At 39.0% G+C, this 144,179-nt stretch overlaps 1 protein-coding gene and 1 long non-coding RNA gene across 2 annotated transcripts; one reads left to right on the top strand and one right to left on the bottom strand.

Annotated features, from left to right (window-relative positions):
- Positions 1-43,419: 43,419 nt before the first annotated feature.
- On the bottom strand, positions 43,420-56,054 carry LOC145801255 (uncharacterized). The gene is made up of 3 exons (XR_014342452.1): positions 55,740-56,054; positions 44,424-44,568; positions 43,420-43,495 (listed from the first exon to the last, which is right to left on the bottom strand). It is a non-coding gene; the product is annotated as an uncharacterized LOC145801255 (long non-coding RNA).
- Positions 56,055-60,262: 4,208 nt separating this feature from the next.
- Positions 60,263-110,510, top strand: LOC114269538 (uncharacterized protein At4g15970). Its single transcript, XM_082890320.1, has 6 exons — positions 60,263-60,487; positions 62,898-63,266; positions 85,098-85,579; positions 85,880-85,924; positions 109,973-110,306; positions 110,355-110,510. The coding sequence occupies exons 1-6, from the start codon at positions 60,263-60,265 to the stop codon at positions 110,508-110,510; spliced, it is 1,611 nt and encodes a 536-aa protein (XP_082746446.1).
- Positions 110,511-144,179: the final 33,669 nt, after the last annotated feature.

The raw sequence follows: 144,179 nt of genomic DNA on the forward strand, positions 1-144,179 counted from the left end.
TGGGTTGTGTGCCTGATGTTTATACCACTCCTCGATTTGAAGTGTTTGGAACGTGGTTCAACACTTATACCTCTCTGTTTTGGTTAGAAACATTGGAACGTGCTCTGATGTTGATACCACCCTCCAGTGTTGACACCGCCCTCTTTTCCCTCTTGCGCGCGGTGCGTTAGGATGCTTTGGTTAAATGCATCTGGACGGGTTCCGATGCTTATACCGCTCTTTGCTTTGATTGCATAATATTTGGATGTGTTTCACTTGTTATCGCTGTTCTCTATGGTTCGAAACCTTAGGATGTGTCCCTGGGTTCACACCATTTCTTTCCTCGCGTGTGCCACGCATTGGGTTCTTGTTTCATGCCTCGGGTGCGCCCGATGGTTGTGTTGTTCTTTACCTTTTCTGCGTGAGGCGCAGTTGAGATTGTATAATTTTCTTACATCCTTTCTGCATGAAATGTGGTTTGGTTCGTGTTTACTTGCCTATGTACGAGTTTGTTGTAGCATTTCTTTGCATAACATTTGCATCTTACTCTAGAACTATGCTGGTTTGATTCTTTGCAAAGGGATACGTAGGCAGCCTATGGGCGCAACCGTTCTTTGTTTTGATTGCTTGCTTGTCTAAGTCTTCGGCCTTGTCAAAAATGGGTCGTCTCTGGGATTTGACATTCACTCTTGTCATTTCATGACTTTCGAGTTCTGTCAAAGAGGGGAAACTGTAGACACCCCATTTTTGACTGTCCTCAAGACTTGGACGTCATCGTTTGAACAACCGATGATTTCGCATGCTCGTGTTCATTTTGAGTCCTTGAAGGTCTCGGCTGAGAGCCTTGCCTTGGAGCCTCTAATCTTGTCTGTTTTGTGCTTGGTTATGGACCAAGAGCTTGTTGCTTTGAATCTGGAGGAGAGGGTGGCTTGTTGGTGTCACGACCTGAACCCGCCCCCATGGGTTAGGGACATAACCGGCCAGTAATCCTGAGATTACCTACGGCCTCGAACCAAATCAGATATAACTCATCAGAGTAAAGGGGCCAAACGGAAGCCAAATTTAAAACTTTGTCTATAGAGCTGTGCTTACATGGCACATCATAACAAACCATACATATACATATTAATAACTCACATCAGAAACATAGTAACATAAAGTTCTGTACAGACAGGATCATTCAAGTCTAAGTCAACCCACGAAAACTATATACAGACGTATTCAAAGTCCTCGCCAACATGACAAAATAAAACAGGATAACAAAAGGGCGAAGACGAGTCTCGTGCGTGAGACGCAAGGACTGACTCTTCAAAACCTGGTTGTTCCTTCCAAACTTCACTGAGGCTGGGTTTGGACCTCTCTTGACTCACCTATAAACACATGAATGAACGTGAGTGAAAGCCCAGTGAATAATATCAAATAAAGAAGTTACACAAATGGTATTTAGAACAACATGTTTCAAACGGCCTTGGGCCCAATTCGCATTTCTATCTAACATATGTACAAATATAGGTCAAGTGATTGCAGTCCCAAACACATCGTACGGCCTCGGGCCCAATTCATTCATGTCATACGGCCTCTGGCCCATTTATCTTTCATTCGTGTCAAATTGGCCTTTGGCCCATTCATTCATTCATGTCAAACTGGCCTCTGGCCCATTTATATTCATTCATACTTTCGTTTATGTCAAACTGGCCTTTGGCCCATTTACACTTTTATGTTAAACTGGCCTTTGGCCCATTCATACTATCATTCAGATCATACTGGCCTCTGGCCCATTCATTCATTCATGTCAAACTGGCCTTTGGCCCACTTATACTTTCATGCCGAACTGGCCTCTGGCCCATTCATACTATTATTCAGATCATACTAGCCTCTGGCCCATTCATTCATTCATGTCAAACTGGCCTTTGGCCCATTCATACTTTCATTTATGTCCAACTGCCCTCTGGCCCAATTGTTCATATCCGACGGCCTTCAGCCCAATCATTCATGTCTAACGACCTTTGGCCCAATCGTTCATGTCCAACGGCCTTCGGCCCAATCATTCATATGTCTGACTATCATTCATATCAGACTATCATTTGTATCGGACTATCATTCGTGTCAGACTATTATTCGTATCAGACGGCCTTGGCCCAATCACATGGCATAACAAATACTTGTCCCCAATTCAATGTAACAAACTTACAAGGCTTGTGTGAAAGTAAGTAATTGGACAAATAACATACTTTAGATATCTTTGTCAAGATATTACTCACAGTGATCGGCTGGATGATTTGCCCTGGAACTCGACCCTACACATTCCATGAACACAATGGGTCACAAACAGTTTAATCTGTTCTTAATTCACATATTCCTCTTTAGGCTTTTTTCTTATCCTTTTAACTCATTTACAATGCTCAATGCATGCCTAAGAGTTCTTAGAAGTGAAAGAGAACGGAAAATGAAACACAGAACGTATTTACAAAATTTCAGAAACAGGGGTCCTCGCTCGAGCGTGGACTTCCCCGCTCGAGCGGACCCATGAGGCCTGCAAAAGTACTGGTTATGTCATATTTATGCTCGAGCGTGAAGTTGGGCGCTCGAGCTGAAGGCCTCACTACATGGCTCCCCGCTCGAGCATGAACTTCCTTGCTCGAGTGGACATCATGTCTGCAGAAAATACTGGGAGCCCGAATTTTACGCTCGAGCGGCGGTTCTCCCGCTCGAGCGGACATCAAATTTTCTGGATTTTCCAGAACTTGTTCTTGAGCTTCAACTTGATATTCAAAGGCTCTAAACACATGATTTTGGCTCAAACTTCACATATACATGTACTAACATGGTATAAACACCAAATTACAATATTATGAAGCTCAATTCCTTAAATTAATTACATGCATGACTCAAATTATCCCAAACTCATCACTAACATGCTAAATTCAAACATTCAAGACTCACACCTCCATGAGTTGTACTTGCATGTGGGATATACTCATTATTCTCAACTTAGTTGGTGAAGAGATGATTAAATACATGGACTTCAACCAAAATTCAACATGGATTACACACTTTATGCTCAAACATGGAAATTCATAGCAATTTCCTACATGCATGCATCTATTGACTTTCAATCTAACAAAACCAACTCAACTTCATCATAATCAATTTAATTCATGCTCTTGATCATTATTCAACCTTGAATTCACAAAATTACAAGTTAACATCCATGAATTTACTTACCTAGAGGTTCAATTCTTCACAAATTCTAGTTGAATCTCCAAGTTATTCAAGTTCCTTGCTCAAATCTCCAATTGCTTCCCTCTCTCTCTCTCTAGCTGACCCTCTCTCTTTTCTTAGAGTTGAAATCAACCAAATATTGAACAAAAGAGAAGGATTGAACATATAATGGCCTTTATAAAGCTCTCTCTCAAATACATTATTTTAATGTTAAATAATTGAGCACTTACCCATTAATTTAATTTGATTAATTTGATCCGAATCAATTTTCAATTAAATTTCACCGCAGGCTCTAAAAATTAAGCCAATCACAATGGCGTAATCAATTTCGGATTTCATGGCCGATAAGGCCTTCAATTTAAATTCCAAAGCAGATAATCAAACAGATATTCCTACGGTGAACAGATAGAAATTTAAAACCACATATACTCATATAAATGGCACACAAAATCATATCAAACACATAATCACATTCATAATAAGGACCAATTAACATAATACGGAACAAGATTATCACAGTCGGCCATCCCCAATGTCCATCGGCCATGGCTTGTGCCTGCCGGCCATCAGTGGTATCCGATCGGTCGCACTGATGGCCGGTCGGCTATATTTATGGCCGGTAGGCCACTAATGATGGCTGACGGCCATTTTTCTCCTTTTTCAGATATTTATTTGCCAGCTGTGCCAGCTGTTGATCACTGATGCTTATCTCCATATACATGTATGGAGGGATGAATGCAAGCTTTTTGCTTGTTTTTCTATATAATGGGGGGGTCTCTCCTCCATTTTTGAGGTTACAAAATTTTGTGAGCAAAATTTCTCTGTCTCTCTCTAGAATTCTCTCTCTCTCTCTCTATATATATATATATACATATTTTGTGCTTGAAAGTGGGAATTCTCTACATATTTGCACTAGCACCCTTAGCCAAACACCTTCACCTTGGAGCTGAGGTTCTTGGAGGTCTTGTTTGAGCTCTCAAAGCTGGTTATCTTTGTTGTTTGTTGCTGTGCTTCAAAGGTATAAGGCTTACCCCTTTTAAGCTTTATTTTAGTTGCTTGTTTGGTCACCTTTGCATGCTGTTTTGGGCCTAGTTTTCAAAAACAAAAACCTCTGTTTTTAAGGTTTAAAAATGGTGGTTTAAGGCCTTTTTGGAGTTAGGGGTGGTTCACCCTCTTTTGTAGCTTATTTGTTATGTGTTGTGCCATTTGTCAAAGCTTTTAAAGCAACTTTTTTTGGCCTTTTAGCCACTGAATTCCAAGGGAATTTCAGTGGCAAAAACTTGGTTTTGAGGTCCAAAATAGGAGGGGGTGGCCTCCCTTCCTTGTGTCTTGTTTGTAAGTGTAGATGGCCTAGCATGTGAGCATGTTTTTCTACCTTTTTGTGACTTAATCTCAGTATGTTTTTGCTACTTTTTTTGACATGCTTTAGCTCTATTTTGAGCCCTCTTGGTCATATGAGCCTTGCCTTGCATGGCTATAGTGCAAAAGGCCTTTACTAGCTTAGTGTTTTGAGGCCTCTAACATGTTATGCATGTGTTGATTGCATGTTGTAGCATCATTTCACATGTGATTTCAGTAAATGTAACTCTGTCACACTCTTACTTATTTCACTCTTTCATTACTTTCGAGAGTCGTGCTTTGAGCCTTGCTTGCGAGCTAACAAATAAGCATGTTTTTCTTGCCTTCTATGCTTTGATCTCAGCATATTTTAGCCACTGTTTTGGCATGTTTTAGCTCAGTTTTGAGTTGTATTGGTCAGTTGAGCTTGATATTGCATGCCTCTAGTGTAGTGCTCTTCACTAGCTTTAATGCTTTTGGCTCCTAACGTGTTGTGCATGTGTTGCTTGCATGTTTTAGCATTATTTTTCATGCCATTTTAGCACTGAAAAGTCTGCAACCTCCCTCATTTCTTCATTTTTCCATTTGTTTTGAGGGTTGGTTAACCTTATGATTGTGTTTAAGCTTGAGATAGAGCTTGTGCTCAATGGCTTTAACCCTCTTATGAGGGTTCCTCCTAGCCAAAGGCATGATCTCTCATGTCTTAAACCATCCTTTGGTTGACCCCTCTCTCATTAGAGGACAATCACCTTGGACTTAACCGGTTAAAGAATGGCTTGGTAATGCTAGAATGTGTAAATAAAATGAGCAAAGTAAAACATGAACAAGATAAGCATTTGTATTGCATTGCATGTGTTTGGATCAGACGTTAATCCAAGCACAAGAAATGTGGGACGTTTCATACTCAAAAGTGATGAAACATGTCACGTTTCTTGGTCTATGTCACCCTTGATCATGCATGATAGGATGGTGGCACTTAGAGTCTTATTTGTGAATTCATTGACTTTGTACAACCTTGACTCTTTGGCCATCATGCATTGAAAATGCTTGGTTGGTGGCTTGAGAGCCAAGAATTACACTCCTTTGAGCTTGAGAAATGATAAGGAGGGTAATAATACATATATTGTTTGAGAATACACTGCTTTGCCTCTGTTTGCTCTGCATTGCAGCAAAAAGGAGAATTCCAGGGAAATGGTGGCCGACAGCCACAAACAGTGGCCGATCGGCCAGTTGTAGTGGCCGACAGCCACCTATGGTTGCCGATCGGCCATTGTAGACACCCCATTTTTGACCGTCCTCAAGACTTGGACGTCACCATTGGAACACTTGGTGATTACCCCTGTTTGTGTTCGTTTGGAGCTCCCGGAGGTCTCGGCTACGCGTCTTGCCTCAGGATCTCCGAACTTGACTGTTTAGTGTCTGGTTTTGCACCAAACACTTGTGTTTTGCCTTGGAGGGGTAGGGAATGCCTTGTGAGGCATCCCCACACACCACCGGTAGTGGCTAGAGGTCACCGGCTGGTTTTTGCTGCCATTGGCACTTTTTGTTGCCGGTCGGCACTCTTTGTTGCCGGTCGGCACTAACTTTTGCCAAAATGGCATCTTTGGCCGGCCGACTACTGTGCATCTGCTTTTGCAGATATTTTATCACAGCTGTCTTGCTTTTGGCTCCCCTCCATACACGTGTATGGAGGGATCTCTCTCTTGGAAGCTTGTCTTGTAAGCTTTACAAGACAAGAAGCTCTATAAGAGAGAGCTTTCTCTCTTGGCTTTAGGGTTAGACACTTGAGAGACTTAGGATATTTTTAGATAGCCATTTTTAGGGTTTTGAGTTCTAGGGTTAGAGACCATACACTTTCTATCTCTATATCTCCCTCTTGTGTGTGTTTAAGTGCATTTGTGTCTTACTATTGCACATAAACACATAGTGTTTCACCTTCACTTAGCTACTGAGATTCTAAGAGGTTGTTTTTGAAGTTTTGGAGTTGTTTTCAAGCCAAGGAGGGCCGTTGGAGCATCATTTGTGAAGGGGTCTTCAAGGGTAAGAAACTAGCCCCTTTATTCCCCAATCTTGCATTGTATTTCTACCTGTCTTAAAATCGTTTTTGAGCTTAGTGTATAATACAAAAAAGTTCTGTTTTTTAGCTCTCTTGATTTTTTATTAAGAGTGTTTTTTGGTTTGGAGGTGTTTGACCCCTCTTAGGCCTTGAAAGGCCCCATTTTGGGCTGTTTTGTGTAAGCTCCGAGACTTTGGTGTTTGGGCCTCCTCACCACTGAAATCTTGAGGGATTTCAGTGGTAAGGATGGTGCCTTGAAGTCCCAAGAAGGAGAGGGCCACCCCATCTCCTTGTTGTCCTTGAAATGGACTCTTTTTGGCCTCTTGAGAGAGCATCATGCTAGAGTGTGTATTGGTCATGTCTTGGCTGTTTTCCATGCTTATTATGTCATGATATAACCTTGTTGTGTGTTGGTTTTGGTACACCATGCATGCTTAGCATACCTACCATGTAATGCCATGTTATTGCCTTAATATGCCTTAGGTTGTTAGCCTTTGCTCGAGCATGTTTTAGGTCTCGTTTTGTGAAGCTTTTGTGCTCACTTTGCCATGTTTAAGGTCTGTCCTAGGTTGTTTGGGTCGGCCATGGCATGCATTATATACCCCATTTGCATTTTGGCTTGTTGGCCTCAAGTGTGTGAGTATATAGCATTGCATTACTTGTTTCATTCTAATGATTTGGCATCATTTATAGCATAATTTCAGACCTTATAGCATGCTTGCATGCTTACTTTGGATACCTCTTTGAAGCTTTGAAAGCTTGTGTAGCATGTTTCATGTTTTGGCCATTGTACATGCCTTTGATTTTGAGCCGCTTAGATGCCATCTAGGGGTCCCCTTTGCATGGTCTAGGTCTGCCTTGAGCCTATTTTAAGTCCTCTTAGCCTTGTGAGGCTTGGTTGGCTTGGTCATGGTTCAAGCCCTTTTGACTTGCTTCAAGCACTTGGGTTATTTGTTGCATGATTAGCTTGACTTGTTGCTTGGTTTGGCACCATGTTTTAACATGATTTTCAGAGTTCATGTTGCATGTCATATGTTCATGATCATTCCTTTCTAAGTGTGCTTAGAAGTAGTCTTTTGATGCTTAAGCATTTAGGCCTTAACATGTGCATGTGTGTATGTGTTTAGTCCCTTATTTTGGTCACTTTGGCCATTGTTTTAGGCCTATTTAGAGTTGCCTAAATCATGTGTAAGTCCACCTTTCCATTAATTTGCATTACCTCATGTTTGCTTGTATGCTTGCATAAGTGTCTTGCCATGCCATGTTGCACCCTTAGCTTGCATGCCTAGGTTGCATTGCATCTTGCATGCATGCCTTGTTCCTTAACTTGGTGATAGGAATTGGGCCTTGGTTTGTTTGTTTGGTTTGCATTTCATTTGACATGAAAGTTGCACACTTGATCCTTTGGGCCATCATGCATGGAAATGCGTGATTGGTGGTCCGAGAATCGAGACACATGCCCCTTTGAGTTACAAACATGATAGGGAGCATGATTAGTGCATACGTTGCTTAAATTGTATTGCCATGCAAGTTCTGTCCTCTGCTGCTGTGAGTTGCAGGTTCTGCAGGCATTCTTTGCCGACCGACAGTGTACATTGCCGACCGGCAATTATTCTTCTGCTGATAGCTTCATTTTGTGCCGGTGACCACATACCACTGCCGGTGGTAATTTGATTCAGCCGGTGGTGAACCCCAGTATACAGAGAGGCATCTTTGAGACTTTGGTAGTCTTCAGAGGGGTAGAGCAGGGAAAACAGAGGCAGACTATGCATGGCGGTGCACTTCCGAGCGAGACCCGAGCATGCGCTGCATCTGGCCCTATTCCCGAGGCGGTTTACTGCTTTTCCTAGCTTAATTAGTTTGTTAGCTGATTAGGAAATTTGTAATATTTAATTAGCTTGCGTAGTTAATTAATTTGTATTATTTATTTGGTCCCTCCGGGCGAGGGCAAATCTGTAATAAGTGTGGGTGAGTGTGTGTATGTCTTCCAATCCCCACTTCTTTCTTCCCTTTTATTTACCTGCTTATGATGGTAGACTAGGGCATATTTAAAATTAGCATACCTTATGCTATGCATGCATGCGTGCATCCATACATTTGTTTTGCATGCACCGGGCTCGGTACATCATTCTAACTGCATTTGCATTTCAATCCCAAATTGAATACGTGCATTAATTGGTTGCATTTCACATGCCATGTTTAGGTTAGCCGAGCCTACTCTAATTGCATCTTGCATGTGTTGCATTAGTCAACTTGACATGAACTAGGATCACGCATGTTTGCTAACTAGTTTATTGTTTTGGCACGGAGTACGATGTAAGTATTTATGCTTTAGCATCTCGCATACGTGTGAATGTTAACCTGATAACATGTTTACCATGTGACTAGATGCTTATGTGTTATAAACTGTTTGAATGCCTGTGGGTGAAGGTTGGATTGTTAGAGTTGGAAAAACTCGTTGAAATCCGTGTTTTAGTCTACTTGCGAGTAGCAAATTCCAAAGCGTTTTCAAAACAAACGGATATGCAATGCTTATTTCCAAATCAGGCAATCTAGTCTATACTTGTTTGCTGTGCGCATAACATAGTAACGCTAGGCTAATAATTGGTTTAAGAACATATAAAGTTTTTAAAAAACGGATATCACGGTTAGTAGAGGCCGATCTTCGGATTGGGCGAGAGGGGGTGCTCATAGCTGACCTTCCCCAATCGTACCCTAGCTCCCGAGCCGAGACAACTCCGGTGATAACGAACATGTGGCCTTCGGTACCGAGTCAGGGTTTCCTAAATTCCCCCATAAAAAATATTTAGGTGGCGACTCTGTATCTGGCAAAGCAGTCCATGTTTGGCACTTCTTTCCTAAAATCTGTTTTCTCAAAACGATTTGCCAGATTTGGACTCTTTGGTTCAAGATTAAGAACCGTGACACGAATTGAGTCCGAACTGTAGTAGCGGGGTCCCTCACGGGCGCGTGCTACAGCCATCAATGGAAAAGTTGTTCAAAATGTTCCTGTGTTGGGGCAGAAGTAGTCTGGAAATTGGTACAATGCTCAGAGATCAAAGCAAAGTGCAAACAGAGGCATCCAAAGGCAAGGCGGTGGATTTTCGAAAGAGGCCAATCGAGCATGCATGTGTCCCTCGCCCTCAAGGCCATTTAATTGTTTTAATTAGTTAGCGTAGCTAATCATTCGATTCAATCGTTGTAATATTTTAATTAGCTTAGCATAGCTAGTTATTCATCTGTGTTGTAATAATTAATTAGCTAGAATAGTTAATGAGTTGGTTTGTAATAATTAGCTTAGCTTAGTTTATTTATTCGGACCCTCATTCGTGAGGGCACAATGTTGTAATAACGGTGCGTGTGTGTGTGCATGTCTTCCAACCCCACTTCTTTCTCCCTTTTACTTAACCTCTTTCGATGGTTAGTTTAGGGATCATGTTTTGATTAGCATACCTTATGCTTGCATGTTTGCATCATTCATTTGTCTTGCATGCACCGAGGCTCGGCGCATCATTCAAATTGCATTGTATTTCAACACTTATTTGAATACATGTTTCAAAGCATGATATCAAATTGTTGCATTCATATGCCATGATTAGGTAGCCAAGCCTATTTAGTTGCATTATTGCATGCGTTGCATTAGGCATCTTAATATAGTTAGGATCATGCATATTTCTAACTAGCTTTTGTTTTGGCTTGGAGTACACTGTAAGTTTTATGCTTTAGCATACTTGCATGAGTGTGAGTGTTGCCATGATAGCATGCTTGCCATATGGCTATTTGCTTAAATGCTTAACTGCATGAATACCTATGGATGAAGGCTTTGTTGCTTGAATTGGAACAATTCATTGATTGTGAGTCTTAAGCCCACTTTGCGAAGTGGAAAAATCGTGTTTTAAGCCCACTTAAGGGTGGCAAATCCGCGCTTTAGCCCACTTGTGAGTGGCAATTTCAAACCATTTTCAAAAACTAACATGAGTCGAAATGTTTCAATTCTTGCGATTTTAGTCTATTCTTGCTTGTGTGTGCGTCACATAGTAAAGTTAGATTAATAACTGGATAAGAACACATGAGGTTTACAAACAACATATCATGCTTAGTAGAGGCCGATCTTTTGATCGGGGGTGCTCATTTCATGACCTTCCCCTTTTGTACCCAAGTTCTCGAGCCGAGGCAACTTTGGTGATGATGGACACGTGGCCTTTGGCACGAGTCAGGGTTTCCTAAATTTTCCCAAAATAAAATATTTAGGTGGCGACTCTGTAATCAGGCAAAGTAGTCCAGTTTTGGCATTATTTGATTCAAAATCAATTTTCCAAAATGATTTGTCGGATTGGACTCTTTGGTGTTTATCAATCTCACATTGCACTTTGTGAGATTAGATTCAGAACCATGACAGGAGTCTGAACTGTAGGAGACCAATTTATGCCTCTCCGATAGGGGGGCGCGCGGGGAAAGTCAAGTCTACACCTATACTTCATGGTGGCGACTAGTAATCTGTGAGGTCCTCCACCGGTGGTAAACATGTGAGGTCTCTCACCGGTGAGAGGTCTATAATCTGTGAGGTTTGTAAACAACAAACCAACTGTATCTCACCATGGCTGGCCTGTATAGAGGCGGGCTCGCTCTAAGCAGGTAGATCCAGGCTGCCTCCCACTAGCCCATGTCCATGTTGAAAGGGGTCGGATCACCCCCTACTCCTAAGCTTGTGATCATCGAAAAGTCATAAGGGGTCATCGTCATCTCTTTAGTGGAAGAGAAGTAGAAGGAGTTTGTGGTATCCCTCCACCTCTCCATTAATGCTCTGAGTAGGGCCCAACTATCCATGTGGTGTGTGAGGCCGGTGCAGAGTAAGCCAAAGCCTACCTCATCGACAAGGTCGCGGACCTGGGGGGAGCTCGTGAGACCAATCCCTGGCCGTCACTACCCCGTAACCCCTACAAGAGCGAGAGTCCTCCTGTGGCAAAGAAATAGTGGATCAGATGAAAGACAGTGCTAAAAGAAGAGTTAGATGAAAGGTAGTGCAAGACTGTTAGATGAAAGGCAGTAAAACACAAAAATAAAGGTTATGCCTCAGTAGCGCCATACGAAAGGTGGGAGTCTGGCTCCCTCATCCAAATATCCTCTAGAACATCATCAACGAAGTCACCAAAGCACTTGATGCCTCCAGGTGCCATCATGTGCGTACGGGGGTGGTAAGTGGCCAGATCAAAGGGCCGCACTTCAATGGTAGTAACTCAGGCTGGAGCCCTGGGGCGAAGATCTCTGTATCTGCCTCGAGGTCAGTGGCAATGTCCTTCGTTGCCTTACTAGCCTCATCAGCTATAGGCTTCTCTACCTGGACAAGATGTGGAAGCATAGGTACCTCAGGAGGAGCAACATATGAGGGACATCGTCAGCCATGTGGAAAAGTGAGTGAAAATGAAGAAAAATGAAGAAAAGAGGGAAAACTTGGAAAAAGTCAACCCTAGGAGAAAGAAAATGGGAGAAAAAGTCAAAACCTGGGTATGGCTCGGCTCTTTCGCGCCCCCTTTTCGAGGGGTTGAAATAAGCCCTACAGTTCGGATTCCCGCGGTTCTGAATCTAATCTCACAAGTGCAATGTGAAATTGATAAATACCAAAGAGTCCAAATCCGGTAAATCTTTTGAAAAATTGATTTTGAATTAAAAATACCAAAATTGGACTGCTTTGTTAGATACAGTGTCGCTACCTAAATATTTTATTTTGGAGAAATTTAGGAAACCCATGACTTGTGCCAAAGGCCATGTGTCCGTCATCACTAAAATTGTCTCGGCTCGAGAACTTAGGTACGAGAGGGGAAGGTCATGAATTGAGCATCCTCGCTCGCTCGATCAAAGACCGGCCTCTACTAATCATGATATGATTTTTATCAACATTATATGCTCTTGCTCTGGTTTATTAGGCTAGCATTTACTATGTGATGCGCACACATAAGGTATAGACTAGTTTGTCCGAATTGGAACAATTCAATTTCATGTTTGTTTTTTGAAAAGGGTTTGATTTTGTCACTAACAAAGTGGGCTTAAAGTTTATGAATTTGCCACTTGACAAAGTGGGCTTCAACGTACATTCATTGAATCATTCCAATTCAAGCAACAAGCCTTCATCCATAAGCACTCAAATAGTTTAACAAGTAAGCACTTAACCTCATGGCAAGCATGCTAGTCAGGGCAGTCACTCACACTCATGCAAGTATGCTAAAGCACTAAAAACTCACCTAGTACTCCAACACAAGATAAAATGAAAGAGTTAGAAAAATATGCATGATACCTAACTATACAAGATGGTTAATGCAACACATGCAACAATGCAACTAATAGGCTCGGCTACTAATATCGCATATGAATCAATTAAATAGCATGCATTCTAAGCACGTATTCAAAGAAATAATAAACGATAATACAAGTTTGAATGATGAACCGAGCCTCGGTGTATGTAAGACAAATGAATGAATGCAAACATGTGATATGCTAATTTAAATATGATGCCCCTAACCTAACCATCAAAAGAGGTTAAATAAAAAAGAGAAAGACGTGGGGTTGGAAGACACACATTAGTACAACATTGATGCCCTCACGCAGGAGGGTCCGCATGAATAAAAGCTAAACTACACTAATTAACTTATTATTATAAACCGAATGAAATAAATTAACTACCTATTCTAAGCTAATTAATTATTACAACAAATTAATTAACTAATTAATTAACTATTCTAGCTAATTACAAAAACAACTAATTAACTATTCTAGTTAGTTAATTAAACAATTACAACAACAAACTAACTAATTAATTACGTGCAAGAAATTAACTAATTACAACGATGAAATACTATGCTAAACTAGCTATTCCACCTCGAGAAATGAGGAATGCACAAGGATATAAGGTTTTCCACCCGAAAATAGCCACTGTCTTGCTGTTGTATGCCTCTGTTGCACACCACTTACACTGTTTTCCTTTTCCAGATCAACTCTACTCTGCTTCAGAAGCACACTGCTGAATTTTTCACTGGTGGTTGGTAGGCCAGAAGTGAGGGGTTGCCGGCCATTAGAGGTGGCCTGTCGGCCACTGCTGAGGGGTTGTCGGCCACTGAAGCCTAGTCATTCCTTGCTGTAATAGAGGACAAACAGAGCAAGAATAGGGTATTCTCAAGGGTTGTCTAGACACTTTGTCTCTCCTTATCAGCAAACAGGTCAAAGGAGGGACAAAATTTAGTTCACAAACCATCAATCAAGAAATTTCATTGCATGATGGCTTATGGACCAAAGTGCAAGTTCAATAAATGCAACAATACAAGACTCCTAAAACTACCTCCCCATCATGAATGATCAAGGGAAGTAGTTAACAATGAATCTTGAGCCGTTTTCATCACTAGTGAGTATGAAACAACTCAAGACTCAAGGGTTCAATTAACGTCCGATTGAACCCTACCAAATTGATTATCTTACACCATTTTAGTACATTTAACTCTATTTTAATTACCAACCATCATTTAATTCATTAAGTCCAAGAATGAGTTAAAGTTCGCCAAGGGAAAGAGGGCTCAAATCAAGTGTTGCTTTAGGCGTGAAAGAGACATCATACTGTTGGTAATGAACCTCTAAGGCCATGTTTGTTTGGGCGGACTGGATTAGCATTCCCATGACTAATAGTCCTAGGACAACCAATCCGTTGGATTATGTATCCTATCTTAACTAATAGTCAAGTTTAAAATAATTAATCCGTACTTCAATTGTTTAACCAAACATCGGATTAATAATTTTATTGGACTATTAGTCCAATCCCAAGCTCATGTCCACCCAAACAAACATGCCTTAAAGGGATTAAACCATTAAGCATGACATCTCAATCCCTTGCTTAAACAAACAAGTAATTTGAAACCACTTTCAAAGCAAGACAAATGCCAAAAAAGGAGGGAGGTTGCAGAGATGATTAAGAGTGATCATAAGCATGAAAAGCCATAAATAAATGTAATTAACTCAAATAAGATGGTGTCTAAGGCCTAAAACACCAAACTTATGAGGACAATTACACTATAATCATGCAAAATAAAGCTCAAATACAACTATCAACCAAAAACAATGCTAAAATAATCCTAAATAAGTCTTAAAACATGTTGGGATTAAGACAAAAAATGGTAGATTAATATGCTAAAACACAACACAAGCTAGGCTAGTAAGCAAAACGCGAGGAGGGGAGGCTAACCCTTCCAAATTTGGACTTCAAAACATGATTTTGGCCATTGAAATAACTCTAAAAAATAGTGTTTAAAAGCTTAAAAAAAAACAGAAGAGATAGTGTACAGATAGGAAACACAAGGGTAAAGGTTAGAATAACAAGGTGGAAAGAAGGGTGAACCACCCCTCCACCCTTTAAGGCCTTAAACCACAAGCTTTAGCCCAAAAATACAGAGTTTATACAACCCAAAAATAGTGGAAAAAGATGGGAAACAAGTGGTGTAGAGATGGTGCAAAAGCAAGAGAAAGTATACCTCTTGAAGATGAATGCTTCTTTGAGTTACAAACCACTAATTTCACACTCTCAAGTGTCTTAGGAGCTCAAAATCAAGCTCAAATCACCTCAGCAAGAAGCTCTCTAGGTTTGGTTTAGAGTGTTTAGGCAAAGGCCATAAAAGTAGAAAGAGAGAGAGAGAATTATAGAGAGAGAGAGGAATTTTCCAAAATTATTTCCTCACTCCTAAATTTTTCTAACCTTGAAAGCAAGAAGAGAGGTCCTCTATATATAGAAAAATAGTCCCTTAGTCGAAAATATCTATATAGGGACAGTTGGAGCATTTGGAGTACAATTGGCAAAAATATCTGGGCTTTACACTAGTGGCCGGCAGGCTAGAAGTGGTGGCTGGCCGGCCAGAAAGAGTGGCCTACCATCCACAAATGGTGGCTATCGGCCACAAGAAAATCTGCTTTCAGACCCGACTTCAAATGGGCATATCTCCTTCATCCGGACTCGGTTTTAGGTCATTCTTGAATCTAAATTGAAGCCCCGGAAATCTACTTTCCAATGGTGATAGCCTCACATCTAAATTATAAGTGTGCAAAGAGATATTCCTATTTTTGTGAAGGTTGATCATTTTTAGCTTAACCGGATTGATTCCTAACTTCAAGCAGCCATGTCTCCCTCATCCGGACTCGGCTTTAGGAGATTCTTGAGTCTAAATTGAAGCCCCGGAAGTCCATTTTCCAATGGTGGTGGCCTCACAATTAAAGTGTAAGTGTATAAGGAGATAGACCTGATTTAGTGAAGGCTGCTCTGTTCTCCCTCAATGGTTTCAAGCCCAACCATTTCCCCAACTAGGTTTCTTCCCTCCCCTCTTATTTTCTTCAACTCGAAACCTATAAATAAGATTTTTTAAAGATTTTTAAAGGAGTTCACCTCTCTTCCATTTATTTCCACTTTGTCCTTGCTTGGTTTACTAAAAAGTGTAACTTTTAATGAAATGCGAGCCTCGGAACATTGTAGAAACATTTTCAAAAATATTTTGAAAGAGAGGGTTTTAAGGTCTAAAATAGTTTTGGTCCAAAATGGGGTGTAAGGTTGGGATTTAGAAGCTCTTCTTGCTGAAGAAATCGAACATTTGCACAACATAACTTTCATCATCGAGTGATCAATCAGTGGCGCCCAAGTCTTAAGAACGGTAAAAAATGGGGTGTCTACAGCGGGAAAGTTCACAAAACCCAAGAAAAACTCAAGGGGAACGTCAAGTCTAAGGCAGCCTCAAAGTCTACCCTTGTGAACCTTTTTAAAGTACCTCCGTGATGGGGCGTGCTTAGACTCAAGTGGAACCAGGCTTTGTTACCCCATTTTTGCTTTGTTTTGTTCTTGTTATGGATGGATGCTATGTAAGAAAGTCTATCTCTGATATGATGTAAATATGTATTTATGAAGTTTACAGTTTTAAATACTTATGAATTCGACATGTATGCACTGCTCAATGGACTTAGTTATATTTTATTATTGCTTCCGCTAAGCACCGTTTATTATATTATGATTGATTTGTCTTTGAGGCTAAAGGTAATCTAGGATTACTGGCCAGTCATGACCTAAAACTTTAGGGATAGGTTCGGGTCATGACAGAGTGGTATCAGAGCACGAATTATATCTCACTCACTTGTCCATTTGAGCAATAAGGTGTCTAGAAAAGACTTAAGAATTGCATTCATATAAATTTTAGTAAAAGAATGAAGTGACTTTAAAATTGTGTTTGTGAATATGCATGCATACATTTGTATTTGTTATAATACCAAGTTCATATAGATAATTGTGAGAACAAGAGAAGATGAATTAGAGGAGTCTACCTCCTTAAGACATGACATAATGGAAAGAATGATGTATGATAGCTGAGTCTATAATACAACAACAACAATGGCAACAACAACAATCGCCACCCCCACCTCCAATGCTTGTGCCACCACCAGTGCAAGGTCACCAAGAAGATGACAGAACTATTGCACTCACCAAATAATTTAAAAAGATAAAGCCACCATTGTTTCATGGGGGAGTTAACACACTAAAGGTAGAAGCTTAGGTCCTTGGGATAGAAAAATTATTTGAGGTGTTTCTGTACACTGAAGCATAAAAAGTCTTATTGGCTACATTTACTCTAGAGGATGAGGCAAGACGATGGTTGATGTTAGTCCAAGATGACAATGGGTGGTTGGGCTCGGTTTCTATAAATCTTCAATAAAAAGTACTTCTCACAGTGTATCTGGGATAGAAAGGTATCCGAGTTTGAGCAACTAAATTAGGGAAACAAGGCAGTGGCTGAATACGAGGTTCAATTTACTGAGTTGGCATGTTTTACGCCACATATGGTTGACATGGATTACAAAAAGGCCAAGAAATTTGAGGGAGGTATTCGCGATTCAATATTAGAGAAGATTAATGTACTGAAACTACCAAAGTATATTGATGTACTGGATAGAGCACAAATGTCAGAAACAAACATGGCCTCTCACAATCGAAATTTTGAATGGAGGGGAAAAAGGCAAAATTTCAATAAGGGAGCAACGCCATCAATGAACAAAAAGTCCAAATCAGAGACTTCTGCCAAATCAAGTTCAAATTAGAGTGGCAATTTCATACCTACCTGCATGGTATGTGGAAAGAAGCATTGGGGTGCTTGTTATCACACTACAAGAGCATGTTACCATTGTGGAAAGGTTGGTCACATGGCAAGAGATTGCACACAACCTCGACAAGGCGATAACGAGGTGCTACAAGTTCAACTGGGTAGGTCCCAACAGTGAAACCAAATACAACACCTCTGCAACAAGAAATGAACTAAGGTAAGGAATAGTCTTCACACTAGTTCCAGGGGATACTCATAACACAAAGGCTGTAGTCTTAGGTACAATTTCTGTTTGTGGCCAAACTGCGTATGTATTGATTGATTTGGGTTCCACACACTCTTTTGTTGCTATGGTATTTGCTAATAAATTCAATAGACCTATGTAATCCTTAAGATACATATTGTGTGTTGCATCACCAATAGGAGGATCTATGTTATGTTCATTTGTTTATCCTGCATGTGAATCATTACATGGGAATGCCATTTTATATGTTGATTTGTTACCACTTGATATGAGACATTTTGATGTTATTTTGGGTATGGACTAGATATCTATGTGACAACCACACATTTTCATGTATCATGTATATTAAATTACTCATGCATTCATGTCATATGTCTTATGTTTGTATGATTTCAGACTTGTAGTACTAGAAGAGAAGAGCAAGGACTATGAAAAACTAGGTTAGAAACTTGTTTCTAATATCTTAGAATTATTTTCTATGTGTTTTGAGTTAGGGGGTAGTTTAGAGCCTGATTTGAAAACCATATGTTATGCCTAAACCTTAACTGAGGAGCCTAAAGACCTTAGTCTAATGAATCTAATCTTTTCATGCTATGTGTTGTTTACTAAGTAGGATAAGTATTAATTAAGTATGATTAGGAAATCTTAAGTAAAATTAGAAATAAACTTGATTAGCTAGACATAAGCTAGATTAGTTAAGCCTAAGAAAGCAAGATTAGAGATTTAGAGATGTTACAACTTTAGCCCTAGCCACATGGGATAAAACCTTTAGTTCCTAATCAAACAAATAGGATTTTGCTGGAAGGAAGGAGAACAAACGAAATCGAGGAAAAAAGAGAGGAAGAAAAAAAGGAAAAAAAAAAGGGAAAAAAAGGAATAACTTGAAGAGACCTAATCAGAATTCGACCTAGAAGTGTTCCAAGGTGAAAATTCAATCCGAAATCTTGTAGTAGACTCTCTAAACATTTAAGAATAGGAAGAAATTAGAATTAAAATGGGTTAGAAATGGAGAACTTGGAAGAAATAGAACAAAAATTGCGCTAGGAAGAAGTTATGCTAGAAAACTTGAAAAATTCTTTCTTTTAGTTGAAAACTTGGTGTTCTTAGTGCATATGGATCTTCATCCTCACATACTCTCGTGATTTTCAAGAGCTTTTATGATTTAATCTATGTTTTGAAATAAAAGAAAAGAGAAGTTTTGGAAACGGTTTAAAAAAGAGCTAAGTCTAGAGTTTTGATCTTTCAATCTTGCAATTTCATGAAGATTTTGATGTTTTGATTTAGAAAACAAAAACAACTTTATGTTTTCCATTGATTTTGAGTGTTTTTGGGTGTTTTAGCTTGAACCCTAGCTTGAGAAATGGAAGAAAGTGACTTAGAACCAACAGATTTTTTGGACAGCAGCAGTTTACCCAGCACCACACATACGATAAGGCTTCCCGCACGTGCGACACACTTTTTCCAACAACAAATTTGATTTAGCTTTAATTGCATGTGCCCCCGCACATGCGGCCAAGGTTCTGCACGTGCAGTCCTGTTCCACCGCATGTGCGGTTTGCAGAGAAGTCACCCGTTTCATTTTCTTTTCGTTTCTTTTGACCTCCAGACACCTATATATATGTTTTGAACCTTAATAAAGATCGAATGCATTTAGAAACCAACCTAAAAAACGTTAGAATAATAGCAAAAAAGTTAAGTAGAAACCGATTAATCTTGTTTGTGCTTAGGAAGTTCAATGTCTCGTTCTTGTTTTGTAGGTCAAGCCTTAAAGAGTTTAGCCTTAAACAATGAGCCACTGCGAGTAGTATTACAGTAAAGTTATGTTTTTAAAGCTATGATTCAAAATGCAAACATATGATCTGTTTAAGAGATTATATTATTATTTTGTTATGAATGAACACCATAAACTTTTGTATAAAGTAATGTGATGACTTGTTAAATCATGCCAGTTATTAGGAATCATGCCAATAACTCTTGTACTATTTGAGCTCTTTGCCACCTGCTATGGATCACTTGCCAAGTTATGAGAATGTCCTTCGCTATGTAAATGTATGCAAGTTATGTTAACATATGAAAATTATGCAATATTCGAAATGAGCTTGTATTTGGTTTTAATGAAAATTTTCTTGGTGTTTATTCATTAACCACTTTACTGTATTGCTATACATGGGCTTTGGCTCACCCCTCTCCTCGATATGTAGGTGATGCCGAGGATCCTATTTTGGATAAGAAGTCAAGCTAGAAGTCTTTTTATTTTGTTTTTCTACTTTTGGGAGCACGAGCTTCTGGATGAGGATCTTATGTTAGAACTTCGCTTTTTGTTAGTTGGACATTTGTAAATATTGTCTTTCCCTTTTGGATGTTGAGTTTCAATAGTTGAAGACAAATAAATAAAGTTGCTTGTTTGTTCATGTCATATAAGCCCATCTCTGGATGGACTCTTAATGATTAATGGACATTAGTTGATTTTTTGCTTAAGCTCTAATGTTTTTAGTCCAATCTCGTTCTGTCTTGCTAGGCCTTTGGTAGTGAGGCACTACTGGCTGGTCATGGCTACCATCCTATTTGGGGTGAGATGGGGACATGACAGAGTGGTATCAGAGCACAAGTTTGTACACACACACACACACACACACACACATATACACAGACAGTTCTCCGGAGCATAGGATTTCCCTAGAAGAACTTAAGGAATGCATTCATGATGAATGTGTATGATAAGGTGTGCATTTTATGTGTTCTTATGTGTTAATTGCTAACTTGATACATGCATGCATTACATTGTTTGACCATTGTTTTGCATTCATAGCGTTATGGTGAGGGAAAGAGCTAAATCCTCTACTAGCCGCACAGATAAACTACAAAGAATGTTGAGAGGAGTGGCAGAAGCAATGGAGGCCTTAAGATAGAGAAATCTAGAACCAACACCATAACTGCAACCAGAACAATAACCATAGCTGCAACAACAATTACCACAACACCAACTACCTCTACAAATGGACTTCCCAGACCAGGCAACCATGGCACTGATCAGAGAATATAAGAAAATGAAACGAACTCAGTTTGAGGGGGGAATTGATCCAATGAAGGTGGAAGCATGGGAGCTTGAAACAGAGAAGTTCTTTGAAGTCTTTCCTTGCATAGAGACTCAAAAAGTTGCAATGGCCACCTTCACTCTAGCTGGAGAAGCACGTAGATGGTGAATGCTAATAAAGGGCTAGCATTAGGGTGTCACATGGAATCGCTTTTTAGAAGTCTTCTATGACAAGTACTTCCCATAATCCATGAGGGATAGGAAAGCTCAGAGCTCTTATCACTTAAACAAGGAGGAGATACAGTGGCAGAATATGATGCTAAATTTACGGAGTCATCCAGGTGTGCCCCACACATGGTCAACACCGAGTACAGTAAAGCCAGAAAATTTGAGGAAGGACTTCAAGGACCACTACGGGATAAAGTGAACCTTTTTAAATTTTCTACATATAGGGCACCTATGGTTGAGTCAAATGCAAAGGATGAACAAAAGTGTAAAGAATGGTTCAATAAAAGACAAGGGTATGACACAAGGAAAGAACTAACCAACCTACCTGAGAAGGAGTATGAAAAACTAGATTAGAAACTTGTTTGTTATATCTTAGAATGATTTTCTATGTGTTTTGAGTTAGGGATAGTTTAGAGCTTGATTTGAAAACCATGGGTTATGCCTAAACCTTAAGTGAGGAGCTTAAAGACTTTAGTCCAATGAATCTAATCTCTTCATGCGATGTGTTGTTTTGCTAAGTAAGATTAGTATTACTTAAGTATGGTTAGGAAATCTTAAGTAAAATTAGAAATAGGATTAGTATTAGTATTGATAAAGTATGATTAGGAAATCTTAAGTAAATTTAGAAATAAACTTGATTAGCTAGACATATGCTAGATTAGTTAAGCCTAAGAAAGTAAGATTAGAGATTTGGAGATGTTACCACTTTAGCCCTAGCCACATGGGATAAAACCTTTAGTTCCTAATCATGCAAATAAGATTTTGCTGTAAGGAAGGAGAAGAAATGAAAGGGAGGAGAAACGACAGGAAGAAAAGAAGGAAAAATGGGGAAAAATGAAAAACTTCAAGAGACCCAACCGAAATCCGACCTAGAATAGTTCTAGGTAAAAATTCAATCCGAAATCTAGTAGCAGACTCTCTAAACATCTAAGAATAGGAAGAAATTAGAATTAAAATGAGTTAGAAATGGAGAACTTGGAAGAAATAGAACAAAAATTGTGCTAGGAAGTAGTTATGCTAGAAAACTAGAAAAATTCATTCTTTTGGTTGAAAACTTGGTGTTCTCAGTGCATATGGATCTTCACCCTCACATACTCTCATGATTTTCAAGAGATTCTATGATTTAATCTTTGTTTTGAAATAAAAGAAGAGAAGTTTTGGAAAAGGTTTGAAAAAGAGCTAAGTCTAGAGTTTTGATCTTTCAAGCTTGCAATTTCATCAAGATTTTGATTTAGAAAACAATAATAACTTCATGTTTTCCATTGCTTTTGAGTTTTTTTGAGTGTTTTAGCTTGAACCCTAGCTTGAGAAATGGAAGAAATTGACTGAAAACCAACATGTTTTTTCGAACAGCAGCAGTTTACCCATCACAGCATGTGTGGTGAGGCTTCCCGCATGTGCGACTCACTTTTTACAGCAACAAATTTGATTCTTCTTTAATTCCATGTGTCCCCACACGTGCGGCCAAGGTTTTGCACGTGCGGCCCTGTTCCACCATACGTTCAGTTTGCAGGGCAGTCACCCGTTTCATTTTCTTTTCATTTCTTTTGACCTCTGGATACCTATATACATGTTTTGAACCTTAATAAAGATCGAATGCATTTAGAAACTAACCTAAAACAAGTTAGAAGAATAGAAAAAACTTAAGTAGAAACCGATTAATCTTATTTGTGCTTAGGAAGTTCAATGTCACGTTCTTGTTTTGTAGGTCAAGCCTTAAAGAGTTTAGCCTTCAACAAGGAGCCAATGTGAGTTGTAGTATAGTAAAGTTTTGTTTTTAAAGCTATGATTCGAAATGCAAACATATGATCTGTTTAGGAGATTACATTATTATTTTGTTATGAATGAACACCATACACTTTTTGTATCAAGTAATGCGGTGACATCTTAAATCATGCTAGTTATTGGGAATTATGCCAATAACTCTTGTACTGACTGAGCTCTTTGCCACCTACAGTGGATCACTTGCCAAGTTATGAGAATGTCCTTCGCTATGTAAATGTATGCAAGTTATTTTTTGTTAACATATAAAAATTATGCTATATTTGAAATGAGCTTTTACTTGGTTTTAATGAAAATTTTCTTGGTGTTTATTCATTAACCACTTTACTATATTGCTATACACTGGGCTTTGGCTCACCCCTCTCCCCTATATGTATGTAAGTGATGCCGAGGATCCTGTTTTGGATAAGAAATCAAGCTAGAAGTCTTTTTATTTTGTTTTTCTACTTTTGGGAGCACAAGCTTTTGGATGAGGATCTTATGTTAGAACTTTTCTTTTTGTCAGTTGTACATTGGTAAATATTGTCTTTCCCTTTTGGATGTTGAGTTGTAACAGTTGAAGAGAAATAAATAAAGTTGCTTGTGTGTTCATGTGATCCAAGCACAGCTCTGGATGGACTCTTGGTGATTAATGGACTTTAGTTGATTTTTCGCTTAAGCCCCAATGTTTTTAGTCCAACCTCGGTCTATCTTGCTAGGCCTTTCGTAGTCAGAAACTACTGGCCGGTCATGGCTACCATCCTATTTGGGGTGGGGTAGGATGGGGACATGACAATCTAATTACCATGTAACTATTGATTGTGCTTTTAAATGAGTGATATTTTGACCTCCAAGTTAGGATGGATTTTATTTTGAGGGTAAGGGTGTAGTTCCTCTACCATATTTAATAGCTGCAATGAAAGTTTGTAAATTGATTAGTAAGGGTTGTCAAGGGTACTTGTGTAGTGTAATGAATGATCAAACCATGGACATTAACTTAGACAGTATATCAGTATTAAGGGATTTTCTAGATGTATTTCTGGAAGAGTTACCAGAATAATTGATTGATAGGGAGATTGAGTTTGCAATTGATGTAGTACTGGGTACTAGACCGATATCTAAAACTCCATATCGCATACAGAAATGAAAGAACTGAAAATCCAATTACAGGAATTACTTGATAAGGGATTTATCCGTCCAAGTACATTGCCGTGGATTGATCCTTTTTGTAAAGAAGAAAGATGGCACCCTTCGATTGTGTATTGATTGCCAGGAACTCAACAATGTAACTATGAAGAACAAATATCCTTTGCCGCGTATTGATGATTTATTTGATCAGTTATAAGGTGCTAGGGTATTTTCCAAGATTGGTTTAAGATCGGGATATCATTAGTTGAAGGTTAAGGCTGAGGATATTGAGAAAACTGCTTTTTGAACCAGGTATGAACATTACGAATTTTAAGTCATGCCTTTTGGAGTTACTAATGCACCTGCAACTTTCATGGACGTAATGAATAGAATCTTTAAACCATTCTTGGATGAATTTGTTGTTGTATTTATTGATGATATTCTAATCTATTTGAGAAGTAAGGATGACCATGAACAACACTTGAGAATAATTCTTCAAACACCTAGGGAGAAAAAATTATATGGAAAATTGAAAAAATGTGAATTCGAGTTGGATGAGATTACCTTTGTGAGGCAAGTTATTAACAAGGATGGCATTTTAGTTGACCCACAAAAAATTGAAGCAATTGTAGATTGGCCTACTCCAGCTAACGTAAAAAAGGTTTGAAGTTTTATGGGATTGGCAGATTATTATTGGAGATTTGTCAAAGACTTTTCGAAGACTACTTTGCCATTGACTCAACTGACTCAGAAAGGGGAACCATTTGAGTGGACAAACCGAAGGGAATCCTCATTTCAGGAGCTGAAGACAAGACTAACACTATAGCCGACGCTGAAGGATTTGTGATTTTTAGTGATGCTTCTGATAAAGTCTTGGGTTGTGTCTTAATGCAAAATGGTGAAGTATTTGCATATGCATCACGAAAATTGAGACTACATGAGAAGAACTACTCGATACATGATTTGGAACTTGTCGCTGTTATTTGCATTGAAAATATGGTGCCACTACCTTTACGGGGCAAAATGTGAAGTGTATACAGACCATAATAGCTTGAATAACTTCTTTTCACATAAAGAATTAAATGATTAAAGATTGTGACTTTGCAAATTCAGTATCATCTGATCAAGGCCAACACTATAGCCGACGCACTAAGTAGAAAGAATATGGAAAATCTGGCTTGTTTGCTTACAGATCAAAAGAGCTCTTGCAAATATTTGAAAGACTTGAAATAGAAGTGGTACCTTTTGAGCAATATAATTTATTAGCCACAATTTTAGCATAGCCAACAATCATAGAAGTGGTCAAACAGAAGCAAGCAAATGATGACTTCCTTAAGAAGATATATAACAAATTTGAGACTAAGCCTAGACCGGGGTTCCTAATTGAAGATCAAGTGTTAAAATTTCAAGGGAGGCTTTGTGTTCCTAATGATGCAGAATTGAAGAGAAGGATCTTAGAGGACGCCCACAAGTCAATGTTCGCTATGCACCCAAGATATACCAAAATGTACTAAGACTTGAAGCAAGTGTATTGATGGTCGAACATGAAGAGAGAAATTGCTAAATTCAATTCTAGATGTCTCCAGTGTCAACAAGTAAAAGCTGAGCACCAGAAACCGATAGGGTTACTTCAATCCCTCCCATTCTTGAGTGGAAGTGAGAGCACATAACCATAGACTTCATTGTCGGTCTACCTCGTACACCTGAAGGTAAGAATTCTATATGGGTTATTGTTGATAAATTGACAAAATCTACTCACTATCTTCCCGTGAAAACTCAATGCTTATAAATTTGCTACTATTTATATTAATGAGATTATTCGTTTACATGGGGTCCACATATCTGTTGTTTCGGATAGAGATCCTAAATTTGTTTCTAGATTTTGGCAAAGTCTACAGAATACAATGGTAATACAGTTGAGATTTAACACTGCTTTTCATCCACAAATCGACAGAAAAACCGATAGAACTATCTAAATCTTAGAGGATATGCTTCATATTTGTGTTTTGGAGTTTCATGATAGGTGGGAAACTTATTTTCCATAAGCTGAGTTTGCATAAAACAACAGTTTCCACGCTAGTATCGGCATGGCACCATATGAAGCATTGTATGGAAGAAAGTGTTTGGGGATAGGGCTTTGTATGGGTCCGAACTTGTACAAGAAGCAACCGAAAAAAATAAAAATCATTCAACAAAGGCTTAAGAATGCTCAAAGCCAGTAAAAAGTTATGCTGATCAGAGGAGGAGAGATTTGGAGTATGAAGCGGGCAATCATGTGTTTATCAGAGTCACATTGATAAAAGGGCAAACGAGGTTTGGTAAAAAAGGAAAATTGACTCCACACTACATCGGACCATTTCAAATTTTGGAGAGACTTAGCCTAGTTGCCTACCGAATCGCTTTACTACCAGGGATGGAACAGATGCATAATGTGTTTCATGTATCGATGCTTCGTGATTATCATCAGGATCAGTTTCATGTGATAGACTACCATAGGATAGCCTTATATGATGATATGAAATATGAAGAATGGCCAGTACAGATCATTAATCGACAAGTGAAACAACTGAGAAATAGATCGATTCCAACAGTGAAGGTAGAGTGGAAAAAACATTACAGAAAAGAGGCTACTTGGGAGAAAGAGGATGAGATGCGACAACAGTACCCACACTTATTCTCGAATTGAGGTAACTTAAGTTTGGAGGACCAAACTTACTAAGGGGAAGAGACTGTGATGACCCCGACGTATATATTATTTTATTGAGCATAATTGCATGATTATGTGCTTAATTTGTGTTTGCATGTTTGTTTTTGGATAATTTGTTAGAGTACCGACTTTGACTTCGAAATTGAAAGCCCAAATGGATTTAGAAATCGAAATTGGTTAGTTCAGTAGGCAAATTAGAATATTTAGAATCATATGGTAAGTTTGATTAAAATTTGATTCGGATCAAAATAATTAGAATAAATCAAATAGTCTTGATAAGATTAATTAGGCTTAAGTTAGATTAATTAGCCTTAATCTCACTTGATTAGTCTAACCTAATCCACCCTATATAGACATATACATACATATATATATATATATATATACATGTATGCATATAAGCTTAATGAACTCATATTTTCTATAAATTTGAGTTGAAATTATAAAGATAGGGTGAGAACAACATTTTTAGAGAGAGAAGGAGAAGATTGTAGATGTTGAAGAGGAATTGAAGAATTAAGCAAGTTTATATACTCACATTCAAGCTCTAGGTATGTATCTCACCCATAATCCGTGTTGATAATCCATAATCCATGTAGAAGTTGAAGTCATAAAGTTTATAGGATCATTTACATGAATTTGAAAAGGAGATGCTAGAATGACCATGAATTTAGTGAGCAAGAATTGAATTGGGACATGCATGCATAATTCATCATCTTTAACTTTGATTTTCATCAAAATTCATGCATGCATGGAGCTTACACTTGTTGTTTCTAAGTGTTCTCTAAGAGTTCTCTATAATTTTTCACTCATCATTTCATACATTGATATTTTGAAGGAAAAGAATTGATTACCTTTATATGCATGGAAAAATTATGAGTTTTTGAGTTTTGTTTTGAAAATGAAAAGAGGTTTTGAATCTTTTGTTTGAAATAGATCATGTATCTAAGAGTTATGGAGCATTCTACATGTTCTTGTTAGCCATGCAAACTTTGGGGGTTAAAACTCATGTTTTTGAACTTTAAATGCAATTCTGGAAAATCTAGAGTTTGTCCACTTCGCTCGAACGATGCATTTGTCCCTCGAGCGCACTTTGCATGCTCCTAGTATTTTTGCAGACCTTTGCAGTTGGCTCGAGTGACCAAGTGTGCGCTCGAGAAAACTCAACTTTGCATTGCGGCTCAAGTGACCAAGTGATGGCTTGAGCCCACTTTGATACCATCTAGTACTTTTGCAGACAAACCACACCGCTCGAGCAACCAAAGGTGCGTTCGAGTGAACTGCCCTATTTTCTGCATTTTTGAAACACACTCTCATGTGCATATTCCCATCCTCATGCTCTCATAAACATTCTTGAGCATTGTTTAGACATTTATAATAAGAAAGTGAATTAGTAACACATAAAAAGAGGATTGGAATAAGATGGAACATTGGTTTAAGTCACGTGTTTCAATGTGTGCGTTGTTATGTATTTTGTGTAGGTGGTCGCCCGAGGCTTAAAATTGGTACAACCCACTGTGAGTAATATCTCTATAAAGATATGTTCAAACTATGTTTTGAAATTGTTCAATAATGAAGTTTATGAAATCTTATTTTGTATCTATGAATGAATGTTCCTTTTAAAAATGTATTCGTGGCATCCTTTAGTGAGGCCCTAGCCTGCGGGACACAATACCATGGCCCATGGATTAATTGAAACACAGTGATCTCTGATGTTAGACCTTATGGTCCACATTGAATTACGGGTTATTGATTGATGCGTGGTGGTCCCATTGGATTGACCTTAGTAGTTCTATTGGCTTCGGCACATTGTTACATTGTTACTCTATTGGATGTACTATGTATAAAGATTTGAATAATTATTTTTATCACAAGTATTGATATGATTGGACACATGATTGCTAATTAAATTGTTTTGATTATTGAAATGAAAGATATGCTTTGTACCATGTTGGACTTCATTCATTAACCCTTTATACTGATGTTACTCACTGGGCTCTAGGTCACCCATCTCCTTTATATATATGTAGATAAGCAAGTGGAACGTCAAGTTTATGGCAGCCTCAGAGTTTACCCTTGTGAAGCCATTTTTGAAATGCCCCCGTGATGGGGCATACTTGGACTTGAGTGGAGCCAAGCTTTGTTACCCCCTTGTTGCTATGTTTTGTTTTTGTTTTGGAAACTTGTTATGGATGGATGCTATGTAAGAAAGTCTATCTTTGATGTGATGTAAATGTTTATGTATGAAGTTGAAAGTTTTAAATATTTATGAATTTAGCATGTATGCACTACTTAATGGACTTAATTATATTTTATTATCGCTTCCGCTAATCCCCGTTTATGATTGATTCTGTCTTTGAGACCGAAGGTAATTCGGGATTATCGGTGGTCGTGACGTAAACCTATAGAGGCGGGTTCGGGTCGTGACAACAGTACGGATCTCTCATCCCATACTTATACATTTATATGTATATAGGAATTAAAAAATAGATTAAAAGCACAATCCTAAGTAAATGTGCTGGATGGTAACACTCTAAATGATAGTTAATCAATTCCAAGCTTCACTCCATTTAAACTAAAAATTGAGCTCTACATAGAAGCTAATATTTATCAAACAATGTGCTTTAAAACAAATAATTAAATGAAAGGATCACATTGCAAAATCCAATTAGCAAAAGAAGATCCCAATAATTTAATGTAGTCAATTCCCACAAAACAAAATTAGTGAGTATTGAAACACTTCAAATAAAACCCTTAAAGAGAGAAAAAAGAAAAAAAAAAGTGAGTGTGCTTCTAAACCCATTAATTACATTATGCAATTCAATGAATAAAAACCAATATTACAGCACACAAAATTTAGTTCACCCACATAAGCAATTAGTAGAGAATTAAAATTGAAGTGTGACAAACATAGAAGGGTAGAGAGAGAGAGAGAGAGAGAGAGAGAGGAACTAGCAAGGTCTTGTTGGGAAGTAATGACTTTGCGCATCTCAACAAGTTGGTCACAGATGGTGGCATAGGCGGAGATCTGACGGCCTAAAAGCTCCATCTGCTCGTCGATCATTTGAGATAACATAAAATCAAATCAACATAAAAAAAAAATGTTATGTATAGCATACGCACAAACATGTATTTGAGCAGTTGGAAACCAAAAATGTTAGCATAATGTATATCTGAACCCTTGGGTCTGAAATTGGAATTGAGGAATAAGGAATTGAGAGTTGCCAAAAGAAATCTTGATAGAGAATGAAATCTTTATCATTTGCGTTGGAATCGATGTCAATATTGAGTAGAGAAGATGATGGAAGTTGTAGCAATTCAAAGGGTTGAGCTTCGGATTCAAGGAGAGTGTGGAATCGAGATGGGTTGGAGGAGGATTGTTGGTGGAGAGGGAAGAAAGAGACTTGACCTAGCTGCTGAACAATCACTTGATAAATCCTATCCAAATGTATCCCTAAAACATTTTCAAAAATAGTTTTGTTTTATTATATAGATGAAAAAAGCAATCACACTTAGAAAAAAGATATAATTACACTTCTAATAAAAGTGAGATTAAAAATAAATACTATCACATTCAATTAAATTAACTGTGATTAAAATATCATTCTAATTTCTTTTAATCACACTTCTAATAAAAGTGAGATGTTTTAAATTTTTCTTGTATGATCTTTATGTATTATTGTAGTAGTGGTATTTGAGTGTCCCTGATAGTTTAAACCCTCGGTCTGGTTTCACGAGTGCAATGTGAAACATAATGAGAGTCCAAATTTGACAAATCCATAGAAAATTTGCTAATCACATGAAATGTTAAAAAATGGACTACATCACCAAACTCAGAGTCACGAGAAATGTTTATCACAACCAAAGTGTCTCGACTTAGAAACTTAAGTATGAGGAGGGAAGATCATGAATTGAGCACCTCCACTCACCCGATCATAGATTGACCTCTAAAAATTTAGAATATGATATTCATTATCAAGATATGCTTGTATTCTGATTATTAATGCTAAAATTACTATGTGAAGCAACTAAATCGCTTATTTTGGAATGCTTTGATCTCATGTGCTTTTAGAAAAGAGTTTGAAAATGTGGAACTCAAAAGGAAAGATGAGTTCACACGCATAGAAATCAAGATCATCCCAACTTAAGTGAAATAACCTCTATCCATTGGCAATCAAAGTGATATCTCAAGTAAGTAGGTAGCCACATGGTAGAATGTTAGACATAGTAAGAAAAACATGCATAAACGGGATGCAAAAGATGAAAGAAGCTCACCTAGTACTCCCCCGCACCAGGCCAAGTGAAAAGGATTAGAAAAATATGTATGATCCTAGATGCAAAGAAACTAATGCAACACACACAAAAAATACAAATAAAGATTTTACTACTAATCATATGATATATGAACCATCTCAAGACATGTGGTAGCGCACATAATCACATAAGAAGTAAAGGAATGAGAGACAAAATGAGCCAAGTCTTATGCTTGAGACATGAATGCAACACATGGAAGAATGATGAAGAAAACATGATGCCAAGATAGGGAAAGCCCTAAATAAGAGGGATAGAAAGAAAGATATAGCGCGCGCACACACACACACACACATATATATATATATATATATATATCAAAGCTACAAACAAAAGAGACTTCTCAACAAGGATAATGGAAGCAACTTCTAAAATAAAAGCTAACATTGATGATTTAACTATTTTAATAAACCTATCAAACAAAAATGGAAAAGCCACTAGGCATCACAAAATGCTACATGATAGTCATAGAAATAATCAAATAAAGAATGAAAATAAATCAAATCCATCATTCTTATCATGGAGGAGATGAGATGATAGTCTTTCTTAGTCACCAATGGATATAGAAAATCACATGATGGCCATGGAAGCAAAACAAGGAGAGACTAAATTGAAGACTACCATGCTCATAAACTTCTTTGATCATCAAAGATAAAGGAAATCAATGATGATCATAGAAACAACAATCATGATATGGAAACTAAATGAAAAGTAAAACAAAGTAGTGAATATGAGTCTACATCATCTCTCACGGAAAAGGGTAAATAGATGCCCAAATCCATGTTAAGAGTAGATGGGGGGAGTATATTACAAATCACTTCTAGGTGAAAGCCATGTTTGGCTTCCAAGAAAGTAGAGAGAAAATGAAAGAAAGTAAGAGAAGATGAAAGAAGATGGAATCTATAAATCTCTAACCACGAATTTATGCCCATGGGTCGCCCAATTAATTTTAAAAAAAAAATCCAAATGCTCATTAGAGTGTGAACATGGGTTGATTCATGAGAATTAAACTTCTTTGGATGATAAGAAAATTAGCGAGAAAGTGATGGAAAATGAAAGAAAATGAAAACAAGCAAGAGAAAGCTCTATACAAGTCCAAAACTAATCTAGATTATGAAAGAAAATTAGAAAATATAGTGTTTGAGAAGTGAGAAAATGAGAAAGAATGTGCAAGAAAATAAGAATCTACATAATCCAACACATCCTATGGAGGGGTGGATAATCCGCTAATATTAATAAGTAGAGAGTGTTTGGGAGAAGAGAAAAGAAAAAGAAAAGAAAAGAAAGTAGAGAATATGAGAGAAAATACCTTATGAGAGCAAAGCAATAAGAATCAACATTAATTTTTCTCTCAAGCTTCAATGGAGACTCATGGATCTTCAAGCTTGGTCTTCAATGGAGCAGAGAGAGTGTTTTGGAAGTATTTAGGCAAAGTTTTTAGAATAGTGAGGAGAGAGCAAAGCTTTTTTAAATCTATACCCAAATAGTTGTATTTATAGGCCAAAGAAAGATATCAACTAAGAGAATATGCTTAGGATATCCACACTGAATATTTCAAAATGCATGGGGACCACTTTTAATCCAAATAGAATATTCCAAGATGCTAGGAGAACCACTTAGGGTTCGTTTGGGAAGTGGGTTGGCTTTTTAGCTTTTCTGGCTATTTTAGCCTAGAGCTAAAAAGCCTCATTTGGGAAGGGCTTTTGGCTTTTTTAGCTTTTTTGTGGGAGAAAGAATGTAATGATTCTGGTTTCGATGTGATGTTTTGTCTTATTAGGCTAAAAGCCTATTTTGTTTTTTGTGGCAATTTTAGCCAAAAAAGCCCAAACCCTCACTTCCCAAACGAGCCCTCAAGAAGTTGTTTGGTTGAGAATTTTAGGGATTTTCAAAAAATGGGAACCTTTTGGAATTGGGAATTAGAAACCTCTAATTCTCCAAAGGAAAAGGGGTTTTATAGGTTTTGGGGGCTTGGAATATCTCTCAAGAAACTGTTTAGTGGACGTCATAGCAGGATGCGAGTGGCCCGGGGTGTTTCCTTAAAAATGCTCTGGCAAAGGCCTAAATGGCTTGGAGACACATCCACGGATTATAGTTGCTCACCACGTTACATAGATAATGTTTGATAAAGCAGAAAAGATCCAAGCACATGGCCACAGGCTAGAATTGTTTGGCGTGTATTTTGAAAAGAGGTTTGACTGGCCAAAGCTTATCCGACTATTTTTCTTGAAAGATTTCTCTTATTTTCTCATTCATTCTGGTTTTCCAAGCTAGCTCTTTTGAAAAGCGAATCAAACATTTTTTTTGGAAAGCACAATGCTATGAATGGCCAAAATGAATGAAAAAGTACCCATTGCCTTAAAAACATTTTTTGAAAATAGATTTTGGGGTTCCGAAAATGTTTTGGCCAAAAAGGGGTAGCCCTTTCGAAAGACTTGCTTGAGGACGACTTGAGATCCATTTTTGTTTCATCATCGAGGAATCACTTCGGGACTACCCAAGTCTTTGGGGCTAGTCAAAAATGGGGTGTCCACAAGTGTGTGATGGGTCGTTTAGCACACCAAAAATATAGAACTAAACTAAACCTCAATTCTGTAGAATAATGGTAAGTTCAGATATCAATCCAAAAGGACTAAAAGACTATGTTTTTTAAATATTAGAAAATTAATTCTAAATTAATTCAAATCAGATGAATATTTTGATTTTAATCTAAAGAAATTAAAAAAAATTATTAAATAAAAAGAAAGATTCAGGTGGACTTTAAGTAGAAAATAGTTTAGAGTTTTGAATTCACCTCTAATCTCATAGTAAGTAAATTAATAAATTGAATTTTAGTAAATATATGATTCAGATGTGACATGGCTACAAGCCTTGATATCATCGTCATAAGAATGAGTATAATCAAATCGCAGACATGAATTATTTTCGTTAGATTTGAATCATCTACACTAAACTAGAGTTGTAGCATGGCTCGTCTTCTTTAGGTATGACTCATCTCACGCGTTGTATATACAAATGAATAAAGCAATTGTATAACAACATATTCTCAATCACAGTACTTGAATACATTCATTGGATGAAAAATTTACTTGAATAAATAATCTTTAAAAGTTATACAATGATTATCTAAACCAAATCAAAACTAAAATCACAACACATTAATATAAGTTAGTTGATTAAGGTTTTATCTCAATCTAGAAGAGGAAGATTAGCCGCTCATGGTTGAAGTGAAGAACCTCTTCTCCTTGCCTCTGTCCACTTTTGTCCAGAATCCCCCCATCACCCTAATGATCAATAGACTTCTGTATTTATAAAAATTGGACACATCTAAATAATACCGAAGAAGCTAGAATTCTCCAAAATAAAAGGGAAATTCGGATAGAATTATTTCTATATTTTTTTGACTCATCTTGCAAACCCATTTTGACCTAGTAAATGTCAGAATTAGAGAATTCTTATTTCATACAAAATTGTAGCCCTTTATGTTAGATTTCTAAAGCTTCTTGATTCACCTTAATTCAATATCAAATAAGAGATATGCCTAAAATACCAAATGTTGTGCATAGTCTTCTAGTGGGATTGTATCAAATCTAACTTTTATTTGTTCAAACTTTATGGATTCGGCTTTTCTTACTTGATTAAATTATTTAAATTCCTCTAGGTCTTCCCAGTTGAATTGGAGTTTGGTCTCGAACTTCAAATATGAAATTAAATCCAATTTCTATTCATAAACTTGAGTGACCCGCACAAACACAAACATATTAAAATCATCAAATAACTTTGATTAAAGGACCTAACAAATATACTTTAAGGGTTCTAAATGTGTATATTTCAGTAACTATCAGTGTGTGTTTAAATTTGTAAGAATTTTTTTCTATATTTATTCTTAATGCATGAAAATTTTATTATAAATAGTTTTGACCAAATTCCCCTATATATTATAAAGAAGAAAAGAAACTGAATATTATCTTCATTTCGTTCATTTTGAACATACATCCATACCTCTTATATACACACAAGTGCTATATATCTGAACTATATCTATCTGTCTAACTAACTCATTAACTAATTAAATGTTACAATAATTGTTTACAAGTGTTGATTGTCTACACCTCTTCTTCACCTTTGTTACTATGCTCCATTAGTTTGATTTGATCTTTTTTAGTATGAATCTCATCAGGCCCCCTCAAGCAAATGGGTGAGGGACGAACCATGAGCTTGTCTTAAAGGAAAGAAAAGCAAGCAGCAAAGAGAGGTTTGGTGAGGATGTCAGCAACCTGATCATAGGAAGACACATGCTTGATCACAACCTGCTTAGCCATAACCTGATCTCGGATAAAGTGATAGTCAACAACGATATGCTTAGAGCGAGCATGGAACATAGGGTTAGAGGCATAAGAAATTGCAGATAAATTGTCACACCATAACAGAGGAGGAGAGACAAAAGGAACATGAAGCTCACGGAGAAGCATGCAAAGCCAGGTCAATTCAGAAGCAGTCTGAGTAAGGGCACGGTATCGAGAGACGATACACTAGTTTTTAGCAGCCCAAGAGATCAAGTTAGGACCCAAAAAAACACAATAACCAGTAGTGGACTTCCTATCAAGGACACTACTAGCCCAATCAGAGTCGAAATAGGCATGAAGAGTCAATGGACGAGGAGTAAAAACCAAACCATAAGATAAGGTGCCCTAAAGATATCAGAGCAGCCGTTTGACAGCATTGAAATGGGCCACTGTGTGAGCATGCATGCACTGGCAAGCACAATTAACAGCATAAGAGAGGTCAGGCCGAGTAAAAGTAAGGTATTGCAAGGCACCCACTATACTGTGATAGAGATAAGGCTGGGAAAAAGCAACAGGGGTCTCAAGGGAAGAACCAGACTTGGTGGCCATAGGAGAATTATAGGCTTTACAGTTTAGCATACCAGCTTTGGCCAGAATATTAGAGGCATATTTGTATTGAGATAGAAAAAGACCAGAAGCAGTGTGATCGACAGCAATCCCAAGAAAGTAAGAAAGAGACCCCAGCTCTTTCATAGAGAAAGTTGAATGCATATGCTTGATAAGAGAGGAAATTTGAGAAGAATCATTGCCAGTGATAAGGATATCATCAACATAAACCAGAAGAAAAGTGATAGAGGAACCAGAATAGAGAATAAAAAGAGAAGAATCACATTTGCTATTGATAAAGCCACAAGAGAGCAGGAAAGAAGAAAAAGTGGAATACCAAGCGCGAGGGGCTTGCTAAAGGCCATAAAGAGCCTTTTTAAGTAAACAGACATGAGAAGGATTAGTAGAATCCTCAAACCCAAGAGGTTGAGTCATAAACACCTCCTCGTCCAAGATGCCATGAAGAAATGCATTGGAGATATCTAGCTGGCGTATGGACTAAGCCAAATGAAGAGCCAAACTAAGAAACACCCGAATAGTAAGCTGCCTGGCCACAGGATTGAAGGTTTCATGGCAATCAATATCCTCAGTCTGAAGATATCCCTTAGTTACAAGTCGAGCCTTGTGCCAAGCTATGGACCCATCAGAGTTCTTCTTGATTCGAAAGACCCATTTTGCGACCAATCTATTGCTTACCAGAAGGAAAAGGCACCAATTGCCAAGTTTGTTGGCGTTGGAGAGCCTGATATTATTTATTCATAGCCTCAGCCCAAACATGAGTCTTAATAGCATCTGAGAAGGAATGAGGCTCAATAAGAACAAGATTAGGAGCAGTAGAAGCTGAGAGGGATTGATGAGAGACGGAGGCTTTGGACCTTGTAAGCATGGGATGAGTGCTAATTGGAAGAGAAGAACTAGGAAGAGGTGGCTGAATAAGATAAGAAATAAGATCAATAGCAAGAGAAGTAATAGGAATAGGGGCTGTGGAAAAGGGAAAAGTAAATGTAGATGGTAAAGAAGGAGAAATACGAGAATTAGGAAGTAGAGGAGAGGAGGGAGGAAGAGGAGAATTAATAGAAAAGTGAGTTGAACCATTGGGTGGCTAGAAAAAGGTTTGAAGTTGAGAAAGAGTAGGAGAAGGAATAGAAGTGATAGGATGATCAACCAAAGGAAACACAGATTCATCAAAAATAACATGTCGAGATAAGTACACTCGACTGGAGAGAGGATCTAGACATCTATATCCTTTGATAGAAGGATGATAACCAATGAAAATGCAAGGAATTGACCAAGGTTGAAGCTTATGAGTAGTATAAGGTCGAAGCCAAGGGAAACACCTACATCCAAAACACTTAAAAGAAGAAAAATCAGGGATTTTATGATAAAGCATTTCAAAAGGAGTAATGTTACGAAGCTTGGAAGAGGGCAGTCGATTAATGAAAAACACAGAGGTAGCAAGATAGTCAAACCAAAAGGAAAGAGGAAGACCAGATTAGTGAAGTAAAGGAATAGTGGTAGTGATGAGATGGCGATGTTTCCTTTCAACCATGCCATTTTGGGAAGGAGTATGAGGACAAGACATTTGATGCAAAATACCATGAGACTTGAGATAATGTTCAAACTGATGCCCTGTATATTCACCCCCACCATCTATGGAAAACACTTTAAGAGAAGTAGAAAATTGTGTTTCAAGAAAAAATTTCAATTCTTTGAATTTGGAGAACACTTCATTTTTAAAAGAAAGAGGATACACCCAAAAGAATTTACTGTAATCATCCACAAACAACAAATAAAATTTGAAACCAGAACTAGATGAGGAAAATGGACCCTAAACATCATTGTGGATGAGGGATAATGGTGCATTAACAGTGGAATTGGACAAAGTAAATGGAAGTCTGTGACACTTAGCTATAGCACACTGAGTACAAACATGTTTAGTACAAGACTTATGAACAGGTAAATGAAATTTATTCAAAACAAAATCAAGCTTCTATGAGAAGGGATGGCCTAACCATTGATGCCAAGTAGTAGTAGGAACAGATGCAGCATATATAACAGCATGAGCAGATGTAGATGATGATGAAGAAGTAGGAAAAGGCGAAGATCTAGACAAGCATGTAGGTAACTGATAAAGACCTTTACTGTAAGAGCCTTTATACAGAGGAATCTTGGAATGTTTGTCCTGAATGACAAAAGAAGTATCATCAAATGTGATAGAGCAATTGTTATTAGAAACCAATTGATGAACTGATAAAAGATTAGAAGAGATAGATGGAGCATGAAGCATATTACGAAGTTTGAAAGGAAAAGAAGAAGTAGGAAGAATACCTTGGCCTGTATGCATATTACCCATAGTTATATGATCGGATCCATGATACAGATGATATTGCTGAAAGTTAGAGAGATCATTGGTAACATGAGTAGTAGCAGCAGAGCCAACAGATCAATTTGCAGGAGAAGAAATAGATGAAGAAGCCATATACGCAGTAGGAGATGGAGAATTGTACTGAGAGTTGGAATTTGGCAGAGAATTGTAAGAAGAATCGATTCGAAACCAACAATCGAGTGCTGTATGATTTGGCTTGCCACAGATTTGACAATAGAGAGCGAAACCAGAACCACCACAACTAGAGAAGGAAGAAGATGAAGATTGTCTACCGGAATTAGAAAATCGACCTCGACGATTGTTGTGAAATTGACCTCCTCTTGAAGAATTATTTCCTCTAAGAAACTGATTTTGATTCCCTCGATAGTGAGAAGATGACTGGTTTTGAAACCTAGACTGATTGTTGTGATCTTTTGTGATGGAGTAAGCAATAGTTAGATCAGAACTTGAAGACTTAGTATCTAAATCAATGTGCAGAGCCTCATAACAGAATAAAGAAGAGAGTTCTTCCATGGTGATAGGTTCAATTCTTGCATGAACTGTGGTCTTAAGTGCATTAAATTCTGCAGGAAGTCCATTCAAGGTGATAAGAACCAGATCTTCTTCATCAATTGGAGATCCAGATAGAGATAATTGATCAGAAATAGTTTTGATCTGAAGCAAATATTCCTTCATCGATGAAGATTTCTTCGAGAGACTGGTAAGTTTATTCTTTAGTTAGTGAATATGAGACCTAGAGAGAGAAGTAAATCTTTTAGAAATAATAAACCAAACTCCATTGCAAGTGACACATTGAACAACAGATGTGAACACTGTACGTGTCAAAGTTACAGTAATGCAACTCAGAAGATGTGAGCCAATCAATTTCCATTGCAAGAATTCTGGATTAGCCACAGTTTTTCCAGATGAATCAAGAACAGTTGCAGATAGAGAAACAATAGATCCATCAACATAGCTCAGAAGATTTGTGGTTCTGAGCATATTCTGAAATTTATTTTTCCATACAATGAAATTTGCAGTATCTAACTTGACTGTAACAAATGAGTTCAAGTTAGAGATAAAAAGCATAAGATTTGAAGGTAGAGATGAAGATAACTCCGTGGATGATGTGCTCGTTGGAGCAACTAGCTTTGATACCATAAAGAAGTAAAGAAACTGAATATTATCTTCATTTCGTTCATTCTGAACATACATCCATACCTCTTATATACACACAAGTGCCATATATCTAAACTATATCTATCTGTCTAACTAACTCATTAACTAACTAATTGTTACAATAACTGTTTACAAGTATAGATTGTTTGCACCTCTTCTCCACCTTTGTTACTGTAGTGATCCTGATTTCGACCCTTCATTCATGTTTTGCCACTTCGACTGGGCAGGTCGGGGATCGATTTTGACCGGTCAACTTACGGGGGTCGAGCTGCTCGATCAGCTTGCCGAAAGCAAAAATGCAAAATGCATTCGAAATTGCTTACGGGAAAGTGTATTTGACGCTCGAGCAGGGCTTTCCACGCGCAAGCGGATCTTGTTATATCAGTCCGTAAAATTAGGGTTTCATATCACTTCTTGCAGCCCCCTCTCTCTCTAAAACTCTCTAAAATCCTGATTTAGAGCTTCTCTCTCTAGAAGTTACATTCTCTTTTTGATTTCTCCAAATCCATTGGGACTTAAGCCTAAGTTTTTCACCAAAGTTGGTCATCACCTCGAGGGCTTCATTCTGCGCAGTGAAGATCGACTTTCGACATTGTTCATTTTGGGGGTTTCATCTCATTTCTTATTCAAAACTTGAGGTAGGCATTTTCTTTGAGTTATATATATAGTTTTGCAAGATCTAGATGGTTTTCGAAATCATTCTTTGATAGCTTCTGAAAATTTATTTTTACTTAAGAAGTTGAGCGATTTTGAAAGTGGGTTTGTCTCTTGTTCTTTTAAAATAATCTTATGGGTTTTCATCTTTGTTCATTGAAGAAAAGATGATTTTCGAGAGTTTCCTTTCAAAAGATTTGAGCTGTGTAGTTTGGTGAGAAAACCAAGAAATTTGGGATTTTAAAAAGAGATTGAAAATCCATGGGTAATATTGTTATATTTATTTTTGTGTGCCAAAATAAATGATGTTTAGAAAATTTCTTACTTATATTTGTATAAATGATTAATTTTGTGGATTATGAGAATTGTTGTTCATTTTAGAAATGGTTATTCAGAATGTTGATATAGTCTTGAAATGACTAAATTGTTGAGAATACTTGAGAAGAGGAAATTATGTTATCTATTGGATGAATTGAAATAAAAGTATTTATTCATCTTGTGAAATTGCTTTGAAGTGAGAAATGAGAATTTTGATCACAATGTGAATATTGTGTGGAAGTATTGAAAGTGAAAGAAATATTGCATTGCATTATTAATTATTGCATTGGCATATCAATTCATTTGATAATAAAGAGTTTTGAAATTTGATTTGAAAACTTGCATTGAGAAAAGAATGTTGAGAAATAAGTTTTCATGAAATGGTTTTGGGGTAAATATGTTGGTAAGTCTTGATAGATGGTATAGATGATATTGAATAAGTTGGCCTGCGGGTCCGGGGTAAAAGATCGAAAAATCCGTGCGGATAAGCGTCGAACCTTCCTGTTAATATCGGTAAAAAGGACAATTTGGTAGTACTCGTATAATCTACTTGCAAACACCAGACTAGGGATTATCAGAGACATATTTACCGCCCTTGAAATAAATTGTTAAGTTTTGAACAATTGAAATTGCATGACATCAGTGAGCATGATGGTTTTCAAAAGATGAAATTGTAATTTATCGTCAAAAAGGGCATAGCATGGCATGTGCATTTCATCTCTTGAGACTTGTATAAATGTATATACTTTATTAAGAATTTTCTATTGGGCTTTATGCTCACCCTACGAGATTTTTGTGCAGAAAAAGATATGGTGATTCCACTCAACTAGGGGCGTAGAAGTATGTGTGTTGGGAGTACAATGCTCTCATTTTGCATGACTCTGTTTTGTAAGCCTAGGGCTGTATTTGTGTTGAGTTGAAACTCCATTTTGTGTAACCAAGAATGTTCTTGGATAAATTTGTAAGCCTGTAAGGCATTTATTATTTGTTTGGCTTCCATTTCATACTTGTTATAAAATGTATGTTTAGGATTAGAACTGGGGCATTGAGATGTGAACAATATGTATTTGGCATTTGGGATTTAATGGATATGGGCGTATGGATTAGTTAGCTATATATATGTATTTGTCTATCAGGTGAATTTTGTTGCATAAATAGATATATCATGTCCAATTTTGAGGGCGTTACAGTTATTGTGTTCCATTAGTTTGATTTGATCTATTTTAGTATGAATCTCATCATATTATTGCCCTCTCCTTATGCAAATTATTATTGTGTTGTTGATCATTTTAATTCAATCAAGTTGTTTGAAATAATCTTTTGACTAGTTTAATCAAATCAACCTTTTAAAATGACTTTCACCTTTTTATTCAAATGAGGTGGCTTAAAATAACCATTTATTCAAATTAAATAGTTTAAGATAACATGGAGGTCAATAAAACATAATTTGTTGACCACTTTAATTAAGGGGTTGTTTGGAGTGTCTTAAATAAGTGTACTTTTTATCTTTTTGGACTAAAAAATTGAAGAAAAAGTTATGGATGTTTGGGTTAACTTTTTGACTTTTTATGGAATAATGTGTATTAAAAAATTGTAAAAATTGGTTTGTAAGGAAAAATTAGGATTGGGAGTTGTGCAGTCATAATTGTTGACTTTTGGTGAATAGTGTTAACTTTTTAACTTTTTAAGTAATTTTTTGACTTTTTAACTTTTTCTTATCTTCCCAAACTGGGCCTAAATCAAGCCACGTGCAAATGCTTTAAAATATGACAAGTTGGGCATTTTATTCAAATCAAACAATTTCAAATAATCAAAGGACTCTAACTTAATTAGTTAGTTGGTTGGCCATCAAGTCTCGCTTAACTAAGAGGTCTTAGGTTCATTCTTAAGAACATAATCGGAGGGTAAGATTTTTTTACAAGCTATATGGATGTAAGTTTCATCTTTCTAAAAGATCCTCTTTATTGATGTATCTTATCATATCTTGTATGTTTTCATCAATAAAGATCTTTTTGCCAATCAAAAAAAAAGTTTCATGTTTCTAAATGTGTTAACTTAACAACTAACACTACAAAAAAATTGACTTTTTGTGACGGTAAAATACCGTCGCTAATACTCCTAATGCTGTGGCTAATACTTTTTGCGACGGTAAGAGGGGGTCGCAAATGCAGGGGCTGCAAAAGAGTTTTTGCGACGGCACTGTGCAGTCGCTAATAATGTTTGAAATTTCTTGACTTTTTTACAACAGCACTATTTTACCGTTGCTAAAAATGTTATTTGAGACGGCAAAAAATACCGTCGCTAATAGTCTTTTTTTGCAACAGCAAAAACACTATTTTTGCGACGGTGTGGTGCCGTCGCAAAAAGTATTAAAAATATAAAAATTTCTATTTTTTGCGACAGTGTAATACCATCGCAAAAAGTATTAAAAAATAATAAAATTTCTATTTTAAGTAATAAAATTTCTATTTTTTGCGACAGTATAATGTCGTCGCAAAAAGTGAAACCTGTAACAAAATTAATAAAAATATTAAAATTTTCTATTTTTTGCGACGGTATAATGCCGTCGCAAAAAAGAAAAAAAATCCTACGATAAAAATATTAAAAATATTAAAATTTCTCCATAATAATATAAAAATAACAATTTCTTCATAATAAAATATTTTTCCATTCATATAATTACACATCAACAAAATTATCCCACTACATAATGTTCCATAATACATATATAATGTTTAAATACATAATTTTGTTCATAATTCAAAATAACATAAACCAAATTTCATTACTAAAATAATAAGATACTTCATAATAAAAGATTTTGTTCACAATTTCTTCATAATAAGGTAGTTATGCATTGTCTTCCTCAAGCTTATTTACTCTGTTTTTTCCTTCTGCTCCTTTCAAATTGTGAAAGCTTTTCCAAGATATCTTCCTTCTCCTTCCGTGATATCTCTGCCTTTTGATGTGCATCCTGGTGAAAGCAAAGACATTTTCATACACAAGAAACTAGGGAAAGAAATTTATCCAAAGAGACTTCCATGTTTTTAAGCTCAGTACAAAATCTCAGATTAACAACAAAAACTTAATCAACAAATAGACCATATAATAAAAAAAACCTATAGAGAGACAAATGTCATTCAAATAAAGTGAAAACCTGTTTAAATATATGGGCTAAAAATGTTGGTGACATTTATATTGCACATACACACAACCAGGTCCATTGATAAATTCCACTATCAAATGATGAAAAGGACTAATATTGATGCATCATTGGATCACCATTACAAATGAAAATGAACAAATAAATTTGTTATAATTCTAAAACAAATGCAATACAAAAAATGAAACCATAACACTGAGAAGTGAAAAAGTACCGAACCAGACAAATAAATTTGAAGTGCACGACCAGACAAATAAAATATAGTTACATCCAAACACTAAATAAAACTTCTAAATTATAAGAAATAAATCATGATCATTGCTTAGCCTGGTTAGGTTCTTTGTCAAATATATACTTTGAAATTTCTTCCCCTAGTCTAACTTATACTATTACATATGTGAAGGCTTCTCATGGTGTTGACCCAAAATGTCTCATATTTTGGATTTTTCCAAAATACCCTTATATTTGTTGTTTTTGTTAAATTATATAAAGAGGATGGGGCTCGAATCCAAGACCATGGATGTGATAAATAAAACTCTTACCACTTGAGCAACATACTATAAATACATTTTTTTGTCATTATTCTTATAATATTACTTTTCTTCAAGTTTTTCACATATACAGGGGTAATAGTCAACCATTCAGACATGTTAACCTTACAATAAAAGTTAGAAAGAAGATCGTGCTTAGCACAAGACAGTAGAACATGGTAAACAGTCGAGAAGTTGTGATGTCCAACCTTATCTAATAAATGCTTCTTAAGCCGGCTCAGTTCTTGTAATGCTGTCCCTTTGTTGGCCAGTCTCCTTCAAATCTTTCTCCACTTTTTGCAAAGATAGTTCCATCTCTTCTGTTTTAGGAAAACTTCCCAATGACTGGGCATTCTGCACGGAAACAACCATTGGCATGATGAGAAGCATGAACCACCAATTTGCATACTACAATGTTGTTGAACATTATTGTAATGCAAAACTAAACAAATGCAGCAGAAATTTTGGAAAATGTCATGCGGCACCTATAAGAACTTGGGTATAAAATAAAGGTCATCCCCACTACCTCCACAACTTCCAATGTATTATTTACCTAATGGAGCATTATCGTGTTTTTCATACATCACAAAATTACATATTTTAAATAATACCCAAAATGAAATGTTGCCTTGGACTAGTGATAACTTGGGATTTATTATAAAGAAAATGTAAAGGAAGAAGCCTCATTGTGTAAATAAAAAAGGGAATATTGAAGCTATAAATCCTCTAAATCTTATGACGTAATATTCAATCCAATAATCTTGAATCATTTAAACATAAATTTGATGTTTCTAGCAATATTGAATTCAACTTTTAAGTTTTAGCATAACTCTATAAATTGAGATATAAAAGATGACATGTGATTAATATGATTTTCTACTTTTACAACGAAAAAAGGAGGCTAGAAAATGAAAAGTGAAAAACAATTTCTTGTGACTTAATAGATCTCAGTCAAGTGTTTGAATATATAAAAAACTTTTCTGAATAAAAATAATTTATTTTGCCCCCACACCCCAAAACAAATTCACGATCAGCCACCAAATAACTGCATTTATAGTACACAAAATGCATAGATTAATTTATATGCCCAAAAAAAAAGAACATTTTTCGCCCCATAGTTTCCAAAGCTGTAGCAAACCACCTCAAATAACAAAACAACAAAACAAAAACAATATGCACAAACACCAATAAAAAAAGGGATTTTTATTGATAAGTCCAATTTGGAAGTGTTTTAACCCAAGAAGTCCATGAAGGAATTTTTTAACCCATTTAGTCCCATGTATGTGTAGTTTTATTCCATAAAGTCCATTTTCTTGATTTACACTATTTTCTTGGACACTTATGCCCTTATATTTAATTTTGATACCCTTATAAATATTTTTTCAATGATTAGCAATTTAATGATGTGAAAATTCATATTTTAAAATTCACATTTGTAGGAATGTAAATTGGCCCGTGGGTGGCCTGAAACCCGACCGCGAGCCAGGGCGGGCCCGGCCCGTTGACAATGTGAATATTCACATTGACATGTTAAAATTCACATTAATAGGAGTGTAAAATTGGCCCCCGTCCCGTGGCGACCCGAAACCTGCCCGTGGCCCATGGGCAGCCCGAGGCGGGCCCGGTTCGGCCCGTTGACAATGTGAATATTCACATTGACATGTTAGCATTCACATTGATAAGAGTATAAAATTGGGCCGCGGCCCATGGGCAGCCAAAAGCCCGCCCGCAGCCCGGGACGGGCCCGGCCCGGCCCGTTGACAATGTGAATATTTACATTGACATGTTAACATTCACATTGATAGGAGTGTAAAATTAGCCCACGCCTTGTGGCTGCCCGAAATCCGCCCACTGCCCGTGGGCGGGCCCGGCCCGGCCTGTTGACAATGTGAATGTTCACATTGACATGTTAACATTCACATTGATAAGAGTATAAAACTAGACAGCAGCCCAGGACGGGCCCGACTCGGCCCGTTGACAATGTGAATATTCACATTGACATGTTAACATTCACATTAATAGAAGTGTAAAATTGGCCCCCCGTCCCGTGGCGGCGCGAAACTCGCCCGCGGCCCATGGGCGGCCCGGGACGGGCCCGGTCCGGCCCGTTCCGGGCCGTTGACAATGTGAATATTTACATTGACATGTTAACATTCACATTGATAAGAGTATAAAATTGGTCCGCGGCCCATGGACGGCCAAAAGCCCGTCTGCGGCCCGGGGCGGGCCCGGCCCGGCCCGTTGACAATGTGAATATTCACATTGACATGTTAACATTCACATTGATAAGAGTGTAAAATTGGCCCGCAGCCCGTGGGCGGCCCGAAACCCGACCGCAGCCCGAGGCGGGCTTGGCCCGACCCGTGACAATGTGAATATTCACATTGACATGTTAACATGCACGTTGATAGGAGTGTAAAATTAGCTCGCGCCCCGTGGCTGCCCGAAACCCGTCCACGGCCCGTGGTAGGCCCGGGGCGGGCCCGACCCGGCCTGTTGACAATGTGAATATTCACATTGACACGTTAACATTCACATTGATAAGAGTGTACAATTGGCCCGTGACCCGTAGGCAACTCGAAGCCCGACCTGGGGCCAGGGCAGGCCCGGCCCGTTGGCAATGTGAATATTCACATTGACATGTTAACATTCACACTGATAGGAGTGTAAAATTGGCCCGAAGCCTGATCGCAGCCCGAGGCGGGCTTGGCCCGACCCGTGACAATGTGAATATTCACATTGACATGTTAACATTAACATTGATAGGAATGTAAAACTTGTCCGCTGCCCGAAGCTCGCCCGCGGCCCGGGATAGGCCCGGACCCAAACCCGGGCCATCCCGGGCCACCCACGGGCTTCGGGCCGCCCATGGAACGCGATTCAATTTTACACTTTTATCAATATGAATGTTAACATGTCAATGTGAATATTCACATTGTCAACAGACCGGGCCGGGCCGGGCCCGCCTCGGGCCGCCCACGGGCTGTGCGCGTGTTTCGGGCAGCCACGGGGCACGGGCTAATGTTACACTCTTATCAATGTGAATGTTAACATGTCAATGTGAATATTCACGTTGTCAACGGGCCGGGCCCGTGTCGGGCCGGGGCTAGGCTTCGGGCTGCCCGCGGGTCACGGGCTAATTTTACACTCTTATCAATGTTAATGTTAATATGTCAATGTAAATATTCACATTGTCAACGAGTCGGGCCGGGCCCGCCCTGGGCAGCGGGCGGGCTTCGGGGCACGGGTCAATTTTACACTCCTATCAATGTGAATATTAATATGTCAATGTGAATATTCACATTGTTAACGGGCCGGACCGGGCTCGCCCCGGGCTGCCCATGGGACGCGAGTCAATTTTACACTCTTATCAATGTAAATGTTAATATGTCAATGTGAATATTCACATTGTCAACAGGCCGGGTCGGGCCCGCCCCGGGCCGCGGGCTTGTTTCGGGCAGCCATGGGACGCGGGCTAATTTTATACTCTTATCAATGTGAATGTTAACATGTCAATGTGAATATTTGCATTATCAACGGGTCGGGCCGGGCCCGCCCAGGGCTGCCCACGAGCCACAGGCGGGTTTCGGGCCGACCACAGGCCGCGGGCTAATTTTACACTCCTATCAATGTGAATGTTAACATGTCAATGTGAATATTCACATTGTCAACGGGCCGGGCCGGGCCCGTCCCGACCCGGGCCCGGGGCTTCGGGCTGCCCACGGGTCTTCGGGCCGACCACAGGCCGCGGGCTAATTTTACACTCCTATCAATGTGAATGTTAACATGTCAATGTGAATATTCACATTGTCAACGGGCCGGGCCGGGCCCGTCCCGACCCGGGCCCGGGGCTTCGGGCTGCCCACGGGTCATGGGCAATTTTATACTTTTGTCAATGTTAATGTTAATATGTCAATGTGCATATTCATATTGTGAATGGGCCGGCCCCGGGCGACTGGCTGGTTTCGGGCCGCCCACGTGCCACAGGCCAATTTTACACTCCTATGAATGTGAATGTTAGCTTGTCAATGTGAATATTCATACTATCAACGGGCCGGGTCGGGCCTATTTTTTTGGCTTGTGGGCCGGGCCGGGCCGGCCCAACTCGAATTTTTCCGGGCACCCATAAGGATCGACATGAGCCGGGCCCCTACACATTGACGATATAAACATTTATATTGACGATGTGAACATTCACATTAAGGGTATTTTGGTAATTATGTCACCCATAGGACTTATTGAAACATAAGAAAATAATGTGAACTAAATAGAACATAAGTAGATGAAAAGGGTATTTTGGTCTTCTTATCTCAAATTGGACCTAATGGAATAGTCAAAAAGAATATGGATTGGATGGAATAAAGCTCTTAGAAAATGGATTTATCAAAAAAGCTCCCATAAAAAAAATAAAAAAAATAAATTTTCAAAGAACAAAAATTAGCCCATTAGAAAGATCAAATATTAGTTGCAGATGCTACAATTTTGCTTTTTCTTCAAATCGCCATAATTTTCATTACCACCATGGCATCACCAAAGACTTTGCTTCATACAATCGTATTGAAATTAGTCTCGAGTGAAGCCACAAAACATCACAATCAGATAGATATAACACTAATAAGGAGACAACACTACAACAAAAATAACCTATGGTGACGAAAAGTAGTGAAGAAAATAAATTTTGTCATTAAATAAGAATAATCCGTGACGAATTATAAAATTTTGTCACGTATAATAAAAAAATAAAAATAATAAGTGACGAAATTTATTTTTGTCAACAAATATTTCTTTTTAGGTGAGGAAAAATTAAGTTTCGTCACCGAAGGTTTTCCTGCTAATATTTTTTGAGTGGCGCCAAAAATTTAGACTTTTGGTGAGAAAAAAATTTATCACTAATTATAAAATTATTAGCGAGGAATACATTTTCGTCACCAATAATTTTGTATATTCTTTTTTTGAGAAACTTGATTTTAAATGTTTTAAGACCATTTGGTGAGAAATATATTTTTATCACTAATAATTTTTAATATTTTGAGACATTTTAGTGAGGAAATTATTTTGTCACCAATTTTAGAGGAAAAATTTTAACATATTGGACAGTAATGGAAAAAATAGACTACTAACTTTTTTTTCCCCTTTTATTTTTGTTTATCAATTTTTCTCTCCCCCTCTCTCTCTCTCTCAAAACAAAAATACAAGTTAATTAACTCTCTAAACCTATGGTGACGAAAAGTAGTGAAAAAAATATTTCGTCACTAAATAAGAATAATCTGTGATGAATTATAAAATTTTGTCACATATAATAAAAAGTAAAAATAATAGGTGACGAAATTTATTTTTGTCAATAAATACTTATTTTTAGGTGAAGAAAAATTAAATTTCGTCACCAAAAATTTTTCCTCTAATTTTTTTTGGGTGACGCCAAAATTTTGAGATTTTTAGTAAGAAAAAAATTTGTCACCAATTATAAAATTATCAATAACAAATATATTTTCGTTACAAATAATTTTAAATATTTTTTTAAAAAATTAATTTTAAATATTTTAAAACTATTTAATGAGAATTATATTTTTATTGTTAATAATTTTAATATTTTAAAACTTTTAATGACAAAATTATTTTATCACCAACCTTGAAGGAATAACTTTGAGATTTGGCGATAATGAAAAAAAATAACCCTATTGATTCTCCCCCACCCCCTTTTTTTTTTTTGGTGCTCCAGTTTTCGTCTCATCCCTCTCTTGCAAAACACACAAAGGTATAGCCTCTCTCTCTCTCTCTCGTAGTTGTTTAATGGTGGGATAAGGGTTTTTGGTAACGTGGTGGCGCTGTGGTGCGGATGGAATGGTGTAACGGAGGTGCGGTGTGAGAGGAGGAGGGCAAATGGTGCTTTAGTAGGGAGGGAAAGGGCAGGCATTTTAGATTTGTGGTGGAGAAAAAGATTAGTTTTGTGGTTGTGGATAATAGGGAAGGAGGCAATGGAACTATGGTAGTAGAGGGTTTAAGGGTCTGTTTCAAGAGGCAGAAGGGGAAGTGTAACCAGCTGGGATAGGGATTCCTAAGGGGAATGAAGAAGTTGGGGAGCCAAAAGAGGGTTGGGAGAGGGAGACGGTGTAGAAGCCCTTGTGTTTGATAGGGATTCACCGTAATTCGACTGCCCTTTAAGGGTTTCTGTTTGATTGTGAAATACATTTATTAATTGAATCTCATACACTTGTTGTCTGACTCAAAATTGTTTTGTTGGTCACTCAATGTTTTTTTTTTGTGATAATTTACTCTGTTTTATGACATTGCTGTTATTGTTAAGTTTGAATTGAAACCAATGAAATTGAGATGAGAGTGATTTGATTGAATGAGAGAGTTGGTGGTTTGGTAGCAGATCCCAACTCTTGCCCTCACTCCTTCTACGGCGTCGTTTGCGCCGACTCCGGCAACGCCACCGCCATTCTTCTCGACAGCCTCGGCTTGGCCGGTGACTTGAAGTTCTTCACTTTTAATGGCCTCAAAATGCTCCGAAATCTGAGTCTCTCTGGGAATTTTTTCACGGGTCGTCTCGTTCCTGCATTGGGGTTCATGTATACTTTGCAGTATTTGGACTTGTCTAGAAACCTGTTTTACGGACCCATTCCGGCGAGGATGAACGATCTTTGGGGATTGAATTATCTCAATTTGTCATCCAACAATTTCACTGGTGTGTTTCCGAGTGGAATCAGGAATCTTCAGCAACTGTATGTGTTGGACTGCATTCAAATCAGCTCCGTGGGGACATTCAGGACTTGTCTTCGGAGCTTAGAAATGTGGAGTTTTTTTATTTGAGCTATAACATGTTCTATGGATCTCTGTCAATGGATTTGCATAACATTTCGAGCCTGGCCAATACAGTGCAACATTTGAATTTGAGTCACAATGATTTGGGCGGTGGGTTCTTTAAGGATGAAGCCATTTAGTTGTTTCGGAACTTGGAAGTTTTGGATTTGGGTCATAATCAGATAAATGGATAGCTCCCTTCATTCGGCTCATTGCCAAATCTTCATGTTTTGCGTCTGGGGAATAACCAGTTGTTTGGGTTGATACCGGAAGAGCTGCTGGAGAGTTTGATTCATTTGAAAGAACTAGATCTTAGTGGCAATGGGTTTTCTGGTAAGAAATTATTTGAACTAGAAATTTATTTATTAAACTTTGGATCAGCATCAAAGCAACAAATGATGCCACTACACCATATATTCCTTATTTCCTTAGTTGTATTGTGCATTCAATGAAATACCATCTGTGATGAACTTTGAATTTTCTGAGCATAAAATTATCATGATTCTACAACAACTATATTTTCCTTTTGCATACGCCATACATATATTCAAACCTTACTTTTCCCCCCTTTTACCCTCAAATTATGGGACAATATGCATATGTTGTCTATAATTTGAGTCCCAAAGGAGGCAAAAGTAGTAAAGTTTTGATATATAGTCCACATGACATGATAAGCTATAAGCTATGCCAAAGTATTTATTAAAAAAAAAAAGTTATAAGCTATGCCAAAGTATTTGTTTGTAGTGCTTTTTGTTGAGAAACTCAATTTGGACAATTATTTATTGTTATAACGGGTTATAGTTTATAGAGATTCTTAATTTGGTTACATCATTCATTTTAGGCATTTGCAAAGAATATGAAATAAATTGAATTGTCGGTGTGTGGCTTTAAATCCTCTTTGTATTCTTGAGGAGGTTCAGAATATTTTGTATAGCTCAAATTTAAAGTCATTGACAGCTCAAAACTAATTGTTGACAGAACATGAAAGTTTAAAAGGAGAAACCTTGTTTGCCTTTACCCAATCTATGAAAACCTTGGTCCTTGGATTATTATTTCGTGTGTAATTTAGTGTATGCTGTGCATATCATAGGCAGAAGGCATGCTTCGACATGTTAGTTGCAGAGATGACGACAGGGTTGGGATTTAGGGCATATTTAACCAATTTGCATAAGAGATGAATTTTATTATGAATCCAGCACGAACCTTTGGCTGAGGTGGGGCAAGTTGACAGGTGGGACGTGGAAAGGATTTGTAGGGCTATTAAATTAGAAAGAGATTTTAAGTATCATTTATGCTACAAATGCTTCTAGATTTGTAAAAAATGTTAAGCCAGAAAGATCGGTAATAGACGAGAGATCCGTTTTGGGGGGCCATTGGGAGAGTGAAGTGAGGACGACGGGCTCATTTGGGTGGGACGATGTTTTCCCTTAGTTTTCTTTCCAAGAAACTAGTAGAAAAGCAAAAGCCGATTGAAAAAATTTTAAATGGCAGCTATTAAGCTGACTGCAAACAAGCCACATAACCTCCCATTCCCCACCTAGCCTAAGTGTCTTGGAAAGAAAACTAAGGGAAAACATCCTATAAAGTTCTCCTAACAAAACGTGGTGTTCTCAATGAACAAAATAACTAAAATGAAATCTCGTTAATAACCAAAAATCTATTGTAGATATTTGAAGTTTCATATGGAAGGAACAAGGCCATAACTAATAGCATTAAGTTTTCACTATTGACCTACTCTAATCTTGGCTTCACATCATAACCAAAGCAAAACAACAGAGAGAAGAGATAAAACACGCTAATTATAAATACCATGGCATACCACAATATCTTGAGTTGTACTCAAGGGCCTTCTTGACCATTAGGTCATCGGTTGGATTATTTTTCTACTGCAGTAAGTAATTGTTGTAAAATGGTAAACAACAGTCATAAGTGTAAACATTGCCACACTATTTTACTATACTCCAGTCATTGTTGCTCCATCAATATAGAAAAGAGAGCCTTGAACTTGTGACTTGTCCCTCTTTAGTTAGCTGAAGGAGCAATATGTTGATGAGCATGTATCAGCATACTCATATGTTGTTATGTTGCTTTATTTAGAAAATATGCACAATAAAGCTGTCTTGGCAACTGTATTGTCCCGGTGAAGAGCTCAATGCTTCTTAAATTTGTTTTTCTTCTAAATATGGTCCAATTTCATGTTGCCATCATGAGCCATGTAAAACTCATCATATTTCAATGTTCTTTTATTGAAATTATATCTACTTTATCTGGAACTTAATTATGAAAACAAAGAAATCGATAATGGCTTAATATACTTTTCAAGGATATGCCGTGATGTCAGTGGAGTTTTTGAAAAGCACCTGTTGACTGACCAGGAGCATTTAAGCAATTACTCTTCAGATTAGATGTAAATATCTTGGATTAGTATAGTTGGTATTTGTTGAGCTTTTTTTATTTGACTTCCCATTTTAATCTATTGAGTCTGTAGTCAGGGTTGCCTTTCCAATTCGCCTCACCAATCTATATCTGCTGCCGTGGCTACTGCTTAAGGCTTGTTGAGTTCTCTGCCAAACAGGCTATTAGATTCATTTTTATGACATGAGGCATTGTGTTTTGGATTCTTACAGATTCACTATTTTTATTGAGTGTACAGACTGGTACATGTTCCATATCTTTTGGTTGTATTAGACATGAATGTGGTTGGAATTCTTTGTTCAGTCTCCCACGCCCACGCCCACGCCCACGCCCACGCCCACGCTCCTCCCCACCCAATACCCTCTTCTTTGGTAACTGAATATTTCTAAATTCTGTACTTGTCAAAATGAAGAAAGTTTCTGACTCAATTCAACAATAACTTTCATGGTAGTACGGATTCAGTGTCCTTTTCTTTTGTGTTAAAAACTTACTGATGCACACTATTTGGTGGTTGCACTCATCTTCTTTGAGCAAATATTTTGTCAATTGCTTAACTGAAGTGTTTAATTTTCTGCATATGTACGCGTACAGGTCCAATCCATGTGATCAATTCTACAACTTTGAGCATTTTGAATCTTTCATCAAATGTGCTATCCAGTTCTCTGCCTTCTTCTGTGGGAGGATGTCACAAAGTGGATTTGAGCAGAAATGTGCTCACCGGAGATATATCTGTTATGCAAAGCTGGGAAGCAACTTTGGATATTCTCAGACGTGAGTTCAAATGAGTTATCAGGAAGCATTCCTAACCTGACATCTCAGTTCCCAAGTTTGACAACTCACAATATTAAAAATAATTCTTTAGAAGGTACCTTGCCTCTTGTGTTGGGGAACTTTCAAAGGCTGTCTGCGGTTGATCTGAGTTTGAATAAACTTGATGGACCTATTCCACCTAGTTTTTTCACATCAATGACCTTGACAAACCTGAACCCTTCAGGAAATCATTTTACTGGACCTATTCCTCTTCAAAGCTCACGCGCAATCGGATTAGTTGAGTGTTAAACTTAGTTCTAGTTTTAAACCTAGTTGAGTGTTTTTTTTTTTTGGTGGACTCCACGTCAGTTCATTTAGGAATTTGTTATGATGGTTTTTTTTATTATACTTTATGGATTATTATTAAATTTGTTTGATGGATATATTTTCATTTATGATATAAATTGTTTAGTGAATTATTTTGTGGAGTGGTGTATAATAGCTAGTGGATTTCTTAGTACATTTAAAAGGCTATTGGGATATGAGTAGGAATATTTGTGAAATAATAATTTAAATTGAAATATAAAATATGGAACAAGTTCAGTGACAATTTTTTTTCGTCATTTGTACTGGTTATTATGACAAAGTGATTATTCGTCGCTAATAAACATTTTTTGTGACAAAATTTATTGTAGTATATATATGAGATATTTCATTGATTTTGTTGTTTGGTGACCAAAAATTTTGTCACGTATATATATATTTGTGACGAAATATATTTTGTCGGCCATGTATGACTTTTGAAGACGAAAAATTTCGTCACCTTTACATCTTACTGTGACGAAATTATTTCCTCATCAATGATCAACATGTGTGACAAATTTATTCGTCAACTAAAGTTAAAAATATGGTATTGAATAACTATTTGGTGACGAAAATGAGAATTTTTGGCGACAAAATGTTATTTTATTGGTGACAAAAAATTTCGTCACTGAAGTAATTTTATTGGTGACGAAATTATTTTTCGTCACGGTGGCTTTTAGTGACAAACATTCAATGACGAAACTGGTGACGAAAATATTTCCTCACAAATATCTATAGTGACGAAATTAGCTCTTTGGAGACAAAATTTTTTTGTCATTTAAGACCCAACTTCTTGTAGTGCAAATTAAAGATTTTATATGTTTAAATGACAATCAGACAGATATAATACTAATAAGGAGACAAATTAAAGATTTTATATGTATACGTGAAATTTATGTCAGAAGTGAACATCATCGAGTAACAGAATGTGGTGACAAAGACCTGAACACAATGATATTAATAAGGAAATCTAGAATAAAGGGTCTTCTTTTCTTTAGGTTGGGAGTTGAGGGTGTTGGGTGAATATCTTACATTCACTTGTTTGTACATGTGTAATCAGAATATTGATAGAAGCCCCAGAAACAAAGTTTATGCATCAACTCCATGCTTTGGTCCACAAACACCAGAACATTTCATGCAAAATGAAATAATACAACTTATGGATGTAATTTTATACTAAGGTACAAACTTACCAAAATTTCCCAGTTGAAGCAATAACTTCAAGTATAGTTCTGGCTTCTTCTTCGCCAATCTCATGCTTGTATTCCATTCCTCTGGAATTTTATGTATAATAAGGCTTTAGTAAATCAATTATAGTATGAAGACCCTCATAAAAACTTGCACATAAAGCTTTCAAAAAGTTGTTAGGTATTTGAATTGAAGACATATAATCAACTCTTTGCTCCACACAAACTCACTGGAAGGGTAGGAGAAGAAAGAAACAAAGAAGAAGAATAAGAAGAAGAAAGGGGGTGGATGAAGAGAAGAAAAAAAAAAGTATTGCATACGATTACAGATACGAATAACCAAAAACAAGAAGAAGAAGAAGAAGAAGAAGAAGAAGAAGAAGAAGAAGAGATGAGAACGTGAATTATGAATACGATTACAGAGAGATATAGAGAGAGCAGAGAGAGGGCGCTTTCCTCCTGTGATATGGAAAGGGAGAGAGTAATCTGACGCTGCGCATACACATTAGGTTTCTGAGCAGCTCCTTCGCCACTGGAATGAGAGCAGCAGAGGGAAAGCCAACGGAGTGAGAAACAAAAGAGTGAGGCTCCTTAACCCCGTCACTCGACGCCATCGTCTGCCGTGCTCATAGTTGTGAGAGATACAGAGATGGGGATTTTTGGTTCAAAAATTAGGGATTTCAAATTTGGGGATTTTTGGTTGAGGGGGGAAAAACGAGCGAGAATGGAAAAGAAGGGGGGAATTTGGAATTTTTTTTTCATTACAAATGAATATTTAAATAATAAAACGATTTTTTTTTTCGCAACGGAGGATTTGCTAAAAAAAATATTTTTTATTAAAATAAATTTTTTTTATAGTTAATAAATTTTTTTTTTCATTTAGTAAGGTTGAAAATTTATTTGTTCCATATTTATTTTAATGAATAAAAAATTATTATTATTTTTTTATTTGGTAAAAGTAGGGATAATATTTTCCATTAAAATAAATTTAATTTTTTGTGGTTAATGAAAAATATTTTGGTAGTGGTAAAGGAGATAGAATAGCAGTGGTAGAGGAGAGGTAATGGTAGTAGTAGTGGTGGTAGTGGAGTGGTAGCGATGGTGATAGTAATGATAGTTATAGAGGTGGAGTGACAACAGTGGTAGTAATGGAATGGCATTTGTAGTAGTGGTGAATGTGGTAGAGAAGATGGGTGGTGAGAGAGAGATGGGTAAGAAACAGATAGAGAAGAGAGAGAGAGAGAAAGAGAGAGAGAAGAGCGAAAGACAGACAAACAGACACATAGAGATAAAGAGAAAGAGAAAGAGAAGAGTGATAAGTGAGAGAGAGACAAAGAGAGAAAGAGATATAGAGAGAGAGAGACAGAGAGAAAGAGATAGAGAGAGAGAGCCATATAGAAAAATAGAGAAAGAGAAAGAGAGATGAGAGAGAAGAGAGATGAGCGAGAGACAAAGAGAGAAAGAGAAAGAGACAGAGACAGAGACAGAGACAAAGACTGACAGACAGAGAAGAGTGATGAGTGAAAGAGAAAAGAGAGGTAATATTTTGTGGTAGAGGAGAGGAAGCGACAGTAGTGGTGAAGGTGGTTGATAAGAGATGATGGTGGTGGTGGTGGTAGTGGTGGTGGTGATGGTGAAGGAGATTAGTGGTGAAGTTGTGGTAGTGGTAGAGTAGATGGAGTGGCAGGGGTGAAAGAGAAGTAATGGTAGTAGTAGTAGTGGCAATAGTGGTAGTGGTGGTAGTGGAGTGGTGGTGATGGTAGTAGTAATGGTAGTGTAAAGGTGAAATGGCGACCGTGGTAGTAGTGGTGGTAGTGAAATGACGTTTGCAGTAGTGGCGAAGGTGGTAGAGGAGATGGGTGGTGAGAGAGAGAGATGAGTGAGAGACAGATAGAGAAGAGAGAGAGAGAAACAGAGACAGAGAGAGGGGTAGTAGAGGAGATAGGTGGTGAGAGAGAGAGATAAATGAGAGAGAGGTGAGAGAGATAGAGAGAATAGAGATGGGTGAGAGAGATAAAGAGAAGAGAGATGAGAGAAAGAGACAAAGAGAGAAAATGGACGACAGAAGAGATAGATGAATGAGAGACACAGAGAGAGAGAGAGAGACAAATAGACAGACAGAGAGAGAAGAGTGATGAATGAGGGAGAGAAAGAAAATAGAGAGAAGAAGATGAAAAAATGGGTGAAAATATTTAGACAAAGAGAGAGAGACAGAAAGAGAGAAAAAAAGAGCGAAAAGAGATAAACGAGAGAGAGACAGAAAGGGATGAGCGAGAGAGCGAGAGAGAAAAAAAGAAGAGAGAGAGAGAAAAGAGACAAAGAGAGAAGATATATGAAAGAGATAGAGAGAAGAAAGATGGACGAGAGACACAGAGAAAAAGAGAGAGACAGACAGATAGACAGAGAAGAGTGATGAGCGTGAGAGAGAAAGAGAAGAGAGACAGAGACACAGAGAGAAAGAGAGAGACGTACAGACAGAGAAGAGTGATGAGTGAGAGAGAGAGAGAGAGAAGAGAGACAGAGACACATAGAGAAAAGGGAGAGACAGACAGACAAAGAAGAGTGATGAGTAAGAGAGAGAAAGAGAAGAGAGACATAGACAGAGAGATAGGAAGATGAAAAAATGGGTTAAAAGAGAAATGTTCAAAATAGTAAGACGACGTCGTTTATAATGGATCGATAAATCGAGAAGGAGCTCGATAAATAGAGAAGATAGGAGTAAGAGAGTGAGCAAGGCGAACATAGTGAGGGAGAAATAGACAAATAGACAAGTAGACAGAGAGAGAGAGAAAGAGAAGAGTGATGAGTGAGAGAGAGACAGAGAGAGAGAGATAGACAGAAAAAGAGATAGAGAGAGAGAGATAGATCGAGAGATAGAAACAAGAGAGAGAAACAAGAGATGGGCGAGAGATAGACAAAAAGAGAGAGAAATAGAGCGAAAAGAGATGAGCGAGAAAGAGACAGAGAGAGAAGAGAAAGATAGAAAGATAAGAGAGAGAGAGAGAGAGAGAGAGAGAGAGAAGAAATGAGAGAGATAGAGAGAAGAGAGATAGACGAGAGACACAGAGAGAAAATGAGATAGAGAAACAGACAGATAGAGAAAGAAGAGTGATGAGTGAAAGAGATAAAGAGAAGAGAGAGAGATAGAGATAGGAAGATAAAAAAATGAATGAAAAGAGAAATGCTATATCAAAAGAGTAAGACTTGTTTTTTTTAATTTTTTTTGCGACAAAAAAATACCGTTGAATTTATTCAAACCATTTTGTGACTGTATATATATGAAGCTGTCTCAAAACCACAATCACTATGCTAGGTTAGAGTTTTCCAAAAACTCTTTTGAGAAAATTATACTTTCTTGTTTTCCGTGTTATATTGTTTTTACTGAATTTTTTTAATATTTTAAGTATTTTTTTTTAATTTTTAGACACACCTAACATAAATACACCTAAAAATTTTAAAAATTGTAAAAAAAATCTTTTCAAAATTCACTAAATACCAAAAATACAATAATTCAATACATTTTTTTTTGTATTTTTATGTATTTATTAATTTTTTTTAAAAAAATTTCATAATTTTTTTTAGATACATCTTAAGTAAGGTGCATCTAAAAAAAATATTTAAAATTTTAAAAATATTCACTAAAAAAAAAAACATGAAAGTCACTTTTTGCGACGGCATGTCGTCTCAAATACTCTGCTTTTTTGAGACGGCAAATGGTGCCGTCGCAAATACTCTACTTTTTTGAGACGGCAAATGGTGCCGTCGCAAAAAGTGACTTTTTGAGACGGCAAGTGTGCCGTCGCAAATAGTTCCATCTCATAAACCCACTTTTCTTGTAGTGTAATCACTGACTTTTGTTGATAAGCAAAAAATCAAACGATTTAGAATAGCATACACTACGACATATAAGAGTTTTGGAGATCAATTTTTTTTGTCTCTAAACATATAAATTTTGTTGCAAAAAATAGTTAGTAACTAATTTCAGTCGTTGAGAGGGCTGTCACTAAAAAGATGTCTAGAAAAGTAAAAAATGAATATTTTAAAGACAAATTTTAGAAACGTCACTAATAAATGCAGTTTTAGGGACAAAATAACTTGGTTCTAAAAAGTTTTATTTTTCGAGACAAAACTCTTGGTCCCAAAAGGTTTGTAATTCGTGACTAAATGTTTAATTTTGTCGGTAAAAATAAAACAACACTACTTTTAGCAATAAAAATATTTTAGATCTAACAAATAATTTTATTCCTAATTTTTTGTGTGTAAAATTTTAATTTCTTGGTCAGTTTCAAGACGCTATTAATTAATATAGACACGTCATTTCATTTGTGAATTGTGCTGCTGCCTTAAATGCATTCAATGGCTGTTAAATGGGGTGCATACGTTAAAAGGGCTATGTACCGAAACGTTCCCTACTATTAGTTACTACTACTACTAGTAGTATTGATTAACATAGAATGACAAGTCTTAGTTTCATATTAAGGCAAATAAAAGGATTCATGGGCAGGCAAAGTTGATATTCCTAGGAAATCATGGATGGTGGTAGTGGAGGCAGCCGTGCTCACGGTAAGTTGGTAGTGCCAGAAGGCCGCCAACTACTTGACAATCAAAAGAATTATCACCACCATTACAATCACCGTCATTTCTTTCATAAGATTAACAAGATTGCGTTGTTGTTTGGCGTGATTGTTGTTACCTTCTTTGTTTTTTATCGCTCCACCTATCTTTCCCTACTTTTCTCCAAGTCTTCTTCATTGGTAAGTTAGTTGTATCTTTTGTTTATGGTTAATCTATTTGGCCTTGTTTGTTTCAAGATTATTTTAGTCTGAAAAAATTATTAGCTTATTCTCATCTTATTAGTAAATTTTAAAATTTGATCTGGTTTTTTTAAATTTTAGGGTCCTGCAGTTACCTAAAAACCAAAACAAAATTTTTCATCAATTTTTTTTTTTTTTTTTTTAAAAAAGGAAGTCACGGTAAGAGGAAAATAAACTTGTCTGAAATTGGGCTACTTTTATCTTATTTTGACTTATTTTTTTCTTCCAATTTTGACAATTTCAATATAGGTTGCTGTAGACTTATCAAACCTAAAAATCGAAAGGTAATCAGTCGAATCGAAAAATATCTTCATAAGATGAAAATAAGTTGATTTTCGCAGGCCAAAATATGAACCAAATTAGACCCAAATTTGACAAGTTAGAGCAACTCCAATCATACATTTTCATATTTTACTAATTTCAAATATAAAAAAAATAATTCTCTATTTTGCCTAATTACTTTCTAGAAATAGATATATAAGTTCATTTTCTAAACTCATTTTCTAGACTCAATGATGTGTAATGAAATGATTGGTTAATGATTAGAGAAGATAGAAAAAGGAGGTTTGTCATAAATATTCTATTTAATTGTTACATCATTGGGTTTAAAAAGTGTGTCCAATTTTTTGGCATGAATAGCAATGTTTTCTTCTTTTGTCTATGTATTCCAATGCTACTCTTTAGGGGAAAAAAAAAAAAAAAAGAAGATACAATCAAAGTAGCTTTGGAACACATAGATAAAAAAGGAATTAGGAAAAATAAAGAATTAGCTTTTTTATATTTTAACTAGTAAAGCATGAGGAGTATGGTTGGAGTTGCTCTTAATGCATGAATAATTATGATTTTTTTTAAAAAAAAAAAAATTAATGATGTGTTTTAAAAAACACATTTTTCGTCTATTTTTTTTTAGGATAAAATATTACGATTATCAGGTTGATTTAAATTTTTTCGTTGAAGTTTGTTGGTAGTTTACTTCAATGAATCATTGATCATGTTTCCTTATGTTTACAAATAGAATGAATTACACTTCATAGCCTACATTTGACATTAAATTTTCTGTTGATCTCTCTTATCCAATTGTAATGATAAATTTTTTATATTTGTAATGTAATCTTTCCATCAATCTGTGTTAAATACATTGATAGAAATGAAATGCGACCTTCACATGAATTTTTTTTAGCGAGCTTAGAAAATACAATGAAGAGAAGACAGATAGATAAAATACAGTGATGAAATTACATAAAGAAGAGCGATTTCTCAGTAATGAAATAAAGAAGAAGAAAAGGGAATAAAATTAAATTTTTACCAGAAAAATTTCCTCAAGCGAGGGTCACCTCTGTCATTTTTCATTAGCTTATGTAACAATAGACTGATGGAAGGTTGCAGTGCGCAACATGATTGAAAGTGCAAGGAATTAATCATTACAATTGAGAATTGAGGGTGAGGGTGGAATGTGTCTGTGCTATGGTGTTGGTGTGTTGGCTGCTGTTTTTGTTGGGTGTTTTGCTTCTTGGCTTCTCAGTTTGGGTTGGTCTGCCCCTATATCAGTGTCTGTGTAATGGCTGAGGGTGGTCTGAGTATGTGCTATGTTGTTGGTGAGTTGGCTGCTGGCTTCTCAGCTTGGTCTGCTAAGCTCTGTTCTGGTCTGTTGCATATCGCTGGTTTTGGGGTGTTATGCTTCTTTTTGTTATGTTGGCTGTTTTTTTAGGTCTGTTGGTCTCTGGTGTAATCTGCTGTTGGTGTGTCCAGCATTCGTTGGTGGCTGAGTGATAAGTTGGGCTGGCTCAACCTAGGTAGCAGCATTGTTGTGGTGTTGGTCGGTTCTCCTTGTTGGTTTTTCACCAACTCAGGGGTGCTAGCAAATGATAGGATGAGCTTTTTGGTGTCAATCTAATTGGGATCATTTAGACCATTGTGATACTTTTGCATTTTCCTTTTCTTTATTGATGTATCTTGCTATGTACTTTGTACTTGATTCTTTCATCAATAAAGTTTCCTTTTGCTGATCAAACAAATTTAGAATTGAGGGATTACATTGGGAATTTGGTGTTTAGAGAAGCAAAATGTATTTTTTGTGTTTGTATCAATAAAGATTTCTTATGCTAATCTAAAAAGCAAAAAAACAAAAAACAAACAAAAAGAAGTGTATTCTTTTTTGACAAATACTATTAGCGGTGATATTTTTGTAACTAAATGTCATTGTAATGAATAATTTGTTTAAAAATGCGAACTCCCGACACAAAATGTATATACTTTGTGTGTACATTGTTACTTGGTTCTTTCTGCAATACTCATCATTATTTTATTTTCCATTCATACATAATTTTTTTTTCTTTAATAATATTTTTAGGACAAGGTGGGAGAAGTTAGATTGAAGGGAATATTGGAAAAAGCGGCAATGGCGGACAAAACAGTGATAATAACAACCGTAAATGGAGCATGGACAGAACCAGGTTCTGTATTTGATCTGTTTCTTGAGAGCTTTAGAATAGGGAATCAAACTAGAAGGCTTTTGAATCATTTGGTAGTAATAGCCTTGGACCAAAAGGCATATGATCGTTGCTCAGCTCTACACCTTCATTGTTATGTTCTTAGCACCCACGGCAAGGACTTCTCTGGTGTGGTATACTTTATGAGCACTGGCTACGTGGACATGATGTGGAGAAGAATTGATTTATTACATTCTGTTCTTAAGTTGGGATACAACTTCATTTTCACGGTACACAATCTCTCTTTCTCCTTCTTTAATTTTTTTTTTTTTTTTTCTATTGAAAATTATTGATAGTAGAACATACTGAAATTTCAGCAATCCTATAATATATAAGCACTCGCAATCGGTAACTCCAGGAAATCGGAGTCCAGAAACCCGGTTATCAAAAAAAAAAAAAAAATATATATATATATATATAAGCACTCGCAAATATATATAGATAGAGACGGATTTAGGATTTTCATGTAGGGTCAAACATATATATCCTAATAAAATTTTTAAAAATATAATATCAATTATAATATCAATTTTTACTAGTATAAAAAATGAAAATAAGATGAGAATATATATAAATATCATGTTTTTTTGTATCCACATTTAGTTACAAAAAATAACAACTATAAAACAATCTATTTATTAAAGTAAGACATCTTGAATTGCTGTGCTTGACAAGTTTATACCATTAAAAATGTCTATAATAAAATCGATATTAAATTCTCTTACAATGTTTTTCTCAATGAGCGTGATTATGTAATTATCTATACCTTATTCAATTTTTTAAAAACATGAACTTGTAATTAACAATAGTTAATACAAAAAACAATTTTTTTTAAAAAAATATTTTTTTGTTTGTTTTTTTAATATTATATTTTGATCCTATTATTTTTATATATATACAGTCATAGCGACTTAAATTTTTTCTAAAAGAAGAAAAACATAGATGGAATGAGTCTCTATAATATGTAAATAATTGTAATTAATACTACTACAGTAAATGGCGTTTTTGAATATATAGATATAGGGAAATTCTATATACACTTTTGGTTACGACCTTTGCGGTTTTTAGTTGTAATGTATTGTGATGTTAATTATGATTCATTATGATGTTAGTTATGATATTATTTTAGTTATGGTCTAAGAACTCTTTGGGTGTACCTTATGTAGTGTTTGATTATAATTTATTTTACTCTTTTTTTTTTTTTTTTAAGTTATGAGTCTTATAGTGAGAATCAAGAGCGTGTACCATAGCATTATACATATCAGAAGTGATATATCCCCTTAAAAATGGAGTTCTATACACTTGGCAACGAAAAAAAAAATAACTAAAACATCACATTACATGGGACTCAACACTCCTTAAAACTCCACTAGAACTCTTATTTTAGAGCTCTAAAACATTTTATATATATATATATATATATTATTGTTATATTGTTTAGTTCAATGACCACTCGAAGGCATTTATTGTCAGTAACCATCCAATAATAAAATACTATACGCAAAGCTAAATTGTACCATCTAAATGAAGTTATTCTATCCAAATCATCCCACTACTTGACACATCTATATAATGGGATAAATCACGCTTACATAATATAATGATTGAATGACAATATCATATGCCAATAATGACTTAATATCACAATTGTAATAAATTATTTTTTCCTCATAGTTCCTCTTTGTCAGTTTTACTTGGCTTTTCCCTTTGCTCACTTTAGGAGGCCTTTGTTTTTCTTCTTACCCTTATACAACTCTGTATGTGAAGAGACATATTTTTATACATGCATTAGGACAATTCTAGAGAGTCTTCATAATCTAGTCAATCAAGAAATTCTAAAAGAATTTGATTCGCTTTGATTCTTACATCACTCTGTGGACTAGATTTCCATTATGATTCTAGAGTCCTTAGATATTTGTAAGCATAAATTAGACTTCATTTTTTGGGATTAAGTTAAAAATACGGTATCCTCTAACGTTTGATTTATAACAAAAGTTAAAAAAAAAAAAAATAGCTTCTTACTCCCTCAGTTTGCTTCTCTTCCATGGTTCTTAATAGCAGTATCGGGATGCATATCAGTATCAGTATCAATATCGGTAGTTGTGTAATGATATCAGGAGTATCGAGCGCTATGTATCGAGAATCAAACAATACGAATGTGAAATTTTAAAAATTATTCACAACTCTCCTAAAATTCAATGATAATTTTTTTTGACTAATAAATATCATTTGTCACATTTTGATGAATGTATTGATATATATAATCAATTTTTACTTCATAAAATAGCCAAAATAAATGAATTAGAAGATAAGTCACCGAGTTTACATGAAATATATACAATATACACATATTGGCAATATGAGTTGCCAAAACAAAGTGTCACTTAGATTTCAAAGTCAAACACTAGAGCTCACTTTTTTCTTTTGACAGCCAGACCTGCCCCACACCCACCATTATAACTGATGTGGGCCAGAGTAAATTTGGAAAAACTTGCAGGCCCACCTTAAACCCCGACTTCCACTTAAATGTGAGGGGATTCGAATCCTGATAGTAAGGAGATGAGTAAACCCCTTTTACATAAGTTTTGTCCAAAATTTATTTTGTCCCACATCGAATAACTATACCAAGCTTTGTAGTCAAAAACTTTTTATAAAGAAAGGCCTAAGCGGTCGTAAAGAACACAGAGCCTAAGCTGTATGCGAGCTGGTCCACACTAAAGCCTTGGTTAGGGAAATATTTTTTATTTGCTGAATGTCTAGACGTAGTAAAATATAGGCTTTCTGTTCATTTTTACCTATTAAGCAAGATGAATCGGCCGGTTCGTTTGCTATTTTGGTTCATAGTGGCATACCAGATAATATGCAAATTAGTTGTGTTTACGATATTGGTTCATTGTGGTACTCTGGCTAATATCCGTATCGGTCTACTAAAAATCTGGCATAAACAGGCTAGATTCAGTTGAGATATTGGTTTTGGTTCATAGTGGTATATTGGCTAGTGATATTGTATTAGTCCTATGCTTTGAGGGATAAGCAGGTAGATCAGAGGCCTTCAGGGCTTGTGTATGTTGTTACCATGCCGGATCAGTTGCCAACACCTTCTGTAGTGAGAGATAACAAAAATTTCAACTCTATTGCCAATATGTTGATTGATACCAATGCATCATTCATTCATATCATCTTTTTTTGCATCTGCTTTGGATTTGGATTTTGAATTGTTAGAGTCTTCTCTGTTAGTTGAAACACCTATTGGGGGTAAAATGGCATTGGGTCGAGTATGCCGCTCCTGTAAGATTGAGGTCGCAAATCCTTAGCTCTATTTCAATTTTATTGTTCTTGACATGCATGCTTTTGACGTAATCCTAGGTATAGATTGGTTGACTCATTATCGGGCTTTGATAGACTGCCATTGTAGGAGGGTATCATTGTGTACGCCATCAGGAGAGTGCTTCTATTTTATGTATGACAGAGGTGGTAGTTTTACTTCTCCGTTGTATGACCTTAAGGGTCGAGGAGAATTGAGTTTTCTTTCTGCTATCTCAGTAGCTGATGAGTGTAGTATGATTTGAGATGAATTGTCAAGAGTAGTTTGAGAGTCTCCAGATGGTTTCTCAGAGGATCTCACAAAGTTGCCACCACATAGAGAGATTGATTTCTCAATTAACTTAGTGCCAGGCATGGCTCTGATTTCTATGACACTATGTAGGTTCACACCAACCGAGTTGTGTAAGTTGACGGTGCAACTTCAGGATTTGTTAGATAAGGGCTTCATTCGTCCTAGTACATCACCTTACGGAGCACCGACTCTTTTTTCTAAGAAAAAAGACGGCACATTGCGACTGTGCATCGATTATCGAAAGTTGAACTAGGTAACTGTTCAGAACACCATTATCATGAATAAATGACCGATTCGACCAATTAAAGGGGTCTCATTGTTTTTCTAAGATTGATTTGAGATTGGGGTGTCACCAGTTGAGGATGAAGGAGGGGGATATTTAGAAAACAACATTTCATATGCGGTATGGCCATTATGAGTTCTTAGTAATGCCTTTTAGGTTGACTAACTCACCGGCTTTGTTTATGGACTCGATGAATTGAGTCTTTCGTGAGTTCTTAGATCGATTCGTGGTTGTCTTCGTCTATGACATCTTAGTCTACTCACCTCTCAAGGAGGAACATAAGGGACATTTACGGGTTATACCTGAGTTGCTTAGAGCACATCGATTGTATGTTAAGGTTGGGAAATGTGAGTTTTAGCTCAGTGAAGTTAATTTCCTAGTCCATATGGTGTTTGGGAAGGGATGATCGTGGATTCCTCTAAAATAGATGTAGTGCAAGATTGGGAACAACTTAAGAACGCCTTTGAAATTCAGAGTTTCTTGGGCTTAGCCGGGTATTACCGACGTTTTGTGAAAGATTTCTCTAGATTGGCCTCACCATTGACTAGATTGATGAGGAAAGGGGCTAGATTTGTGTGCAGTGAGGCTTGCAAAAAGTCGTTTCAAGAACTTTAGGTTTGACTCACCACTGCTCCAGTTTTGATTTTCCCAAAAAGGGGTTTGGGTTACTCGATTTATTGTGACGCGTCTCGGGAAGGTTTGGATTGTGTGTTGATACAATAAGGGAAAGTGGTAGCATACGGTTCATGGTAGTTGAGGACACATAAGAGAAACTATCCCACTCACGACCTAGAGTTAGCGGCGGTGATTTTCGCCTTAAAAATCTGGAGGCATTACCTTTACGGGGAGAGATTTGAGGTGTTTTCCGATCACAAGAGTTTGAAGTATTTGTTTTCACAGAAGGACTTAAATTTGTGGTAAAGGAGATGGATGGAGTTTATGGAGGATTACAATTTTGAGTTGTATTATCATTTGGGAAAGGCCAATGTAGTGGCTGATGCTTTGAATAGGAAATCCGTAAGCAGTGTAGTTAATATCTCCATCTAGCAATGGGAGATGTTGGGCACTGTTGGTGAGTTGGACTTGTACCTGGCGAATTTGTTGAGTTGGTCCCCTTATTTACCACAATTGCACAACCTACCTTAATTAGTCGGGTCATAGAGGCATAACAAGGTAATCCTGAAGTAGAGGCTATCTGACAGAAGTTATCTAGTGGGAAGGTAGAAAAAGGCTTGAATGTTTACTCTGATTCGAGTGTAAGACATCTAGAATGACTTTATGTATTTGAATCTTGTAGAGAGGAGGTACTCTAAGAGTTCCACCATTCATGCCTTGCGGTACACTCAAGAGGCAAGATGTATCGTAACCTTAGTCACCAGTTTTGGTTGGGGGGGATGAAGAAAGATGTAGCCTTGTTTGTTTTGATATGCCTTACTTGTCAACAAATGAATGTTGAGCATTAGAGACTAGTAGGTTTGTTGCAACCTTTACCTATAGCCAACTGGAAGTAGGAGTATGTCACGATGGATTTTGTTATGGGTCTTCCCAGGACTGAACGGGGTAATGACGTTATATGGGTAGTAATTTATTGGTTAACCAAATCTGCCCATTTTATACCTATGCCCACGAGTGACTCGGTAGACTACCTTGTCGGTCTGTATGTTAGAGATATAGTGCGAATTCATGGGGCCCCAGTGACTATTATCTCAGATAGAGATCTACGTTTTACTGCTCGGTTATGGCAGAGCCTATAGGGCCTTGAGCAGTAAGTTGACCTTTAGTACCGCCTATCATCGTAATACTGACGGACAGTCCAAGCGCACCATTCAAATATTTGAAGACATGCTTCGGGCTTGTGTTCTCAATTTTAAGGAGTTGTGGGAAAGACACTTGCCTTTGGTGGAATTTGCCTACACTAATAGTTTTTAGACGAGTACTGGTATGGTACCTTTTGAGGCCTTGTATGGCTGACCGTGTAGATCTCATATGTGTTAGGCTGAGGTGGGTGATACACCTATGTTGGGCCTGGAGTTAGTCCGGGAAACTATAGAGAAGATTGCGCTTATTCGTAAGAGATTAGTTTCGGCTTAGAGTCGCCAAAAGAGCAATGCTGACCGTAGGAGGAGGCCTTTGTCTTTTGAGGTGGTGGATCATGTGTTTCTGAAAATATTGTTGAGATGGGGTTTGATGAGTCTTGGAAAGAGCGAAAAATTGTCTCCTAGATTTATTGGGCCTTCTAAGATTCTAGAGCGAATTGGGGAGGTAGCTTATCGTTTGGCTTTACTGCCCTAACTTTCCAAGGTTCATGATGTGTTTCATATTTGTGTGCTCTAGAAGTACGAGCCCAATCCTTCACACGTGCTGGATTGGACCGAGTTACAGGTAGATGGGGATGCCTTATATAAAGAGAGGCCAGTTCAGGTGTGAGATACCCGATATCAAGTCTTGAGGAGCAAGACCATCCTATTGGTTGAGGTGTTGTGACAACATCATGGAGTTGAGGAGGCAACTTGGAAGTGTGAGGCAGAAGTTTGTGAGAAGTATTCGGACCTATTTGTTGATATTTGAAACTTGTATTGAAAATCTTGTTCACATTGTAATATGTATACATTGTAAATGTTTTGGGAACTCGAATCGTAATATTTTATGTTAAAGGAGTTAGTTTTATCATTATTACTAATGTGGATGGTTAATGGAATTAAAATATGATGGTTATTGCTTTGATTTAAATTTCAGAGACAAAATTTCATAAGACGGAAAGATTATAACGGTTTTGGTTTAGACCTGACCTATTCTGTGCTCTTAGATGTGAGATTCTTTGTCTTTAACTATTATTTATGTCCTTTATCGTCTTGTTGGTAGTTAAGTTTGGTTGTTGTTTGTGTTTGAAATAGGTTGGGAGTTAGTTTTTCAAAAGTGTTGTTGTCCAGTTTTCTTCTTGTTCGCTTGAGTGGTGTACTAGTCGCTCGAGCGGTCTTTGAGATTTCTCAGTACTTTTGTAGGTCTACAAAACTTCTAGGAGTAGGATGATCTTCGCTTCGCTCAAGCTGTACTTCTTGCGCTCAAGCTGTCTGCAAAACTTTTAGGAGGGGGTCATTGCGCACTTGAGCGGTGTTTTGGTCGCTCAAGCGGTATTTTTGTCACTTGAGCAGTCTGTGCGTATATCAGTTTAGGAAAGGGGATTTTTGAATCACTTTTTCATTTATCTCTCCCTTTAAAACATTGCAAAACCCTAATTTCTTCACTACCTCTCTCTAGTTCTTGCTTAAAACCCTCCCATACATCCTCATTCATTGATTTTACCACCATTGTGCTGTAGAGTGAAACATAGAGCTCGTCAAGGAGGTCAATCTAATCAGAATAGATTTCATTTTCGGCTCTGCCAAACTTCAACACTTTCTCTTTTCTTCTTCTAACCTTGAGGTAGGGATTTCTTCAACCTTCTAGCATGATTCTTAACTTAGTTATGTGTTCCTTGACTAGTGTTTAGATTTGAAAATGGAAATTTTGATTTAGGGTTTAGATTTTGAAAAGTGAAAGAGGGGTTTTCGACTGGATTCTTGAGAGAGGTTCTGGGGATGTGTTTGTTGTTGAGTTATGTTGAAAGGTTGGAAATATCTTCTTTAAAAATGTTTTTGGAAGAAAAAGGTGTGTGATTTCAAAATCATAAATGTTTGATTTATGAAAGAAAAAAGAATGTTGTTGGGTTTTTGAAAGGATGAAATGAACGTATATGTTGATAATGAGGGTGGAGTTGGATATATATCTCTCCCATTTTGAAGAATTATGAGATTATAGTTGTTGTCAGAAAATTATTAGTTGATTAGAAATATCTGTTATGGGCTATCCGTGGAGGATAGTTTTGATTATTGTAGAAATTATATGAGAATTAGGTTAATTGAAACTAGTTACTCATACATCTTGCATTGAGCATTGTTTCATACTTAAATATTGAAAATGTATTGTTTTGGGAAAAAAAAAAGGGTGTATACCTTGGTGAATCTGGTTAGCGAGTGTGGTTGTAGTTATTTTGTTGGCCTGTGTGTCTTTAGTGAAAGTCTAAAAACCCGCGCAGTTAGCTGCCGATCCTTCTAGTTAGTACCGGTAAATGACTTTAGTAGTGTAGGCCAACAAACTCATATAAGAAATGAGCGTAAAAATCAAATGAATATTTGTGGATGTATGCCAAGAAGAAATGCACATCCAAGTCGACATCAATAGAGTGTGAATAGAACTCATGAACCATCGCTTTGCAAGTCGGTTTGGCCCCAGTCAAGATACCAAGCCAATCTAGTGTGCAAAAAATCTTAGGCATCATAGTAGTGGAGAGGGTGCCTAATGTAAGCATAATCGGCCTGGGCAAGTGCAATTGACTTAAAGTTTCATATTTCATTAACCGACAAATCAAATAGACAAGCCAATAATTAATAGTCAAATAGCCTTTTATCTAATAGCCTACTAGATCCACCATATGACTAGCATGAATCTTTATTTCGATTCCTACATAAGCTAGATGACCAAAAACCAAAAGTTTCAAAACTGAAGTTGTCACTTAGTCTAGGGTCCAAGAACTGATATTGACTCGAACCCTTAAGAAAAAGTTCTTCGTAACCAATGAACTTGCTCGAGAGCTTAGGTATGACATGGGATGTAACCAATGAACTTGCTCGAGAGCTTAGGTATGACATGGGATGATTTTACGTATCCATCTTGTCTGACACAAGGTGAGCCTCTACTCATCATCTCCTTGATTCATAGTTTTAAATTTGAAAAGTAGAATGAATTATGACAAATTATACAACACTAAGATAACCTGATTAGGGGAATAGGTCAATCCAAGAGGATACCTTCTTCGAAAGGAGAGTTTTGTAATTATTTGAGAAAAATTGTTCTAGTGAAAATTTAGACTTTATGAAAATGTCCAATTTTTTGAAAAAGAGAGGCGTTCGATTTAATTTTGAAAAATTAGGTCAAAACTCCAATCAAACCTATTTTAGCAATTATCTCATTGTTCCCCATAAAACACATAAAAATGAAACTTCATCCACAAAATGAGAGAAAAAAGATAGGGAAAAGAAAGGGGTGAAACATCTATACAAATAAACCATCGAAGGAATAAAGGCTTAAAAGGAAGCGAGAAACTAGGATGAGAAGAGCTTACAACAAGTTTATTATTAAATAAAAACCCATGCAATCATACTTTATGTTTGTTTAAGGGAAATAATACAACTATCATGACCCCATCCCGCCACAAACAGGATGGTAGCTATGACTGGCCAGTAGTGTCCGACTACCAAAGGCCTGGCAAAACAAGGCAAGACTGAACTATAACCTTGGGGCTTATACGGAATAACCTGTTCATTATATTAATCCAAAATCCATTCAAAGCATGTGCATAAGTTAGATGAAAACAAAAACAAGCATACTTCTTATTTATTTATCTTGGTAATTGCATGTCCAAACAAGAAAACAAAAGATTACAGCATTAAAAGGCGTCCTTACAAAAACCAAAACATATGAACAAGTCTCTTGTCTCAAGGTTACATTTTCCAAAAGAAACAAAGAAACGAAAAAGGTTCTAGAGTGAGTCATTCTCATGTCCTTGCTCTTCATCTTCACCTATGTATATATAAGGGAGAGGGGTAAGCCATTGCCTAGTAAATAGTAATAAAGTAAGGCGGTAAATAAATGAACACTAAAATCTTTAAATACCTTTCAAAATAATCTATAAGTTTGAACAAGACAAAACATAGCTTGGCTTGCGAACAAAATACAAAATGATGAGCATTTCACGGATTACAAGGTGCTTAACTGGCCCGAGTACCTGCTAAACATAACAAGATGAGATTGGCCATAATACATGATTGGATAATCCCCAAATTATGGGACGTGATCCAAGAATGCCATCTAAGTACATGATAAAAGAGTATAAGTGTTCATTCATGACAAGATATATCAAGTTTGTAAACATAATCAAGGTTTGTATTGAAAACATGTTTAATTAAATATAACGTTATTAAATTACTACTCACAAATAGCTCGGTTTGACAAGAGGTTTCTTTCCTCCAAAGCTTGCTTTACATCAAACAATAACATAACATTGAAGTACAAACCTAACTCAAATAAGCTTAACAAACTGAATGCTTAATGTTTCCTTAAAATTTTTGAAATGTATATTATTGTTCTAGGTCTAGTTCAAGCTTTAACTAAGTATCAAATGCATAAAAGAGGTGTTCCACGTGATCAGGGTCTTTGTCACAAAAATCAGATGAAAATAGGTATTTTCGCAAGTACGGAAAACAAGGCCGCACGTGAAGTTGACCACAACATGTGCCCCCACGTGCATGCAATTATTTCAGTCATGCACTAGGGTGGAAGGTAGCTGGCCGCACGTGTGGGAATGGCTCTCGCATGTATGAAAATGGCTATTCGAATGAGATAGATTTAGGTCATAAATGGTTTGTCTTCTTCCTTTTTCCCCTTTCTTTCTAGGGTTCATAGACATGAATTTTAGCTTCCAAACTGCTTGAAAATCATAAGAAAAGATGCATCCTAATTTCTTTTAAAAACAAAATACGATAACAAAAACTAAATCTTCAAGTTTTTATCTTTTGATTCCTTTCATTTTACCTCCAAACCTCTTCTTTCACACATGGATTCAGTATGCAAAACTCTTAGAAATGCTACAAATATGTGAACATAAGAACCTAGTTACATCAAATTCATCAAATCCTTAATCAAAGTGGTGAAATCCTACGCTATTTATCTAATTTTCCACCATAACCTATCCTTTTTCATTCTTGCAGTATTTATTCCTTTCTAAACCAAATCAATCATAGTTTCTTCTTGATTTTAGAGGTTAGGGATGATAACTACAAGCTTTTGGGTAGAAACCTTACCTTAGATTGATTAAGTATTGAGTTTTGTTTAGATCTCCTTTGAGTTCTTCCTTTTCCTCTTATTTCTTTCTTCATTCTTTCCTTCTCCTTTTCTCTAGCTTCTTCTAAATTTCTCTAGTAATTTTCCTTTGGCTTGTTTGGTTTTGATAAGTTAGACATAAGGTTTTATTTGGGTGTGGTTGGGCAAAAGTTGCAGCATCATTAATCTTGGTTACTTAATTTAGCTAATCTAGGTGAGAACTAATTAATCAAGGTTTATACATTAATCTTATTTAAGTTAATTATTCCTAATTAAGATTCACTAATCATATTTAATTACTACTAATCCTAATTAGCAAAATAGCAAATAACATAAAATGGACAAGCACATTAGACCAATGTCCTTGTGCTCCTCAATTAAGGCTAAAGCATTTATTATGGTTCTCAAATCAAGTTCTAAGTTATCCCCTAACTTGAAACATAGAACAAGGAATTCTCTAAACTTAAGGTTTCAAACTAACTCCTCATTCTCTTATAATTCCTAGTTCAAACAAGTAACATTTAACATAATTTAAAATACATGATGTTATGATATGCAATATGCACGAAAGGTTGGTTGTCACAATAACTACATCAATAGTGACGTAATCATGTTATTGATTCAACCTAGTACAATACACACTAGAAAATCAATGGTGATTTGATCTCAGACATTATAACAAATAGAAATTAGTAAGTCAATCATGTTGTGATAACAAGAGCAAGTAGAAAATAAAAGAAAACCAAACAAAAAGAAAATACTAACTGTCACGACCCATACCTGCCTCTAGAGGTTTAGGGCATAACCGGCCAGTAATCCCAGATTACCTGACCTCAAAGAAAGAATTAACAGAATATATAATTAATATACAGGGCTTGAAGCAGAAGCAAACTATAACCTTTGTCCATTGAGTTATGCATACGTGCTATGAATAGAAACGCACACAATATTACACCTCACACCATAGTATTTACAAACATTCATTATATATAGATACATGACCCAAGATTAAAGATTTATAACATAACAAGCTGTACAAAACCAAATCTTCTTGAGCTTGACCAAAATAAAAGCTAAAGCCTCAAAGCGGAGGCGTATCCCGGGTGGCATTACAAAAGGCCTGACTCCAAAGTAAGCTCTAATGTTGAACTTCCCAATACTTACCGACATACATATATATAAATAGAGTGAGCAGGAAGCCCAATGAGTAATCTCAATGTAAGGGGTTAAAATGAATGAGTATTATAACTTATCAAAATGATATAAAGTTCTTGACATAATTGAAGATTGTTTCAAAAACACACAATAACAAATACAGCTTATCAAACCTTTCATAACTTAACAAATAGCGAAATGCCTATAGGCCTTATTCAACTTGTCGAAATACCATACGAAACATTCATATAGAATGATTTCATTTGGAACACCCGTATTTGTAACTCATACGAAACATTACTTAGATGGCTTATATGGAACATCGCATTGGTGGCTCATACAAAACATCACATTTGATGCCTTATATAGAATGTGGAACATCACTTAGATGACTTATACAGAATGCAGAACATCACTTAGATGACTTATACATATTGAGCTCATTCAGAACGTCTTTTATGTGTAGATATCATACAGAACGATTACTATCGAAATCATGCAGAACAATCGTTAAAGATCGACATCATATAGAACGTTTACTACGATTCAATAACTTGTATAGAATGTCACTTACAAGTTAAAAACAAAATAGTAGTTTTCAAATAATCATATCACATTTCATAATTGTTGTTCAAAGGGAAACTCATTCATTCTTTAGCAAATCTTATTTTCAAAAAACTTATCACATTGTACATGATTCAGAGTTCTAAAGCATAACTTGATGTCTCAAAGTACTTATTCAAAATTCTTGTCATATCTCATATCTTGTACCAAGAATAGGTTTCATAAGTTATCGTATAGGAAAACCAATGTCAATGTAGTTCATACAAAAATACTATTACAAAGATATTACTTACCTTGATTAATCCGATGGTCCTCTTCAATGTTCGAACCTATACATTACGCATAACCATACACACATATTGAAACTCAATGTTCAAACCGAATGATTTCTTCTCTTTGGTAATCATTTACTTAGGTTGTTTCTTAGCTTATTAATCCTTAATAAGTCATAATTCACACCCAAGAATGCTCGAAAACAGATAGGAACGAAGATATGAACTCAAAACATCTTATGAAAACATGTTGAAAATAAGCTGGTGGCTAGAACCAACTTTTGGTCATTGGGGCGATCTTAATACATATGCTTAGTTAGGTCAAGCCACCACTTGGTTGCTCGAACCAACTACGAAGATTGTAAAAGTACTGGGAGCTTGCAATGTTTGGTCGAGCCACCACTTGGTCACTCGAGCGGTCTATAGAATTTTTGGGTCTTCCAGAACAAAATTTGAGCTCCAAAAATGCATTATAACATATAGAAGCTTGCATGGCTATTCCAAACTTATGAAAATACTTTGATAATTATAAAAACATTTTAGAAAATCAAACACATGATCTTTGCTCAAAATCTCATGAATTCACTAAAATTGAATTCAAACCTTCATTCATGTGAGGATTAATTTCAAAATTCATGGCTTTCCAAACATAAATTAAGCTTTGAAAACTCAAGAAACAATGATGCATGTAAAAAATAACTTGCAATTTCATCATGGATCATCGAATTCATGATAAAATTCTACATATTCATGCATGCATGTAAAGTGACAACACTTTCTTGACATCCTCTAACAAAATACGTGCGAATGATCATGTTAATTCCATGAACTCGACTCCAAAACACATTATCTTCAAGAATTGAGGGTTAAATTTTTACCTAGAGCCTTCAAACACACTAATTCTTGCACAATCTTGACCAACTTTAGCTAATTCTCCAAGTTTCTCTTCAACCTTTCCCTCCCCTCCTCTCTCTCTAGAATGAGAGTTCTCTGTCTCTGTCTCTGTCTCTCTCTCTAAGATGAAATCTTAGAATTTTGCGTTGAGATTGAAGAAGTTGAGCTCAAAATGAGCTTAAGGCTCTCACAAAACACACACACACACACAGACACACATAGTTATGATTGGCTTAATATATTAATTAGAATATTAGACTAATCAAACACAACTTAATTAATCAAATTGAATCACTTTTTAATCCAACTTACCAAATGGATCTAAAAATTCCAATTAGTCCATTTATGTAGCCAATTTCAGTTTCTGAAATCATTTAAGCCATCAATTTTGATTTCTAAACAGAAATCATAACAGATAGTTTTCAAATCAGACAGATATACACAAATTAATCACATGGCACATATCACAATTAAAACTTAACACATTATTAAATAAATGTAATCATGATATGCGTTTTGGGGTCATCATAACTGACAATGCTAAGTAATTGATTGGCTAACCCATATGCAACGAAGCCCACAATGGTTTGATCACATATGGGTTTACATGCCCATATGAGTAGAACAAAAATAAGAACAAGATATTAAACCAAAATCAAAGGCCAAACTAAGAACTTAGATTAGAAAAGAAAATAGAAAAGCAATAAAACCTACTAATTTCAAAAAGAAACCGTCACGGGAAATGTCTTGTTGCCCTTAGGTTTTCTTTATTCAAAATGGAACTCCTAATATACCTTCGGATGAATGCACCCAAGATGAACTTGACATGGAAACTTTAAACTAAAATGGCCAAGTCTTGCAGAAGAGTGTAAAACTGCCTTTTGGATTCTTTCATAGAGAGAGCTTCCTTGAGTCAATTCTTGGATGACTTTAAATTAAAAACAGCGCTGCTTGAGGGCCCTAAATTTCGGGGCTCGAATGCCCCGAAATTCCACTTTTGGTAAAAAAAAAAAAAAAAAAAAAAGGAAAAAAGAAAGAAAAAAAGAAAACAGTTTCCAAAAATGGAAATTAGGGGCATTAGGGGCAAATGTTTTAGGGCCACCAATCATTTTCCAATTAAAAATATTGGAGGTAAAGAAGGGGTTTATATAGGCTCTAGAAAATAGGTGTAAGGGCTAAATAATCGATTGGGATTTACAAAAATCGAATAAGATAAGATCATTTGTGTGGTTACGTTGAAAATGGGAAAACAAAGCACTACGTAGAAAAATTCACCTACAAAGTCGATCTAGCCCTCTAAGACAGCTGTCCAGCTCTCCTTAGGTGTGGGAAACCGCTTGTGTAGCTGATTCAGCCACTTGGGCTTGGGTGTGCGCTGTTTTGTATTTTATTTACGATTTGTAAACTTTCAAAACATGGTTCTTAGGCTTAGGCATCCAAAATATTTTTAAAATACTATTATTTTGTAAGTAAATAAGCCCACTTCAAAATAAAGATGGCCCGGTTCTAGTCCAGTCTATAGCCTTTGTGAAAAGACCATTTTGCCATAGCATGTCAAAAATTAATGAGCAATTGTAAAATGGCTACCAAATCTTTGTTTTAAATCGAAATCAAGTGAATCTTATATCGTTGGAAAGCGTTTTGAAAATACTACACATGAAGATCAACCATGTTTGGAAACTCAATTTATTTATTTATTTATTTTTTACATTAAATGTCACATTAGATAAAATCCTTTCTTAAATTTGTAAGTGTAAGCCTAATTGGCTTCTAACTTTCATATTTCATTAACCCACAAGTGGAAGGAACAAACCAATGATTAATAGTCAAAGAGGAGTTTAATTTAATTATAAAAAAAGTATGTTAAGAACTCCAGTTAAACATGTTGATGAGTTGTCTCAATATTCCCCACAAAACACATAAAAAGTGAAAAATCTATCCATAGAATGAGGGAAAGAAGAATAGGGGGAAAAAAGGGAGGTAAACATTCATCCACAAAAAAAGGAACAAGAAAATGAAAACTAATCTATGATAAGCAACTGATTGGCTAACCCATATGCAACCAAACCAACAATGGTGTGATCACATACGAGTTCATATGCCCATATGAACAGAATAGAAATAAGAACAAGATATGAAACTAAAATCAAAACCCTAACTGAGAAATAGAAAAGAAAACAAAAAATTAATTCTCACGACCTAAATCCGCCCCTAGAGGTTTGGATCTTAACTAGCCAGTAATCATGTTATTTACGGCCTCAGACAGAAATCAAACCATATTTAATTATACGGGGCCAGAAGCAGAAGCATAATTTTAAAATTTATCCAATGAGTTTGTGTGTAAATGGCAAGAACAAAAACATTTGGTACATTAATAACTCACACCCATACATATATAAAAGATTTCATATGTCCAAGATTATTCACAAGATCATTATCATACAAAACCCAAAACTTAAGTATAGACATGGTCAAACATGACCAACAAAAGAAAACCAAAAAGATCAAAAGACAAAAGCCTCGTTCGTGAGGCATTCCTTGGCTGAGTCCACAAGACTCGATAAGCTTCACAGTCTCACTGGGGATGGACGTCCCACTGGTCATCTACATACATATATATAACAGAGTGAGCGAGAGCCTATTGGATAACATCAAAGTAAAGAGGTTATATGAATGAGTTCTAGTACTTGAATAAAATCATTTAGATATTAATTTCATATCATAGTGGGATGACCTTGGGTCCAATACATGATAGCACGACCTCAGGTCCAACATAAACAGAGACATAGAACAAAACAGATCATACTTGTTAGAATAACCTCGGGTCTAACCAATACAGCTGTATAATGACCATTGGGTCAACACATAGCATATATTTAGACTTATCAGATACATAAAAAATCAAATAATTGGAACGGCCTTAGGTCCATCTTATCAGATATACAGAACAACCTTTGGTCCATTGAATTGTACAAAGCAACCTTCGGTCCATCATATGATTTATGTTTGTCAATCACATTTATAGATCGTTTATGAATCAAACAGAGAGAAGGCTCATTCATAACACAAAATCATAAGTTCAGAAAAACTTACCACATTGGTGTTATTTAGAAAATAAAGTACATGAAAATATCTTTACTAAGATATTACTCACAGTGTTTCAATTACCGACACGTCCTCTTAGATGATCCTACATAATTCATAAACATACACACATTGAATCACATTGCTCATTTGAATCGTTCTCTAACTTATTCAATTCTCTAAGACTTCATTCTAACTTTTTAATTTATTTAAGTTGCTCAATTCATGCCTAAAAATGTTCAGAAATGAATGAGAATAGAATTATGAAACAAATATGACTTTTCAAAATGTGTTGAAATAGGACACTTCTCTCGAGGGCAACATTAGTCGCTAGAGCAGACCACTTGGCCTGCAAAATTACTTGATAATCCAAAGCTAGGCTCGATGGTCGCTCAAGCCAAGGTGCAAAATAAAAGGCGATCACTCGAGCAGTAACTCTGTTGCTCGAGCCAACTGCAAATGTCTGCAAAAATACTAGATGCATGAGATGTGTGCTCGAGCGACTACTTGTTCGCTAGGGCGATATTGCTGAATTCTGAGTTTCCCAGAATTGAATTTGAACTTCGAAACTCAAATTCAAAGTGTATAAGCTTGCATGACATGCTCTTAACTTCAAATATGGTTCTATAATCATGGATACAAAACCAATTTCCAAACTCTATGCTCAAAACTTCAAAATTGAACTCAAATTCTCATGCATGTGCAAGTTAGCTTCAAACTCTTTTTCAAGGCTTTTAAAAACATGAGATTCAACTTCAAAATCTTATGAATCATGAATACATGTACAATTCATCTTCTAAATTTAAAACGGATGACAAAATCATGCTGAAAAAGGATGAAACTCAACAAAACTGTGCATGTATGTGTGAATTAGCTTAAAATTCATCATCCTTAGCTCATTTCTTGTATTTAATCATATATCTTCTTGAATTCACATCTTTGATGACTTAAACTCATAAATTGGGAGCTAATCTCCTGCCTAAGGTCTTCAATTAAACTTAAATTTTCAAGAATCTTGAGTTCTACTTCACAATTCACAAGCCTCCTAGCCAAATTCTTCAAGCTCCTCTTCTCTCTTTCTCTAAATTGGCCTTAGTCTCTCTCTAAACTTTAATCTCAGCAGAATTTTTGAGTGAATAATGAGCTCAATCAACATTCCTTCATATCTATGGGCTTAATTAACTTAATACACTAATTAGGGATCAAGCTAGTTAATTAGAGTTTAAGAGTAATTAATCGAAGCTTAATTTAGTTGATTTAATCTAATTAATTTAATCTGAATCAAATTTTAATCAAACTGCTGAATAGGCTTTAAAAATCATGCCATTCACACTTAGCTAATCAATTTTGATTTCTGATGCCATTAAGGCTTTCAATTTCAGATTATAATAGAAATCACAACAGATAGTCCTACAGTTGATAGATATGGACTCAAAAGTCATATTAATCATGTAATTAGAATTCAAATTCACACTAAACGCATAAGCACATTCAAAATTAAAGGATTAAAAGCATAATACGCGACGGGGTTGTCACAATAATAAAACTTACTAACTTCAAAACAAAACTGTCATGGGAAACGCCTTGTTGCCTTTATGAACTCCTTACTCAAAGAAGACCTCCTGACATGCCTTTGGTTGAATGCATGCAAGATGAACTCAACACAAAAATATTGAACTAAAATGGCTAAGTCTCACACAAGAATGTAAAATAGCCTTGGATTCTCTCAAGGGAGAGTTTCCTTGACCTAAGACTTGAATTCTAAACTCAAATATTGGATGGAATGTATAGGAGTTGAAGAAGGGCTTATATAGGCTCCTAGAAGAGTGATTTTTCTTCTAAAAATGATGTGAGATTGCACAAGAATGGACTAGGATAAGATCAACAATGCAATTGAGGTCAAAATAGGAAAACGAAGTGCCACAGCAAAAACTACCACCATAGAGTCGGTTTAGCCCTATGAGATAGTTGGCCCAGTCTTCTCTTGGCCTAGAAAAACATTTTTTTTTTTTTTTTTTTTTGTGTTTTCCTACAACCTTGGGAGATGAAAAACGCTTTTCAAATGGGTTTTGGGCTTTGCGCCTTCAAAAAATTTTAAAAATTAATTTATTCAGTAATTAAATAAATTCACTTTGAAATAAAAAAAAAAAAGCCTGGTTCAGGTCTAGTCTATAGATTTTCTAAAAAGACCATTTTGCCATCACTTGTTGAATGTTGACGAGTGATTGTAAAATGGCTACAAAGTCTTCATTTTAAATCAGATTTAAGTGAATCTTATATTGTTGAAAAGCTCTTTGAAAATGCTACAGACTAACATGAATCATTTTTTAAAAATCTAAAGTTTTTTTTTTACATAAAATAATGTGTAGAAGACAATACCTTTTTTCGAAACTTGTGCAAGGTCAAGAGAGAACCCAAGGGGATCGAATATGTCTTAAGTAGGTCTAGAAAGGTTGGTTAGGATGTTTGGTCTGGAAAAGTCCATCCGAATGCATCCGATTCTAGATAAAAGTTAACAAATAGAATTTCCAAATAATTTCTTATATTCATAATTGGGTAGCGTTTCTACAGGGATGCCAAGTATTATAGCCAAGCAAAATAGGGTGTCTACTGTCAGAGATCGATGAAAAATGAAAGGAATTGATCCTCGGGGGATTCAATGTCTAAAATAGGTATAAAAATACTAACTATGTTGTTTGGCTAGGCATCAATCTGGGTGTATTAGATTTTGGGTAAAAATTGACAAATCAAGAGTTTCTAATCATTTCAGACAAATTACACCCACGGTTCTTGTATTCTACCTCTTCTGTCATTTTGGTCCCTACACTTTCAATTGGCTCAATTTTGACCTTTAAGTTTAGATTTTGTGTCAATTTGGTCTAATTGATAATATCGTTAGTGTTTTCCAAAGAAAAATATCTCTAAATTGGTTGAGATTAACTCACTAAGAGTTGAGTAAGTTTATAATTTTGTCCATAAAAATATGACATATGACTTATATGCATATTTTTCATGAAAAAATGTAAGAGTTGTAATCAATTGTACCAAATTGAGACAAAATCATAAATTCAAGAACAAAATCGAGCCAAAAGAACGGGGTTCTAGGGATACTCTTTCTATGTGAGACCCTCATTGCCACTACCTCCTAATTCTGTTAAGCAGCCATAATACATCCCGTGCCACGTTAGGGTTCGAAAACACACTTTTGCAATATTTAACCCTCGAGTAAGGAACGCATCCCACCATTTAATACTAGAAAACAACATGTCATTATCTCATAACATTTACCTTAGTGATTGAAAACCCAATACCACCCTTAGTAAGTTCCCCGTTGAATTTGGTGTATTATGTTAAGGTTAGAACAAGAATTGAAATAACATTTACTACACAAGTGTAGTAAGTATAGGCTTTCTAGGACAAAAACACAAAGAGATACAACCAAAACATACATAGATGTCATACAAAAGTTTGACCAAACAATAAGAGGCATATCCAAACAAATAAGAGTATGAAACTACTAAAATTTACAAATTGTTAGATTTCATTTACTTTAAAGATATCTATATAACTGACACTTTTAGATTTTCCCCGAACTCGGACTCTTAAGGGTTTGTAGAGAATTTTGTTTAGTTTCAAAATCAATTTAGTTTTAAATGAAATACTCCAACTCTGCCTAGATTCGTCGACTATCACGAAAATCAGTTTTTCTTTCAAACAACTCATTCATTTTCAGTAATTTTTTTTTTATTAAAATTTAATGTTTTAACGATTGAAATAGAAAGAGTTGTAAGAGAAGGGGGAAACCATGGGTAATTTTACACTTCTCTTGAAAACATGCTAAATAATATACTAATAATTCAGAGTTTTAGTTTGAAGGTGTTCCTTCAAGAATAATGTATGAAGTGGATAGAATTTCTGACTTCGTTCAACAAAGGAATAATACAAGCAAGACAACCAACAAAGCTCAACTCCTCCTATTCAAACACAAGAACCTTATCCATAAACATATGAAAACAATATTCTACGCATATAATTTCATGTATTTAGAGAGAAAAATGAATAGGTTGTGTTGTGACTTGCTTGTTTGCCTTGAAAAATTGTTGTCCAAGATTGCTCTCTTTTTCTTCCTTCTTCCAAAGCTCACACTATCTCTTCTTTCTCTCCCCCTTGCCAAAATTTAGAGTGTGTATGTGTTTGATGTGCAAAAAGTGTTGAGGGGGTGATCTATGTATAGGAAAATTGTGGTGAAAATTCCGAAATGTCTTTTGGTTGGAATTGAATCAAATAGACTTGTATTTAGTTGGAATGTAATCAAATGAGGGGTGATTAGGAAGATTAAGTGTGATTTACCTAGGTTTAACCCTTACTTATTTGGTTCAGAACTGGATTGAAAGGTTGATACAAGACAAATATCCTTGATTTTTGGTCCTTAGTCAAAATTCTTCCATCTTTTTTCGTGAACTTGGGGAGGCCAACCATGTGAGTCAGGTTTTGAATCATATTTTCTTGGTACAATTCATATGTATAAAGTAGATATTTTGTGGAAAAAGACATGACCAGGAAATGGACAAATATATATATATATACACATATATAAGTACTTGAATCAGGGCTAAAGTGCAAAATCAATGAAACTTGAGGGTATGGGATAAATTTGCAATTTAAAATACCTTTTGAAGTCTAGAATTTATTAAAATGAAGATAAGGAGAATAATTTGGTTGGTGTTTCTTCATTTTGGATTAAAATACGAATAATTGAACGAAAACGATGAAAATCGAAAAGTAGGGTTTTGATTGATCAAACTGTAATTAGAAAGTTAAATAATTAATATTAGAGTTTTAGAAATGATTACAAAGCTACTGAGATCAATTAGGGTTTATACGGGTTCGTCTGCGATGCCACTTTGGTTCTATAGTTAAGTTCCTGAGTAAACGAGAAACTAAGAATTTTTATTATAATAATTCAAAAGTGGAGGCCTTAATAGGGTTTAAAAGCATTAAGGGCCTCACATATCATGTCTAATAGGAAACACTTTATATACAAGGTTAAGCTTTGGTTTCATAGTAGAAAGAAACAATTCTTATTTTAACTTTCATTAGATATTGATACTTGTTCTTTCCCTTTACTTTCATTAGATGAGAAATTCATATTATTTTGTAAAAATACGATTGCTCATTGACAATTAATATATATGTTGATGTTTTTTTAATTACATTAAGTTTTTCTATATATACATTATAATCTTATTAAAAAAATTATTTTTTGTTTTTCCAGGATGCTGATGTATTGTGGTTTCGTGATCCATTTTTGCATTTTTATTTGGATGGTGATTTTCAAATTTCATGTGATTTTTTTCGAAGCAACCCTTCAGATATAAATAATCAACCAAATGGAGGCTTTAACTATGTAAAATCAAATAAGCATACGATCAAATTTTACCAATTTTGGTACACTTCAAGAGAGACTTATCCAGGTCTACATGATCAAGATGTGCTTGATAAAATAAAGTTTGATCCATTATTCAGTATCATTGGTGTAAAAATGAGGTTTTTGGATACGGCATACTTTGGTGGGTTTTGTCAACCTAGCAAAGATCTCAATCATGTTTGTACAATGCATGCAAATTGTTGTATTGGTTTAGATCATAAAGTTCATGACCTTAAAGTTATGCTTGAGGATTGGAGGAAATTTTTGTCGTTACCAACTAATGTAAAGGCATTACAATCAACCTCTTGGACTATTCCTCAAAAGTGCAGGTATGTATTATGGAACTAAATGATGTTTGTTAATTGGCAAACTAGTTAAAATTATGTTAATAGATAGGCAACCTCATTAATTAGCATGCAAACTTCCTTAATTTTTTTTTTAGTGCTTTGGATAAAGTATGCCAATGGTTTCTAAAGTATGTGTTTCTTGTAGGGTCACTTGGATTATAATTTTATCAATTCCTTCCTTAGAATTTTCAATTTGTGCCAAATTGTTCCAATTTGAAATGGATCATTTAAATCTTTGACATAAGATAATAGAATATGCTTGTAGTCTGCAAAGTATTTTAGTTTACATAATTTACAATTTTATCATTTAGACGAAGAAGACAAAATGTAGTCTTCAAGTGTCGAGGAATGAAATTGAAAAAATTGAAATTTTAGGGATCAAACTAACATGGAGTACATATTTTAGAGGCCATCAGTGTATTTTATAACTATTTTATTAACACTTTATATGGTCTCTTAGATTTAGATCAATTTAACTTGAATTGAAAACTTTATGAATGAAATGCACAAAATTAAAACTTTAGAACTAAAGTGACACAAAACACATTTGTTTTGGAATTATTGATATATTTTGTCGTTTATTTCTTTAACAAATTATAAAAAGGATAAAACTTTGTCTTACATATTATTTTCACATTTTGGTTTTGTATCCAGCCTTTAGGTCTTTTCATTATCCTCCTATGTCATCCAAGAAGAAATTTCATCATGGAGATGAAAGTAACAATTGACAAAAGTACTTTAGCATATGCATATGTTTGGAGGTAGGAAGAAAATGTTTAAAGGTAAAATATTTGTGACTTCCATCTAATGTTTCTATATAAATATCTTTTTAATTTTTAATTTTATTTATTTATTGTTAATGTGCTTAGAAATAGTTGTTCATGCATACCATGAATTATCCTTTAAACCTTCATATCTATTGTCCTCATATGCCCTCAAATATATATGTGTGTGTGTGTGTGTGTTCTATGTTTTTTTTATTTTTAATTTATATCCTATCAATAAAATAGTTAAACGGACTTGAGCACATGTGTTGACCTTTTCCAAATAGGATTTTTTTTTTTCATAAAAAAAATGGAAACAAAATACCCAGGTGGTGGTGTGTTTGATAAACAATATACAAGAAATAGAGAAAAAGAACAAAGAGAGAGAATCCTTGAAAGGGGGAATTTTGTATTTCTCAATAATAGGAAGTAATTATATATTCCTAAAAGAGTGGCACACAAGCTACACCAAATATTGAAATTCAAGATTTGTCTCCTATGAATGCAATATATACCATATCAAAAGGTAAGCAGTATATTCTGAGTATATACACTAAGATCCTTGCTGAAACTAAAGGAGGGAATGTAGTGTGCATCTTGAGTTTGCAAACAAACTCTTGGACTTATTCGGGTGAATGAGCCTTGGTAAAAACATCAATTGTTTGATCAAAAGAAAAAACTGAAAGAATGTCTAGCAAACATGTCGTTTTACAAACTACCAATCAATCTCAATATGTTTGGTGTGGTCAGTGGTCACATCGTTGTAACCAATCTTATAACACCCCGATATTTTAATTGCTTATAGTTATCAATCCTTTATTCTTATCTCAAGTTCATAATAGAAATTAGTAGTTAATAAAAAATATAAATAGAATGCTTCAATGTGATGATCAAAAACTATTTCTCTTTTTCTTTGAACTTCCCAAAAGATTACAAGTTCACATTACATTAACATCTTACTAAAATACAAATAATTACACTTGCAGTTCAAAAGGCTAGAAAGAGATAAAAATAAGATACCCTAATGGCTTACATCTTTCAAGACAATGGTCTTGATTACACAAAATAGAATATTATTGGATAAGTTAGCTCGGTAGCTGTATGTGGGATGCCTTTGGGGTTGCCAAGCGTGCCCAACAGTTCAGACTCTTAATCCCTGATTTGATATAACTAGTGCAATGTGAAACAAAAAAATGAGAGTCCAGATCTGGCAACTTTTATAGAAAATCCATTTTATTGCAAAACATTTGCCAGAAATGGAATACATCACTAGATTTCAGAGTCACCGCCTAATCTTTTGGGGAAATTAGAAAACCCATGACTTGTGCCAAAGGCCACTGTCCATCACAACCAAAGCGTCTCGACCTGGGAACTTAGGTATGAGGGGCGAAAGTCATTAATTGAGGGCTCACCCGGTCAAAAGATTGGCCTCTACAAAGTCATGATGTGGTTTTTATAATTGACATATATTCATGTTCTATTTTTTTAAAATTTTTTATTGTTAATACTAGCATTACTATTTGAGACAATCAAATATAGACTATGTCACTGATTCTGGTTATGCTTTGATTTTATGCGTTTTTCAAGAGCCTTTTTGCACAAACTCAGAAGCATAAGAATCAATTACATTCCAATACAGGCAACACAACCTTCATCCACTAACATTCATGCAGATACTCCAATTAAGCATTTAGCCTCTTGGTATAATGCTAGACATAGTAAAATAACATACACAGGCGGGATGCTAAAGCCATAAATGCTCACCTAGTATTCCTCCATGGTAAGCCAAAAGAATATGCTATATACACATGCGTGATCCTATATACAACTAACTAATGTGAGACACCCACAATATACAACTAAGGATTCAGTTACTGCCACATGGCATGTGTATCATTTCAAGACATAAGATATCACATAGAAACACCTTTTGAATTGATAAAATCAACAAATGCAAATGAATCGAATCCATATGCATAAAAAATAGATACACAACATGGGCATGATAAATAAAACGTGATGTTGTTCAACCTACACGGAAAGCATGTAAATACAAGGGATACAAAGACATGGGGTTGGAAGTTATTACCCCAATTCAAATGAAAAAAAAGGGGAGGGAGAGAGAGAGAGAGAGATTATTACAATACTCTAATAAATGATCAAAGGAAAGAAAGAGGGATTCAAAAAATTATTACAACAATGAATGGATCCAACCAAATTAATGTTGAATCTAACAAATCATGTTAAATAAATAGAATAACTTAGCCAGCCACTCTAGAATTACCCAGGATACCACTCTCAAAAGTTGTCTGCTTTGTTTTTCAAGAAGTTAGCCGACCATGCATAACAATACCTTGTCAAATAGAAAATGGACCGCCGAACTCTTCTTCCGGGCAAAATCTGGGTTAGTATAGACTTTGCAAAACATAAACCAAGGACACTTTATAAGATATGTTTATTCCTTCTACCTTTTCCTTCTACAGAAACCACTTAAGGAGGAGGTAGATGGGCTACAACCCTTTACAATGACATAAACAGATATATACAATGGATATTTTGCTACAAATAAATGAATGAAATGGATCGAATCAAGAACAAACTCAAGCCTATGAAATAAATACGAACCTACATCATCTCTTTGTGAATAAGGGTAAGTCAACACCCAAATCCATGCTGTTACGTGGAGAGTATAGATTATAGTAGATCATTTCTTAATGGAAGCTATTAAAGCCATTGAAAACTCCTCTCCTATTTATAGAACAAGGATGTCCCCACCTTTTTCTATGTTCACAAATGATTGAGAATGGAGGTTGCAACACTCTTTAACCCAAAATCTCTTATTTTACTTTCAAAAACAAATAACAAGGAGGGAAATGTAATAACCCTATCCCGTATTATACTATAATTCGATAATTTGACACGTGGTTATGTGTTTGATTTGAATTTGTATGTTTAATTATGTAATTCATATAGTTTTGGATCTATATCTATTGTTCGTAGGAAAACCTGTTGTGATTACAAGTTTGAACTAAAAATTGAAAGCTTTAGAGGTGTCCGAAACCAAAACTGATAAATTATTTATACTCAGTATAATTTTTAGTGCCTAATGAGAAGTTTGATAAAAATTTGATTCAGAATAAATTAATTAGATTTAAATCAATTAAACTAAATTTTAGATTGATTAACTTAAGTTTTGCTTGATTAAGCCTAATCAATAATTAATCTAATCTAGGTAAAGTTAATTAAGGATGGGATAAAGCCTTTATCTGATTTGATTTGATGAGAACCTCCATCTAGTTTAATTTCGTTACAGGAGAATTACGAATTGTTTACGAACAAATGACTAGGTTATGTTATGATAAGAACCACATATAGATTGCCAACAACAGACATGAACACTATTACGAACCAACCCTTAACTATGGGGAATATACGTAGTGTAGATGAATTAGAATATGCAGCGCTGATAATTGATTGGTTTACCAAATCACTACTTCTGTGTTACTGTGTTTTAACTTGATGATATATGAATTGTTAATCGTGAATCTTTTTTATTTTGAACACTACTTGGGAAAACCTTGACTATCTAGAAGTATATGAATTTAGTATGTTTTGTAAGTAACTAACTCAGTATTAGCATACCTTATAATTGATACTATGGGGATATGAATTATGTACATCATGTGATTGATTGTTTCGTAGTTACCCTTGCTGACTTGGGAATTGGTATTTGGATCCATTTTGTATTTCAGGTGCCTTCTGAATAACCTTGGATGACTGTGATGAATCACTGAATTGAATATTGAATTAAGTTATGAACTATGAAATGGTTAGGGAATGTATTCAACTTCTATGACAAAGCGAAATGGATCGAATTTCTGTGACTAGGTTGATGTAAAAAAAAATAAAAAAGGAGAGGCCAATACTGTAACCGATACTCTTAGTAGAAATCAACTGGGTGCGTGACATGTTTGCTTATCGAATAAAAAGAGCTATTGGAAAAGGCTCGTTGGGCTGAGTTTACTATGTATCTAGGAAACACCAAAACATATTGAGATCTGAAACAAACATAGTGGTGACCTCACATGACAAAGGGAATTGTTGGATTTGTGACAAGGTTTTGGAAAAGTCTTTAAAATGTTATGGGAACGGAATTGAGGCAAAGGTCCAGAGTTGTTTTCAACTTCAGGTTACACAAGTTTGTAGGACCAAACCTCCTAAAGGGGGAAGACTGTAATAACCCTATTTTGTATTATACTATAATTCCTTAATTAGACATGTGGTTATGTGTTTGATGCGAATTTGTATTTTTAATTATGTAATTCATATAGTTTTCGATCTATATCTGTTGTTTGTAGGAAAACCTGCTGTGGTTTCAACTTTGAACAGAAAATTGAAAGCCTTAGAGGTGTCAGAAACAAAAATTGATTAATTGTTTGTACTCAGTATAATTTTTAGAGCCTACTGAGAAGTTTGATAAAAATTTGATTCAGAATAAATTAATTAGATTTAAATCAATTAAACTAAATTTTAGATTGATTAACTTAAGTTTTGCTTGATTAAGCCTAATTAATAATTAATCTAATCTAGGTAAAGTTAATTAAGGAGCCTTATATGTATATATATATATATATATATATATATTAACTTAGTGAAGAGCCTTAGTAGCTCAACTAAAATGTGTTGGAGCTAAACAAAGAGAGAAAGGAAGAGAGTTCAAGAGAGGAATGGAAGAAAAGCTAGGGAACTTGGAAGAGAAGTAGGGGAATTGAAGGAATTGAAGTAGAACTTAAGAAATTGACTCAAGGTATGTGAAATTCAACCCAAACTCATGGACTTAACTCATTATTTGTTTCAATTCAAGGATTAAAATGAAGATTAAACACCTAATTGAGCTAGGGTTTGGAGTTGTAAGTTTAATTGAGGTGTAAGTTTAAGTTTAATTGAGCTGTTCTACCTCGAATGCATCTGGCTCTTTTGTTTCGTAGTTTCGTTGAGTTGTTTCAATTCAATTTGTTTACCGAGTTGTTGCAATTTGCTTATTGAGTTGTATTTGTTTTATTCATCGAGTTTTTGTTTTGCTTATCAAGTTGTTGCAATTTGTTTATTGAGTTGTAATTGCATTGATTGGCCTGTCAAGGCCTTGTGTTGTTTATCGAGTTGTTTTGTTCTTTCAGTTATTAGTTGGTTCACTACCTGATTAAGACAATGCAATTTGAACGCGTAATTTTCAAAAATCAATCTCATTTTCATGTTGTGAGATGTTATGCGATGCTCAGAGTATAAAATGTAACACTTTTCGAACAAAAAGCTATTTCCATTCCAGTCATGGTTTCTTTTACAAAAGGTACAAGTTTTAAAGAAAATAAAACTGCCTAGAACTGTACAATGCGCTAATACTACTAGCAAAAAGAAAACAAAGCAAAAACATCTAAATCGGCGCTAGCAACCTCAGGATTGAGAGGCCCTCTTCATCCTCTTCCTCGGCTAAGTAGACTCTATACCATCGCCTTCGGCGCCACCATCTGAATCTGAACCGGAGCCTGAACCAGAGCTGCCTCCGCTCCCATCCTCGGAGCCCTCCTTAGCGTCGTCGCCACCCTCAGAACCTGAGCCGGTGCCATCTCCTCCACCCTCAGATGACTCTGACTGAGGACTCACTGGCTACGTGTCCTCGCTGGACTCATCATCGTCATCGCGTGTGACGGGCTCCCGACCTCTCTCTCGGCCGTGTGCCGAAATCTCTCTCCTTGCTGCTGGAGTAGGCTCTGATGGTCCTAGCTGTAAGGGTGCAACCTGAAAAGGCAGTTTGAATATATCAGTCATCGTATGTATATCAGATGCAAGTCTGATGTGTAGGGTGAGTGTATGCAGAAGTCATATATAGTATGTGGTTCAATGTGTCAGATGTGCTCTATACATGTAATGTATCAGTGCCATATGAGGAAATGCTCAGTTGAGATGTTAGTTTCAGTACATCAGCAGAAGTATGATAAATGCAAGAAAACTGAAAAGTTACCAGAATGCCGTGAGAGCTCAGCACCATCTTTCTCCTCAAGATCATGCCCTCAAATAAGGCCATCACCTAGAGTAACCCCTCGATATACTCTACGGAGGGCTGCAAATGCAAGTTGAAATAATCAATGCATGAATGAATGATTGAAGATCTGAGTGATAAATAAAAGCTGTAAAGTGTACCGGTGGTGAGCCAGGCATCCTGACGTATCGGTGATCAGGCAACAGGTGCTTAAGTGGAATCTGATAAGGTACCCTAACATACCGCCAACCTGTCAGCTCAGTCGGGGGATTCGGCCACCCAACTGTAGACACCCCATTTTGACCGACCTTAAGACTCAGACATCATCGATTGAGTGCTCGGTGATGGTGCATGTTGTGCTCATTCTGAAGTTTCGAAGTTCTCGGCTGAGAGCTGTGCCATTAGGCCTCGAAAATTTTTGTGCTTTCACTCGGTTTATGGACCAAGTCTTGTTTTCTCTTCCCGAAGGAAGGGAGAGGTCTTGTAGACCATCTCTTAGTGGTCGTAGACTACTTTTCGTAGTCGTAGGCCACTGACCCCGTTCGGAGACTAGTTTCCAATTTTTCGGAGCCGTCGACTGTGCGCCTCGGTTCGGGACCGCTTAACATTCTCCGTTTGGCACGGTTTTTGGGACACACCTTGTTTCCTCCATCTAGAGGGACACTGTGGTCCGGGAGACCACTTTTGTGGCCGTACGCCATTTTTGGTGCTCAACAGCCAATTTTCGGGGCACCCGGCCGCGCGCTTTGCCCCCCGAGGTCTCGTTTTGCATCCATGTTGGTTCATTTTTGGCATGAGCCTTGTTTTCCTTGTTTGGGAGGTGGTACAAGGGTGGGAAACCACCTTTTCTCTTGGAGACCGCTTCTCTCTCCGCCAGCCGATTTTCTTGTCGGGAAGCTGGTTTTCTTGGTCTTTGGGCCACATTTGCTGGTCTCCCACCACACCACTAGCCTGCTTTCAAAGTGGAGATCACCAAATGGAGCCACCGACCAGTTTTTGTGTGGGAGACCACTTTCCCTGGTCGGCCGACCAGGGGAAGTGGTCAGCCGACCACCTTAACTGGTCGGCCAGCTTTCTCCTGTTTTGTCTGACTAAGTGGATGCCAACTGTGCCAGCTGGAAGGCACAGATTGTATCCTCCATACACGTGTATGGAGGATTTGCACCCTTGCTTTAGCTTCTTGGGGAAGCTTGAACCCTTGTTCTAGCTTCTTGAGGAAGCTTGAACCTTTGCTTTAGCTTCTTGAGGAAGCTTGAACCCTTGTTCTAGCTTCTTGAGGAAGCTTGAACCTTTGCTCTACCTTCTTGAGGAAGCTTGAACCTTTGCTCCTCTATAAGAGAGGGCCTCCCTCTCCTTATACCAGGTTCCGAAATTTTTTTTGCTAAGGCAATATATTTATCTCTCTCTATATCTCTTCATTTTGGGTTTAAAAAGGGCATTGTTCTTGACCTATTGCACACAACCTAATAGCTCAAAACCCTCACCTTGTTACCAAGCTACTGGAGGGTCTTGAGAGAGCTTAGGGAACTAGTTTTTGGTCCCAAAGTTGGCTGGTTTTGCTGAGCTTCAAGGGTAACTCATTTTCTCCCTTTTTAAGCATTATTTTGATCCTTCTCTTAGCCTCATTTGAATGCTTATTTGACGTTTGTTGCCAATTGAAAAAAGCTTTATTTTTGAGAATTATTCATGTTTGTTTAAGGCCATTTTCCTGTTGAAGGTCATCTACCCTCTTGCATGCTTCATTTAGCCTTATTTTGAGCCATGCCTTAAGGCATTTGTGTTGACCTTTGCTTGGCCTTTTAGCCACTGAAATCTAGTGGATTTTCAGTGGTTGGCATGTTGTTTTCAGGGCCAAAATCAGAGAGGGATGACCCTCTCTCTTTTGGCCTTGTTTGTTTGCATATTTGGCCTTTCCAAGGAGCCTATATTTTCATACTTCCTAGCCTTGGTTCAGGCCATTTTTAGTGACTTTTAGGACCTGCCTAGACTCTTTCTGGGGCTGGTTTGGTCACCTCATGTTTGCCTCTTGCATGCGTAGAATAATCCTCTTCATAGCTTATTAAAGGAGCATGCCATTCTTGCATGTATTGGTCATGTTTCAGTGGGTTTTTGGTCATTCTTTGGCATATCATAACTCTATCTTTTGCTGGTTTAGTGGCCTCTTAAATGCTTCACATGCTTGTAGTGTAAACCATGCTCACTAGCTTACATTACATGTTGTTTTGGCCATTGATTCTAGTATAGTTTGGCCATACTTCAAACTGATTTTGTTCATATTTTGGGCTGCCTTAGCTCTATTTTGAGGCCTCTTGGTCGAATGATGCTTGCCATGCATACTTGTAGTGTAATATCCTTGCTTAGCCTTGAGTTTTGGAGTCCCTTGCATGCTTAACTTGAGGTGTTTCCATGTCTTGGCATCATTGAGCATGTTATTTTAGAGGCTATACTTGTGCCATATTCCCATGTTTTCCACTCCTTAAATGCGTTTGAGAGTTGTGCTTGTATACCTCATTCATGGGCCATTGCATGAGCTTCATTTTTGTGCATTTCAAGCCATCATCTTAGTCCATTTTTCCACTGTGTTGGGCTTGCATAGGGATTGTTTGGGGTTGGTTTGTTCATTTGGGCATTGCTTTGCATACCTATAGTGTAATGCACTTCACTAGTTTCGGTATTTGAGCCATTCAACATGCATAACATGAGTTGCATTGCGCATGCCTTGTTCACTTCATTGTGTATGATAGTCTTCACATGTGCATTGTGTATGACATATAGTATCATGTGCATTAAGTATGCCAATGTTAGTTTGTAGCATTGCGCATGCTAGTTTGCATGTTTGCATGACTTGGTTGCATCGCCTTAGGATTGCATGCTTGAGGTAGCATTGTGCATGCCATTCTACTTGTTGCATTGTGTTTGGAATAGGAGTTAGTCCAAATACAGGAAACGAGGGATGTTTCATACTCCAAGTGATGAAACATGCCTCGATTCTCGGTCGCCGATACTCTTGACTAACACATGATGGAGTTTAGGCATTTATGTGTTTATATGTGCATTCATTTCACATTGAGTCGTGCAATTCGACTCCTCGTCCATCATGCATCGAGATGCATGATTGGTGACCGGAGGGTCGAGGACTACACTCCCTTGAGCTTATGCAATGACGGGGAGAGGGGTCGTGCACACATATGTTGAAAATACCTTGTCATGCCTCTCTCTTGCTCCTTGTTGCAAAAAACTAGAAACCAGAGGCAGAAACTGGTCGGCCGACCACCCCTTTTGGTTTCTCCCACAAAAGGTGGTCGGCAGGTGGTCTCTAAGGCCAATAGCTGGTCCACAGCCTTCCCATGGGTTCCCAGGGTGTAGTTTCAGCCTTCTGGAGCTTTGTGCAAGTTTCTGAGATCAATTGCAAACAAAGGCGAGCCAGGGCATTGCGATGGATTTCCTGACAAGATGACTCGAGCATGCATGCATCCTTTATCATTCAAAGCAGAATTGAGGTAGCCCATTTTACATAGTTTGCATGCTAGTTTAGTTAATTTGTTAATTAGCTAGTGTTGTGTAATAATTAGTTAATTCGATTCTGTATTATTTATTCGGACCCTCCGAGAGAGGGCAATGTTGTAATAAGTGTGCGTGTGTGTGATCTATGTCTTCCAACCCCACATCTTGCTCCCTTTCATTTACCAGCTTATGATGGTTAGTTTTAGGGTACGTTTCAATTAGCATCCTTATGCTCGTATGTTTGCATCCATTCATCTGTTTTGTATGCACCGGGCTCGGCGCATCATACTAACTGCATCGTATTTCAATTCCAATTTGAATACATGTTACCTGCAGCATCTCATATGCCATCTTAGAATAGCCGAGCCTATCTTAGTTGCATTCTTGCATGTGTTGTATTAGGCATCCCAGCATAATTAGGATTCATGCAAGTTTTCTAATTAGCTTCTTTTTTTGGCTCGGAGTACTCGGTAAGTGTTTATGCTTTAGCATCCTTGCATGCGCGTGAGTGACTGCCATGATAACATGCTTACCATGAGGCTATGTGCTTATGTGATATAACTGCCTGAATGCCTGTGGGTGAAGGTTGGGTTGCTTGAATTGAAATAATTCGTCAAAACCCATGTTTTAGCCTACTTGCGAGTAGCAAACTTCAATCAATTTTCAAAACAAACGGATATGTGATGCTTTGTTCCAACTTAGGCAATCTAGTCTATACTTGTATGCTGTGCGCATCACATAGTAATTCTACGTTAATAACCAGAATAAGAACACATGTGTTTTCAAAAACAAGATATCATGCTTATTAGTGGCCAATCTTTGATCGGGCGGGCGGGGGTGCTCATGAAATGACCTTCCCCAATCGTACCTAAGTTCTCGAGCTGAGGCAACTTTGGTGATGACGGACACGTGGCCTTAGGCACGAGTCAGGGTTTCCTAAATTCCCTCAAAATAAAATATTTAGGTGGCGACTCTGTATCTGGCAAAGCAGTCCATGTTTGGAACTTCTTTCTAAAAATTAGTTTTTCAAAACGATTTGTCGGATTTGGACTCTTTGATGATTTATCGATCTTTCATTGCACTTTGTGAGATTAGATTCAAAATTGTGACATTGAGTCTGAACTGTAGTGAGCCCAATGAACAAAACGGGATTTTCTCGCGACGTTCGGGTGCATCTGCAATTTCTGGCGACTCTGCTGGGGATTTAGAGAACTTGACTCGAACTCATGATATCTTGTTTTGATCACACTTATGTGTTTTTTTTTTTTTTTTTGCATTGCATTTGTATTGGTGCGCCTAGGACACCGTGTTTGCCCTCTGCTATTCCTGAATGGTTTGCCGGAGGCTCGCTTTGAGAAGCCTGCCATAAGGCTGACCGGTTATGGGCTCTGCCACAATGGGAACACAAACCCCGATTTTTACTGGGGCACCCTTTTTGACCATTCGATCTAGTGTATATTCAGAATCCATAGTGACCATTCCAAACTAGGACATGTTGCTTACCCGTTTGTAGGTTGTTTGAAACTGCTGCGTGCGTAGTAAAACCCTAGCTCCTGACAAAATAGGACAGGGAAACCCTACCCCAACATAGGGATGTTTTGGCTCTCACTTGTTTGCTATGTGCTTTTAGAGTGTGCCTCTACAGGAATGCATGTATCAGTTTGCAAGTCTGGGTATCAGGCCTGAGGGCATCAACATTTTGGGAGGAATCAGTTTTTCCCTTAGAGAATCAGTTTTACCTGAGGGTATTAGTTTACTGGCAAAGTTTTGGGCAGAATTCAGTAAAGAGAACACTCGTTCAGCTATGCTTATACCTGTTCTGGTGAAATCAAGCTGAGATGCTTTCTGTTTTCTCTTTTGCAAGGTAGTCGTGGAACTATAGCTTTAGAGGGCTCCAATATCCCCCGGTACGTTGGACTTGTGCTGATAGACTTTGTCAGGTCAGAGATTCAGTTCAAGGGCAAATCAGTGTTCCTTCGCTAGAGACAGGGTAAAAAGGTCAGTCAGGTGCAAATCATCAGTTCAACAGTCTTCGGATCAACAATCATTATCCATCTCACCTGTGTACAATTGGGTTGAGATATCTGCTTTTACCACAGAGACCGATATACCGATATATCAGTTAGATCAGGACAGTATGGCGGGAATGGAAGAGATGATGCGTTAGCTCCAGGAGAGTATGAAAACCATGCAGTAGGACGCTGCTCGTCAAACAGAATTTGCCAAACAACAGGCTGAGGTCATGGCTCAACAGGCAGAGTTAATTGCCAGGTTACAACAATAAATCGGAGCATCTACTTCATACCAAGCTCCTCCCCCACCAAGAGTCCCAATACCCGGGGAGACGACGAATGTCCAGAATGTCCAGGAGGATACAGACATCCCAAAGGGGCCACCTCCGCCCCCGATTCTACCTCAACTATCCAAGGCGCCCACGTCTATCAATCTACCGGATTCTCCCTTCGAGTTCGAGGTGGACCCCATGGCATTAAAAGTGAGCAAGCTTAAGAAGCTGTTCAAGAAATCTCAAGGTGTGAAGTCCATTTCGGACATTGAGGACGGGTATACTGATGCGACCGTGACGCTGCCAGACCGATTTAAGATGCCACATATTGACCGCTTTGACGGATCTGGCGATCCCATGGTGTATTTGCGGCTATTTTTGGACATATTAAGGCCGATGGGCCTCACCAGATTACAGAAGCTTTCTTTGTTCAGCCGGACCTTGTCGGGTGTAGAGGCCATTTGGTATGCAAAATTGAAGATTCCGTCAAGAGGAACTGGGGGGAGATGGCCGAGGCCTTCGTAGCTCAATACTCCTACAATACACAGATCGAGATCACAACTCGTGATCTTGAGACGACTAGACAAGAGCCGAAGGAGAGCTTTTCTGACTTTGTAACCCGCTGGAGGGCCAAGGCCTCGATGATGACCATTAGGCTGACTGACAAAGATCAAATACGGATGGTTGTGCGCAATCTCCAGCCCAAGCTCATGCAGAGGATGATCGTTCTCCCCCTACCCACCTTTGTAGATTTGCATGAGATTGGGGTGCAAATTGAGGATGCTATGAAACAGGGCCTCATTGACCAGGAGAAGGAGCAGCCCAGGAGGGCGTTTTTCCGCAGTTCGAATGTGACCACTAGTGGTGATGCAGCAGCAAGATCTTCTGAAATGGGCATGGTCACCACCACCACATCAAAAAGAACTACCCCATTCACCGGCGCGTCCGGAAATAGATCACAAACAACCAAATATCCACCTCGAGTCAAGAGGGTTTTCACCCCACTTTATATGCCTTTGTCAAAGGCTCTAGAGGTCTTACTCCAGAAAGGACATCTGAACTGTTGGAACAGCGGCCTCTACCGGATCCTATCCCTCCAAAGCATGACTCAACTAAGTACTGTGCCTACCATTAACAAATCGGTCATGACACTGACAGTTGCTTTCGTCTTCGCCACGATGTACAAGATCTGTTTGACAACAAGGTCATCGTCGCACCAGCTCAGCAAAGTCTATCACCACTGGATCAGTGAACTTGGGGGACAGTACGAACATGTGATCAGGGGATGAACCACCTGCGGGCGGCACTCAGTTTTCTCTGGATGTGGCGTATAGCACGCACTGTTTTGAGCATTTGTGAATGCTGGTTTTTGTACTTTCTAACCTGGGTATTGAGTCAGTTTTGTTATTTTGCTTTGAGTTAGTCTTTCTTATGCTAAGTCAGTTGGGTCTATCTTGTTGTACCGAGTCAGTCTTGTTTTGTTGAAGTCGGGTGATTTCGAGGGTGTTACCTCAGACATCATTTGCTTGTTTTGTGTTTGTCTTTTCGTTTTCTTTTGAGTCTGTTTCTGCCTTGGAGCCAGTAATGCCAACAGATTTGAATGAACATCAGTGATTTTCACACTCTTGTGTTTGCTTCTTCCTTGTGCTAGTTGTGCCAGAAGTTTTGAATGAGATGACAGTATTTGACTAAAAACTATGTCTTTTCTGTGCCTTGAAGTCATTGCATTGACCTAAGTTTTTCAAAACTTTTCAAACACTGTGATGAAAACAAAGAGGAAGGAATTCCTTGGGATTTGCAAAATTTGATCAATTAAGAGAAAGAGAGGTGTGCTAAACCCTTAATGAATGAGATCATGTTTGTTAATGTGAGTACTGAGAAGGATCCTGGCTTGGTTTAGATTGGTTTCGCACTGTCTTCAGTGCGAGCGACTAGTCGCTTTCTTAAAAGATTTCAAAAAATGTTTTGCATGGTCCTGCGAAGAGTTGTGTGGAATCACTCTTGAGATTGTGCAGCTTAGGATCGCTCTCAGCCTTGAGACTCAACCCCTTTGCTTCCAAACTTTGAACCTTAATTCAGAATGTTCAATGGTCAACCACAATGTAAGGCCCGTGTGGCCGGATCAGAAGCAACCCATGAACTAGGGGCGAGAATATCAGATGTGATCAAAGGAAGCTTGCGAAGCTAGATCAAAAGCAGCCCTTGAACTAGGGGCAAAAATGTTAGATGCATTCGAAGAGTCAAAGATAAGTCTTTTCTGCAAACCAGGGAAGACTGGAAAGAATGCCAAATCCCAGAAGGGAGAAAGAAGAAAGTATTGCTGATGGACAACCAAGTTCCTATCCACAACACTAGGGGCAAATTCACCCTCCATTGGATGGATTTCTACATCATCAGCGAACATCAACCATTCTCTTGGATTCGAATGGCTCCGAGATCTCAAACCATTCAACATGGACAAAGCCAAACTTTTACCCTTGAGAGGCCCGCTGGGCTGAAAACCCGGGATGGCGACACAGGCAAAATTTAGAGCAAGAAAAGAAGAAAAATGAAGAAAATGAAAAGAAAAGATGAAAAAGAAAAAAGAAGAAAAGAAATCAAAAGAATTGAAAAGAAAAGAAGAACAAAGTTCGCAAGGTTGAAAACCCAAAAAGGGCGGCCTTGGCAAAAGTTAGAGCACAAAAGGAGAGGTTAATACCCGAGTGTACCTTACTCCGAACTATGTAAGGCTTGATTCCCATCTTTGGGACACGTAGGCAACTTCATTCTAAAGTCCAACCATAAAACACTTCAAATTTGACTGTCCATGTGATGGTTCTGGTCATCTTTGTCTTCTCTGTATCCGAGAATTTGGTTGTAATTGTCACTGTGAGGACTGGTTACCACGTGCTGCGGCACTATTCAGACTAGGGGCAACTTTTCGTTGCCGCGCAGTGCTGCGGTGCTATTCAGACTAGGGGCAACTTTCAGTTGCCATGCAGTGCCGTTCCGGCAAGGGGCAATTTTCCATTGTTTTGGATCTGAGGTTGCGCATCTCAAGAGTAAATCCTGCGTTGGTCGAGCAATGGCCATTTGCAAAAATAGTTTTTGAGAATTTTTAATGAGGTTGACTAATTCTCTCGAAAATTATTCCATTTTGCCAAAACTGAACCATTTTCTTGGACCCAAAAAGGAAAATTTTCAGTGCTTATAACCTAACTTGCATGATTTTAAATCAGAAAATCGAACAAGCATGTTAATCTAACTCTCATGTTGGTCAAAGTTGTTTTAGCAGAATGTCAAAAACAAAAAATGGTCAAAATAATGAACTAGGGGCACAGTTAAGTCAGGTGTTCTATCTTTTCCCCATTGTTAACATACTTGCCAGAAAGGGCATCGTATCTGCCAGAAAAGGGCATAACAGAAACTAACAGCAAAATGCCGTAAGTTTTCTCATCCTCCAAGCAGCGAGGTATCAAGCTAAGTGCGAAGCACGAACTGGAATGGAGCAGGATATTCCATTCCCTCATCTGGACGGATCTAATCACATCCAAACTCCCCAGTAGAGTATCGTTAACAAATGTCGATTGCAGATCTGCTGCACATCCAGCCGCATCACAACCCCTCTATGGGGGAAGTTCACTGTTGTGAGCAGAAGAAAGAGAATCTAGTAGAATGCTAGGGGCAAGAGCCCGCAACTTCCTGTTTATCCATCAACCACCCAGGGGAGGGATGAAAAATCAGAGAGATTGAAGAATAGAGAGATGTGCGATGAGAGAAAAAGTGAGGAATGGACTTTTTCAAAAAAAAACAAAAAAAACAGAGCCTGAGAGCCGAGTGATGTGAGAATCACAAATGAGAAAAAGGGTGGGAAACAATACCAGAAGAAACAGTCTCCCTGTCCATGTCTGAGTGTCGTGTGTGTTGTTTTGATCGTCTCGATTCTTGTCTTGAGTCATTTTTGAGTGTCTGTGTTTGTGTTTAGGTTGTTTTGCCTTGTTTTCCTTTGTTGAGTCGTGGTGCGCTGTGTTCAGTTGTAGGCTCAATACTCGGTCGAGAACTCATTTCTCAATTTCAAAATGATTTGTTTTGTGCTCAGAGTGTTGTGTCATTCTCTATATTTGTGCAAAACAGGATTCGTTCTTTCATAAAACTGCAGGGTTCAACCTAGGTCATGTCAGAACAGTAAAGCCAGGACCTATCTGAAGCTATATGGGTTCCAGACTGCAAAACAAAAGAAAAAAGCGAAAATCGAAGCATCTGAGTGTGTTTCAACTTTAGAAAGTTCCGAGATTGCATTCCATGTGTACCTCTTAAGGTCTTGCCAACGCTCCGAAGTATGAGTGTGCCTTTACCTCAAGCTCAAGATCAAGCCTATTTCAAAGCTAGAAAGGCAATCAGAAGTGCCCTCCCTGAGTACCAGTCCCTGCCAGAGGCATCTTGGTTGTGTTTGTAATGAGTTCCTAGGAGATCAACTGCGACGGTGGAAACTAGAGTTTAAATGGTTGTTGCCTAGAACGCAAAGGTTCGGGATTTTCGAGACTAAAGTCTGGTTTAAATACCCAGGGGTGTATCCTTGGCTTGAAATCTATATGGAAGCCCCATAGGTTGAGATAGCGTATGCGCGCCTCAATTCTGGATACTGAACCAACCTAGTCTGTCACCCAATTGGAGAATAGGGAAAGTTGTGAATATGGTCAGGTAGAAAAGTGGCATCCAAAATGTTCTACGTGAAGAACCCTTGTCAGTATTTCAGAGCCTTTGTACTGTAAGTTGAAGGTAAGTGTTCAAAGAGTACGAGGGGAGATCCCCGTCAGAGTAGACCGGTTCATCGCCACTCACCCTATGAGGTGCTTTCTAAAGTGCCGCTAGGTTTGTTTATTGCATTCCTTAAACATCATGCATTGTATTGCATTGTACCTATCAAGTTTCTTTCTCATTCATGCACGATATTGTATGTACGGTTCATTTGAAACTGGCGCAACCAGGCGATATTGTATGTACGGTTCATTCAAAGAAGTTCCGTTTAAGGTCATTCACCTTAGTGCATCCATCACACTACGTTTACTTTTGTGTATCTGTAGACACCCCATTTTTGATCATCCTCAAGACTTGGACGTCACCGTTTGAACACTCGGTGATCATCCATGTTCGTGTTCGTTTTGAGTTTCTGGAGGTCTCAGCTACGCGCCTTGCCGAAGGATCTCTCAACTCGGTTGTCTTGTGCTTGGTTGGACCAAACACTAGTTGGTTTTTGCTTTGGGAGGTAGAGAATGGCTTGTTGGCCATCCCCATGCCTCACCGGCCATGTCTTGAGGCCACCGGCCGTGTCTTCTTGCCACCGGCCATTGGTGATGGCCGGTCGGCACTTTGTGAGGTCAGCTGACTATTTATTTGGCCGATGGACTCATTTTCTGGCCGGTACTACCTTTTTACCTTTTTCAGGCATTGTGCATGCTAGCTGTGCCAGCTGAAGTGCGCGGACCTATCCTCCATACACGTGTATGGAGGAATTGCACCCTTTGCACCCTTTTGGTCTAGCTTTTTGGGGAAGCTTGGACCTTAGTCTTAGCTTCCTCAAGAAACTTAGACACCTGTCTCAGCTTCCTAAGGAAGCCTTGGTCCCTTTGCCTTAGCCTCTTTAAGAAGCCTTGACCCATTTTGTTACCTTCTCTTGGAAGCTTAAGCCTCCATCTTGCTCTATATAAGGAGACCTTCCCTCTCCTTTGAGGGGGTTCAACAAAACCAGACCTAATATATATATATATTTGATATATACATCTGATATATACACCTTCTCTCTCTATATCTCCCTCTCTCTCTTCATTTGTGTGTGTTAGAGAGCCAAAAAGTGTGTTTTTTTCTTAGTTTTGCACTAAGTCACCTAGCATTACACCATACTTTGACTTTGGAGGTGTTGAGGGTTTGTTCTTGAACTTTTGAGCTGGTTTTGATCAGAAGAAGGCGGCTGGACTTGCTGTTCTTGAAGTGTTCTTCAAGGGTAACACTATTGCTTTATTTTTCCCAATCTTGCACTAGCTTTTAACCCCCTTTGCATGCTGTTTTGAACTTTGTGTATAACATATAAAAGTTCTTTTTTTTTTTTTTTGTGTTTAAGACATTTCATTAAGGTCATTTTGGTGTTGGGGGTCGACCTCCCCCTCTTAGGCCTTGTTTGGCCCTTTTTGTGCTCTCCTTGTTAAGCTTTGAATACCTTTGTGTGTTGGCCTTCTCACCACTGAAATCTAGAGGATTTTCAGTGGTGAAGAAGAGGTTTTGAGGTCTTGCATAGGGGAGGGACATCCCTCTCCCTTTGTGTCTCATGTGTTCATATTTTTGGCTCACAAGGGTAGCATGCATGCTTAGTTGTTTTTGGCTCCGTTTCAGAGGTTTTTGGGTGTTATATGGTCATAATATATCTCTGTCTTTGGTCGGATTTATGGCCCCTTGCATGCACAATGTACATGCCTTGCATTCCTTCATTTTGCCTAGAAGGGTACCATGCATTTAGGCCTCCATGCTTGTATGTTCTAGCTTGACTTCATGAAGCTTTTGGTCATATTTCATCATGCTTGAGGTCTGCTGGGTACTGATTTGATCATGTTTGCCATGTTTGGTATAGCCTCTTTGCATTTTGGCTTGTAAACCTTGAGTGTGTGGGTCACTAGCATGCTTGGCTTAGCTTATTCTCATGATTTGGCATCATTGGAGATCATATTTCAGTCCATAATCCATGCTTGTATGCTTGCATTCATCATTCCTTCCATGCCTTGAAGAGGTGTCCTTTTGTGCCTTGAAATGAAGCATTGTGCATGCCTGTGTGGTTGAGGCTTTGGGTTGCCATATCAGTGGGTTTTGGGGCTCATTTGTGCATGATAAAACTGTGTTTTGCCTTGAAAAATCCATGCCATGTTTGCTTAGGGTAGGTGTTGAGTAATGCCCTCTTTTGTGGCCTTGAATGCCTTCCATCTCGCATCCATTTCCTAGCATGTTTTGACATCATCCTTCGCATGCTTTGTAGAGTTTAACATGAATGTTTAATGTCCATATTTATCACCTTTAAGTGTCCTTGAAAGTTGCCCCTTCCATGCTTAGGTGATAGGCGTTGGTATGTGCTTGCTTGCATGCATGATTTGTGTCCTTATGCATCATCTATGGCCACTGTTTTGGGGCATGCCTGAGGCCTCTCATTTTTGTTTAAGTCCACCATTGCATGTTTTGACATGTTGCATTACTTTGGTCTCATGTTTGCATTATATCATCTTTTCATGTTTGCATTGTTGCTTAGCTAGTTGCACATCATGTTTGCATCGCATGTTTGGCACATTGCATACTTGCATTATAGGTCACATTACATTTGGCATGTTTTGGTACTTTAGCCTCATGTGCATACTTGAGTCACATCTCACACATGCATTGCATTTTTGCTTGGTTTGGGGTGTCAAACCGAGCATGAGGAATGAGGCTTGTTTGTACTTAAAGTGACAAAACACGTCTCACTCTTCGGTCGTCGATCCCCTTGATCTTAACATGATAGGGCGTTAGCACTAATTTGTTTTGTTGCATGCATTCACATTGAGTTGCAAACTTGGTGCCTTTGGCCACCATGCATCGAAGTACGTGATTGGTGGCCCGAGTACCGAGGGCCATACTCCCTTGAGTCTATAGCATGATTGGGAGAGTGGCCATGCACACATTGCTTTGAAAATTCCATACCATGCACTGTCTGTCCTCTGCTACTGTCAAAACAGGGCTCTGCAGATAGAAATGGCCGGTCGACCACTTTTTGTGTCGACTGGCCATCATTGTCCAGCCGATGACATAAGATTTGGCCGATAATCCCATTCCCATGGCCGGTGGAAATCCAAAACACTCAGGAGGAAGTTCAAAGCAGTTCTGGAAACCTTCATATCTTTCAGACGAGCAAGGCAGTGTAAACAGAGGCAACAGTGGCATGGTACCGGGTTTCCAGGCGCGGCAAATCGAGCATGCATCATCCCATCATTCTGAGGCGGGGCTGCGGCCACCTTCTTTTTGTAATTAATTTGTTGATTAATTAGAAGTTTTGTAATTAATAAATTAGTTAGTCAGCTAGTTATTTAGTTAAATCTGTATTATTTATTCAGACCCTTCGAGTGAGGGCAATTGTGTATTAAGTGTGCGTGAGTGTGTGTATGTCTTCCAACCCCACGTCTTTCTTCCCTTTTATTTACTAGCTTTCGATGGTTAGTTTAGGGCATGTTTAATTTAGCATACCTTATGCTATGCATGCGTGCATCATTCATCAGTCTTGCACGCACCGGGCTCGGCACATCATACTAGCTGCATAGTATTTCCATTCCAACTTGAATACGTGTATCGAGTTATCGCATTTCACATGCCATTCTTAGATTAGCCGAGCCTATTCTAGTTGCATTTTGTATGTGTTGCATTAGCCATTTTAACATGAACTAGGATCATGCATTTGATTACTAACTAGTTTCTGTTTTGGCTTGGAGTACTAGGTAAGCTCTTATGCTTTAGCATCTTGCATGCGTGTGAGTGTTGCCATATTAGCATGCTTACCATGAGGCTATATGCTTATGTGATATATCTGCCTGAATGCCTGTGGGTGAAGGTTGGGTTATCTGAATTGGAATAATGCATTGACTATGAGTTTTAAGCCCACTAGACAGTGGCAAAACAATATTTTCTAAGCCCACTTGAGGGTGGCAAAACAATATTTTCTAAGCCCACTTGAGGGTGGCAAAACCTGCATTTTAGCCTACTTGCAAGTAGCAAACCGTTTTCAAAACAAACATGAAATGCTTTGTCCCAATTCAGGCGACTCAGTCTATACTTGTTATGCTGTGTGCATCACATAGTAAATCTAGGCTAATAACCGGAATAAGAACGCATAATGTTTTCAAAACAAGATATCATGGTTAGTAGAGGCCGATCTTCGGATCGGGCGAGAGGGGGAGCTCATAGCTGACCTTTCCCAATCGTACCCAAGTTCTCGAGCCGAGGCAACTTTGGTGATGACGGACACGTGGCCTTAGGCAAACGAGTAAGGGTTTCCTAAATTCTCCCAAAATAAAATATTTAGGTGGCGACTCTGTATTTGGCAAAGCAGTCTATGTTTGTCACTTCTTTACAAAAATCTATTTCCCAAAATGATTTACCGGATTTGGACTCTTTGGTTCAGATTAAGAACCGTGACAATTTGAGTCCGAACTGTAGTAAGCCCAAATGAACAAATCGAGATTTCCCTCCCGGGACGTTCGGGGACGTCTACAGTTTCTGGCGACTCTACTGGGGATGTTAGAGAGCTTGACTCGAACTTGTGATATCTTGTTTTGATTTCACTTATGTGTTTCTTTGCATTGCATGTGCATTGGTGCGTCTAGGACACCGTGTTTGCCGTCTGCTATTCCTGAGTGGTTAGCCTGAGGCTGCATGCCATAAGGTTGACCGGTTACGGGCTCTGCCAGTATGGGAACACAAACCCCGGTTTTACCGGGGCACCCTTTTGACCATTCGACCTAGTGCATATTCGGAACCCGTAGTGACCATTCCAAACTAGGACAGGTTGCTTACTCGATGTTAGGTTGTTTGAAACCGCTGCGTGCGTAGTGAAACCGTAGCTCCTAGCAAAATAGGACAGGGAAACCCTACCCAACATAGGGGTGTTTTGGCTCTCTCTTATCTATTATGTGCTTTAGAGTTGGCCTCTACAAGAATGCATGTATCAGCTCACAAGTTTGGGTATCAAGCCTGCGGGCACCAGCTCAGTATTTTGGGAGTTAGTTATCTGCAGGTATCAGATCCGGTTTTCGGGAACAGTGATTCGGGGACAATAATCAGTATTGAGGAACAGTGTATTCAACTTATCAACTGTGTGTTATGATGCCCAACTGTGTGTTGTGTGTTTATTTTACGCTGCTATGCTGTCTATTTGTTTGGTTATTTATTATTGCTTTATTTATCTTCTTACTAGGTAGTTTAGCACGATTGCTTCCGACCCAGCAAATATTCCCCAAGCACTCTGGATTAGAGGTCGCTGACTCAATCGATCTGAGGATCTGGTCGACGGACAACCAGTGTTTTATTCCTTACCCCCGGTTATCAGACGGAGGTCGAGAAGGCGCAGTGTATCGGTACCGAGACTGCCAGATCAGTGGTCTTTGAACAGTCGGGTTGAGATTTCCGAACCTACTACAGAGGCAGATACACCGGCAGTTCAGATAAATCAGGGTAGTATGTTAGGAATGGAAGACATGGTGCGCCAGCTCCAGGAGAGCATAAAAGCCATGCAAGAGGATGCTGTTCGTCAAGCAGAATTTGCCAAACAGCAAGCCGTTGTTATGGCCCAACAGGCAGAGCTAATTACCCGGTTACAGCAGCAAACTGGAACATTCGCTTCACACCAGGTTCCTCCCCCAACAAGAGTCCCGATACCTGAGGAGACGACAAACGTCCAGAATGCCCAAGAAGATACGGACATCCCAACGGGGCCGGCTCCGCCTTCGATTTTACTGCAACTATCCAAGGCACCCACGCCTATCAATCAACCGGACTCCCCCTTCGAGTTCGAGGTAGACCCTACAGCATTGAAGTTGAGCAAGCTTGAGAAGTTGTTCAACAAGTCCCAAGGGGTAAAGTCCATCCCAGATATCGAGGACGGGTATACCAACGCGGCTGTGACGTTGCCAGATCGATTCAAGATGCCACACATTGACCGTTTTGATGGATCTGTGGATCCCATGGTACATCTATGGTTGTTTTCAGATATCTTAAGGCCGAGGGGCCTCACCAGACTACAGAAGCTATCTTTGTTCGGCTGGACCCTGTCGGGTGTGGCGGCCATCTGGTACGCCAAATTAGAAGATGATGTTAAGAAAAAACTAGGATGAGATGACCGAGGCATTCATTGCACAGTACTCTTATAACATGTAAATCGAGATTACGACCTGTGATCTCGAGACAACAAGGCAGGAGCCTAAGGAGAGCTTTTCGGAGTTCGTAACTAGATGGAGGGCCAAGGCCTCAATGATGACCCTAAGGCCCATCGATAAAGATCAAATTCGGATGATTGTACCCAATCTCCAGCCTAAGCTGATGTAGAAAATGATCGTGCTCCCCTTCCCTACCTTTTCGGATCTGCATGTGATGGGAGTACAGATTGTGGATGCCTTGAAGCAGGGCTTGATTAACAATGATAGAGAGCAACCCAGGAGAACTTTCAACCGTAATACCAATGTAGGCCCGAGCGGCGCTGCGACCACAAGAGCCTCAAAAGTGAGCATGGTCACCACCAACACCCCTCCAAGAAACATGGCAGCTACGCCATTCTTCGGCGCGTCTGGAAGCAATACACAAACAGCCAAATACCAACCCAAAAACCAAAGAACCTTCGCCCCGCTATATATTCCCATGTCCAAAGCTCTGGGGGTTTTAATTAAAAAAGGGCACTTAAAGCCCCTAGAGCTACAGCCATTACCGAAAAAACTTCCCCCTACCCATAACCCAGCCAAGTATTGCGCATTTCACCAGCAACACGGTCATGACACAGACCAATGCTTCTGATTACGTTATGAGATTCAAGATCTCATTGATAATGGGGTGATTGTGCCTCCAGAAAAGCCCAACGTCACAACCAACCCTCTCCCACCACACAACCAAGCTCCACCTCCCAAACGAATCACCTTTATTCAAACCGAGGTCACGTCATACGACCCTAGCATCTATATCACCCCGTCCCGCCTACCTAAGCCGGAGGTGCTCCTTCCTGACTGCACTGACTTTTGCATGTTGGACATCTCTAGAACCCAACCCGAGCCAACAGTGGTGACTGTTGAAGACAGAACAGGGGAGACTTCAGTGGAGAATGGTATTGCTGAGTCAGAATCTGAGGAATCTGGGGATTTTGCTGAGAAGGTATATAGTCCGAGCGACTACATTCTGTCAGTAGGCCAGGTTGGACCAAATGTGGAATCGCCGGCAAGGGCAGAGCTTTATATGATACAGGGGGATAGATTTGATCAGAGATCAAAGGACTTAGCGGCTGTGGAAAGGGACTTTGCTGACCTCCAGTTTTTCAATGAACAAGACCTAGAGGGCATGGCGGTCAACTGGTCTGACTTTGAAGAGTTAGTAGAGGTTACCGGGTGGCTTGATGACCTACCAGACGTTGTTGAAGAATCTCAGTTGGAACAGGGCCCGACAAGGGCAAGGATATCAGTTGTGGCTGAAAGGGCCGAAGATCAGAGTATGTCACCGGAGAGCACCGGTGCCAAGAATTTCGCTCAGGATCTGGGCATTTTGGATACAGGGAATTTTGTACAGCAGACTGCATTGACGTAGCTAGAACAGGAAAGAAGTGAAGAGTCTGAGAGAATCCGGAAAGCTAAAGCCCATGAGGGGAATGAAAGTGTTGTATACACGAGAATAGGGAGTGCTGCAAGCATATGGACGGGAGGTACTGTGAGTACGAGAACAGTCATACCGGAGCTGGATAGGTGTCTGTCGGCTGCTGACAGAATGTGGTGGGAGGACGATGATTTATGTCTTGCCCACACGGATGAGGATTGGGGGAGCAATCAACCAGACGATACCTGGTACATCAGCGAAGTCGATCTTATGACTAGAAGTGGGCGGTATTTTAAGCCCCCACATCTAGATCAGCTAGAGGCGTCTGGGAAAGATAAGGCGACAGAGAAACAGAAAGAGAAGCAACTCGAAGAAGAGGCTGTACTGAAGCAGTTGAAAAAGATATAAGCAGACATCTCCATCTGGGGATTGCTTATGGCATCACGTGTTCATCGACAGGCCGTCCTATCCGCAATGGATAAGGCCAAGCTCTCAATAGAAACCACGCCGGAACAATTGGTGGGATTGGTCTTTCCGGGAGGAGCTTCCCCGATGCTGACCTTCTCTAACAAAGAATTGCCATCTGAAGGTGCGAATCACAACAAGCCACTCTACATCTCTGTGGAGTGTAAGAACAAATGGATACCGGTGGTTCTTGTTGATACCGGATCCGCCATCAATGTACGCCCGACAAGGACAGCCTATTCAATTGGGTTGAAACCCGCAGACTTTGCGCCAACCACCTAGGTGATAAGGGTGTATGATAATACAAGTAGAGAGGTTAAGGGGACCGTGCAAATTCAGACCAAGGTTGGGCCAGGACAGCATGAGGTAGACTTTCACGTCTTAGAAGTTCCTGCGACTTTCAATCTACTTTTGGGGCGGCCGTGGTTGCACCAAGTAAAGGCAGTTTCGTCCACTTTGCATCAGATGGTGAAATACTCCCATGGAAAGGGAGTAGCCATTGTTTTTGGGAATTCATCGATCCATCCACCGCCGGAGGTGTCTACACCAGTCCTAGAAATTGAGCACGGTATGGAGGATGTGTTCTTATCCGGTTTCACTATGGCTGAGGCCCGGGTCGTGCAGAACATTTTGGCTATTAATGAGGGGGTGTATGTCAGTGCTCAATCCGTATACCTCATGAACAAGCTTCAACACATCCCCGGGATGGGATTGGGAAAGAGTGGCCGGAAGGGCATTGCAGCGTTGGCCGAAGTGCCACACAACCCACATACCTTTGGTTTGGGTTATCTGCCCACCAAAGAGGATTAGATAAGGAAGGGTAAGGAGATAGCTGGGAGAGCCAAAGCAAAGAGGGTAGGGAAGCCTTTTGAGTTAAGGCACCGACCCATCCAGGGTACCCTAAACGGACGCTTCGTCCAGGAGGGGGAGGACTTTCCATTTTGTGGCTTCCCAGAGCCATGGTTGAACGCGGAGAGGAAGCGCATGCCGGGTTTGAGATCTTCTTCGACCTGCAGTTATCTGGGGATGACGTTGCTAAAGAGTAGACGGACCCATTAGCTGAGGCTAAGCAGAGCAAGAAAGTGGAGTCTAAGGACGTTGAAATTGAAATGGGGGTAGCACTGGCTTGTCTACTTTTAGATCCTCTAATCGAACAGAAGTGCTTGGGAGATAACTTCTCGGTGTCCATGATCGGGAATGAAACGGTTGCGGGCCTACTAGCAAACATTTTGGATGCATCTATTGCACCCTCTCTCATTTGGCAGTATGAAGAGAGATTTTTGTCAAGCAGCACCAAGTCAGGTAGTGTGCCGGAATCTGATTCCACCGAGTCTTGTGAGTCGGAATCAGGTTCTAGCTCGACTGAGTTTGAGTTCAGTATTCCTGGAGGTGACAACCTAGATGCCACAGTCCTGTCCAGGTCGTCTTTTTCTTTCTCTTTTGAGTCTGTTGTAACCGAAGAATCGGACGATTTGGATGTGCTTAATGAGAATGATGTGGTTGTGGTTTCTGAGTACTTTTCTGTGCCCTTGATTTAATGCATTAACTAAGACTTTCAAAACTTTGATGAAAACGACGAGGAAGAAATTCCTCCGGTTTTGCAACGCTTAATTGAGCAAGAGCAGGAGAGATTTGTTAAACCCTTAATGGATGAAATCACTACTGTGAATATTGGTACTGAGAAGGACCTGCGGCTGGTCCAGATCGGGTCCACGTTGTCTTCGGAGGAATGTGAACGCTTAGTCACTTTATTAAAAGATTTCAAAGATGTTTTCGCGTGGTCCTACGAAGACATTCCTGGAATCGATCCTGAGATTGTACAGCACCGGATCCCTTTTGACCCCGAGGCCCGACCCATCAAGCAAAAGCTCAGAAGGATCTGCCCGGATGGGCCCTCAAGATTAAGGAAGAGGTCACCAAACAAATTGACGCAGGGTTCTTGCTGGTATCCGAATACCCGACTTGGTTGGCCAACATCGTTCCGGTGTCGAAGAAGGATGGCAGGATTAGGGTATGCGTGGATTTCAAGGACTTGAGCAGAGCCAGTCCGAAGGACGACTTCCCCTTGCCGCATATTGATGAGTTAGTAGACTTCACAGCGGGTCATGCTTTGCTTTTGTTCATGGATGGCATCTCAGGATACAATCAGATAGTGATGGTACCAGAAGACCAGGAGAAGACTGCTTTCACCACCCCGTGGGGGACTTACTGTTACAGGGTGATGCCATTTGGGTTGAAGAACGCTGGAGCTACATATCAACGGGCCGCGACCACAATATTGCACGACCTGATCCACAAAGAGGTTGAGGTGTATGTGGACGACATGATTGTCAAGTCCAAAGAAAGAGAGGGCCACTACACCGCCTTGCAAAAGTTCTTCCAAAAGATCAGAGAATTTTGGTTGCGGCTGAATCCTCAAAAGTGTACGTTTGGTGTTACAGTGGGAAAAATGCCGGGGTTTCTGATTACACAAAGAGGTATCGAAGTCGACCCTTCCAAAATTAAGGCCATCTTAGAAATGCCACCACCAAGGACTGAAAAGGAGGTGCGAGGCTTTCTGGGTAAAGTGCAATTCACAAGACAGTTTATCTCAAAATTAACCTTGACTTGTGAACCACTTTTTGGTCTCTGGAAGAAAGGAACGAAGTTCCAATGGGATGATCGATGCCAAGTTGCTTTTGAACAGATCAATGAATACTTACAGAACCCATCCGTGTTGTCACCGCTTGAACCGAGGAAGCCGTTGATATTGTACCTTTCAGTAACTGAGACTATAATGGGCTGTATGCTCACGCAAGAATCAGAGGACAAGATGGAGAAGGCTGCCTATTATCTGAGCAAGAAGATGCTAGAATATGAGACTCGCTACACACCGTTGGAAAAGGCTTGCTTAGCCTTGGTATGGGCTACTAGGAAGTTGCGTCATTACCTGTTAGCTCACTCCGTAATGTTGGTTTCACGACTCGATCCCATCAAATATCTTTTCGAGAAACTGGCACTTATGGGTAGGCTAGCACGTTGGGTGCTTTTGCTTTCTAAATTCAATCTGAAATATGTGACACGCAAGTCAGTCAAGGGAAGGGCAGTAGCAGAATTCTTAGCCGATCATCCAGTGGAAAGGGGTGAAGCAGTTGAGTATTTATTCTCAGATGAGGCCATTTTGCAAATCGATGATGAAACTTGGACGATGTACTTTGACGGAGCGTCAAACCAATATGGGTATGGAATAGGAGTATTGCTGATAGCACCCGACAATTCCCGTATCCCTCTAGCCTTCAAACTCTGGTTCAAGGTCTCGAACAACGAAGCAGAATATGAGGCATGCATTGCCGATCTAGAAGCAGCCCTGGAAGTAGGGGCAAAGCAGTTGGACGTCATCGGGGACTCGAACCTTGTTGTGTCTCAAGCAAAAGGAGACTGGAAAGTCAAAGAAGAAAAGATGATAATGTACCACCAGACCTTGGACTTGTTAATTCCTCGGTTTGAGAAGCTAAATTTCGCTCATGTGTTAAGAGAGAACAACAGGTTCACAGATTCACTAGCAACTCTATCTTCCATGATAGACATCCCGTTTGGAGTCCAGATGCGTCCGATCATCAATGACCAGAAGTTTGCGCCGGCATACGACTTAATTGCTGCCATAGATGAGGTTCAGGACGGGAACCCCTGGTATTACGACATTTGGAACTTCTTGGAGAAAGAGGCGTATCCACCAGGGGCAAATGCCAAGGAGAAAAGGGCAGTCAGAAGAATGGCCGTTCAGTTCATCATCAGCGGGGGTAAGCTGTATAAGAGAGGTCATCTAGGAATGCATAAGCTGTGCGTAGAAGCCGAAGAATCGAAGCGCCTGATGGAGGCCATCCATGGAGGGGAATCTGGTGCACACATGAACGGGGTGATGTTGGCTCGGAAGATCCTCAGACATGCTTATTACTGGTCTACCATGGAGGAGGATTGTATCGGCTTTGTTCGGTGATGCCACAAATGTCAGATCCATGCAAACCGCATGAACATTCCACCGTCGAAGCTGTACAATATGTCTTCGCCATGGCCATTTTCGGTTTGGGGAATCGATGTGATCGGGGCTGTCACTCCGAAGGGGTCGAATGGACATGAGTTCATCCTAGTCGCGATAGATTATTTCATGAAGTGGGTTGAGGCCCAATCTTATGTGGTGTTGAAGACGTCGTATGTTGCAAAGTTTATCAGAAACAAAAACATCTGTCGTTATGGGGTCCTAAATGAGATAATTTCAGATAACGGTTCCCACTTCAAGAGGGAAGTGATTGACTTGTTGGAAAGATACAACGTGGCTTTTCATAAGTCATCCATATACCGGCCACAAACCAATGGAACGGTTGAGGTCGCCAATAAGAATATCAAACACATATTGCAGAAGATGGTGGAAACCTACCGGGACTGGCCAAATAAGCTGCCGTTTGCTCTGTGGGGCTACCGGGCTTCAATTAGAACTTCTACCGGGGCGACTCCGTATTCATTGGTTTATGGGATGGACGTTGTTCTACCTATTGAAATTGAGGTTCCGTCTTTGAGAGTGCTGGCTGAGTGTCAGATAGCCGAGGCAGATTGGCAGCAGAGTAGGTTTGAGGAACTCATGCTCTTTGACGAAAGAAGACTGAAAGCACTGTACTATGTTCAAGGTTATCAGCGCAGAATTGCCAGGGTTTTCAACAAGAAAGTTAAGTCCAGGAATTTGAAGGAAGGAGATTGGGTGCTCAAGGATAACCGAGCTCCCATCCACGACCCTAGGGGCAAGTTCAGACCCAATTGGACTGGTCCCTACATCATCAAGTCTATCTGGTCGGGTGGAGCTATCGTTCTGATAGACCTAGATGGCCTAGAGTTCTCACAACCGATCAACATGGACAAGTTGAAGAAATATTACCCCTGAGAGGCTCGGTAGGCCGAAAATCCGAAAGGGCAACCTAGGCAAAAGTTAGAGCATAGAAAATTTGAAATCATAAAAACTGAGCTCACAAGGTTGAAAACCCGCAAAGGGCGGCCTTGGCAAAAGTTAGAGTGCAAAAGGAGAGTGAAAATACTCGAGTGAACCCGAGCCTGAACTACGTAAGGCTTGATTCCCATCTTTGGGATACGTAAGCAACTTCTTCCTGAAGTTCAGCCATAAACACTTCCCCGATCAACTTTGTCCATTTGATCATCTCGGCCATCTTTGTCTAGTCAGCGTTCAAAAGTTCGGTTATGATCTCCGGTGTAGTACTTTTCAGACTAGGGGCAACTTTCCAGTTGCTGGGATCCGGAGTTGCGCCTCTCAGTGATAGATATCAGGCGTGTCCAATTCTGATCCATACTGAAAACGGTTTTGAAAAGTTTTAATAAAAGTTGACTTTGTTCAAAATTAATCTTTTACAACTTAGACCATTTTTGGACCAAAGTGGAAAATTTTCAGTACCCACAACCTTCAATTTCATTGATTTCAATACAGAGTTCTCCTGCTCTTGCATACAAATTGAAGTTGCTTTTTATTACATTTATAAAGAAAACTTGAAAGTACTAATAAAGCAATAAATCTGGGGCATAGATAAGTCAGGTATTCCTGCGCCTCCTCCCAGAGTTGGTCGAAGCCTCTGATGCCAAGCTAGGCCCAATCTGTGCCTCTTCATTGAGCCAATCTATGCACTCATCAGACAAAGTGTAACTAAAAGTGGGAGCGGGGGCCAAGAGCTTTCTAGTTCCCCATGCCGTGGTATATTGAGCAAGATGTGCGCCTCGGACCGGAAATACAGCTGGGTACTCTATCCCCTCTGGTGGGCAAATCTGGTTGTCACGACCCGAACCCGCCCCCATGGGTTAAGGACGTAACCGGCCAGTAATCCTAAGATTACCTACGGCCTCAAACCAAAACAGACTTAACACATCAGAGTAAAAGGGCCAAAAGGGAAGCAAAATTTAAAACTTTGTCCATAGAGCCGTGCTTATATACACATCATAACATTCCATACAAACTCATGTTAATAACTCACGTCAGAAATGTAGTAGCATAAAATTCTATACAGACAGGATCATCCAACTAAGTCAACCCATGAAAACTATACACAAACGTATTCAAAACTTCGCCGACCTGACAAAATGTAAATATATAACAAAAGGGCGAAGACGGGTCTCGTGCGTGAGACACAAGGGCTGACTCTCTCAAAACCTTAGTTGCTCCATACAGACTTCACTGAGGCTGGGTCTGGACTTCTCTTGGCTCACCTACAAACACATGAATGAGCGTGAGCGAAAGCCTAGTGAATAATATCAAATATGACAGTTACATAACGATGTGTAGAACAACATGCTCCAAACGGCCTTGGGCCCAATACATACTTCTATTTAACAAATATATATATATAACTATACGAAATTCAAATCAAGTAACTGTAGTTCCAAACATTCTGGCCTTTGGCCCATTCGGATTTCCATTCATGGCAAAACGGCCTTCGGCCCATTCACTTATGTCGAAACGGCCTTCGGCCCATTCATTTCTGTCAAAATGGCCTTCGGCCCATTCATTCGTGTCAGAACGTCCTTTGGCCCACTCGTTCATGTCAAAACGGCCTTCGGCCCACTCATTCATGTCGAAACGGCCTTCGGCCCACTCACATATGTCATGACGACCTTTGGTCCATTCATTTCTATCAAAACGACCTTCGGTCCATTCATATATGTCAGAACGACCTTCGGTCCGTTCATTTCTACCAAAACGACCTTTGGTCCATTCATTTCTATCAAAACGACCTTTGGTCCATTCATTTCTATCAAAACGACCTTTGGTCCATTTATTCATTCATGTCAGACCTTTGTCTACAATCCCAATTAGCAACTTATAAAGCTCATAAGGGAATACACAATTGGACATTCACAATCATTCAAATATCGATATTACTCACAGTGATCGGCTTGTGGATTCGCCCTGGAGCTTGACCCTACACATTCCATGCACACAAAAGGGCCATTAACAATTCAATCCGTTCTTTAATTCACATATTCCTCTTTAGGCTTTATTATTATCTCATCAACTCATTTACAATGCTTAACATATGCCTAAGAGTGCTTGCAACTGAAAGAGAACGGAAAACAGAACACAAAATGCAAAAACAGAATTTCAGAAAATATGGTCCCCGCTCGAGCGTGGACTTCCTCGCTCGAGCGGACCCTTAGGTCTGCAAAAGTACTGGTTGCCTTCAATTCCAGCTCGAGCGTGAGCTCGGCCGCTCGAGCGTACTGCCTGTCTACATAGCTCCCCGCTCGAGCGTCAACTTCCCCGCTCGAGCGGGAACCATGTCTGCAGAAAATGCTGGGAGCTCGATTTCTCCGCTCGAGCGTCACTTCACCCGCTCGAGCGGACGTCGAAAATCTGGGAATCCCAGGTTGAGTTCTTGAGCTCCATTCCGACTTTTAACCAACAAATCATGCATGTTGTAGCTCAAATATCACATATAAGTATACTAACAAGGTATAAACACCAAAACACCTTATTATGGAGCTCAATTTCAAGGATTAAACACTTGCATGTCTCAAATTGACACCAAACTCAATTCTATCATACATATTCATGCATTCAAAGCTCCCATCTTCAATTATTCAGACATGCATGCCCATTTGACTTCATATTCACTTCAAATAATGTAATTAGTGCTCATTCCCATAAAATTTAACAAAGACATGCTTGCATGTGGGATTACACTACCAATCTTTCACAATTTCACAAATTACATGCTAGATTTTGTGATTCCATAGGAGTTCTTTACATGCATGTACATATCAAGCCTCAATTTCAATAAAACCAACTCAAATCATGCTCTTGATCACAAACAACCCTTGAACACACAAGATTACACATTAAACTCATGAATTCAAGAATCAATGCGTACCTAGGGGCTCAATTCTTCCAATTTGGTCAAGTCTAGAGTTGTCTTCAAGACTTCCAAGATTCAAGAGCAAAACTTTGATTTCCTCCCCTCTCTCTCTCTAATTCAGGTCTCTCCTCCTCTAGAGAGTTAAATCAGCCAAGAATGAAATAAGATGAGGAAGTTGAATACATAAGGGTCCTATATAACCCCACTAAGCCTCATTAATTTAATATTACATATTTGAGCACCAATTCATTAATTAATCAATTTAATCTGGCCTGAATCATTTTTCAATTAAATTTCACCGTAGGCTCTAAAAATTATGCCAATCACAATGGCGTAATCGATTTCGGGTTCTGTGGCCGATAAGGCCCTCAATTAAATTTCCAAAGCTGATTATTCAAACAGATATTCCTACGGTGAACAGATAGAACTTCAAACCACATATTTTCATATAGTGGAACACAAAATCATATCAAAATACATAATCACATCATGTTAAGGACCAATTAACATATTACGGAACAGGGGTATTACACTGGTCATGGCCGAACTGGCACTGGAACCGGAATGGGAAGTAGAACACATAGTGAGTTAAGCCAATCAACTAAATCCCGGTCTGTCGAGACATACTGTAACTCATTGCCGATAGGTTGAGCCAAGGGCACCGCCAAGCAATACGGTCCGCAGACAAGCTGCACATCCAATCGAACCACCATCCCTCATCAAGGGCATCGACTAGGTGTTGCCAGAAGAAGTAGCTACGAGCTGAGTACGCTGGGCAAGAGTCCACAATCTGTAATTTATCCATCAACCACACCTGGGAAGGGATGAAAAATGAGAGAATGAAGAATAGAGAGATGTACGATGAGAGAAAAGTGAGAAAAGGATTTTGTGAGAAAAACCGAGCCTGAGGGCTGAGTGATGTGAGCAATACATATGTGAGATTGGGCGGGAAACATTACCTACAGCAGTAGTGGACTCCCCGCAAATCTGGTCGTTTCTCGGCGATGGAAAGCGTCCAAGCCCATCAATGTTTTAGCCAATATCATGGCAATGCAGCTCTTCCCCTCCTTCAAACCTTAGGCAACCTCGATCAACCGGACACTAGACCCTCCGGAGCCCGAGACAAACAAGAAATGAGATAGCATGCACAAACAAAGGGCATGTCGCCGAAAACCTTGCCAATGATGGTCACTGCGGTCACCGGCATCAGAAAACCGACAAATCAAACTCGGAATATCCAGCATTCCATCACAAATCAAAGATCGAGCGTCGTGCATAGTAAGTCCACACATTCGCCCTAAGGCTTAGGCGTGGCTAAAGCGAAGCTGAGGCAGAACTTCTTCGTTGCGCTTAGATTCCATCAAAACTTGGAAGTCTTCGAATGTAGGACACACCTCTTGCCCGCCAAAGCTAAAGACATGTGTTACCGGGTTCCAAAACCTCGCCACGGCATGAAGGAATGAAAAGTGTAGCGGGGTACGACTCAGAGTGAATAGTGCATTTATGTCGAAGCCCCGGAAATTCAGCTTTTTCGAGTCGTCCAAGTTGGCAATCCAAGCCATGAGATTCTATGTAAGAAACTCTTCCATTTGGAGAAAATCAGTGCTGAATTGAGAAAAACTACAAAACTGAGGCCTTTTGTAGAGGATAAGGTGAGGGTGAAGGACAGGTGTTAACATTCTGGTGGTTCTTGCCAATTTTTGACCGGCCGACCATAAATAGTGCCAACCGACCACCATGTTTGGCCGATCGGCTAGTGATAATGGTCGGTGGCCATTTATTGTGGCCGGTGACCTCTTTATTTGGCCGGTGGCCTTCCCTCCTATCCTCAGAGTTGTCTATTTGCTGAAAATGCTGAAAACTTGTGACTGGTTCCACTTCCAGTGTCTTTAGTGATTAATTTTGCGGAGCCATGCCTATTGGCTTATTGAGTTGTTGTATATGTGCTTATCGAGTTGTATTTCACTCTCTTTAAGTCTTTTCTTTGCTTATCGAGTTGTACTCGTACTTGGTTAGCTTATCGAGTTTCTTTGTTTTGCTTATCGAGTTGTAAGTCGGTTCACTACCTGATTATTACGTAGCAAGCGCTTACTTTTCAAGCAATCAAAAGATTCTAACCTCATTTACATTGTCATGTAATGCAATGCGATGCGATGCATGGAAAGTACAAATGTAACACCTTTTTGAACGAAATAGCTGTTTCATTTCCATCATGTCTTTTGCAAAGATATACAGTTTTGAAAACCTGCCTGAGGTAGTGCAATGTGCCTAAACTACCGGTAAAAAAGATAAGTAAAGCAAAAGGGAGGAGCAGGGCAGCAGAGTGTCCGGATTAACACTAGTAGCCTTCCCTTGTGGTCGATGCACTTCCCACGCCTTTGTTCGGGTCAATTATGTGGTCTGGCACCTTCATTACTCGAGACAATGCAAGGAATTGCACTCTTGAAACCTTAGTAGATCTTCGTGTTAACCTCGAGTCGTGTCTTCTATGAACGATGTTTGTTGCGTGCAAGGAGCATCCTTTCCCATATCCTTTTGTCGCTTGTGACTTCCACAAATCACTTCAATTGCGTTGTATTACTTTGCTTCATTTGATGAAGCACGCTCGTTACGCGTCTTCCTTTCAACAAATGCCTCATCTTGATTTGGTTGCATCTCAACAAATGCGAGTAGCATGCCTTTGCTATACTTATGCTAAACATGTATTCATACCTTGCTTGCTTTACACATTGCATGCGTTGTCGCGTTATGCTTTACTTACATGTGTTCAAGTTCCTTTTCACACATTGCATGCGTTGTCGCGTTATGCTTTACTTACATGTGTTCAAGTTCCTTTTTACACATAGCATGCGTTGTCGCGTTATGCTTTACTTACATGTGTTCAAGTTCCTTTTTACACATTGCATACGTTGTCGCGTTATGCTTTACTTACATGTGTTCAAGCTCCTTTTTACACATAGCATGCGTTTTCGCGTTATGCTTTACTTACATGTATTCAAGTTCCTTTTTACACATTACATACGTTGTCGCGTTATGCTTTACTTACATGTGTTCAAGTTCCTTTTATACACATTGCATGCGTTGTTGCGTTATGCTTTGCTTACATGTGTTCAAGTTCCTTTTATACACATTGCATGCGTTGTCGCGTTATGCTTTACTTACAGGTGTTCAAGTTCCTTTTCACACATTGCATACGTTGTCGCGTTATGCTTTACTTACATGTGTTCAAGTTTCCTTTTATACACATTGCATGCGTTGTCGCATTATGCTTTAATTATATGTGTTCAAGTTCCTTTTCACACATTGCATACGTTGTCGCGTTATGCTTTACTTACATGTGTTCAAGTTCCATTTATACACATTGCATGCGTTGTCGCGTTATGCTTTACTTACATGTGTTCAAGTTTCCTTTTATACACATTGCATGCGTTGTCGCGTTATACTTTACTTACATGTGTTCAAGTTTCCTTTTATATGCATTGTGCACATTGTCGCATGTGCTTTACTTACATGTGTCTGCATCTTCACGCACTGTGCACGTTGTCACGTGTTCATTACTTACATGTGTTTATACCTTCATAGCATTATTATGCTTGCTCCGAGTTGCATTGTTATGCTTCCTACTCGACTCGCGTTGTCACGCAGCTTCAGATTGCATTGTTATGCATACTGCTACCGATATTGTATCTGTTAGGTTTTCTTTCTCTTACAGGCACGATATTGTATGAACGGTTCATTCGAAGCTGGCGCGACTAGACGAACTGCACAGGTATGGTATTCTCCGCGTAAAACGTAGCGAGAATTACACGATTCTCTTACATCCTTTCTGCATTGTGATGTAGTTGGATTTATGTTAGATTGCTTAAAACTGTTGCATTTATTGTATGTATATGCTTCGTTACAACTTTCTTTACATGATCATAAGTTATGCTCGGCTTTGTGCATTCTCTTACATTTTGCCCCTGCCTTCGGGCGCATATCTTTGCTTGTAGCTTGTTTGCTTTGTCTAAGTCTTCGGCCTTGTCAAAAATGGGTCGTCTTTGGGCTTTGACACTCACTCCCGTCATTGTTATGACTTTCGAGTTCTGTCAAAGAGGGGCAACTGTAGACACCCCATTTTTGACCGTCCTCAAGACATGGACGTCACCGTTTGAATACTTGGTGATCATCCATGTTCGTGTTCGTTTTGAGTTCTCGGAGGTCTCGGCTATGCGCCTTGCCTCAGGATCTCTCAACTCGGTTGTCTTGTGCTTGGTTAGGCCAAACACTTGTTGGTTTTTGCTTTGGGAGGTAGAGAATGGCTTGTTGGCCATCCCCACGCCTCACGGGCCATGTCTTGAGGCCACCGACCGTGTCTTCTTGCCACTGGCCATTGGTGATGGCTGATTGGCACTTTGTGAGGTCGGCCGACTATTTATTTGGCCGATGGACTCATTTTCTGGCCGATACCACCTTTTTGCCTTTTTCAGGCATTGTGCATGCCAGCTATGCCAGCTGGAGTGCACGGACCTGTCCTCCATACACGTGTATGGAGGAATTGCACCCTTTGCACCCTTTTGGTCTAGCTTCTTGGGGAAGCTTGGACCTTTGTCTTAGCTTCCTCAAGAAGCTTAGACACCTGTCTCAGCTTCCTAAGGAAGCCTTGGCCCCTTTGCCTTAGCTTCTTTAAGAAGCCTTAACCCCTTTTGTTAGCTTCTCTTGGAAGCTTAAGCCTACATCTTGCTCTATATAAGGAGACCTTCCCTCTCCTTTGAGGGGGTTCAACAAAACCAGACCTAATACATATATATCTGATATATACACCTTCTCTCTCTATATCTCCCTCTCTCTCTCTTCATTTGTGTGTATTAGAGAGCCAAAAAGTGTGTTTTGTTCTTAGTTTTGCACTAAATCACCTAGCATTACACCATACTTCGACTTTGGAGGTGTTGAGGGTTTCTTCTTGAAGTTTTGAGCTGTTTTTGATTAGAAGAAGGCGGCTAGACTTGCTGTTCTTGAAGTGTTCTTCAAGGGTAACACTATTGCTTTATTTTCCCCAATCATGGACTAGCTTTTAACCCCCTTTGCATGCTGTTTTGAGCCTTGTGTATAACATATAAAAGTTCTTTTTTTTTTTGTGTGTTTAAAACATTTCATTAAGGTCATTTTGGTGTTGGGGGTTGACCTCCCCCTCTTAGGCCTTGTTTGGCCCTTTTTGTGCTCTCCTTGTTAAGCTTTGAATACCTTTGTGCCTTGGCCTTCTCACCATTGAAATCCAGAGGATTTTCAGTGGTGAAGAAGAGGTTTTGAGGTCTTGCATAGGGGAGGGACACCCCTCTCCCTTTGTGTCTCATTTGTTCATATTTTTGGCTCACAAGGGTAGCATGCATGCTTAGTTGTTTTTGGCTCCACTTCAGACGTTTTTGGTTGTTATATGGTCATATTATATCTCTGTCTTTGGTCGGATTTATGGCCCCTTTCATGCACAATGTACTTGCCTTGCATTCCGCCATTTTGCCTAGAAGGGTACCATGCATTTAGGCCTCCATGCTTGTATGTTCTAGCTTGACTTCATGAAGCTTTTGGTCATATTTCATCATGCTTGAGGTCTGTTGGGTACTGATTTGATCATGTTTGCCATGTTTGGTATAGCCTCTTTGCATTTTGGCTTGTAAGCCTTGAGTGTGTGGGTCACTAGCATGCTTGGCTTAGCTTATTCTCATGATTTGGCATCATTGGAGATCATATTTCAGTCCATAATCCATGCTTGTATGCTTGCATTCATCATTCCTTCCATGCCTTGAAGAGGTGTCCTTTTGTGCCCTAAAATGAAGCATTGTGCATGCCTATGTGCTTGAGGCTTTGGATTGCCATATCAGTGGGTTTTGGGGCTCATTTGTGCATGATAAAACTGTGTTTTTCCTTGAAAAATCCATGCCATGTTTGCTTAGGGTAGGTGTTGAGTAATGCCCTCTGTTGTGGCCTTGAATGCCTTCCATCTCGCATCCATTTCCTAGCATGTTTTGGCATCATCCTTCGCATGCTTTTTAGAGTTTAACATGAGTGTTTAATGTCCATATTTATCACCTTTAAGTGTCCTTGAAAGTTGCCCCTTCCATGCTTAGGTGATAGGCCTTGGTATGTGCATGCTTGCGTGTGTGATTTGTGTCCTTATGCATCATCTATGGCCACTATTTTGGGACATGCCCGAGGCCTCCCATTTTTGTTTAAGTCCACCATTGCATGTTTTGACATGTTACATTACTTTGGTCTCATGTTTGCATTATATCATCTTTGCATGTTTGCATTGTTTCTTAGCTAGTTGCAAATCATGTTTGCATCACATGTTTGGCACATTGCATACTTGCATTATAGGTCACATTACATTTGGCATGTTTTGGTACTTTAGCCTCATGTGCATACTTGAGTCACATCTCACACATGCATTGCATTTTTGCTTGGTTTGGGGTGTCAAACCGAGCATGAGGAATGAGGCGTGTTCGTACTTAAAGTGACGAAACACGTCTCACTCTTTGGTCGCCGATCCCCTTGATCTCAACATGATAGGGGCGTTAGCACTAATTTGTTTTGTTGCATGCATTTACATTGAGCTGCAAACTTGGTGCCTTTGGCCACCATGCATCGAAGTACATGATTGGTGGCCCGAGTACCAAGGGCCATATTCCCTTGAGTCTATAGCATGATTGGGAGAGTGGCCATGCACACATTGCTTTGAAAATTCCATACCATGCACTGTCTGTCCTCTGCTGCTGTCAAAACAGGGCTCTGCAGATAAAAATGGCCGGTCGACCACTTTTTGCGCTGACCAGCCATCATTGTCCAGCCGATGACATAAGATTTGTCCGATAATCCCATTCCTATGGCTTGTGGAATTTTGTTCTGGCCGGTGGAAATCCAAAACACTCAGGAGGAAGTTCAAAGCAGTTCTGGAAACTTTCATAACTTTCAGAGGAGCAAGGCAGTGTAAACAGAGGCAATAGTGGCATGGTACCGAGTTTTTGGGCGTGGCAAATCGAGCATGCATCATCCTATCATTCCGAGGTGGGGCTGCGGCCACCTTCTTTTTGTAATTAATTTGTTGATTAATTAGAAGTTTTGTAATTAATTAATTAGTTAGTCAGCTAGTTAATTAGTTAAATTTGTATTATTTATTCGTACCCTTCGAATGAGGGCAATTGTGTATTAAGTGTGTGTGAGTGTGTGTATGTCTTCCAACCCCACGTCTTTCTTCCCTTTTATTTACTAGCTTTCGATGGTTAGTTTAGGGCATGTTTAATTTAGCATACCTTATGCTATGCATGCGTGCATCATTCATCAGTCTTGCATGCACCGGGCTCGGCGCATCATACTAACTGCATAGTATTTCCATTCCAACTTGAATACGTGTATCGAGTTATCGCATTTCACATGCCATTCTTAGATTAGCCGAGCCTATTTTAGTTGCATTTTGTATGTGTTGCATTAGCATCTTAACATGAACTAGGATCATGCATTTGATTACTAACTAGTTTCTGTTTTGGCTTGGAGTACTAGGTAAGCTCTTATGCTTTAGCATCTTGCATGCGTGTGAGTGTTGCCATATTAGCATGCTTACCATGAGGCTATATGCTTATGTGATATATCTGCCTGAATGCCTGTGGGTGAAGGTTGGGTTATCTGAATTGGCATAATGCATTGACTATGAGTTTTAAGCCCACTAGACAGTGGCAAAACAATATTTTCTAAGCCCACTTGAGGGTGGCAAAACCTGCATTTTAGCCTACTTGCGAGTAGCAAACCGTTTTCAAAACAAACATGAAATGTTTTGTCCCAATTCAGGCGACTCAGTCTATACTTGTTATGCTGTGCGCATCACATAGTAAATCTAGGCTAATTACCGGAATAAGGACGCATAATGTTTTCAAAACAAGATATCATGGTTAGTAGAGGCCGATCTTTGGATCAGGCGAGAGGGGGTGCTCATAGCTGACCTTTCCCAATCATACCCAAGTTCCTGAGCCGAGGCAACTTTGGTGATGACGGACACGTGGCCTTAGGCAAACGAGTCAGGGTTTCCTAAATTCTCCCAAAATAAAATATTTAGGTGGCGACTCTGTATCTGGCAAAGCAATCCATGTTTGGCACTTCTTTACAAAAATCTGTTTTCCAAAATGATTTGCCGGATTTGGACTCTTTGGTTCAGATTAAGAACCGTGACAATTTGAGTCCGAACTGTAGTAAGCCCAAATGAACAAATCGGGATTTCCCTCCCGGGACGTTCGGGGACGTCTACAGTATTCATCGCACTTGTTCACTTAGTGCATCTATCACACTTCGTGTTCACCTATTGTGTATCCATCATACTTGTTCACTTAGTGCATCTATCACACTTTGTGTTCACCTATAGTGTATCCATCACACTACATTTACTTTTGTGTATCCATCACACTTGTTCAATTAGTGCATCTATCACACTTCGTGTTCACCTATTGTGTATCCATCACACTTGTTCACCTTAGTGTATCCATCACACTACATTTACTTTTGCGTATCTATCACACTTGTTCACTTAGTGCATCTATCATACTTCGTGTTCACCTTTAGTGTATCTATCATACTTTGTTCATTTAGTGCATCTATCACACTTTATGCACACCTTTAGTGTATCTATCATACTCTGTTCACTTAGTGCATCTATCACACTTTGTGTTCATTTTTAGTGTATCTATCATACTTTGTTCACATAGTGCATCTATCACACTTTGTGTTTATTTTTAGTGTATCTATCATACTCTGTTCACTTAGTGCATCTATCACACTTTGTGTTCACCTTTTGTGTATCCACCACACCTGTTCACTAAGTGCATCTATCACACTTTGTGTTCACCTTTTGTGTATCCATCACACCTGTTCACTAAGTGCATCTATCATACTTTGTGTTCACTTTTAGTGTATCTATCATACTTGTTCAATAAGTGCATCTATCACACTTCGTGTTCACCTTTAGTGTATCTATCATACTTGTTCACTTAGTGCATCTATCACACTTCGTGTTCACCTTTTGTGTATCCATCACACTTTGTTCACTAAGTGGATCTATCACACTTTGTGTTCACCCTTTGTGTATCTATCATACGCTCGCTTTGTGTATCAATCACACGTTTACTTTGTGTATCCATCACACGCTCGCCTTGTGTATCCATCACAAGTTCACTTTTGTGTATCTATCACACTACGCTCACTATGTGTATCCATCACACGCTCACTATGTATATCTATCACACGCTCACTTTGTGTATCTATCACACGCTCGCTTTGTATATCTATCACACTATGTTTTCTTTTTGTATCTATCACACATACTTGTCCACTTAGTGTATCTACCACACTTCGTTCACCTTTATGTATCTATCGTACATGTTCATGGGAATTGCATAATTTCCTTACATCCTTTCTGCATGTAATGTAGTTTGGTTTGAATTCGCCTACTTAAACTGTTGCATTTATTGTGTATATTTGCTTCATTACAGCTTTCTTTGCATGATCATAAGTTATGTTCGGCATCTTGCATGTCCTTTGCATTTTGCCCCTGCCTGTGGGCATATCTCTTTGTTTATCTCGCCTGTTTGTTTAAGTCTTCGGCCTTGTCAAAAATGGGTCGTCTCTAGGCTTTGACATTTACTCCCGTCACTTATGACTTTCGAGTTCTGTCAAAGAGAGGCAACTGTAGACACCCCATTTTTGACCGACCTTAAGAATCAGACGTCATCGATTGAGCGCTCGGTGATGGTGCATGTTGTGCTCGTTTTGAAGTTTCGGAGTTCTCGGCTAAGAGTCTTGCCTCCGGGCCTCGAAACGTTTTGTGCTTTGACTCGATTTGCGGACCAGGTCTTGTTTTCTCTTCCCGAAGGGAGGGAGAGGTCTTGTAGACCATCTCTCAGTGGTCGTAGACTACTTTTCGTGGTCGTAGGCCACTGTCCCCGTTCGGAGACTAGTTTCTGGTTTTTCGGAGCCGTCGGCCGTGCGCCTTGGTTCGGGACCGCGTAACATTCTCCGTTTGGCACGGTCTTTGGGAGACACCTTGTTTCCTCCATCTAGAGGGACACTGTGGTCCGGGAGACCACTTTTGTGGCCGTACGTCACTTTTGGTGCTCAACAGCCAGTTTTCGGGGCACCCGGCCGCGCTTTTTGCCCCTCGAACTCTCGTTTGGCATCCATGTTGGTTCATTTTTGGCATGAGCCTTGTTTTCCTTGTTTGGGAGGTGGTACAAAGGTGGGAGACCACATTTTCTCTTGGAGACCACTTCTCTCTCCGCCAGTCGATTTTCTTGTCGAGAAGCTGGTTTTCTTGGTCTTTGGGCCACATTTCCTGGTCTCCTACCACACCACTAGCCTACTTTCAAAGTGAAGACCACCAAATGAAGCCACCGACCAGTTTTTGTGTGGGAGACCACTTTCCCTGGTCGGCCGACCAGGGGAAGTGGTCGGCCGACCACCTTAACTGGTCGGCCAGCTTTCTCCTGTTCTGTCTGACTGAGTGGATGCCAGCTGTGCTAGCTGAAAGGCACAGACTGTATAGTGTATGGAGGATTTGCACCCTTGATTTAGCTTGTTGAGGAGGCTTGAACCCTTGTTCTAGCTTCTTGAGGAAGCTTGAACCTTTGCTCCTCTATAAGAGAGGGCCTCCATCTCCTTATACCAGGTTCCAAATTTTTTTTTGCTAAGGCAAGATATTTATCTCTCTCTATATCTCTTCATTTTGGGTTTAAAAAGGGCATTGTTCTTGACCTATTGCACACAACCTAATAGCCTAACACCCTCACCTTGTTACCAAGCTACTGGAGGGTCTTGAGAGAGCTTAAGGAGCTGGTTTTTGGTCCCAAAGTTGGCTGGTTTTGCTGAGCTTCAAGGGTAACTCATTTTCTCCCTTTTTAAGCATTATTTTGATCCTTCTCTTAGCCTCATTTGCATGCTTATTTGAGGTTTGTTGTCAACTGAAAAAAGCTTTATTTTTTAGCATTATTCATGTTTGTTTAAGGCCATTTTCCTGTTGGAGGTCATCTACCCTCTTGCATGCTTCATTTAGCCTTGTTTTGAGCCATGCCTTAAGGCCTTTGTATTGACCTTTGCTTGGCCTTTTAGCCACTGAAATCTAGTGGATTTTCAGTGGTTGGCATGCTGTTTTGAGGGCCAAAATTAGAGAGGGATGACCCTCTCTCTTTTGGCCTTGTTTGTTTGCATATTTGGCCTTTCCAAGGAGCCTATATTTTCATACTTTCTAGCCTTGGTTCAGACCATTTTTAGTGACTTTTAGGACCTGCCTAGACTCTTTCTGGGGCTGGTTTGGTCACCTCATGTTTGCCTCTTGCATGTGTAGAATAATCCTCTTCATTGCTTATCAAAGGAGCATGCCATTCTTGCATGTATTGGTCATGTTTCAGTGGGTTTTTGGTCATTCTTTGGCATATCATAACTCTATCTTTTGCTAGTTTAGTGGCCTCTTAAATGCTTCACATGCTTGTAGTGTAAACCATGCTCACTAGCTTACATTACATGTTGTTTTGGCCATTGATTCTAGCATATTTTGGCCATACTTCAAACTGATTTTGTTCATATTTTGGGCTGCCTTAGCTCTATTTTGAGGCCTCTTGGTCGAATGATGCTTGCCATGCATACTTGTAGTGTAATATCCTTGCCTAGCCTTGAGTTTTGGAGTCCCTTGCATGCTTAACTTGAGGTGTTTCCATGTCTTGGCATCATTGAACATGTTATTTCAGAGCCTATACTTGTGCCATGTTCCCATGTTTTCCACTCCTTAAATGCGTTTGAGAGTTGTGCTTGTATACCTCATTTATAGGCCATTGCATGAGCTTCATTTTTGTGCATTTCAAGCCATGGTCTTAGTCCATTTTTCCACTGTTTTGGACCTGCATAGGGACTATTTGGGGTTGGTTTGTTCATTTGGCATTGCTTTGCATACCTCTAGTGTAATGCACTTCACTAGTTTCGGTATTTGAGCCATTCAACATGTATAACATGAGTTGTTTGCATGATTCGGGACCATTTTGTATGTCATTTCAGAGCTGGAACATGTGTTGTTATGCCATATTTCATCCTTTCCATGCTTTCATACAGTTATATCTTGTACCCTAGGCGTTGGTCGGCCCTTGCATCTTGCATGTTTGCATGTGTTTTGTTGCCTTATTTTCATCATGTATGGCCACTGATTTGGGTGTGGCTGAGGCCCATTCATTTTGGTTTAATTCTATTTTGCATCGCGTATGCCATTGTAGTTCATAGCATTGAGTATGCCATATTGTCTCATGATTGATCATTGCATTGCGCATGCCTTGTTCACTTCATTGTGTATGATAGTCTTCACATGTGCATTGTGTATGACATATAGTATCATGTGCATTGAGTATGCCATTGTTAGTTCGTAGCATTGCACATGCTAGTTTGCATGTTTGCATGTCATCCTTTGCATGTTTGCATGACTTAGTTGCATCGCCTTAGGATTACATGCTTGAGGTCGCATTGTGCATGCCATTCTACTTGTTGCATTGTGTTTGGAATAGGAGTTAGTCCAAACACAGGAAACGAGGGACATTTCATACTCCAAGTGATGAAACGTGCCTCGATTCTCAGTCGCCGACACTCTTGACTAACACATGATGGAGTTTAGGCATTTATGTGTTTATATGTGCATTCATTTCACATTGAGTCGTGCAATCCGACTCCTCGGCCATCATGCATTGAGATGCGTGATTGGTGGCCCGAGGGCCGAGGACTACATTCCCTTGAGCTTATGCAATGACGGGGAGAGGGGTTGTGCACACATATGTTGAAAATACCTTGCCATGCCTCTCTCTTGCCAGAAACCAGAGGCAGAAACTGGTTGGCCGACCACCCCTTTTGGTTTCTCCCACAAAAGGTGGTCGGCAGGTGGTCTCTAAGGCCAATAGCTGGTCGGCTGCCTTCCCATGGGTTCCCAGGGTGTAGTTTCAGCCTTCTGGAGCTTTGTGCAAGTTTTTGAGATCAATTGCAAACAAAGGCGAGCTGGGGCATCGCGATGGATTTCCCGACAAGACGACTCGAGCATGCATGCATCCTTTATCATTCAAAGCAGAGCTGAGGCAACCCATTTTACATAGTTTGCATGCTAGTTTAGTTAATTTGTTAATTAGCTAGTGTTGTGTAATAATTAGTTAATTTGATTCTGTATTATTTATTCGGACCCTCCGAGAGAGGGCAATGTTGTAATAAGTGTGCGTGTGTGTGATGTATGTCTTCCAACCCCATGTCTTTCTCCCTTTCATTTACCAGCTTATGATGGTTAATTTTAGGGTACATTTCAATTAGCATCCTTATGCTCGTATGTTTGCAACCATTCATCTGTTTTGTATGCACCGGGCTCGGCACATCATACTAACTGCATCGTATTTCAATTCCAAGTTGAATACATGTTAGCATCTCATATGCCATCTTAGAATAGCCGAGCCTATCTTAGTTGCATTCTTGCATGTGTTGCATTAGGCATCCCAGCATAATTAAGATTCATGCATGTTTTCTAATTAGCTTCTTTTTTTGACCCAGAGTACTCGGTAAGTGTTTATGCTTTAGCATTCTTGCATGCGTGTGAGTGACTGTCATGATAGCATGTTTACCATGAGGCTATGTTCTTATGTGATATAACTGCCTGAATGCCTGTGGGTGAAGGTTGGGTTGCTTGAATTGGAATAATTCGTCGAAACCCGTGTTTTAGCCTACTTGCGAGTAGCAAACTTCAATCCATTTTCAAAACAAACGGATATGCGATGCTTTGTTTCAACTTAGGCAATCTAGTCTATACTTGTATGCTGTGCGCATCACATAGTAATTCTAGGTTAATAACCGGAATAAGAGCACACGTGTTTTAAAAAACAAGATATCATGCTTAGTAGTGGCCGATCTTTGATCAAGGCGGGCGGGGGTGCTCATGAAATGACCTTTCCCAATCGTACCCAAGTTCCCGAGCCGAGGCAACTTTGGTGATGACGAACACTATAGACACCCCATTTTTGACCGCTCTTAAGACTTGGGCACTATTGATGGTTTACTTGATGGAGAAAGGTGTGCAGGGAAAAGGTTCAGTTTCTTCAGCAATGAGAGAGTCAAATCTCAACGTCATACCCCTTTTGGACCAAAACAATCTTGTTCAAAAGATTTTAGACCTTAAAACCCTCTCTTTCAAAATGTTTTGAAAATAAAGTTCCTACGATGTTCCGACGCTCGCATTTCGTTAAATGTTGTACTTTTCGGTAAACCGAGCACAGACAAAGTGGAAATGAATGAAAGAGAGATGAAATCTTTGAAAAATCTTTCAAAACACTTAATTTAGGGGTTTGGAGTTGAAGAAAAGAGGAGAAAAGGGAAGAAATCTAGTTGGGGGGAGAAAATGGGCATGAACCGTCAAGAGAGAGTCGAGCAGCCCTCGCTGAATCGGGCTTATTCATTTGTATACTTGGATTTCAGATATGAGGCCACCACCGTTGGAAATCTTACTTTCGGGGCTTCATTTTTCACTCAAGAATCTCCTAAAGCCAAGTCCGGACGGGGGAGATATGGTTGGTTGAAGTAGGGCATCAATCTGGTTGGACCGAATCTGCACGGCTTCACCAAAATAGGCATAACTTTTTGCACAATTGGAATATTAGTGCAAGGATGGTGCCATTGGAAAGCTAACTTCTGGGGCTTCATCATAAGAGATGGCTGACCACCTTAGACCTTTTGACCTGGTCGACCGACCAGGTCAAGTGGTCGGCTGACCACTTGAACTGGTCGGCCAGCTCTCTGCAGCTTTGTCTCTGTGAGTTGGTCCCAGCTGTGGCAGCTGGAGGGGGCACAGAATGGATTATGGAGGATCTTTGGCCTTGTTTCTTGGCTTCTTGGAGAAGCTTTGGTCTCCTTGGTCTATAAAGGAAGCCCTCCATCTCCATTGCAAGGGTGCAGATTTTGGTGAAGGCTTACAGATACATCCCTCTTTGTGTCTCTCCCTTTGAGCCCTAAAAGAGTGAGCTCTTGACCCCTTTGCATACCATCTCCTAACCTAACCCTCCACCATCACTCTAAGCATCTTGGAGGCCATTTTTAGACGCTAAGGGACTGGTTTTTGGGTCCAGAGATTGCTGGTTCTTGCTGTGCCACAAGGGTAACCATTTTCTCCCTTTTGAGCATCATTTTGATCCTTATTTTAGCCATACTTGCAAGCATATTTGAACTTTGGTGTAAACTAAAAAAAATCTTATTTTGAGATTCTTAACAAGTTTGTTTAAGGTCATTTTTCTGTTGGGGGTCATTTACCCCCTTGCATGCTTGTTTTCATCTTGTTTTGAGCCATGCATTAAGGCCTTTGAAGTGAGCTTTGTTTGGCCTTCTAGCCACTGAAATCTAGTGGATTTTTAGTGGCTAGCATACTGTTTTGAGCCCCAAAATCAGAGAGGGGTGACCCTCTCACCCCTTGTCTTGTTTACTAGCATTGTTGGCCTAACAAAGGGGCCTATATTTACACACTTCTTGAGCATGTTTCAGGCCATTTTTGGTGGGTTTTAGGACCTTCATGATCTCTATCCAGAGGTGGTTTTTCCATATTAGGTGTCCCTCTTGCATGTGTAGAGTAACCTTCTTCATGGCCTTTCAAAGGAGCCTTTACTTGCATGCTTCCTAGCCTCATTTCAGGCCCTTTTCAGTGAGTTTTAGGGCCTTCATAACCTCTGTCTAGAGGTGGTTTTTCCATTTTGGATGTCCGTCTCGCGCGTGTAGAATAACCCTCTTTTGGGCCTTTCAAAGGAACATATCATCCTTGCATGCATTGACCATGCTTCCATGAGTTTTTGGGCTTTATTTGGCATGGCATACTTCTGAATTTTGTTGATTTGGTGACCTCTTGATTGCCTTACATACTTGTAGTGCAAATCGTCTTTACTAGTTTACATTGCATGCTATGTTGGCCCTTGATTTTAGCACTTTTTGGCCAGGCCTTAAACTAATTTTGTGCATGTTTTGACTGCCTTAGCTCTGTTTTTGGGTCTCATGGTCGAATGATGCTTGTTTTGCTAGCTTGTAGTACAATATCCATGCCTAGCTTTGAGTTTTGAGGCCTATTGCATGCATATACTGAGGTGTTTTCATGTTTTGGGGCCATTGCATATCATATTTCAGAGCTTATATGTGTGCCATATTCCCATGATTTTCACTCTTTAAGTGCATTTGAGAGTTGTACTTGTATGCCTCATTTACCGACCATTGCATGAGCTTCATTTGAATGCATTTCGAGGCATTTTTTGGACCATTTTCCCACTGTCTTGGACCTGCCTAAGGTCTGTTTGGGGGTGGTTTAGTCATTTGTGCACGCTTTGTATACCTATAGTGTAATCCACTCCACTAGTTTCGGTATCCGAGTCATCTAGCATGCATTATGTGAGGTGTTTGCATGTTTTAGGGCCATTGAGCATGTCATTTCAGAGCTGGATCATGTGCCATTTTATGCCTTATTTCATCCTTTGCCATGCTTTGTTAGAGTTGCATGTTGTGCCTTAGGATCGGTCCTTTGCATTCGTGCATGTTTGCATGTATGTTGTTGCCTCATTTTCATCATATGGCCACTGATTTGAGTGTGACTGAGGTCCACTCATACTGGTTTAAGTCCACCTTGCATTGTGTATGCCATTTGGTTCATGTTGTTGCATGTTTGACCATCGCATTGTGTATGCTTTTATTATGCCTTTGTGTATGTCCATCTTCGTATGTGTGCATTATGTATGCCATATAGCTCATGTGCATTGTGTATGCCATTTTAGTCCACAACATTGCGTATGCTAGGTTGCATGTGTGCATATCATCCCTCGCATGCCAGCATGATTAGGGTGCATTGCATTTAGGGTTGCATGTTAGTCGCATTGTGTATGCCATCTCATTGCATTGTGTTTGGAGTAGGGTTAGTCCAAACACGGGAAATGAGGGGCGTTTCGTACTCAAAGTGACGAAACGTGTCTCCATTTCCGATCGCCGACCCTCTTGACTAACACATGATGGAGTTTAGGCATTTATGTGTTCATATGTGCATTCATTCCATATCAAGTCATGCAATTCGACTCCTCGGCAATCATGCATCGAGATGCGTGATTGGTGGCTCGAGGGTCGATGACTACACTCCCTTAAGCTTGTGCAATGATGGGAGAGTGGTCGTGCACACATTTGTTGAAAATACCTTGATGTGCCTCTCTCTTGCTTTGTGTTGTAGGAAACCAGGAACAGGAGGCAGAAACTGGTCGGCCGACCAGCTTTTCTGGCAGGCCGACCACCTCTTTTGGCCTCCACCACAAAAGGTGGTCGGTAGGTGGTTTCCAAGGCCAAGGGCTGGTCGGCAGCCCTCCCACAACTTCCCAGAGTGGAGTTTCAGCCTCTTGGAGCTTCTTGCAAGTTTCTGAAATCAATTGCATACAAAGGCGAGACGAAGCATCGCGATGGATTTCCCGACGAGGCGACTCGAGCATGCATGCATCCATTGTCATCCAAAACAGAGCCGAGGCAGTCACATTCATTTAGTTTGCATGGTTACTTAGCTAGTTTGTTAATTAGTTAATGTCCTGTAATAATTAGCTGTAGTTCATTATTCATTTGGTTTTGTATTATTCGGATCCTCCGAGGAGGGCAATGTTGTAATAAGTGTGCGTGTGTGTGATGTATGTCTTCTAACCCCACGTCTTTCTCCCTTTTATTTACTAGCTTTTGATAGTTAGTTTAGGGCATCTTTCAATTAGCATACTTATACTTGCATGTTTGCATCATTCATCTGTATTGCATGCACCGGGCTCGGCGCATCATGCTAACTGCATTATATTTCAATTCCAAGTTGAATACATGTTATCTGTTGCATTTCATATGCCATGATTAGAATAGCCGAGCCTATCCTAGTTGCATTTTTGCATGTGTTGCATTAGCCATCTTAACATGAACTAGGATCATGCATTGATTACTAACTAGTTTCTGTTTTGGCTTGGAGTACTCGGTAAGTATTTATGCTTTAGCATCCTTGCATGTGTGTGAATGATTGCCATGATAGCATGCTTACCATGAGGCTATGTGCTTATGTGATATACCTGCCTGAATACCTGTGGGTGAAGGTTGGGTTACTTGAGTTGGAATAATTCGTTGAAACCCGTGTTTTAGCCTACTTGCGAGTAGCAAACTTCAATCCATTTTCGAAACAAACGGATATGCGATGCTTTGTTCCAACTTAGGCAATCCAGTCTATACTTGTTTTGTTGTGCGCATCACATAGTAATTCTAGGCTAATAACCGGAATAAGAGCACATAATGTTTTCAAAACTCGATATCATGGTTAGTAGAGGCTGATCTTTGATCGGGCGAGCGGGGGTGCTCACGAAGTGACAGTCCCCAATCGTACCCATGTTCTCGAGTTGAGGCAACTTTGGTGATGACGGACACGTGGCCTTAAGAACTGTGATTTATCAATCTCGCATTGTACTTTGCGAGATCAGATTAAGAACTGTGACATTTGAGTTCGAGCTATAATAAGCCTAATGAACAAAACGGGATTCCCTTTCGGGACGTTCGGGGACGTCAACAGACACGTGGCCTTAGGCACGAGTCAGGGTTTCCTAAATTCCCCCAAAATAAAATATTTAGGTGGCGACTCTGTATCTGGAAAAACAGTCTGTGTTTGGCATTTCTTTCTAAAAATCTGTTTTTCAAAACGATTTGCTGGATTTGGACTCTATGGTGATTTAAGGATCTTGCATTGCACTTTGTGAGATTAGATTCAGAACCGCGACATTGAGTCCGAACTGTAGTGAGCCCAATGAACAAAACGAGATTTTCTCGGGATGTTCGGGCGTGTCTACACCAACACACTACCTAATAGAAGGCATCCCTCTAGTCTCACCCCTCGGTGCTCGAGCCCTGCTCGTCGAAGGGGCATCTACTGCCCGGGCCCTACTCGTTGAGGGGGCGTCTGCTGTCCGAGCCTTGCTCAACGAAGCAATATCAGCTGCTCTCCCTGTGTGAGCACGACAACCTGTCAACGGGGGTGTAGACACCCCATTTTTGACCGTCCTCAAGACTTGGACGTCATCGTTTGAACACTCAGTGATCATCCATGTTCGTGTTCAGTTTGAGATCCCGAAGGACTCGGCTGCGTGCCTTGTCTTAGGATCTCTCGACTTGACTGTTTTGTGCTTGGTTGTGGACCAAGGACTTGTGGTTTTTGCACCTGAGGGCAGGAACTGGCTTTTTAGCCATCCCTTAAACCCACCAGTCGTGGCATGAAGCCACCGGCCTTTCTTTCTTTGTACCAACCATTTTGTTGGTCGGTCGGCACAGATATTTGGTCGGTCGACCATTTATTTGGCCGTGTGTCTCTTTTTCTGGCTGGTGCCTCCTTTTTGCCTTTTTTAGGCATTGTGCATGCCCGTAGTGCGAGCTGGAGTGCACGGACTTGTCCTCCATATGTATGGAGAACTTGCACCCTTTTTGCTCTAAGCTTCTTGAAGAAGCTTAGACCCTTTGTCTTGACTTCGTCCAGAAGATTGAACCCTTTGTCTTAGCTTCCCCAAGAAGCTTGGACCTTTGGTCTAACTTCTTGAGGAAGCTTGACCCCTTTGCCTTAGCTTCTCTAAGAAGCTTTCGCCCTTGTTTTGTTCTATAAAAGGAGGCCTCTTTTTCCTTTAGAGAGGTTCAGCAAATAAGAGATATATATGGCATATACACCACTCTCTCTCTATATCTCCCTCTCTCTCTACATTTGTGAGTTAGAGTGTCCAAAAGTGAGTTTTGTTCTTAGTTTTGCACTAAAACACCTAGTGTTACACCATACCTTGGTTATTGAGGTGTTGAGAGGTTGTTTTTGGAGCTTTTGAGTTGGTTTTGATCAGAAAAGGGGGTTGGAGTTTTGGTTCTTGAAGTGTTCTTCAAGGGTGAGCACTATTGCTTTATATTCCCCATTCTTGCACTAACTTTTAACCTACTTTGCATGTTGTTTTAAGCTTTGTGTATAACTGATAAAAGTTTTGATTTTTCATGTTTAAGATGTTTCATTAAGGTCATTTTTGTGTTTGGGGTCGACCTCCCCCTCTTAGGCCTTGTTTGGCCTCTTTTGTGCCTTCTTTGTTGAGCTTTGGGAACTTTCGTGTATTGGCCTTCTCGCCACTGAAATCAAGAGGATTTTCAGTGGTGGTGAAGGGGTTTTGATGTCTTGCATAGGGGAGGGACACCCCTCTCCCTTTGTGTCTCATTTGCTTGTGTTTTGGCTCATAAGGGAAGCATGCATGCCTAGCTTTGTTTGGCTTTATCTCAGAGGTTATTTGGTGTTTATCTAGCTTGTTTTACCTCTGTTCCATGTTGGTTCGTCGACCCCTTGCACGCACCATACACTTGCCTTGCATTCCTCTATTTTGCCTAGAGATGCATCTTGCATTTGGATCACCATGCTTGTATGTTTTGGCTTAGCTTTTTGAAGTTTTTGGTCATGTTTTGTCTTGTTCAAGCTATGTTGGGTGTTGATGTGGTCATGCTTTCCATACTTTGTATAGCCTCTTTGCATTTTAGCTTGTTGGCTTTGGGTGTATGAGTCTTTAGCATGCATTACTTAGGCTATTTCAGTGATTTGGAATCACTTATCATGCCATTTCAGTCCATGTTTTATGCTTACATGCTTGCATTTGATTACTCTTTCAATGCCTTGAAGAGTTGTGGTCCTATGCTCCATGTTTGAGTCCTTGGTGTATGCCTTTTTGTTTAAATCCTTGGGCCACCATATCAGTGGGTTTTGGGGTGTATTCTAACGCATTGAAACTCTATTTTTGGTTGCATAATCCATGCCATGTGTGGTCATGATAGCATTGGTGTGCATGTTTGCATGAGCATTTGTCCATCATTTCCATCACTTTTGGCCACTGTTTATGGCAAGGTTGAGGTCTGCCCTTTGCGGTTTAAGTCTGCCATTGCATGTTCGTCGCACGTTTGTTGCATATTTGGTTCATTGTGTGTTGGCACATGCTAGTTCCATTGCATATTTTTCCATATTTGCTACATTGCATTTTGCATGCTTGGCATATTGCATATTTGCATGTATAGGATGCATTGCATTTGGCATGTTTTGCTAACTTAGCCTAATATTGCATGCTTGATGTCGTTTTGTACAATTGAGCCATATTGCAAACATACATTGCATTATGTTTGGTTTGGGGTGTCAAGCCAAACATGGGGCGTGAAGCATTCACTCGTTTGCTGCATTCATTTACATTGATATGCAAGCTTGGTGCCTTTGGCCATCATGCATCGAAATGCGTGGTTGGTGGCCCGAGGGCCGAGGGCCACACTCCCTTGAGTCTATAGAATGATAGGGAAAGTAGCCATGCACACATTGCTTTGAAATTTCCTTGCCATGCACTGTCTGTCCTCTGTTGCTGTCAAAACAGGATTCTGCAGGAATATTTGGCCGACTGACTACATACAGTGCCGACCGACCAAAAATATCTGGCCGATGGCTTCACAACTGGTCGATGACAATTTATCAATGGCCGGTGGCATCCCAGAATGATCAGGGCGTGGTTTAGAAGCATCAAGAATATTTTCACGATGCTCAGAGATGCAGAACATTGCAAACGGAGGCAACAGTGGCATGGCAACGGGTTTCCGAGCGAGGCAATCGAGCATGCATCATTCAAGCATTCCGAGGCGGGGCTGCGGCCACCTCCTATTGTATTTAATTTATTAATTGATTAGGGTTTTGTAATATTTAATTAGCTAGGGTAGTTAATTATTTATTCAGTTTGTGTTATTTATTCGGACCCTCCGAGGAGGGCAATTTTGTAATAAAGTGTGTGTGTGTGTGATGTATGTCTTCCAACCCCACGTCTTTTTCCTTTTTATTTTCCAGCTTATGATGGTTAGTTTAGGGCATGTTTCAATTAGCATACTTGTGATAGCATGTTCGTATTCATTCATATGTCTTGCATGCACCGGGCTCGGCGTACCATACTAACTGCATTGTATTTCAATTTCGAGTTGAATACTTGTTAGTTGTAGCATTTCATATGCCATCTTTAGAATAGCCAGGCCTATTGTAGTTGTATTCCTACATGTGTTGCATTAGGCATTTCAGCATAGTTCGGATCATGCATGGATTTCTAACATAGCTTCTGTTTTGGCTTGGAGTACTCGGTAAGTGTTTATGCTTTAGCATCCTTGCATGTGTGTGAGTGACTGCCATGATAGCATGCTTACCATGAGGCTATGTGCGTATGTGATATAACTGCCCGAATGCTTGTGGGTGAAGGTTGGATTATCTGACTTGGAATAATGCATTGACTGTGAGTTTTAATCCCACTTGAGAGTTGCAAACCATCACGTTTTCTAAGCCCACCCGAGGGTGGCAAATCCACGTCTTAGCCTACTTGCGGGTAGTACCATCAAACCATTTTCAAAATAAACAAACATGAGATGTGTTGTTCCAATTAAAGCGATCCAATCTATACTTATATGTTGTGCGCTTCACGTAGTAAATCTAGGCTAATAACCGGAATAAGAACACATATGTTTTCAAAACAAAATATCATGTTTAGTAGTGGCCGATCTTTGATCGGGCGAGCGGGGGTGCTCATAGCTGACCTTCCCCAATCGTACCCAAGTTCCCGAGCCGAGGCAACTTTGGTGATGACAGATATGTGGCTTTAGGCAACGAGTCAGGATTTCCTAAATTTCCCAAAAATAAAACATTTAGGTGGCGACTCTGTATCTGGAAAAATAGTCCATGTTTGGCACTTTTTTCTAAAAATCTGTTTTTCAAAACGATATTCTGGACTTGGACTCTTTGATGATTCATCGGTCTTGCATTGCACTCTGTGAGATTAGATACAGGACCGTGACATTTGAGTCCTGAACTGTAGTGAGCCGAAATGAACAGAACGGGGTTTCCCCCCGAGATGTTCGGGTGCGTCTACAGTTTCTGGCGACTCTGCTGGGGATTTAGAGAACTTGACTCGAACTCATGATATTTTGTTTTGACTACACTTATGTGTTTCTTTGCATTGCATTTGCATTGGTGTGCCTAGGACATCGTGTTTGCCATCTGCTATTCCTGAACGGTTTGCCGGAGGCTCGCTTTGTTAAGTGTGCCATAAGGCTGACCAGTTATGGGCTCTGCCACGATGGGAACAAGAACCCCAATTTTTATCGGGGCACCCTTTTTGACCATTCGACCTAGTGCATATTCAGAATCCATAGTGACCATTCCAAGCTAGGACAGGTTACTTACCCAATTATAGGTTGTTTGAAATCGCTGCGTGCGTAGTCAAACCCTAGCTCCTAACAAAATAGGACAGGGAAACCCCCCCTAGCATAGGAGTGTTTTGGCTCTCACTTGTTTGCTATGTGCTTTTAGAGTTGACCTCTACAGGGAACGCACATATCCGTTTGCAAGTCTAGGCATCAGGCCTACGGGCACTAGTTCAGTATTTTTGGAGTCAGTTATCTGAGGGTATCAGATTCAGTTTTGGAGGCAGTGATTTGGGGAACAATGATTAGTATTTGAGAAAAGTCTATTCAGCTTATTAACTGTGTCTTGTGTGTTTATTTACGCTGTTATGCTGTCCGTTTGTTTATTTCCTTACTATTGCTTTATTTATCTTTTTGCTAGGGTAGTTTAGCACAATTGCTTCCGACCAAGCAGATATTCCCCAAGCACTCCGGACTAGAGGTCGTCGACTCTATCGATCTGAGGATCTAGTAGACGGACAACCAGTGTTTTATTCCTTACCCCCGGTTGTCAAGCAGAGGTCAAGAAGATGCAGTGTATCGGTACCGAGATTGTCAGATCAGTGGTCTTTGAACAGTCAGGTTGAGATTTTCGAGTCTACTACAGAGATAGACATACCAGTAGTTCGAATAGATCACGGCAGTATGGCAGGAATGGAGGAAATGATGCGTCAACTTCAAGAAAGTATGAGAGTTATGCAACAGGACGTTGTTCGTCGAGATGAATTTGCCAAACAACAGGCCGAGATCATGGCCCAGCAGGCAGAGTTAATTGCCAGGCTGCTACAATAGACTGGGGCATCTGCTTCACACCAGGCCCCTCCCCCAGCAAGAGTCCTAATACCTGAGAAGACGGCAAATGTCCAGAATGCCCAAGAGGATACAGACATCCCAACAGGGCTGGCTCCGCCCCCGATTTTACCTCAACTATCCAAGGCACCTACACTTATCAATCAACCAGACTTTCCCTTTGAGTTCGAGGTGGACCCTACAGCATTGAAGTTGAACAAGCTTGAAAAGTTGTTCAAGAAGTCCCAAGGGGTAAAATCCATCCTAGATATTGAGGACGGGTATACCGACGTGGCTGTGACGCTGCCAGATCGGTTCAAGATGCCACAAATCGACCACTTTGACGGGTCTGGGGACCCCATGGTGCATCTACGTTTGTTTTCGGACATACTAAGGCCGATGGGCCTCACCAGACTATAGAAGCTTTCATTGTTTGGCCGGACCCTGTCCGGTGTGGCGGCCATATGGTACACAAAATTGGAAGATGATGTCAAGCGAAACTGGGATGAGATGGCCGAGGCTTTCATTGCACAGTACTCCTATAATACGCAAATTGAGATTACAACCCGTGATCTCGAGACAACAAGGCAGAAGCCTAAGGAGAGTTTCTCTGAATTCGTAACCCACTGGAGGGCCAAGGCCTCAATGATGACCATAAGGCCGATGGATAAGGATCAAATACGGATGGTTGTGCACAACCTCCAACCCAAATTAATGCAGAAAATGATCGTGCTCCCTTTCCCTACCTTTTCAGATCTGCATGAGATGGGAGTACAGATCGAGGATGCCTTGAAGCAGGGCTTGAATGACTAAGACAGGGAACAACCCAGAAGAACCTTCAACCGCAACAACAATACAGGCACAAGAAACACCACAACTGCCAGAGCTTCAGAAGTAAGCATGGTCACCACCACTCCCCCAAGAACCCTTGAGGCTACACCATTCTCCGGCACGTCCGGTAGTAGCTCGCAAGCAGCCAAATACGCACCCAAGAGCCAAAGAGCCTTCACCCCTCTATATATGCTCCTGTCCAAAGCTTTGGGGGTTTTAATCAAAAAAGGGCACTTGAAGCCCCTAAAGTCGCGGCCATTGCCGGAAAAACTCCTCCTTCCCATAACCCAGCCAAATACTGCTCGTTTCACCAACAACACGGTCATGACACCGACCAGTGCTTCCAATTACGCCATGAGATTCAGGATCTCATTAATAATGGGGTGATCGTGCCTCCAGA

Source organism: Camellia sinensis, chromosome 10 (assembly GCF_055761805.1).
Source record: "Camellia sinensis isolate YWXY chromosome 10, ASM5576180v1, whole genome shotgun sequence".
Lineage (NCBI taxonomy): Eukaryota > Viridiplantae > Streptophyta > Magnoliopsida > Ericales > Theaceae > Camellia > Camellia sinensis.

What these genes read in the sequence shown, in the direction of transcription:
- LOC114269538 (XM_082890320.1), top strand. Translation starts at nt 60,263, where the DNA reads ATGGATGGTGGTAGTGGAGGCAGCCGTGCTCACGGTAAGTTGGTAGTG. An exon ending in GATACAACTTCATTTTCACG is followed by an intron (nt 63,267 to 85,097) that starts GTACACAATCTC and finishes TTGTTTTTCCAG; the next exon opens with GATGCTGATGTATTGTGGTT. An exon ending in ACTATTCCTCAAAAGTGCAG is followed by an intron (nt 85,580 to 85,879) that starts GTATGTATTATG and finishes AAAGTATTTTAG; the next exon opens with TTTACATAATTTACAATTTT.